Below are 144,179 nucleotides of genomic sequence, written 5' to 3' on the forward strand. Positions count from 1 at the left end.
AAAAAGATCCATAATGTTGGTTTTGTTTCAGACTTTTTTAAAAATTTCTATTAAAGTAAAGCCATGACATTAGAGATAAAAAGTTCAGTTCAAACACACAAGGACAGTGAGAGCAGAGGAAACAGTAGCTGCAGTGTCCCACACTCATGCACTAGTTAATTTACAATATCATTTTTTGGTGTATATTTTCCACATTGTTCTGCTTTATTAAAAATAAAGTAGGCCTTGTTGACAGTCCAGTTTGTTGATATATCACAACAAGTGCTTTTCGTCGTAGTGACACATCAAAACTGGACTTAAAAACCCTTTTTTAACAACCCTCTCAAAGATGGCCTGTACTCACGTGACTTGAAATGACCACAACATAGCCACAGTTTAGGTACAGTTTACAGTATGTATGTTCCCACTTTACCGATCCTTATATAAACGAATCCAGACCTCTGACACTGTGCAAGAAGGCTACTGTCTGTCTCCTCTAACAGTCTGTGATATATGGGGCACTGTAATGATGAGATGCCGTGTTCCAATTACATTGCACTCTCCTAAACTCTGATTACAGCAACAACAGGTGAAAGATGTTGTCCCATACAGTTTGATTCTGCAAAGTATTACTTAGACTTTACCGCCCCCCAGTGGTTAACACATTATTATTTTTTTGTTTGTTTTTTTTAAAAATCCTAGTATATTAGCTAGCCTTTTATTTTTCTATTTATCCAAAACTGGCATATTATTATTATTATTATTATTATTATTATTATTATTATTATTATTAACAGCCCTTCCTGTTAGGCGTGGTGAAGCACTGTACATTGACAGCAAAAAAATTGGGAAAACGTGAAAAAAATAGTTTGGTAAATATCCCAGATCTACAGTAAATGATATACTGTGCACACAACACACTGTACTATAAGTTTCCATTGACATACAAACAATTATCTTATTTGATCTTCGAAGAAGCACAATCATTGTTAGCTTTGTAAATTCCGTGCGTATTATTATTAGAATGGTTTCAATTTTGTATTTTTTTTTTGCCTTAGTGTGCTACACGGTACAAAGTAAAGGATCTATTTTTATTTGTACGAGGCACAGACCTCCGAGTTACAATAGGCCGTTATTATGAGCCATTCGTTATTATTAGTATGACCATCGCCACACAACAGTATGGAAAATTAGAATGTCTTGTTTCTCAAACTTCTTCCTAGTCTGTTAGGCAGCAAAGTGACCACAAGAGGGCGCTATTTTGTAAGAAAGACAAAGGTATATTTTTTTTTAATATAACACTGTCAAGGAACTACACAGAACAACGGTTGTAATGTTCCTTCTTACAACTAAAGTAGAGACAGAGGGTGAACTTCAGTTAAAAGGTAAAGCAAATTGATTCCTTAGTACCGGAAATATCGTAGATTATTTCTGTCAATTATCTGGGAATAATGCGCTTTACAAGAGAGCAAGCCGTGTTTTAAAATGTTCTATTTATTAGTTGTACATCTGCGGAGCCCCGAGTGTCAAGCTTGACAGTAGGTAAATGCTTGTTGATGCAATTCTAATGGAATATCTTAATGCTCTCATATTATGCAGGCTTGCAATGTTTTGCATGTAAGTGTGCTGTATATGCATGATTTGTTTTATTTGTATCAGTGTTTGGCATTGGGTGGTGTGTATGGATTAGTGTTACCAGATTTCCACACAGTATACAATATACAATCACAATATACTCTGCTGTTAACTTGAGCACACTGATACAGTTTTGTACTGTAAAAAGTGAATACAATATCAAAACCGGGGCGATTTAACTTTTTTTTTTTTTTTTTTTAAATGTGCCTTTTCCATTTACATTTTATTTGCGTGGAGGGGACTGGAACCAGTATATCTACTGTTTGCAAAGACTGCATGTGATTCCATCTGTTATTACTACGTTTGAATCCTAGTTCAGCTTTTTGAAGAAACATTCGGCTTGGAAAGGCGCCGCTTGTTTGTTCACCACACGTACCTCTCATTAGAGAAATTACCGAGGTATGCCACAAGATGGCAGTGATGAATACAAATTCAGAAAGAGATTCTTAAACCCAAAGTCAAATCTGTTTCTCATAATTCAAGGGCCAGATTTAAAAATGTTTTTAAAAGGTTGAAACAAACAACTTCAGAGTGTTTAAGAGACCTCTAGTTAAATCGTGATATTCAACCAAACGTTCAGATATTGTAAGACCCGAATATAGTACTCCAATACGCCAGAAATATGGAAATATTCGGTTAGTTTCTTCTGGAAAAACAATGGTGGTGTAACGTGATACCGGTAGCTTTCTCTATTACATGTGAATATACTTTATCTCTGAAGAAAATGAACCATGGCGCTCTGCTAGTATACTGTAACATACACAAACATGTTTCAATATTTAAACTGGGGAATTCAAAGTGCTGGAGGCTAGAAGCTATTCTCTCTGAAATATGCAACATGCTGTGTGTTTACCAGACTGAGGCAGATTGAGAAAAAAAACAAACAAAAAAGACCATTCTTTCTTGCATGAAGTGGGGGAAAGCATGTAAACATGCATTTTATGAAACTGACATTTACCAGATCCAGCAGGGAACCTACATGGGACACTTGGGGAGTGTTCTCTCTCTCTCTCTCTCTCTCTCTCTCTCTCTCTCTCTCTCTCTCTCTCTCTCTCTCTCACACACACACACAATTGGAAATGCTAGAGGTCTGATTGGAGAGTCCAAATGCAAAGGCTAAGACGCATACAATAATTTCAGTCATACAGTCAGGGGAGGGAGGGCAGATTTTAGGCAATATCGTCAGGGACTAGACGATCCCCACTGGCCAGGCGACCCACTGGCCAAATACCTGAAGGGCTTGCCTTTGTCCACCTAGTTCTGCTGTCAAGCTCCTGGGTATAACGAGGTTATTGGCTTGGTGGTGGGATCGGTGGATGACCACTGACCTTTTCCTGAGAAGTTGGTGGGGTTGCTGTGGCGATGTAAAAGACATTCTAAATTGGGCACAATGGTATTTATTGTTAATAATAATAATAATAATAATAATAATAATAATAATAATAATAATAATAATAATAATTTGTCCTGCTGCTTCTCACAAATTTCATACAGTTGGTTTTACAAGTATGGAAATAAGACTCCCATTGCATCGCAGTTTGAGCCACTCCTGGTTTCACTGTGAGTTTAAAGACACACCTGAGCTTGTTACCTATACTACATAGCTAATCAAGCTTGTAGTAAAACCTGGAATGGGTGTAACTGCTATGCAACAGGAGTCTTATTTCCATCCCTGTTTTATTTCTCATTGAAAATTCAACTGTGCTGTACCTTAAAATAGAGACTGCAGATTATATTAAGTACATTTCCAGAAACTACACAATGAGGAAACACAACATTTTGAGGGCGGTGTCACATTCATATGAATTAAAAACAGTTTTATTTACTCAGTGGTTTTAAAACACCCAGGATTGTTTTTGTCTTCAAAATGGCTCTGATATGGTTTTCAGACCTCGATGCATAGAAAGCTGTATAATTATTTAAATGTGACCTTTTCCTCCCTTGTTTTTCTTTCCCAATATAGCCTCGCTGATTGTTTGCCATGTGGCTGATTTAACTCACCGATCAACTGTTTCCTGGAGTGTTTGATAGAGGCTGAGTTCATTTTTCCTTTGAAACTGAGCAAGGACGTTCCAACGAGTTCAGTCGCTTACATGGTTCTGTGCAAAACAGGGGGAGTGTTGAGTGCCAGACAGAAAAGATGGCAAAACAAGGAGAGCTGGAAGACTGATGCTTTGCATTAACACCATTATCCTGTCTGAGGACTGCCTCAATCATTAAATCTTTTAATGAATCTATTAAATACATTCATGTTTGACAAAACTAATACTAATGCTTTGAAGCCCAGTGTGCTGTAATAGTTTAAGAGAGAGATGGGGGTGTAAATGAGAGAGTAAAACTGATTTTGATCTGAAATGTGTACAGTGCGTGCAGCTAGCTAGGCATTTCAAACAGACTTGAACTGTATGTACTAAGAACGGAAAGGGTCCTGGCTTGAACAATGGACTGCACGCTCACTGAAGTGGCAGACAAAGACCAGCCCCCATCCCCCTTCCTCTTCCTCCATAGCCCAGCGTGAGGCTAGCTTTGATCAGCAGTCCACTCCAGAGCTGTGTGCGTCAGCTCTGACGTCAATCCAGCCTGAGAGGGGCTACTGCAGTAGGTAGACAGGGCTATGGGTGGGCTGAGCAGTGACCTGAATGAACAAACAACTAGAAAATCAACATGGCCTGATAACAGGGTGCCCCCCCCCCCCCCCCCCCGTTATTTATTTTGTTTGTATAAAGATATTTATGCAGCCTCTTCGGACATGCAATGGATACCATACAAAAGGTCCTTTCCAAGTTCAGTTCTTGTTTAAAGGAACCCCTGTTCTACATAGGAGGAAGGGCATACCTACAAAAAGAATAGGGGCAGACCGAATGGTCTGAAAACAGAGCAGCTGTACACGGAACTGTAAGGATATCACAAAAAGGAAATTCACTGGAGCTTTGACATATCCAATATGAAGCTCTAGCTTTCCATCGGCCATTTCCCCAGATTCAGATCTCAGATTAAACCTGTTTTATATCAAGTTTGAATTTCAGAAAGTGCTGTGGTTTTCCTAGAGTTGCAGTAACAGCAACGGATGGCTTAGTGTGTCTCCTTAAAGTATCTGTGCAGAATAACAACAGTGCAGGCAGGGAGCTGAGAATGTGTGGAGCTCGTTATTAATGTGCAGAGTGACAGTGACTGAGGATCGAAAATGGAGTGTTTTAAAACTCATTATTATTTTGCAGAGTGACAGTGCTAGAAAGCTGAGAATGGAGTGTTTTATTTTATCATTATTAATGTGCAGGGTTGACTGTGCTGCAGATCTGAGAAATAGGGTGTTGTATTAATAGTGCTGTGTATTTCTTAAAACTGTATTTTATTGTTTTAGTGTTTTTTTTTTTCCCCATGAGAGGAACACATCTTGTTTTCCCTAGATCTGAATAAGTCCAGTTACTCATTCAGATCTCCATGGCGACGGCAGCTCCTGAGTCATCTGCAGTGCAGTGTGCCCATGGAGCCGCTAGCGGATCGTCTTTTAAGTCATGGTCAAGGTATTTGGTGAAATAAATCAAAAGGCTATCATGTCAGACACTGCTACACACATCTTCTAAGGATTTGAACTTGAGATACTCCCTGAACTGTTCAGGAATAAATCCAAGACATTTAACCCCTGGAAGCCTGGCACAAATCTGGTGAAAGTGAAATGGGTTTGGAGGTTTCACCAATATCACCGAATGCCAAAGCATATGAAAGTATACTATAGCGTTCGAGAAAGCATTGTCACATTTGGCAAGGTAAAGCATACAAAGAACGTAATTAACCACGATACGTGGATAGTAGAAGCATAGGAAGTACATGGCAAACAGCAAGATTCGTGTCCAAGTTTACCAGAACTTATAGTAAACAAATGCAATCCCTTTGTTGTTCAGCCAATACAAAACCTCCAGCTTTAATAAATCAACCACTTCATGTGGTCAAAAGGAAGTTATAACAACATGATTACATTAGGAGGCTTTTGCTGCACTTTACATACAAGTATTTTTTCTCAAAAACATTAAAGCTTGACAAAGGCCATTTTGCTTGATGCTGTCACTATGGTTACACAGTGGGCCTGTATGAGGGAAAGGCTTTGGCATCATCCCAGCCTGCCGTTCGGAGCTGAAGATCAGTCTTTCTCAGGAGTGCCATACCCCACGGTACCAGTCTCTCTCCCTCCTCTTTCTACTGTTCTCCCAGCTGCAGGGTGATTCCAGTATATCTTGTGGATTGGGAGGGCATGCCTGCTGGCAGATGGCAAACTGCTTGCTGGTAGGGTAATTCTACAGTGTGATACTGCTTATACTACTGCATCATGCATTTTATATATTTATATTAGAAGCCTATGTATTTTCAAGCTTGGGACATTTTTTGTTTTGTTCTTCCACATGTTAATTGACATGTCACTTGCAGAAACAGAAACAATACACCAAACACTTAACCCATTTACCGTTAGTGCATATGCAGACGCCCATGGAGCCACACACATGCAAACACGCCAATGCACATGCAAACAGAAACATATTGCACGACCTCGAAGCTCTGTTAGATTAGTTTTCCATTTTGTAATGCATTATTAAAAAGATGCCCCCCCCCCGAAAAAAGAAATCAATTATTGATGCTCAGGGACAGGGAGCATGATTTTAATAGGCAGATAGTGCTGTTTGGAGTGGAGAGGGGGAGTGGCGAGGGGGGAGGATTGAGGGAACAGAATGTGAGCTATAAATGGAAAGCATGCCTCTCTCTCTCTCTCTCTCTCCCTCTCTCTCTTCTCAGTGGCGATTTACTGGATGCGCTCAGAATGCATAACAGCCCTTGTAAAGGTAGTCCTTGTGAGTTCTTTTTAATTGAATGCTAACGGCGGAAAATCAGGGAGTTGGAACAATATTGTTTTGGCATCAGATAGAATACGGGTAAAATCTGTTTTGATGCTCTGTGTATAGAGAGTGTTATAGTACAAATACAAGGGGACATAACAAATCTGTTGACAATTTGCGATGCTGCTGGGGAAAAAAAACAACATTGCTTTTTCTTTAACCAGTGGTGTCAATATTATTCACAATAAGACCCGTTGCTTCTCAGTCTACAGCACTGCAGTATGTCCAGTAGACTTTATAGTTACCTTCTATTTACCATAGACGTCTACGGGATTAAAGACCCCACAAAGATGGCATTTCAATGTACAAAAGACCATTAGAATAACCTTATATTCGATCTTTACCAGATACTACCCCACTAGTATAGAAGGGCCACTCTAATCTGATTTTTGGTGCTGGTTTATTTATTTGATATCCTTGATAACAGACTAAATACTGTATATATGGCGGTGTCTCTTTAAATGGGTTTGGTCTGACTGTGTATGTGCGTAAGGAGGCGAGCTTCGTCTGATGATGAACATACAGTGAAATGGAATTAAGCTTCGTTTTGGGGCTTGCTTGCAGCTTTTCAGAAAAACAAAAAACGTACTTTAAAAAAATTATAAATACACACATATATATATATGTATATATATTTTTTTCTTTCCAAGACACTAGACTTGATCAGACATTCGTGTATCGGTTGCATTTATTTTTATTATTTATTTATTTATTTATTTTGCAAGAAATAACGGGGTGGGTTCTGCTTTTGTTTTAGTGATTTAGTTGCCTTCTGCAAGCTCCGTATGAAGTAAGGAAAAACAAACATAACAAACCCATCGATTGGCACAGCATGGCATAAAGGAATCAAAAACACGGTAAGAACACGGTCTTTGTTTTGCATGGGAGTGCTGCTATTTTTGGTTTGTGTTGGACGATGCATCAGGACTGTGGCCACTCCTTGGGGTACGGTATATTATTATCACAACGGGTACCAGTAATTGTCATCAAATCACTTGACACAGAAAATAATGACCGACGCAGATGAAAAGCATTTTATAGTAACGCACGCATGTATTTATTCTATGTGTTTAAAAGGGGTGTAGATAAATAACTAGGCTTATACCAAACGGAAAATATTTATATAAATATTCGATGGGTTTACTGTATCGGTTTACTGTATCAAGTGATGGTAATATTATTACATAGATACATACATCTCCCCAGTGTATATACATGACAATCTGAGACTACAGCCATTGGATACAGCGATCCAAACATTACGTGACCCGCTCAGTTGCAATGACGTAAGGCTTTCAACATTACCACTCCTTTATAGTAGAAAAAAATACACCTCTGTTCCATTTTTTTTTTTTTTTTTTTTTTTTGCTAACGTATCAACAACACCAATGTTGTAAGGTACTGCGTAGCTGTTTTTTAATACTGTATAGGGAATTAAATTACATGTTTAGCTTGAATGCACAGTCCAAATGCAATATGCATGGCATAATCAATAAAGGAGCCTATGCCCATGGCACACAACCCCCATTGATATTAGATGGAATGATGCATACAGTATGTTATTATTATCAATCATCAATCAGCTTTATTTTTGTGTAGCGCAAGTACTAAAGGTAATGGTAATAATAAGAACAACACCAATACATTAGTTTAAAAGTGTGTAAAATAAATAATAGTCAAATAATGCTAAAAAGTAAATGTGCCATATAGAGATGAGAGAATATAATTTTAGATACATGGATTCTCCAGACTATAATAATGTGTTTTAATCGAGATTTAAAAGCATCAACAGAGGGAGCATCACTTACATTGTAACAACACTTGTAAAAGTTTACACAGTGTTTCTGCAGTGTTACCATGCATTTCCCTGTTTATATAATGCATTTACTGTAGTTTGCTATAGTTTTCCATGTTTAGTAATATACCATACCTCACTGTTCTTTACAGTGTTTGTCTATGCTTTACCATGCTTTTATTAGGCTTTATTACACTTTGCTGTGCTTGTACTATGGGAAACATTTATAATGAAATCTTCCTTTCCTTTTGATTGGCTTGCTAATGCTTAGATAAATACAGTTTACTTGTGCCATGTGGTGAATATCATCAAAACTGCTATTTAAAATATCCATGTGTTTTGCTTGCTTTACTAAAAGAAAATATATATGCTGTTCAAAAACACTAGATTCTCATCATTGTCTGTTTGTCGAATATTAACCTGTGGATTCTGGGAAGACCACATTTAGAGTACCTCGTATTTACAGTGGTTGTGGGGTAGGGCTCGCACAAGTGCAGCACCACCAGGGAGGGCAGGTTGTGTGTAGTGTGTACCTGGATGGTATAAATAGACAGGGATTGATCCTTCTATTGGACAAACAGTATGCCAATAAATAATTATGGGGAGCCAAGTTGAGCCTACCTAACTAATTTCACTAAGCCAGATTCGAACACAGGCCTTCAGAGAAGATAGGCTTGGAATTAGTTTTGCCAGAGTCAGTTGTCTTATGCCGTGACGGGAAAACAGTTGACCTTAGCTCAAAAATGGACTTGCCCAGCCCTGACCTTAAGGATTTTTGCATTTGAGTGTGTTAGAGCATAACTGGTTGAGTGGAGAAACCATTCTTATCGGAGAGTGAGAGGGAGCTTTGTAATGAGGATGGAATTTATTACTCTCCAGAGCGCTGTATTTCCTTTGCTCGACAATCTCCTGAAACTCAACCAGGCACTCTGGCAATTATCCAGCTCTGCTTCAGGAATGCTAAACACAAACACTGGATAAGCTCACAAGGCAAAGCTACCCAATGCAACCAGGTTAATTGTGCTATTAAAATGAAATGGAGGCTCAACTAATAGAACAACTCAGTGGGTCTGAAGCAAGAGGATCAAACCCAAGCCATTTCTACCTTAGTTTAGGGCAAACTGGCAATCCTTTCATCAAAAATTTGAAAAAATGCTATTGGGATGCGTATTACCTGTACAGCAGCAGCAATGGCAGGACAGTGGATTGAAACAGTTGTTGCCCAGTGGTCATGATACGTTTGCATGGTGGTATAGATATGGTACAGTCCGTGGTACTACAGTGCATTACAATGCATTGCTTTACTATTGTAAGTCATTTATATGGAAATGTTACCACTTTGGTACCTTTCTACTAATAGTGAATACTATTGCAACTGGCCATCTGAGACCACCACCATATCATCAATGGCACTTGATTCGTCAAGAGGCAGATAACATTGAATAGTTAACAATGCTACTCTGGTTAACTGTCATTAACCAATGAAATAATAAGAGTCAGGAGCATTCAGTAGTGTAATGTCAAATACAAATAGCCCAGTTCAACAACGAGTAACATCTTCAAAGTCCCTTGCAAGCTGAAACTCATCTAAAATGACCTTCATTTTAATGATACCTATCACAAGAGTTTATAATGAGCTTGGCACACTTGATCTATTATTAAACATTCTCTTGAGATAAAGTATTAAGAATGTGCATATTTACCGTTGCATAATATGCTTCTATACAGTGCTTTTTCTAATTTACTGAAATAGCTTCCCCTTACCATATCACTTCAATCCCAAGGTGTGATTGTGATGTCCATGAGTTAATGTCTATTGGGAGATACTGTACTATGGCGGACAGAAATATGCAAGTGTCCAAACAGTGTGGAGCAAATTGTAGAAGAGCAGTACAAACAATCTCTCAATATTTGACTATAGGTGCCCTAGTCTGTACATTAGTAGTAATTACTACAGGTTCCATTTACAGTAATATAATATACAGTTGATCTTGATATGGATGTGATACAGCCATCTGAAAATCCTTTGTATCAGATAGTGTCTATCAGATAGCCATGGGCAGGATGCCTCCATTTGTCCACCCATTTATTATGTGGTCGTGACAGGGACAGTCTCTGTGTTTCCCACAGGCATCCACTCTGCCACTTCAGTGGTTCACAGGAGTGGATGGAGGTGCTGTGGAGCTGTTTCCTGCAAAGCCAGAGGTGTCAGTGCTCACCTAAGTGTGCCAAGTTCATTTCAAATTGGGAAACGCCAGTAAGCATTAGCACTTGAGTTGTTTCTGAATATCTCTCTTAGTTTCTTTGATTGTTTGAAAACTCCTCATGGAAAACCCATAAACGCAGTGCTGTGACATTTAAACATTACTGCATTGTGGAGCACAGCATTTGTTCATGGGCAAAGACTATCTCACTTACGCATAATACTGTGTAAATCGTATGCCAAAGTCAACACAATTGCTTCATGTTAAAACTTGGCTAACATTTGAACAGTGATCACCCTAACGGTCAGGCTGAGGGCCCATGCATTGTACTGCTTTGCTGTTTTAAACCTGTGGGAATGTTGGGAGTGCTGGGAACATGCATCTCATCTGTATCATTTAATGGCATCTGATGTCTTTAGCTCTCTTTACAGTGGGATGCATTATGAAAGCCATTGAGCAGATTTGCAGATTTGTGAAAATGAAGTGACCGTTGTGTTGTATAATTTTAATCTGTAGAAAACCTGGTTTCAGAAAGAGAGAGGGGGGACAGCGAGCCCCCAGGACACAGTGGTGATCAGTCTTGCTTTCCATAAGACCCGTGTATTGATTCAGAGAATAAAATTTTTGCCAATGGAGTTGCTGACCAGATTTCTTTTAATACAGTATGAGAATATTGTTCTTTTTGTCATTTTACAGTTCTTTGTGACATTTATTTATTCATCCATCGCTTTGTGCTCCAGACTGCGTTGCCAACTTGGAATCCTGCAGTCCAAATATTTTCATAATTTATTTTCTGCTGTGATCGTAATTTGTTATGCTTTATAACTAAATCATGCTGTTGGAAGAATCTGCTGTACAGTGTGGTCGGCCAGATGTACTGGAGTTCTGACTGAACACAAGACTTGGATGTGTGTGCGTGTGTGTATGTGCGTGTGTGTGTGTGTGCGTATGTGTGTGTGTGTGAAATTCTGCTTGGGTTTGCTGTTGAGATGTCTTGAATACAGTCTGGCTGCCTATCCGGATGGAGAGGAAATCCTGAACAGATGCAAAGTAAATATGCATGGAGGAGCTGGGCTTGTCGCACAGTCCCTTGGCTGCTGCTGGAGCATAGATTGTGGGATGCCAATGGCAGGGGTAAAGCACACTGACAAAATCCCATATGCAAATGATACTAAGCCCCTTTGCCTCAGAACTGCAGACACAGATAGACAAATACATGCTGTATCAATATTTTCAAACCAGTGGCTTCATACTCACCTTATTGCTATATTTTCCTCAAAGGAAAACAATGAATTGATTCACAAATGTCTGTCAGAACAAAGCCCATAAACCGCTCCTAACAGCTCCCTGATATTTGTGTCCCTCAATTTTGCTTTGTGGTAATGTGTCATTAGTATATCCTAATGTTACTTGGGTTGGCCCCTCAAGGTATGATAATAAGGAAGGGGATTTGTTGCGGGCTTGCTTGTGATCTCTACTGTTGCCCGCTGGACACATATCCGAGAAGCAACCCCTGCTAAAAGCCCTGGAAACACTTAATTACTGCTTTATGCTACTCAATTGGCAGAGTGCCGTCAGGAAGATTCTGAAATGAGCTTCAGTGAAGAGAACTTGAACTGTCCTATCACAGATGAACATTGCACTGAAAGTCCAGTAATTTAGTCATTCCAAAAAAACAATTGCTGATTGCTCATGTACATTTTATGTTGTGTCCCTCTAGAAGGCGACATCCAGTTGCTAGGCACAGTATGGGCATGCATTGTGTTGCCGCACCAGGATTGTGTTTATGACTAGCACAGAAGAACCATAGTGTTTTCATCTTTTTACATGACCGTTTTCCTTCATTTTTAAATTTTTAATGCATTTGACTGATCAAAATGACATTATACAAAAGACAAAATTTACATCCGTTTTCACAACTTTGTTTTTTCTAATGCAGTGCAGGGTCTCCCAATTCAAATGCAATTTCAGATGGCTGTACAAAGCTAATACTTTTATGTGATTGGTAGCTGTTATTCATGATGAGCTTTTCTAAGCAGGCATTGTTAAAGAGATTGCTCCCTTTCTTTAGTCCTCAGTATGATCCATTCTAGTGTGTCTTTATAGGGCTTCAACTATCTCCATCTGCAGGACTAGTGTCCCTCTTGCTGGTTGACCGCACCAGTTTGTTGACTTTTCTTGTGCTTTGTTTGCCATGCTGGACCATAACATTTTCTTCCTGCATGCATGTTATTGATTAACACATGTTGTTGATTATTTCCACTTGACTGGTCCTTCTACTAATACTAGCAATTTCCCATCATCTGCAAGGACCGCCCTCTCTTCCACATGTGGATTTCTGAGTCTCCTATTGATCGTGTTATTTCTGACAATTGTCTATGATTCAATTCTTCTTTGGAAGAATATCCTTGTGATTACTCTACTTTAATAACAGTTAAACCATCTTCTCAAAGGTAGAAGCAGTTCAGTGCTTGTAGACTAAACATGCAGAGGTCCTTTTGAAGTAGGTTGTTCATTACACAATAACTTATTAGCATATTGACATAACAAAATGTGCTGGGTTAAGCAGTACCAAATGGGATGCTCGCCATTAAATAATTTGAGTAGTCCTCTCAAGTGCTGTCCGTGGTACTGAAACTACTTTGATTAACTTGGATTCAGCCAGCTTGTTACTACAAGGTGTGCAATAGTATTGCATTTATTGCCCTCCCCCACTCCAAGTAAGTAAGGTTAACAGTTTTATTTTCCTTCTGCAAGTTGCACTTACATAGTTAACTTTCTTACTTGCATGCTGATTGAAATGATCCCATTCGATCACGTAGAAGTGATCAGCTCCATATGGAAACACATCAAAAGTATGTGCTGATCCAGCATGCCTCCTTCCCATTGGCTGATTATGTAACAAGCACTTTATACCAGCTGCTCTCCATGGTATGGAAGCATGCTTTCCATTGTACTATTACACACCCAACAGATAACAACAAATCGTGCCTGGCTAATTCCAAATTAGGAATTTCCAAGGCAAAACATAACAGTGGATTAGCAAGATTAACAGAGGAGAAGAGGAAACTTGACATGATCTGAGGGCACACTGTGGCTGCTTTATGTTGGTCTCTGAGAAGGCAGATGTGTGGTAGTTGCATGGTTATATTTTGGGGTTTTTGGTAAACCTTTATACTATATTTAAAAACAGAACCGCACTCTCCAACAAAACCCAAGTGTTGAATTAATTCTTTAACTTCCACTGAGTGCAGATGCATATAAAAATGGCACCATTTTATTTTTAAACCACCTTGCGGTTGTGTAAAAATAGAAACACCTGGCATCTGTAGCACACACTTTTGTGTAATGGGCTGCCAATCATACTTGCATTCTACCTCCTTGATAGTCAGTTTCAGACGTGGTGGCCAACTTTGCAGTCTTGCCCTCTCAAATCAGTGCTTTCTTGGCTGCACCTTGTTGATAATGTCATGGCAGGTCATCTGTAAATTATTTTAGAGAGCACATCCTGTAATAACACAACCTGTTTGTGTGCATTTTGAAAAAAAGCTACTGTGTGTTCATCTGTCATTGTAGGATGTCCTAAAAGTAATCAGCTCATTGAAACAGTGACTGACTGAATTACTAATCATGCTGTCCAATCAACAAAAGGCAACCTTCAATTCAAAACTCTTACTCCTGCTTTTAAAATGGGATGACATCTACTGTCTGTGAAAAAAAATATGTCACCATGTTTAAATTTGGTAGACTACAAAGCATTATCTCCCCTGTGCTGTTTTACCTATCTTACTTTAAATGTATGAAGTGTAATAAATTCAGATCTGTACTATATAATGTGAACTTCAGATCTCCAATACATCACTGCATTGGCCTGACCTACCCCCTCACAGATGCCTTTGTCTAGCTCTAGCCTCTCAGGTACAGCCTCTTTGAATCCCCATGTAGAAGATTACATTGAATGCTTAACACTGGCTCCTTTGTCATTGGTTATTTATTGACTATCACCCACCAGAGTTTGGGCCCTGATGCTTGCGTCCTGCTCCCTGCCCTGTCATTGCCTATTACCTGGGGAATTGATTAGTGCTGTTTCACTGCTGCATGGTGCTCAAGAAACAAACAAACCACTCTCTGCAAATGTTTAATTTTAAGCTATGAATGTGACATTTTTCAGCAACAATGAAAAAAAGCAAAAATATTCTACCTGCATCCTCGCTTTTTTTTTTTTTTTTTGGTAAAGCAACAAAGTTATTTTAAAAACCATCTAGAACACTGCTATATATTACCAGCAAAACAAACAGATCTTGGGCCATCAGTAGATGGGCTGGCTCTTGTTCTTTATAAAGATAAGTGAATACTGTAGATTTATAGCAGAACAGCCCCTGAGCTTGGGTGAAAGCACCTTAACCCAGACTTATCATAACAAAAAAAATAATAATAATGCAGTATTGCAAAACATCATAAACACTTAACCAGGACCATTACTTGTGGAGTGATAGGCCTACATGCTGTATATTGTATTGTGCCCTGTGTAGTGTGATATGCATTGTATTGTGATTTTAGTCTTGCACTTCTATAGTCTACATTCAAACCTGAAAATGAACCATGCTGCAAATTAATCAGTTCCCTCTGCCTCCTCCTCTAGGAACAGAGAAGTGGTATGTTGGGGGCGGTTGTCACCTGGCAAAGTGATTAGCGTGCTGGGCTGCTGTGATTCTTTCTGCAAGTGCAGTGGTCAGAGTGCTGGGTTGAAATGTTCTTTAGAGGCAAGTGTGTTATTGTAGTGAGTTTTTACAAATGTTACCATTATAAAAGCTGAATGTAATGCACTGCTTGTTTACTAGTTATTTTGATTGAACTTGACATATGATGTGCTTTCTGACTTTTTTTTTTGTATCCTGGGATGTGGCTATAGATTGATGTATAACACTGAATCAATAAGGCTATTTATTCTAAAACATTTGCCCACTTGCTTGGAGATGGCAACAGCTCTTCTATCTTTTTTTTATTGTTAAAAACTGCACGGGACATTGACCTTTTAAACAGTAGCACTTTTTAAACATAAGCAAAATCATTTGCAACCCAGGCAGATTGACATCCCTGTAAGACATTAGACATTTAGACATTAGAAGAGTTGACCAGACTACCAGTGGTTTATGAAACAGTGAGGAGAGGTTTTTTTTTTTTTTAACATGTCACCAGTAACCTTTTACAGTTAATGTCTGAAATGGCTGTAATTATTCAATTAAAGATTGTTTTAGTGAAACAATGAATGGTGTGTTAATAATACTACTGATAAAAAGAAACAGCTGACAGTTGACTGTCTTTGTTTCACATGTATCCTAAAATTCAGCAATTGACCCAATGTAACCTCCTTCCAGGTCCTAATCATTACAATTATTTAATGGCCTCTATAAAACCTGGAGGACCTCTGTGGTACTACGGATCCAAGTCTATTTCCCTTATGGTTCCAGGTATTTTTATAACTCCATCACAATGCATTCTGGTACCTGCAGTCCTGTTAACCAAAGCATTTGGATGTGAGTTAACAAACCCAGGGGGTCATATGGTCACCTGGCATGAAATGATTGTTTCCAATTATAATGTTACAGTGCGCAATATTGACTTTTAACATCCCGCATTTGTCACTGCAAAAATTAACCCTTGATCATATTGCTTCTGTTCTTGTTGAGGCTCTATTATTATTGAGGGAGTGCTCAGATTTGTGATGGACATCTACACCTGGTCAGTGTTTCTTAAAAAATGCTGGGACGGAACTTGGATGTAGTAAGAAGGAAATGCACGTTAACACTAAAAAGAGATCAATATGTGGTAATGTCAAAACTATGCCCTTTTCTCTGGGTCAGACATTGCTGGGGGTAATTGTATTCTCTGGGTTTTGTCAATGTTGCAAAACCAACAAACACCTTGAATTGGCTTTCTGCTTTCACAGAATACACTTCCTGCAGTTTCTTTCAAAACTGATCTTGAATTGGAAGAAAAGCAATACTATGTAACGCCTACTAAGCCACCTGTTTGTTTACAGTGCACTGTAAAGTTATCCATGGTGTGCTGTAGTGGTTGCCTCTCCGGAGAGTTGATTTAGTTAAATAAAAGAGAGCAAGGTCTCCAACTGACGTCTGCACTTGTGTCTAAGATACGGTCCGCATGCCTACCTGACTTGAAGTCTTAACGCTGCAGTCTAGCTTAAAGTTGCAGCTTGAGCCAAACTATCAGACCCAATACTGACCTCTATCATACGTTCTGTATGTTCACCATTGGCTCATAATCTGTGTATAAAAAGCAATTAAAAAACACTAGACATATGTTGACATAGAAGTTGTATTGTGGTTCTTTAATGGTGAGTATATGTGATTTATAGTGATGCCAATGCTGTGCATGCATACTCCCTCTATCTTATTTACCTTTTAACAAAATAGTCCGTCATGAGCATTGTATCTTATTGCACCTCATGCATCAGGACTATCCCGCGTTTTGTGACTGTATATTTGCGTACAGCACTGAGTGTTATTGCGAAACACAGCAGCCCTGTGTGGCATCATGCTTTCCATCACAAAGAAGTTTTTAAAATTATTTTTAAAGAATGTGATTCATCACCACCAATGCAGTAATAAGGTTGTGATTCCATGTGAAAGGTAGACCTTATGTCTATTTGCTGCATTCGTCTCTTATTGTTGCTAACCACTCGGATATTAGGCAGTTGGAGAAGCAGAGTCAATGAACAGCATTGTTAATTGACTCTGTTGGTGGACTTTTTGCTGGATTTCATTTTCTTAGATGTTGACTTTTTATGTAAAAAAGATTTCCTTGAGCCAATATAACAAGCTTTTGAACCAATCTTGTAAATTCACTAACAAGCATACGAACAGTATGTCTTCAACATGTACGTGTTTTGTTTGTAGGTAATATAATATAATTCAAAGTGTAGGGTTATTTTTATAGGCTCCTTAACATTTTGTTGGCTTTAATTCAAAAGTCTACTGTGTTGTTGTTGTATTATGGTAAAGCGTGGGAAAAGCATGTCAGTCTTACAAATTACAGTGACAAACCTGTGAAAGGCAAAAGTGAACTATCTATTAGTTTGGAAACCCTTTCACAAAGCTTTGAATGAGGCAATTGCGTGGACATCACCTACTCCATTTCGATGTAAATGTATGTTGAATGCTGTGTAAGTGGTTGTAATTTAAGGAATGATGTTGTTCCAGTTTGAAAAGCTTGATAAATATACTGTATCTCCTCATGTAGCAGTTTATCATGGTACATTTACAGTTCACTCTGCATTTGCCTTGTGTACTGTGATGTGACTGTGCTTTACCATACGTCGTTTGTGCCTTTATGCTGTATGCCTTACTGCACCTTGTTATGCTTTTTGCATACCAGATAGTAAACCTACAAATATATAGTTCTGCATGAAAGGTATGTGAAAATAACTTCATTCTGTCACAATTTAATTATCATTTTTCAAATTATTTTTTATTTGAATTTTATGGAGTGTGAGAAACATGCTCTGTCAATCAGATACAGGTACTTAATGTTTGATATGAATCGTTCTGTGGTATTATTTTGGGGGCAGATGAAGCTGGTGTCTGTATCAGTTTGTATCTACTGTTTACTGAATTGTGGTGCTGTCAAAAAAGAATACTGCCGCTTTAAGAGTGGGCTGCTCGGCGTTTGTCTGTTTCAGTTGAGAAGTCCGATTCCGTTTCATGTCTCATTTGGTCTCCTGGAGACTTTAATGGCAGGTACCAGTGATTACCACTGGAATTGTGTTTTGGTCGATTTAGCTGTCAATTTTTTTCCCCCCATCAAATTATTTTTATTTATTTATTGTCATGCTTGATTCCAGTTTCTCCTTCCTGAACCTTATATGGTGAATAACATTCCCGGTGCGGTTTCCGATGGATGCTAATAACATGGCGATTTCGAATCGATCTAAAGGCAGAAGATAAAAGAACATCACACATACTCGTAACGTGAACAAGCAGGCTATTGCAAGGTAAGTGTACAATATAATGAATTATTAAATGCTGTTCTGTTTTGCTGTGGAAGCTCAGCCATTCATTACGCTCACTAGATACACAGGCATTGCATGAAAATGCCAGTGAATCAGATATCTATTCTTGCTATGCTAGAGCCATACTAATACGACTATTAATAATATTAATAATTGTAATAATAATAGTAGTAAATCGCATAGTAATACCGTGTTATTTTGTGAACACATAGCAGCGAACTCTTAAAATAGATTTTAAAAAAATTCAGTTTAGCTATTAATTTGCTTTTTTTTTTTTAAATTGGAATATAAAGGTTAATACTTTTCATGAAAAGAAAAAATCTTGGCTCTTATCCAAGTAGGAAAAAAAATCTCAGTGTTATATTATTTTGGGGAAATGACACATGCAAGATGTCTATCATGCAACAGTAATTTATAGCTATTTTATTCTGAACAGGAAGATAGATCCACTATACAGACAATGTTAGGTCGGGAAGGGATCGTCAACAAATTTCTTTCAGTAAAACCGCTGTACATAATTTGTATAACAATCATGTTCTCCCGTCCCGATCAGCTACTATAGATGTTAAGTGGACGTATTGTTTCTTTTTTTTAACAAATATTGTTTGACTATTGTTTCTTGTTAGAAGTGTCTTAATAAATACACACGGTCCCTAAAGTGGGTTGAACTTCAACTACTGTTATTGCGGACAAATCTCTCGCATCCCTAGCAAGATCGCAAAAAAAAAAAAAAAAGAAAAAAAAAGACAAGCAGATGTGACATTTTAACATAATGCAACTGTACAGGTATCCTGCCTGACATTTCACCAATAAATTGAATGTGAAGTACAGTGCCATATAAAAATATGTGTAGTATCTTAGAAAATCTATTTGATTGCATTTCAGAGGTACATGTGTTTGGAATGGATTTTACTGTTGGAACACATTTGTTGGCACTGCTATGTATGAAACATGGCGAGGTATATCTGGAGTATACATATTTTAAACATACTGTATCTGTGATTTTATATATATATATATATATATATATATATATATATGTGTGTGTGGGTGTGTGTGTGTGTGTGTGTGTGTGTGTGTGTGAGCCTTTCTTGGGTTTATTAGCCGGTAAGAGAAGATGCCCAAACTTCCCATTGAAGACATTACACAAGTTATACACAGTGATACCGGAGAACTTTGACTTCTTGAGACACCGTTGGAACAAAAGAGAACATCTGTTCCAATAGACGCCATGCCTGCGAGCGATCTTACCCTGCCTGTTAGATACCTCAGTTGCCCTTTTGATCACGGTGGCTACAATTTCATTATCAGGCCTCTCATTCTGTATGGGTTCCCGCATTGATTTGTAATATAACGTCCTTCCCTGTTGGTGACAATTGTTCACATATTATAAAGGGCTGGGATGTTACAGTCTGGCGTTCAGTTTAGTGCTCATGATCAGCAGACCACTGGGTAATAGAAAAACAGAGTGGTTGAAAAAAAACAAACATTTGTAATGTGTGTCATTGTTTGATATTTGGAGGGGGTGGAGGGTCAGTTAGATGCTGTGAACAATTCACTGTTCAAAGGTTAGAAAAATGCAATCAGTTAGCTTGAAAGACGAGAGTACTACATTGTTGGATGTTTCTATGTCACTTTTTTGCGAAACCGTTTCTAAATGTTGGACATGATAAATGGTATTTGTCTTCTGAATGCCACTAGTGTACCCAAATGATGCTCCCTTGTGCAACAATGCAGCTGGTTTTCTCTTTCCATAACAGCTATTCATTTTAATCAGAGGCACCTGTGTTGTGAAAATTGACTAAAACGTTTTGGTGTGATTTATGATGCGTCACTAAAGATTTAAAAAGGATTATTATGAAAAATAACAATACGGGTAGTGTAGTACTTTTTATTTACTTATTTATTTTTACATGCAGTGTTCCAGTTGAAAGATCAGTTTGTCCTTTTAATATTAAACTTGGAATTCTTTTTTGGAAAATAACATACTGGTTGTCATAATCCAGATTGGGTACACACAGGTTTAAGTAACCTTTCTCCTCTTTCCATTAGTAAATGTTGAAGATGACCACTCCCAACAACCTCAAGTCACCCTGTGTGCCGAGGAACGGCTTGGTCAAGCTTCCGGCCCAGCCCAACTGTCTTGGCTCAGCCAGCATCACCAAAGGGACCCCAGCGGCCAAAAACCGCCTGTGCCAGTCCTCCTCCGTGCCCACCATCCTGCCTCCTGCCAGCCTGCCATGCCACATGGAGCCCCTGCCCGCCACTGCATCCCTCCTGGCAGGCGACCCAGATGATGTCTCCCCCACTTCAGACCAGCCCCCTTGCAGGAAGCTTTCCAAGCCCTCCCTGGAGCGACAGCTGGTGCTGGACGAGAAGGTTCTCAACCGGCTGCTCTGGTACTTCGCCACGGTGGAGAAGTGCATCCTGGCCCAGGTGTGTAAGACCTGGAGGAAGGTTCTCTACCAGCCCAAGTTCTGGGAAGGGGTGACGCCCATCCTGCATGCCAAGGAGCTCTACAGCCTCCTGCCCGGCGGAGAGAAGCAGTTTGTCAGCCTGCAAGCCTTCGCCCTGCGCGGGTTCCACTCCTTCTGCCTGGTGGGGGTCTCTGACTTAGACATTTGTGAGTTCATTGACAACTACCCCCTCTCCAAGAAGGGAGTCAGGTCCGTCAGTCTGAAACGGTCAACCATCACAGATGCCGGCTTAGAGGTATGATTTTGTTTGTTTGTTTGTTTGTTTATTTATTTATTAAAGTAAAAAAACTAAAGGCTTTCCATAGCAAACCTATGCAAGCCTAGAGATGCCAAAATACCTGTCTGATGCAGTCACACACTGATACACGGTACCATGACAAAAGGGTATTGGCTCATGGCATGTGATAAAAGCCTTACCTCTGTGACATCATTCTACTGTATTCCTGTTGTAGTGCACTGCTTTGCCATTTGTGATGATTTGGCAATGGCAGAAACACATGAATACGGGCAGCCTTATCACATATACAAACCGGTAAATATCTACACTGAATTCTGGCTTGGGCCTATAGTTCTAGGGATTGCATAGCTGTTTCACCCATTCCAGGTTTTACTATGAGCTTGATTAGCACCAGTGTATAGGTAGCAAGCTCAGGTGTGTCTTAAACTCATAGTAAATACAGGAATGGATCAAACTGCTATGCAGTTGGAGTCTTATTTCCTTCACTGGGTTCTGTGCTGGCTCAATGGAGCTGTTTTCTGGCCGAGCGGTGATAGCAGATGTGATCTCAGAGGGCACTGGACCAGTTCCAGTTTAGTTGCAGAGAGCCTGGTATTAAAACCAGGTTTGGGAGCAGCTGTGAACAGCAATTTATACTGCGTTTGTACCACAAGCAAGGACCAGAGCCTCAAGTTGACATCCTGATCCTTTGGTGTCTTACAGGCTTTTGTTACATATTTATACCTGCCACCTTTGAGAAGATTTTATTAAATGCTTTTTAGGAATCCATTTTGTGTGCTGCAGTATCACAGACACATGAACCAATTGAACACCTGTGTATTTTTTTAAATTTTTGTACTAAAATATGATTCTTTGACATCATGTACTGCAGCCTTTTACAGTCTAGCCTCCTCTAAACAGAAGCTCCTGACAGGCTGCCTTTTGTTCCAGTCTGTTTAAATTCCACTAGGCAGATTTGGATGCAGGTCCGTCATGCATCGTGAACCATGCTTGACACTTTGTCAGTCTAGAAGCTAAACACTTGTATTATTTCGTGACTGTAGTAGCAGATGATAGGTTGTTCCAGCTTAGAAACATAAAGTTAAAATGTAAACTCTCTACTATGGTTATATGTAAAAGCAAAGTTAGCAAAAGCTTTACACTATAACTAAGCCAAGTTTGAACTTATCCATGCTGTAGCTGGCGCAACCAAACCCAGATCCAAAGGACTACTCCTTTACCTGTAAAATGAAAGATACTTGGCTTCCTACCACTAACCCTCTGTATGATGCAGTTGGAAACTGTTTTCTTTCATAGCCTTGTTCAGTTGAAAAAGGCTGAATGAAGGATGGGAATGTCCTGTAAGAAATTCCTCCCTGTGTCCAAGGCAAAAGTAGATGAGAGTCTGCGAATATGCAATCTATGGATCACAGACCAGGCTTTTTAAAAACTTCCCTCACTCGTATTTCTTTGCCTTGCTAAGGGAGTGGTCAGTGGTGTGTTAAACCCAGGTGCTGCTCATGAATCCTGCTAACAAACAGTGAATGATAAAGCAGTCATGGACAGTGTGTTGGCTTTTGATGCAGGCTTGTACTGTCACCAGCACAACAGCTGGAATTAAGACAGCCGAGTTAAGACAATTTCACAATGCTGAACTACCTCTTAGCCCTAGCAGTGGCATGTTATACAGAAACATGCTTCACAGAAGCAATGTGTCTCTTGTTTCTTTTTTTTCTTTTGTTCTTTGAACAGAGGTACACTTAGCCTTGTGGAGGACCCAGGTGGTGTCACTGTTGTGTTTCACATGCTCTTTGTTCTGTTCGGTTATGCCCACCCGCCCCCATATTGGGTTACACAGTATTGGATTCCTGTAGTTTCTTTGCCAAGGGAGTTCCTTCTTGATGACAGATCTACAGACCAGTTTCTGTGCGTTCCTTTAACTGCGGTTGTTTTTTTTTTATATAACTAGACCTTGTGGGAATTAATCCTTTCCGATAGACCAGAACAACAATATCTCAATAATTGTGTACAGTGCCTTTTACAGGATTTCAATTAGGTGGGGTCAGGGGAAAAAAAAAAAAAAAACTCATCTAGCAATGGTACACTTAATGAATCTTACCAGCTATAATTAAGTTCTCAACACTTTACATATTAAATGGCTTGTATATTGAATAGACTTGGTTTAAAACAAAATTATTTCCTTTTTAATGCAGGGAAATCTGATCTCACTCTTGTGGCTGTATAAAAGCCTTTGTGAAATATCAAAGCACTGCTGTCTGCTTGGTCAAGCCTAAGGCTGCGACGAGGCTGTCTTTTATTTATTTATTTATTTATTTATTTATTTATTTTTACCATCGATGCCCTTAAAAAGATGTCACCAAAACTAACAGAAGTAATACATTTAGAGCTACTGATAATATACTGAATAGGTACTAAATTATAGATAACTATTACTTTATATCAATTAGACAGTAGCATAACTTCTCTAAAAAAAATATGTTGCCTTATTTTCGTCTTGATTTGGTGCCAAGTGGTGATAAAAGCACAAAAACAATCCATTGAATGATCAAACAAGTAAATCCAAGTATCGAATGGTTCGTCTTCGACAACAACAACATAACTTATTTACAAAAAACAGTCCTGCATTTTCAGTGTCCATTTCATGTATCTTGTTTTTGTTGAGAAACAGGATAGCATCCATATTCTTTGCTTTTAAAGAGGAACGCAGCTTGTTTACAATCAGCCTCTCATTGGAGATTAACACTGCTGGGATGCTTAAGATGCCTCTGGCCAAGCGGGCTACTTTTGGAAAGATTTTTGTCGCTGATCCACCATAAGTTTATGTATTGTGATATGAAATTAACTTAATGTTTTTTTGAAATATATGTACATTCGCATAGTCAAAACTCAAGCAGGCGGAAGGAACTATTTTCAAAAGTACCACAATAAAAAGCAATGCACCTGCTTGACCTTCGACAGTGATCAAACAATGCGATGAATCAATGCATCACCCCAGCCTTAGTTAAGCTTGGCGTTGTTGGTTTTGAGGGACAGATTGGCTGCCCTTGGACTGTGGTGCCTCTTCAAGTGCCATTCTAAATCACAATTCCAGAGCATGCTCCCATGCGAAATGGGCTAGGTTTAAGTTTGTTTTTTTACTCAAATGAAAATAAAATGTTACTGTTACAAAACAAAGGAGCTTTATAAGCCTTGAAATTTAACATTCTTGAAAAAACACAGGATGTTAAAAATATACCAAGAACTGTACACCGAGAATTGTAATGGTTGCTATCGCTGTAGGCAAGTTTTCTAATTATGATTTTCAAAATCCATTTGCAGTTTTGTAGAAAATGTCAGTGTTTTTGAGGTTAATTAAATGTTCACATTGTTTTTGTTTGGTAATATAAATGTTTGATGTTTTAAGTTTAGTGCTCGGGGAGGATGGGTTTGATGAATCTGGTTAAGTACAGATGCTTTACTAGTTTCCCAAGAACCAATGAACACAATCCTGAACTGAACAATTATCCTTGCTTTTAGCTTGGAGCCTTGCCTTACAACTGATACACAACCACTGAAGACAGTAGCCACTGTCAAATATTTAGTATTGTGGTGTATTAACTAAATAGAAATGCTCTGTAATGAATATTTAAGACAAATAAACTTAGCAGTCGTGCAGCTCTTCTATTCCCTCCCTTGCATTTATATAAGTAACAAAAAAAAAAAAAAAATTGCTGTCTTGGCCATCTTTGTTACTGGCATCCAGCCAAGTACAGGATCAATTCTGAAACTCTGCTCTGCATGAGAGAATTTCGGAGGGGCTTGTGGCCAGACTGTCTGGTGAACGCCGTGGTGTCTCCTAAACACTGCTTGCTGTCTAAGGTCGTCTGGTTAGATCTCCCCAACGTTGGATTTAATTCGCTAACTCATTTGCCTGTTGAGTTTGGTATGATTGTGTGGATGCATTACATTTGTAAAAGTGTTCATGTTGTTTTCTTCATTTCTGGGTGATGTTTAGAGAGCAGGCACCTGTATTGGGGAGTTCCAATATCATCAAGGGCATGCACACCTTTCATGATTTAATTTGGCATGGGAATAATGAAAATGTATTTTCACAGAAAAACCCTGCCTCTATAAGACAATGCATGGTAATAGACATACAAAATGTAGAGAGTATTTGGTCCAGTAATAGACCCATGATTTACTAATTGCCCACTGATTAATACCACACAACTGTTTTTCAATATGTACAATAGCCTTCAAAAGTTCATTCACACTGGTTTTGTTGCTGTGAAGGAATTTACAGAATGCCTTAAAAGCTCTTGGTTCTCTCCTCTTTCCCATTTCCCTGCTCCCGTCCCTCAGGTGATGCTGGAGCAGATGCAGGGCCTGGTGCACCTGGAGCTGTCTGGCTGCAATGACTTCACAGAGGCGGGGCTGTGGTCCAGCCTGAACGCGCGGCTCACCTCCCTGAGCGTTAGCGATTGCATCAATGTGGCGGATGATGCCATCGCTGCCATCTCCCAGCTCCTGCCCAACCTGTCCGAGCTGAGCCTGCAGGCCTACCACGTGACTGACACAGCCATGGCCTACTTCACTGCCAAGCAGGGCTACACCACCCACACGCTGCGCCTGCACTCCTGTTGGGAGATCACCAACCACGGCGTGGTCAACATGGTGCACAGCCTGCCCAACCTCACCGCCCTCAGCCTGTCAGGCTGCTCCAAGATCACCGATGACGGCGTGGAGCTGGTGGCGGAGAACCTTCGCAAGCTGCGCAGCCTAGACCTGTCCTGGTGCCCCCGCGTCACAGACATGGCGCTGGAGTACATCGCCTGTGACCTACACAAGCTTGAGGAGCTCATACTGGACAGGTAGGGATGTTTGCCCATCGGTTAATACATGGCAGCTCTCTTAGGACAGCTATCCTCCAAGAGCCATACTGAAAAACCAGGTAGTTTTTATAAAGCCATACAAAAAAAATATATATACTTTACTAAAAAACTGACTAAATAGTAGCATCTACCCTAAGAAACCACTTCAGTCAATGTCAATATGCTGCATTTTCACTGTACAGTAGTCTCTGCGTATAGGAACACCTCCTAAGCAAACACTTCGGCTTAGGGAACAACGTTGTGGTGAAACGGAATTTCCCCATTGTAAATGCTCCGCCTAAAGGAACAGGAACTTTGCTAAAAAGAACACCTTTCTGGCACAGGTAGCGATTCATTGTCATGAGTAATACATACATTTGTAATTATTGATTCATATTGTGATTGGCCTTGGCATATTGTTTCAAGTGGTCAACTCTGTCTAAGAGAACACTTCGGCTAAAAGATCTCTTTGCTTTCTTACTGAGGGGTGTTCTCTTCACCAGAGACTACTGTACTTGCTTTTTTTTTTTTTTTACCAAAGAAAGAGCCATGTTGTGGAACACAGTGAGTCTGTTAAATGCCTTCACCTGCAGTCCTATGCTGTGCCCTTGCCCTCACCTCTGCTCTTGCCCGCCCCAGGTGTGTTCGGATCACAGATACAGGTCTCGGGTACCTCTCCACCATGTCATCCCTCCGCAGCCTCTACCTGAGGTGGTGCTGCCAGGTATGTCAATATGCCTTTTCAGGAGACTTCACGCAGACAGGTTTAGTATGAGTTACTTTTTGGAAATCATCTCCCTTGAAGATATTATGGTGTGCCTTTGCATATCACCCACGTGGGGGACAATTATTGCGTAACAGGGAAAAGCAAAATCTGAATTTCATATGCTTCGAAGGAACAAAATAAACTTGAATTTAATCACATTGGGGTAAAACTGGTTCATGTGTCAACAGTTTGCTTGGTAGAAACGATTGAATAAATGATTGAATGATTGAATAAAAATGGATAACACATGTTTTATTTTAAAGGTACAAGATTTCGGGTTACAACACCTCTTTGGGATGAGAAGTTTACGCCTCCTGTCTTTAGCAGGTACAGATTGTGCCTTTTTATTTATTTATTTATTTATAAAAGTATTCTGTCCAGTTCAAGGCCTGAAGATCAACAGCAACCTCAGTTCCTGTTGTCAACCACTTTGAACAAGTACTTGCAGCAATAGGATGTCATGATAGCATTTTCAGTCTTCTAATGCACAAACATTTTAAAGGGGATTTTCCTAAGGTAATTGTTTGCTGTTAAATTCACGTTTTTTTTTTTTTTCTTCTTAGGCTGTCCATTGCTGACCACTACCGGGCTGTCAGGTCTCATTCAGCTTCAGGACTTGGAAGAACTGGAACTGACCAACTGCCCAGGGGCCACTCCTGAGCTCTTCAAGTACTATTCGCAGCACCTGCCCCGGTGCATGGTCATCGAGTAGTGAGAGGATGCGGGCGATTGGCCAGAGCACCAAACCTTCTCCTCCAATCAAAACTGAGAGCTGACCAACTTATTTCATGCAGAACTTGGGAGAAAAACAAAAACGAGAAAGCAAGCAAGAACGAACGAAAGAGAAGGAACGGCTTGATGAAAGAGAAAAATAAATATTAAAACAAACAACAACAAATTCCACAAACTTAAAAAATGTTGCTTTGGTGTGACATCATTCAGTGTTTTTACAAAGGGGTGCTTGTACAGGTTCATCCGATCATCTTGTGTCTTTGTACTAGGCATCCAAACGGGAACTGGTGAATTGGAAGAGAGCGAGAGAGAGGGAAAGAGACGTGACTAGGCTTCTTTCAGAGTGTGCACGGCACTAAGCGTTGGCGTCTGGCTATCTTTGGTCTGTTCAGATCTTGAAGCCGGTTTCTCCATGTCTGTCTTTTAAAGAAAGAAAACAAAACAAAACAAAAAAAACAATGTACATTTTATGTCCGAACTGCACGCTTACCCACTTGTTGTCATGCTTTCTTATTGTTTTTTTTTTTTTTTTAATGATTTTTAACTAAGGAAATTTAAATTTGTGGCAAGCAGTCAAGAGTTTCCAACTTCTCCTGCTAAGGCAGAAATGACACCCTGTGTGATGTCAAATACATCCCCATTAGTAACATGCGAGTTCTCATACCTTATGTATTTTATTATCAGGAATGGCTCTGGTGTTGGGTTGGGGCATCTGAGGACTCAAAGGGTAGTAGATGGGTTCAAAGGGACAATATGCCCAGCTTGGCCTTTCTTTCAATTTATTTGTTATGAATTGAATTGTGTGAGGTTAAATGATTTTTGGGATACAAATTCCTAGCTTGAAGGAGATGGGGCTTTGCACCAAACCCCACCTGGTCTCTTCCGATTTGTAGCAAAGCAAATTGATTTGATGGTTTTGAGATGAGTGTTTCTGGCAAAAGCTGGCCACCGTTACCTCACACGCCATTAAGAGAGCATTTGCATTGGTTGTTAATAATGTTTTAGATCCCATTCAGATCCATAAACACCAGGTACACAAGCACCAGCTAGCTGCTGAGATCTACAGTAATAGCCATCTCTGTCAATGCTGCTTGGTAACCTAGTAACAGTCATCGCTTAGAAACCGCAATGCATTTGAGATCACAGAGTTCTAAAAATAATATTTTAGGATGTTGTGATTGTTGGCACGCATCTATTGTATGAAGTTTGTCATCAGGTGGCGCGAATGCACTCCTTTAAGCTTACCTTCACACACAGCCAGTTTAGATTGCTGTCTGTACTTATAAAAGTACAGCACATGCTATTACAGATTGCTTGAAATACAGTAATACTGTAATTTAAACATTTTAACGGAAATTCAAATTTATTGAAACAATTGCAAGAAATGCATATTTGGTAAGAATGTGTATAAAATCAACAGCAGAAGAAATGGCATTACTACCACACTGTAAATTAAGTGTCTTCTTCCCTCTTGGCCAATCAATGGCAGTACTGTGATGTTTGTTTTATAAATCTGTATTTCTTCTCTTATGTCTTTGTTTAATCCTGAATTGGAAGTCAGTGTTATGAGGGGCATTTGGTAAAGAAGTGTAGAGTTGCAGTGCCCTCTTGCTTCACTTTATCATTGAGGGTTGCAGACATATGATTTTTAATGTTGGCAGAGACACAATTTTGGTTTTCCTTCTTCCTCCACATCGGCCCCTACACTAACTCCATGCTGGGGCAGTGGTTGAGTTCCTAATTGTCCTTGAAAGTCCACACCCAGCCTTGTTTATCTTCCGAGATCTGAGCATGGCAGTAGGACTATAGGCGGGCGACTACACTACAAGAGCAATTTTTGTCATTAACTATGTGAATAAAGGAAAGAAGTGCTCACCTGTGGCCACAACAGTTAGTGACTGGGGGAGCCTGCGGTTGCTGTTGAGAAGTGTAGGAATATTGGGGGGGGGGGGGGGGGGGGTGGTGGTGGTGGTTTAACAGTGATCTTGTTTGCAGAGGAATAGAGAAATACAATAGGTTTTGGAGGGTTTATTTTAACACAGCTTAAAACAGCGTCATGATTCAGTGTGTAAACCTGCAACTGTTTCAGTTTTGTTTTTATTGTATTTACAACAATGTTGATTAGGGGTCGTTCAATTAATAACCCCTGGGAGATTAAACAGAGGGGTTAATTTAGATAAAACAGACCTTCTGCTATACAGTGAGAAGTGACGCCTGGATTGTATCTTACAGGGCCTTCCTCGCTGCATTTTTAAACAGCACTGTATCATCTAAGAACTCAGCAATGCATAACTAGGTAATTGGTGTATATAACACAAACTTCAGGTGGCTTTCAAAAAATATATTTTATTTGACTTTGGAAGGGATTTTAAATTACCTTATGTTTTCTAGACCAGATACTTTGGACCAGCGTTGTTAAATCCATGAAACAGCCTTACAGTAGTGCTGTTCAGAACTATTGAGTATCTTACAGAGAACAGCTGAACAAAAACATTAAATCCATCCACCTAACATCCCAAAGCCTACAGTGTAGTGAGTATTAAAAGGCCAGCCACAGTTATTTTTTTTTTACTGAGCTAATGTTACTGCAGCCTTTAAAAAGGTAGGAGCTGGGTTCAAATGGCCATAGCAAATAACTTGCATGCTTCAACTGTTCATTTCAGCACACAACATGCTTGGCTTCCAGAAAGCAGTGATATAGTTGTATGTAACTTTATGCCTGAGGTAAAACCTGTCTTGTTTGGCTCCTGCCCATAATGACTTTATATATAAACTAGCTGTTCTGTAATGGGCAGAGCAAATACGCAAAAGTTTAGCACCAAGCCATTGCCATTGTAGCCCCACTACCTTGCCATTCTTAACCATGATAAAAGGGAATACTGAAAGTAATTTATTTGTATGTTTATTTATGTGTCTTGTATATATTCATTTATTTATGTATTTATTTGTTGATTGATTTATTGATGACCATGTATAAACTAGGTCAATAATAATAATAATAATAATAATAATAATAATAATAATAATAATAATAATAATAATAATACAGCCCAGCTTTCACACTGTGACTTTTCCATTGGATAGTGACACTATCAACTACAAAGGGCTTGCTGAAGCACATAGCCAGTACTAGGCCATGTTTAAAACCTTCTGTGGAACTACATAACAGGTGATTCTCTAGGGAACCACTGTTATTAATACAGTGATGTCCCCCCGTCCCCGTCCCCCCGTCCCCCATGCAATGAGTTACTATTTATGGAAATCTGGACACAAACAATGGTACCAAATGAAAGCTGTTCAGCTTCAAATTAAAGTGAACTTTCTTAATAGATGAATTACATAGTCTGTTTACAGTTTTCTGTAATTTGGCCTTTTGTGCACTATTCATTTTCAGGAAGCTTAGATGACAGTCCAGTTTTGTTGCTTACGTTTTTGAAATATAGTTGTAGCTGTAGGAAATTAACCCTTCCCTACAGTCAAGCTGGTGGTTCTAATTCCCAGGTGCTTGGAATCCTGGAAGAGCCATGTAATCCTTATTGGAGACGTTCCAAAGGCTGGTTGCCCAAAAGTTCTAGATGAAGTACCACAGGCCTCTGCGATATTGAGTTCTTCTGACACAAGTGATTACTCTCCAATGAATTTTATAAACCAAGAATCAGAAGAACATGTAAAGGTTGGGATATACACTTTTCAGTTTTTCAGAGGCTACAGGTTAAGCGTTTTGATCGCTACAGTAGCAAATGGTACCATTTGACTGAATTCCTCCTTACTGTCATACTCCTGTGGTATGGAGTTTTACTTTTACAAAAACGAAAATAATGTAACTATGTACTGTAGTCTTAATTCTATGAAGATTTATATGATCGCAAATACAGGGACTTAAGTTACTATGAGCATGCTACTGTAGTGTTCTAAATAAAATGCCCTATTACTATCCAACATGAGAAGAGACAGTGGGAAAGTGGGAGAATCTATTTGAAATTTTTGTTCTTTTCATCAGGAGGGCACTTTATACATATGGCCACTCATCAACCATTGCAGCCCTAAACATTAATAGGAATCACGAAGCAGTTACTCTTCTGCACTCTGCCTGTGTTACATAGAAGCATTTGTTACTTTTCTTTTCAGGAGTGTTTTTTTTAATAAAAATGGTTTTGCTGTGGTTGATCAAGTGAAAAAAACACTTGTATAACTTTTTTTTTTGTTAATATTTATTACAGAAAGATAAAGTATATAAATATATCTATATAAAAATTGTAAAAATAATAATGGTATTAATAGGGGCATGCGTACTGGTTAAGAGTAATCCCTGTTGTGGAGTTCCTGCGTAGTTTATGGTTTCTGCCAATTTAAAACAAATTGATTGATTGTAATGAAAAGCACCTTTTACTAGCAGCTAATGCAAAAATGATTTCCTGCATGAAGAAAGCCATAACCCACTTGAATCTGTTCTGCACTTTGTGGGTATGGAATATATTTGGCATATACACTCAGAACCATATATTGGTTTGTTAGAGTATAGTGTATTAAATGGGTGTGTGGTTTGCATTGGAAAACAGCATCCTAGTGTATAAAAGTGCACCGCTTTTCTGAATCGTGAGATAATTATGTTTTTATCAGGTGTGGGGTAACCTGCAAAAGATGGCAGCATCTCTTACCCAAAAATATAATGTACTAGGAGTACTGCTGCCACTAACCCAATGATAGTTTTAATTTGACCCCACTATCCTTGTGGCAACTTTAAAAAAAGTACCAAATAACAAAACAAAACGATTGATATTGATAAAACTTAAAGTTTTTAAAGACAGTCCTAGTGTATGTTTTCAGATAAATCAGAACATTGTAATACCCAGCTATATTAGCAACCTGTATCCTCGTCATTAGGTGCCACCTATACTGCTGCTAGTTGTAATACAGCAGAGGAACAGCTGTAGTAACATAGAAATACTGTTAGTACCTTTTGGTAAGGGAGATAAATGCACAAACCATCACATTATCATTGCATCCCTTAAAACTTGTCAAAGTATTGTGTGTGTGTTTTTATAACGTATTTGCCTAAAGTTGGATGAAAAAGTAACGTAACTAAGTTAATACTACCACTTATTAGCAATCTGCTTGCAAATACTACAATAAAAAGGTTAGATGGCTGAAATCTTTAGACGTTTTTGCTTAGTAACCTTGTGGCTCCTGGTTCACCGGGCAGTTTTATTAACTCCTTCAGCAATGCATTCTGGTACTTGTAGTCCTGCATCTCAGTGAACTTTGGGACACATGGTCAAGGGGACCCTGTTTCTTGCAATGATGTTAAATAGTCACATTTTTAAAAATTTAATTGGAGAATTCAAGTAATAACTGCTACCCAAGCGCTAACGCTGTGGGTTCACAGTGAGTGAGACGCATGACAAAGAAACAGTGGGTAAGAAAGGCTGATGAAACCACATCAGTGTATCATGATTTGTTAATGTCTGTTGTAACCATGCCCAAAATAAGGTAGATGTAATGTGCTATTCAAACTTCTTTACTGGGGAAATGTTTTATGTTACACACTAGCATATGTTTCTGGTTTTGGAAGAGAGCTGTATCTGGTACGAATGCCTCTATAAACAACATTGCTTTTTTATGTAGCTTAGGAACAAAGGTATGTCTTGAAACCTCATGCTGATGCTATTATTATTATTATTATTATTATTATTATTATTATTATTTTATTTAGATGGGACAAAAGTCATGAGTTTTGATTTCCTTGTTTTAATTTCTCCTGTAAATAATGATGTTGTGATGTTTCTTTAATCTTATTTTTATTTTATTTGATCTCCTGGCTGCAGTGCCTTGTCAAACAAGCGTTGTCATTTCGAAATGGTTTTGGTTGCAGTCTGCACCATTTTAGTAAAAGTTGTACAAAAAAAAAGAAGCAATGGTCGTGTTTCTTTACCTTCTCTGTGTTCCCCTGTTCTTTCTTGTTTAATCATTTTAGTATTTTTAATTCAAAAGACAGAAAGCTGCTGCATTGAAGGCATGGCTATTTTTTGGAGAGGATTCAAATGATAAACATAAAAAACTACTAAGAAAAAAGTTAGGAAGGAACAGATAAAATGACAGCTCTGGATAGTATGAGTTTTATACTGTTAAAATAGTTGTGTTCTTCCCATGAACACAATAATATTTGCCAACAATGATTCCTCAGTGTGGTGGAAGTCACATAATCACATGATTCATTGGAGCCCTAGTTATTGGAAGGACTGCCTTCCAATTCGTGTTTCCCCAATGGGTTATGCAAATGAGAGGTAATAAAATTATGAAGCCTGGGTAATTACCCCTTGATGTGGTACTAAATGGGATCAAACCAGAGACCACCCAGACCAGACCCCTCTTCCAATAAGGCAGACCACATGTTACCCCATGGCACTTTTCATCCATTATAACTTGGACTCATAGACACAGTGCCTCCTTTACAAGTGTTCCAGATAGCGTCCACTATGTATCAAGGAAGGACCCTTTATACCAGCACCTCAGGGGTAATGCGCTGTAAGGCAGTCAGGGCAGGCTTCTGGTTTGTTCAAGGGATCATTTGGAACAGGGACAAGTCTCCAAGCTCTTAATAAACCCTTAGCCTAGTATTGCAGTTAATAATTACTTGTACTTACAGCACCACTCAACTGTCTGATGACAGAATGAGGGAAAATATAGACTTTCCCAGCATCATGAAGAGACAATTACTGTAAAGTGTCTGAGTTGACTTGTTCTGAATGGCAAGGCAAGTCTGCCAACAGTCACTGTCACACTTCACTTTCACTGTGAAGGAGTGTTCCTAGGGTTATACAACCATAACCGCAGCTTTCTCTGTTACGCAGCTTTTGGTTTACGCTTTATACCGAACCATTCATAAATAACAAAGAACTGGAGATTCTGAGCTATGGGTTCACAATAAAACTAAATGGTTATACATAGAACTGTTGAGGTTCCACAGTTCTGTTATTCATATTTGCTGCATCTGTTTAACCACAATCAGATGGTCCACAATTTATATCAAACACTTTTAAATCGACAGGCTAACAGGAGCCTGCAAGAAGTATTTATTTTTCTGGGTTTATACATCAGGATTACTGCCTCAGATTGTTGCTGGTTGGCCATTATATAGAATAGCCCTTTGATCCATCACTTTGACACTGTTCCTGTGATACATCTATCCTCTATGCACTCATAGATACTGAAGCACCTACCAATGGATCAACTTCCGTCAGCCCCTATGAAAGACTAACAGATCTGATGTCTTACCCATCCCAAGATGCAATGTTGATTGGCTTCATATGCCTAGAGTTAACAGCAGTGACTCCAGCCTGGTTTCAAAGTAATGCCAGCATGATATGTCTGAACAGACCATCATAACACTTATATATATCTTATAGAAAACAATAGGACAAAAATAATACAGCTCATAGAAATGTTTAATGTTTAAGGATATGAGGCTAAAGGTCATGTTAAGAACAAGAGTTGCAAAGCAAATCCTTTTCAAGGTATTTGTTCAATTCTGTGAGAATATGGCTCAGTGGGTTCCTCTCAGTTGCAAAGCGTGCAGGTTCTCCATATAAAACTTTTTTTTTTTTTTATAAAACAAAATAGCAGAAACAAAAATGTTTTGCTATTTGTATCAGCTGGCATTTCGTTACCAAGAACGGACTGGAAATTAGAACAAGCATTGCAAATATTTTAAAAAGCAGGTCATAATGGCCAAGGTCATAGCTGGGTTCGAATCCTTAGTGGAAACACGCTCTTGGCTGTGTTGAATAACATGAAGATGCATCTGGCTGCTCTAGAAGCTTGTTCTAACAGATGGTCCAGGAAAAAGGAGACCAGGGTTTGATCCTCAATTACTACTATTGCCAACCACTTCTGCAAAACCAGATAAGTATTGTTTTAAGGTTTTTTCTTACCCACTAAAATTTTAAAAAAGTATAAAACATTATTGGATGGTTTTTACAACTCGATCTCTATTAAAAGTGCAACAGAGTATTGGGTTTTCATGAATCAAACAAAGCAAATTGTTTTATCTCTTATTTTTTGTTAACATTTGTTGTGGTTTGGGAGTTTTGAGGCGTGTTTATTATTATGTGTTAATTTATTTTGTAAATGAAACACAGTATATGCATTGCAGCTTCTATATTTATACTTAAACATACAGATGCAAAATGATTAACTTTTACAAGATATGGCACAATAACTGCAGAACACATCTCCTTTCACATCTTGTGAAACAATCAGTTTCATTTTGAAATTTATGTAACGTGTGAACCACGTGATTCCTTTAGCCATTGCAGATAGCAAAATGATAACTGGGGCTTCGGTTGAGTTTTTAGTTAAAATACATTTAAAAAAAAAAATGTAGGCCTTAAGTTGTTTTTAGCTGTGTTTTAATTCATTACGTTGGCATTTACTTTGCAAACCACTGAAGTTCCAGACTTGCTAATTGGCCGTATGGAGCTTGAACGTGAAGACACCATAATTGTTGCACAGCTGGTTTTGTATGTCTACCCAATCTAGCACACTTGAAAGGCAAACAGTCAATCTCACAGCGCACGGCAAATTCTTAACGAAGCAACAGTTCACATATCTAGATGTGCCAGGCGTCCTTTCTCTCTGTCTTAAAGAACAGCATAACAAAGGTAAGCAAACAAAACATAGTTATTTAGTAGTATTAAAATAAAATAGGCCTACGAGGAAGTAAAAAACAAATGCTATTCAGCAAGACCCACAGGGTGCATCCTAACTAATAACACGATGTTTCTAATTAACATTTGGTCCGACCGTTCAATTCAGAGAAGCTTGGATGGAAGCGTCTGTAACAAGCTGCTTTCGGGGCATTGATACGCGTATTGTGTACTTGAATCTGAAACGTGAAATCGCGTAGCCGACCAGCATAACACCGTGTCCTTCCCCGGGTAGAACATGCCAGTGTGAAATGTTAGTTACACACATAATCTGACCTCAAACTGAATACCTGCCAAAAATGTACCCCTCAAAAAAAGCTTATATTTTGATTGATTGGTCCAAAACAAAACCCCTATTCAACAGCAACTGAAATGACTAAAACACGTTTATGTTGAGAACGAATCTTTAACACGGAAGATTATATATTTATTGCAAGTTGTTAATTAATTACACAATTAAAATAGTGTAATCTCTCTCCTTCTCTGGGGTTTCAAATCCTGTATAAAAAACATCACTAATGTCCATTTGTTTTTAACTTTATTTATTGTTATTATTATTATTATTTATTATTATTATTATTATTATTATTATTATTAGTTAGTGTTGTTTTGGCAATTGTTTGATTTAACAGCACTACAGTGCCATCTGGTGGCCAAAGCTAGCTATTGTTACAATGAATCTTTCAAACATGGTTTTATGGAATGCTGCATTTGGTGCATCTTGCTTCCTTGTGGACATTAAAAGTATATATATATATTTTAAATTGGATTCACGAGTTGCTTTAGGGGGGTGGATGGGAGACCGTGGATGGGGTATTCTTGGTTTTTGATGTGTAACAAATTAATTTATGTACTGTTAATAATAATTTACCCTGTTATTGTTGTAATTAGTTTTAATATTCAAATTTCTAAAAAGAGGCAATCTGAGTTTTACAAAGGACTGTTTCCCAAATTACGTATATCCTATGTCACATATAATATGCTTCAAATATTTCAAAGCTTACTGTTTTTTTTTTTTTTTGCTTCAGTTATTAGTTGTCCAGTCTTGTAAATCAACCCTATTTTTCAGATCAGATGTATTATACACATTGATCAATTGAGATTTTTCTTTTTTTCTTTAGCAAAGATCCTTCTCTTACAGTCTCGGTTGAACAAAGAACAAATCACACAGTCATTTGACTTTTAACTTTTAATACAATCCATAAACATTTACATTAAAACTTTGCAGCCCATTTCATTACAGAGCAGCAGAACAAGAGGCTGGGATATTAATGAGTATAACAGTGACAGTAAAACTGGCAACCCCCCTAGCCTTATTAACCAAAAGCACCATGAACTTAGTGACTGATTTGAAAATAATTTCTTTACTTATCTTAGGTGTGCTTTATTATTCTCTCCTGTTAATCCACGATTTCTCAGTTTGATTTTAATAATTTTGACACAAGATGATGTAAGAAAATAAAAATATTTCACTTTGTGGAAGCTTCAACAACTGCATATTGCTGCTGAAATGTTACATACCAGTACTAGTAACTATAGATTCTTCAGCACAGTTGGGAGTTTACTAAAAATTTTAAGAAGTTTGGTTTATTCAAATGTCTGAAAGATGGTTCCCATTTGTATCCATGAAAAGTACCTGGAATAATTTTAGTTTTTTTTTTTTTTTTTCTTTAATAGCTTTTCAATAGTTTTAGTAACATTTACACCAGTATTACTGTTTGGTATTGCAGCACAAATGGGGTTTCTATATGTAACTGGGACGTGATAGTCCTGGTGGTAGAGTGGACTTTGAAAGAGCGCCAGTATATTGCTCCAGTATATTGCTCAGAAAATCTGCTGCATTCTCATAGTGCTAGCGGTTGGATCCCTGAATACGGAGACTATTGAAGGCATCTTTCACAAGAAAAGGAAGGCTGACATTTCCAGAACAAGGTTGCATTATAATTACTGTGGTGGTTTGAACCACTCCAGCTTTTAGTTTTGGCAGTAGCTCAAGAAAGCTTAGGCATGGCTTGGGTCTTTGCAAAACCTGAAATGGTTCAAACACAATGCAATGAGATTTTAAATTTTTTTTATGCTGCATTAGCTGCACTAGATTTAATATCAGGGTCTGTGCTAGAACTGTTGCAGTTTACTGTACTACTTTAATTATTAAGTACTGGCTTTAAAACACTGGAACTTTACCAGTATTACACTCAAGCTTACTTGTATGTGTGGAGCAAGCACTGTTCAGGTAACCGAGGCAACCTGCTTTTTAAAAAGGCAACTGGTGGGTTGCATAGCTGTGCAGAGAACAAGCAGTTGAGCTAAGAGTATATACAGAGTATGATGTGTTTAATCACAAATAAACTGTCATATTAAACAAAAAACAAACGAAAAACCACTGTTACTACAGTACAAAACATTCAGAATCATTAAAAAATTAATATGCACAAGAGTTGGGAGATTAAAACTGCAGGCTCCACTTTAATCTCCAGTGCAAGTCTGTTAACGAAATGCAACGTAACTGCACTGGAGATTAAAGTGGAGTCCTGTTCCCGGTTAAAGGGATTCATTGATTCCAGAAGAGAAAACAAACACTTTGTAAAGGGGGGTCAGGCAGAAGTTTTTGACCCATTTAACAGCATTTACAAAGGCAGTACACTTGCCATGCAATACTGTCAGTGGCATTGGAATAAACTGGTCTCCTGCAGAAAAGTTTCGGTTACAGTGAGTGCCACTAGATGGCACTGCTGTTTAGGAGCTGTCCATTATAAAGTTAGTGAATCTCTTTTGAGCCCCCTTCTCCAAGTCCAACTAGAACTTGAATATTTTAATGTCATTACTGCCAAACAAACATGATCTATAAGGAGAATCATGATAGATGATTTTGTAAGCAGGGCTTGTTAAGTCAGTAATTTGCCTTTTTTTTTTTTTTTTTTTTTTTTTTTTTTTTTTTTTTAATGTTCTAGCAATTGGAGAATTTAGCATTTGGCTTTATGGCCAACAGGCTTCTTTTGACAATTGTAACATGAAATCGGGATGCTGTTTGGCAATACTAACACCTTTCAAAAATCTTAATGAGGCAAAAAAACGATAAAAGTAAGGGCAAAAATTCAAAGCGTCTAAGGTGGGCTACGAACACACTTGATCAATGCATGTTTCTCTTTCATTCTCAAAGTCCTTGCCGAGCACTGTTAGCTGTGCCTGTGGCTTCATTAGGGGGTTCTATGCCCAAGTCTGCCTTCAAGCACTTTCAAATGGTTACACAAGGTCCCCACTGAAGATTCGATTGACTGACTAGGAGATTGGCATTTACAAAGTACAGATGGGCTTAAGGCAGCTCAAAGCTCTAACAGGGGGGATGTTTGTATTTGCCCCTATTTTTTATTTTTATTTCGCCATGTACAGCTGTCAAATGACCCAACATCAACCAGGTCCGCTTTCTGTGGTCAAGGCCCACCCCAGAGTATCCATGGCAACGTGCCACTTCATCACCCCAAACCGAAAAAAAAAAACAACAAAAAAACTGCTTGTCCAATACCGTACCATTTCTTGGTAACACTATGTTCTCTTTTTTTTTATTGTGGTACACTGCAGGAGGAGGGGATAAAGAAATGGGGGGGCAGGCCAGCCAAAACCATTATCTGATGACTTTGTTTTGGTTTCCCTCCCTCCTTTTAAAGGTTGCTCTCCGACTCCTTTCTCACCACCGTGCCATTCACTGAAGCCAGAGGCAATGTTGAAAGTCCAAGGCCGTTCAAGTTGCTTTCGTTTAACCTCTGAACCCGGTAGGTCTCATAATGGATGTTGTGTGTGACATCTTTCAAATCCTGCAGGTGTGACCTGGGGTGAAGAGAAATGGATTATCCAAAGAGTTTCCCACCCATTGCAGTGTGTCAGCCCTGGGTACATGGTTTAGGGTGATCTCGTTGCTAGAGTCTCATATAACTCAGAGATGTGGAAGATTGTTATTAATACCTAGCAAAGAAATGGATGTGCAGCTTTTGACATTTAAGGCAGCAGGTGAGGTCAGAACATCAATACCCTATGTTGGGATTCAGAAAAACTCACCCTTCAATATAATATAGTCTTCTTTTGACTAGGACATAATTACAGCCCCTTGCTTTCTGTCTTAGACAGCCACTATGCTTGTTACCCCTTTGTAAAAGACATTTACACTTGACTATACAATAAGACAACAGCTTTGGTGAGATCTCTTTATCAGTGTCTTGTTATTTTAATAAAGGTTTAACTGACTGTTTTGAATGTTGAATTCACATTTATTATTAAATTGTTCTCTGTAGTAGACCTTCAGTCCCACAGGAGAGTATTTTGTAACATTCTGTAACCTGTTTATTGTGTAACATTTCCCTATAGCACCACCTAGTGGCCACTGTTTATCCTACATACACCTAGTTTTATACATTAAAAAGATTGCTTTTCCTTTTCCAATCCAAGGATACCCTTGCCTTACTCAGGTGTGTAATTCACAGTAGAAGCTCAAGCTGCTGTGCAATGCTTATTTCCATTCTTCAAGTAAGATTGATTTAAATAAATTAATAAGTTCCTTACCTGATGAGCAGATCTCTCAGGTTGGCAAACTCGCAGTGTGCAACATTTTCAACTGCAAAAGAAGCATAATGTTGAGACAATGAATTACTATACTGAACAATGGCAAGAACTAATAACCATGTATTATTGTACCGCAAATCGTTCACAGAGAGCTTCTTTATTAATCACTTTTGACAGCGTGTACACTCAGCTGGCGTCTTTTAAACTTTATCCACGAAGGATAAAAGCAAAACCCAGTCTGTTGGCAGGACATTTTTTCTACAAGCCCACATCAAGTGCTGGGAATGGACTTTCTGTTATGGGTAATATAACATTTTCAGAACATTCATTTCTGGCTTTTGAATTCCCCAGACCCTTGGTTGACATTGCCAGCCCTGTTTGATGTTTGTTTACAGCACTTAATGTGCAGACTGACGATATAATGCAAAACTTGTCATGCCAATTTACTTTTCTTGAAAACCCCAATCTTCAATGGAAACAGATCTTGGGTTTTTAAGATTTTTTTAATGACTATACAAAACCATTAGCTGGCAATATTTCACAATACTGTTCAAGACTACTGTATACCAAATTACTACAGTGAGTTTCAGATACTGCATTCTTGACCAGCTCACCAATCTAACACTTTCAATTTAAAAACAATCTGGAGACCGTTTTTGTTTGTTTTTTAGGACCAGTGCTGCATTAAGTAGCTACCGTGGACCCTTTTAAAAGTGTTTGAGAGACTTACTGGTAGAGTATAAAAAGCCACTACGTTTTGCTTACTTTCCCCAGAGAAGAGTAATCTGTACTGTAGCCGAGTGCTGTATCAGTAAGGCCGAGTATCTGTGGGTTGCAGCAGCTTAGTGTTTAGGGTGCTGGGCTGCAGTGTAAGGTTGAGAGATCGGGCAGTAGACCTGATGGTAAGTTATGGGTGAGTAGCTTTCTAGTTCAAGTGATGGACTCCAATACTGTGAAGTTTTTGAAGTAGCTCAGTGGTTGGCAGTGGCAGTAGTGTGCCTTTTAGAATGTGGAGTCACTAGAGACTGGATTCTGAATGTATCCTTAGGCTTCTACACATGGGCTTAGTTGTTAGAAGTTTGTCACCTTTATGGTCACTTCTTCATCCCCTGATCAGTCTAATTTTGCCACCCTTCAGGACTGTGTCAACCCAACAGAATTTCCTAAGGATCAGATCCATAACCCTGAAGACTGCAAGCAAACCAGCACATCTTAGAATTAGTACACTTGCCACACTAACTATAGTTTGCTCTTCATACTAATTCTGTGTGAAAGCTTGCCTGTTCTCCTCCTGATCCTGCTGTTTGGTACACCAAAGTGGGACCTGTTGGCACACAGTGGTCCAGCATCCTTTCTTTAACAGGCTCTTCTGTAGTGTTTCATGTGCAACTCAAACTACTACAGAAATAACTCCTTGTTCTAAAAGCATGTCTTTTGCCCAGATTTAAAATGAATGCTACTTTTGCAGTGCACGCCACAGCGCAAGACTCCAGATGGTAACTTCGAGCATCAGTAAATCGGCAGTATTTTGTATCAGTTTCACATTAAAACTTTGCACAGACACATTTTGCATTTGGAGTTGGCAATTCAATACAGTATAAAGACTGTGTTAAGTAATTTCACATATTAATGGAAATGTAACAGTGATAGTGGCGATTTGATATGTGTATGTGCATAGAAAAATGGTTGTATTACTCTATCACTGTGCAGCCTAGCCTGAATCTGGATCCAGCTGGAAGAGCAGGAGATGAACTCGCTCTGCTAACATCACAAGGGGACAGGCTTTGGGTTTAATCCTTCATCTGCTTTGGATCTCCGCTGCTAGACGCCCCCGAACAACTGGGTCCCATTAACCTGCAGAGCTGTGGTGTTTATATCCGCTGCGCAACACTAAAGGGACGGCAGCGCCAGGGATCCTCAAACTCCTGCCTTAAAAGAGCTGATTGACTGTGGTTGGTTTGGATTTAACCATACGAGCGACCCCGAACCATTCATCAACAACTTGTTTCTCATCACCTTTTGGAAAGAACACCGTACAGAGATTTACTGGTGCACTGGGCTATGTCCACACGTCGACAGGGGAAAAGAAAAAGCCTAATGCAAGATGGAACAAATAAAAGCCCTCTACTGTACAGTGAAACACCACTGAGCCCTTTATGTAGCAGCTGCTGAAGTGTGACAAACTAACCAGCAACTTGTGTGTGTGCGCATCCACGATTTAATATGGCTAATTCCAAATCCATTTTACAGAGACACTCTCACTCTGAGACACTGCATTGTATTGATTACGCCTTTTGGTTCGCTTTCCAACTTGGGTGCAAGCTTAAATTCCTCCTCTATCTGTCTCTTGTTTTGCGTGCTCTGTGTGGTTGCACGTGATCCAGTAACAATGTTGAGTCCTGAATCCCCCTCTCTCTGCCGTAGGTGGCTACACACTGAACTACATTTGTCCCTTGCCAAAATAAACACAACCATGCATTTCTTGATATGTGAAGGGATCATCAGCAAGTGCTGAGTTTTAGAGTGGACAACCCAGGGACCGTGGTTAAAGTGCATCCCCTTTCATTGAACACACACAGAAGTATACTTGGCAGTGAAGAGTGATGTAGTGGAATCAGGAGATCCTATGTCAGGTTTGGTAAAGCTGCAGGCTGGAGTTTGAGACTAGTTCTTTAACTCTTACCTTCAATGACTCCCCAGTTGGTTTTTCTGCCTAGGACATTTTTTCCATTCACTTGGTGCTCTTTGTCTGTGCCCACCACTGCAAAGGGGATCTTTTCCTGGGGAGGAGAACCAGGATGCCTTTATTACCATAGCCTTCCATTCACAAATTCATTATTTCTATTCTGTTTTTCATAATCAAGTTTTTTGACTTGGAGATTAAGTGGCTATTGCTGTTTTATGATTTTTGGCGACTTATCTGTTGCTAATCTCACGTTTTATGCTTTTGAATACACAATGGAATCTCTTTCATCCATAACTATTAAACACTTAATAACCCTAAATTTAGAAATACAAAAAAATAATATTGATAAATAAACGTGAACCCAAACTCGTTTTCAATATTAAAGACATTGAAAAACAAACACTCGTCACAGAATTTATTTGGTTTCTGCTAGTTTTTCTTTATCTAATCTTTGCGATGGTGTCCAACAGACCAAACCTCTTCACACGCATTTTGACGAACTGTATTGTAAATGCTTACCCGGATTTTGTCGTTTAATATTCTGTCTTCTGCATCCTCATCGTACTCCTTCTGTGGGTATACTTTAATTCCATTGGTCCACAGGTCCTGTCGAATCTGCGAGGGGAGGGAAAGGGAAGTCATTTAGTTCACGAGGAAAGAAAGCCAAAGTCTTAAGCCCCGATTACCAATTTCCACTTTCTTCACCATCCACACGTGTGTGTATAAATAAACTTTTTGTATGTGTGAGTGATTTGTTTGGAATTCGTGCTGTTGCTGTTGCAGCAGTTTTAATGAGTAGAACACGTTCAGCGGGGGTGGGAGGGCGGGGTAGTCTTTTTTTTTTTTTTTTTAAACGAAAAAAACATCTGTTTTGGCTAGCTTAATCACTACTTTCCATAGAAATAGGAAAAGGATGTACACATGGTGTGTTAAGGTCTATCCAGGACCAACATTTCTTTTCTAGCCTGCTTGTGTGTTTGTTTTTGTTGGTGTAATTCGTGTTTTTCTTCTGATGGTGGGGGGTGGGGGGGTGGGGGCACATAAAAGCTTTCTTGTAAATGTGCCAACACATAGGGGAGGCCAACAAAACAGCAGTGTAGCAAAATTGGATCCCACTTAAGGAAGGACATGTAGGGTTGTGTGTTTTACTTCTGAGCCCAGCTGAGTAACTCGCAAAGGAGCCAGAAATTGTAAATTATAATTAGCCGGTCATGATAATCACTTCTTGTGAGAGTTTAGGGGGTGTTTTGACTGGTAACTCAAGGAGGGTCACATGGACTCCTTTCACAAAAACATATCCCCTTGATGTTCATTTTCTAGGTTATTTAACATGTGGAATTTGGAAATTGTGGTGGCTGGAAAGCAGCTTTAATGGGAAGGATTATTCCTGTGAGGAAGAGGTCACAGTGGGGTCTTTCCCAAGGCACGGAGAAGCAGGAATAGGTCAGCTTGACCACCCCCTCCCCCACCCCCCTTAGGGCTCATCTGTGTGTCCATCACATCTCCCCCCTGACTACCTGAAGAGAGAAATACAAGGTGACTGAAGGCATCTCAATAGAGATCAAAAGGCCAATCGAGTTAATACCTAGGCGACTCTGGTCCTGGACGGCCATTGTAGTGCAAGTTTTTAATGGGTATAATTTAATGATTAGGTACTTGAGGTGGTGGTCTGAGGTTTAATTGGTTCAATTTAATAATTAAGCACACAGGTTGGAACAAAAACCTGGACTAGCAGGGCCAAGGCTGCCTTGTCCTAATTGGTATTTGAAGACCTCTAGGCACTGTTGCTCTAATAAAATGCTGTGTGTGCAGATCCTTGTCTGTGTTGCAGATCTTTGTCTGTGTTGCATACCCGCTCTTTGAACCGCTGTCTCTCATCCAGGGTGAGGGTGTCCGATTTGGCGATCACTGGGACGACGCTCACTACTTTGCCCAATCGCTTCATAAACTCCAGGTCCAGGGGGCGTAAACTAGTGCAGAAAAACGTTTGTTAATCGCTGTACAACAAGAAGCAGCAACAAGCAAGCAAAGATGTAATTAAAGGGTATGGTCTTTTACCCTTTGGGAGTGACTTTTGTAGTGTATTTGTGTGCAGGATTATATAATTTATAGGAATATATGAAGATGCATATAATGTATAATCCACCATTCTAGTGTCACTCGTTCTACAAAACCTATATAAGTAGTTGTTGTATTTTCCATACAAGTAGTTAACTCATTCTTAATATTTCTATATTTATTTCTATGCCTGCTGCCTGCCCTATAGTCCTGTCCACCATTCTTGACGCCCGCCTCCATCTCAGAACCATTTATTGATTTGAAATATTACAGCTCAGGTCAGAGGAGCTGGAGGCCTGAGTAAGTGTACTAAATCTCACAAGCCGAGTTTAAAAACAAGTTGCTTCTGTTTTTGTCTAGTGGCTGGAATCCATAACTGCTAAAAACATTGTGCAGTTTTACCATTTGCAACTCACAAAAGCTGCTACAGCACTCTTACAGTCCAGTTATCTAACCAATATTTGTGGTTTTGCTGGGGCTCGATATATTTTTACAGGTACTTGATTCCCAATACTTGTTGGAGGATACTGTATTTAACTGTGTTCCAGTAATTTGTGGGGGTAATACAGGAATTTGATTAGCCTTATTGTGGGTATCTTATTGCTCAATTACTTAAGTTTAAAAATAATAATAATAATGACTACCTTCACTTATCTTTAAATCTCCCTGATCTCCTTGTCAGTGACATGGGTGCCTTTTATTAATGTTTGTTTCACAGAAGGTCTTTGACCTTAAAATTTGAAGGATAAATCCAGCTTTAAGCAGTTTCCCTTCAGTGAATCCTGAAGGCAAGTGTGCAGAGAGGGAGCACAGGATCAGAGGGCCCAGGGACTGCACAAGGCTTGTGACGTGATCCGATCCTATCCAGGGTGGGGTGGGGGGGGCTGGGACACACTCCCACTGTAGGTTTCCCAGACTTTGCATACCCTACATAAATTCACCATGGAAACTATCAAAAACAATGGCCTCACTCACACATGAAATTTTAGACTAAAAAACTCAATTTGAGCTACAGATTCAAAAGTGAATGTCTTCATAAATCTCTAATTTTATCTAGATCCCTCTGCTCAGGAATCGTTTCTTAGACTCAGAACTTGTTTAGTCTTTCTGTGTGATTTATATCAAGGCTTAAAGTTCAAATGCTGCTTTGAAACATCAGACACACAGAGTACGTGTGTATTCAACCAGTGAAAGCTCTTCAAAAATTCCAGAATCTCATACAAGAGATTCAACCAGGAATGGATCATTACTTGTCTTGAAAAGACATGTTTTTTGCTTTATCTAGTGTTGAGACTGCTTGACCTCCTCTATGGTACTGACAATGGGAAGGGTCTTACTTTATTTCTGACTGACAGTCTAAAATGTACCCCTGACTGTCGAGTTGAGAAGTTAATTTGACTTCCCACCCCAACGTCATCCAGTAATTTGAATAGGTTTAGAAAAGGTTTCACATATTGATAAGCTTCACAGTCTTTTCCTTGAGTCTTTGTGAGGGACACTTGTTTGTGTAGTCTTGATACATGAGAGAAGTGAGAAGGTCAACATTGCACTCTGGCTCAATTTTGTATTGTGTACTCTAATTGCATTGACTGCAGGTGTCTAATAGACTGAGTAACTGTCTGAAAAGAGTGCTCCCTTCAGGGCATGGTTGACGCTCATGTGTCATACCACTCTGCAGTGCCCTATGCTAATCAAATAAAACAAAATATGCAAACACTTTTTACTACAGCCTGGGCTGACTACAGTATATCAGGCTTCTGTATGTAATTGTTTTGATTGCATGCTGTTTTACTGTGACAAACCTGTTGACGTTTGCAACATTAGAAACTTTTTTTTTTTAAAGTGTTTAATACCTACCAATGGCCAGTGGGGGGTACAAAGTAGACGCAGCAGTGGACTCTGGTGTCTGGGATTTTGCGTTTCCTGTTAATGTTGATTTCCTCCTTCAGATATTTCTCGTACTGCTCGTTGATGTATTTCATAATTGGCTCCCAGCTGCAATTCAAAAGAAAAGGTCTCTCTCTCTCTCTCCCTCTCCTTAGGAACTGACAGATTTGATTATGCTGCCAGCCAGTTCTTGCATGACCAAGCTATGCAGTTTACTGTACATTTCGATCCAAACAACTGCCATACTACCACTTGATTACCCAAAAGCCAATAAGTTCAAAGCACACAATAAGGGTCTAGAACGTTGCATGCAAGTCTGAGCGACTTGTACCCAAAGTGCAGCAGGAGAATCATTGTGAGTCTGGGACTTGACCATGCCTGCTGACTTTTATTTTTTTTTCATACAGCAAGTGATTTAACAGCATAATGTTTGTGTCTCTGTTCTTGTACAGCACAGCAAGTTCAGGGTGTAGCATTTTCCTTTTGAGAGTTTAACTGTCCATCTCGACTTACGTAAAATCTAACAGTTGCCACTTCATGAAACCCCTTTTTAGGTCTTCTCCTTTTGAGCTTGCATGGTGTGAGGTTTTAACCAGCAGCAATGCAGTTACCAAGGTTAAAAGCCTTACCAGTTCAGATTGTTTATCTGGTCTCCGAACCCTGGCGTGTCGATCACGGTCAGCTTCATTTTGACTCCTTTCTCTTCAATAACTGAAATGCAAAGCACACCTGTCATATTACACTTAGAACAGACAACGTATGTACCGGTCCAAGTCCACTGTGGTACTGTTTGTAATGTAAGAACTTGTTTTGGGTCAGTTCAAAGTATATCTATGAGGGTCATAAAGCTGAATCTACCCTTGAGCTGTTAAAAAGGCCACTAGAGGGCAGCCATGTTAAGCAAGCTACCTTTAGCCATTTGGCTATTTCTCTATTTTGATGTTCAAGCATTTTATCTGGGGACGGTGGACATAACTCGACTGAGTGTTGACAGCCTTCTAAACACAATATTAAGTAACTTCATACACTGCCCTTCAATTGTACTTTTCTACTCGCATGGTGCTCGGAAGGTTAAGGCTCTTCTCTCCTAGGCTGAAAGAGGAAGCCTCACACTTGATTCATGCTTAGTTACTTCCATATTTGGTAGCCATGTATTTGACTATAACACATTTCTTTCCGGTTGTACATTTCATTTTTTACTTTATTTTTTAAACCGTACTTTAGATGGGCTTTCAACTTTATTCTGCCAACCGTTACACTGTGCAGGTGTTGAAAAAGTACAATTCAAGACGATTCAGGCACTCTGCTTTGTTGTTTTCCAGGGCTCAAGCTTGTTAAAGGTTCTTGTACTTGTTAAAGGTTCTTGTGCTTCACTCGCAGCAGATCAGACAGGCTGTACAAAAGCAGGGGGCGGGGGTAAAGACCAATAGATTCCATGCTTGGAACGCTGACTGTTCTGTGAGTGGTTACAGATCCTGAGAGAGCCAGCTTGGAATGACAAACCATTTCCATTGAAACACATTCCATGGAAAGCTGCACTGCCCCACAATATGTTGATTACTTGTCTTCCATTATTTACCACTCTAGTGTCTGCACTGGAAACAAGACTTGACCTAGTGTTTACATTTACCCAGAACCTGCACTAAACCAATTCAATATGTAATTCTTCCCTGCATATTGTGTTGTATTCACATTCAAAATTAATCTCTCCTTGCTCCTATAGAATTATTTTCCATCTCCAATGGAAACGCAACAACAAATCTCTGCCCTGCCACTAGCGGACTCTTTTTTTTCAGTGTAACGTTTTTACTGTGGTACATAAATCCTGTCTCAAAAACTGACATGGTGTATCTCCCCAGATAGGGATTCTTAATACCAGGCAGACTTCTGCCCCCTAGTTATTTATGGTACACCACATTGCAGGCTTTAGAAATAGGAAGGTTGAGAGTTATGGACACACACTAGCAGGAAGGCCAAATGTGCTTCAAAATAAACCTCTAAACTGTTAGACTCGTGCCCTGTGCCGAACATACATGAGATCTCGGTATGGAGTATTTTATATTGAACAAGCTTGCTGATTCTGCATATATGTTATGCATATATACAAACTATATTCTTTTGGCGATGACTTGAAGCCATATAACCAGGTCCCTTAAATCCCATAATGCATGTACTGTAGACTACAAAAGGGTTAATGTAGCTTACCCCTGTGCGATCAAGAACCAAAAAGGTCAGAAACTGTGAAAGCAGATGTGTGCCTGGTTATGTTTAATCCTTGTGGCTGACAAACACGGACACAAAGGGGAGGAGGGGGAGGGGGGATTGTACAACAGAAGATTAGGACAGCAAAGCAATACTGCTTTAAAGTGCTTCATTTAGTGACCTTGAAAAATAACTGCATTACTTTTTACAGTTTAATTGTCAATTTTTTGGCACCAGAATCATAATAGCTGGTAGGCAATGCTTTCACTTTAAACTATAAAAACATTTTGGATTTGGCTAACCATGGTCCCCTTTACTTATAAACTACAGACCACACACCGTGACTGTTACAGGTAATGTACCCATATTTAAAAGGCAGAGATGTTGGTTTTTGAACTACAGATTTCCACCTGCAGGATACTTTCTACACTCTGCAGTAAGTAATACACATCAATGTGGTATAACACTTCTTCTTTTTTTAAATAATAGTTAAAAAATAAACAACCTTACAGCAATCTGTAGACAACAAAGACAAGCAGTGCTGCTTCTTTTTGCAAGGCCAGTTTTATTTAGCCTAGGGAAATGCTAGAATTTACAGTAACGCACATTGATACCTTTGGGTATCTCCTGACATAAATCCATAGCAAACAAAATAGGCACCCCTCTGTTATAACCCTAATTTGACTTTCAGATTGTCATAGTGGCTTATAAAACATTCTGATGGGGCTCCTGATTGATTTGAGCGCCGCCCGGGGTGGGGAGGGCTTAGGTAAGCCAGGGTATCTTTGGATCACCATGCAACAGTGACCCCTGTAGACTGGCCAGGCGCCTGCGTGCCTGCCTGTAAGCGACCCAGAGCTGCGTAGCCCTCCGACGATGTAGCTCTGAGGTGGCTGAATGGCGGGCCTGCAGAGTGAAAAGAAGCGGACAGCTAAGGACACACGTTTTGGAGGACGTGTGTTTTCGTCTTCGTCTCTCCCGAGTCAGTGCAGAGTTTGCAGCGGTGAGCCAGGATTAAAATTGGGCATTTGAAAATGGGGTAAAAAACTATTGTCGATTCCAAATTAAAAAAACAAAAAAAAAACCATAAAAACGCTGAAAAAGGTGTAGTGCATACAACTAAAAGTTCACAACCAATTTTGAATATGACAATACAGAGGACGGTTCAATAGCCTGGGATCCAAGTTTTAATCCTGAACTCAAGTCATTCTGCTGGTTGACTAAAGTGGTTTGTACAGCATGCCTTTTAAACTGAGGAAACACAAACTGCAGTGTCTCAAAGCTATGGGCAGATACAGAGAGCTACTGAATTTGAGCTAGGCCTCTCTACCTGATTCTAAATATATGTTTGCTACTGTAGAAACATGAAAAAATACATGTCTGGGCCTGTGGCATTTGAAAAAGAACTTGCTGAGTGAATTACGCACTGTTTACTCTGTTTACTGTTAAAAATGGGGTGAGATACTTGATTGGTACTTCTCTAAGCTGTCAAATGTGGGCTGCTGTCAAGTTTCAACAACTCTGGGTAGATTTCCATAAAAAAACTGAACGATAATGCTCTTAGCTGACAGAACCCCCTGTGAGTTCCTTTGCTGACCCTCTTAAGGAAACAAGCTTTGCCAGTTAATTTCTAAAATAGCGCCTAGTTAAAGCCTGTTGTGTTTTGTGACATTCCCCTCTAATTGTCCGTAGCGGCGCCTTTTTAAAATCGCAGTAAGAGGTCAGCCCCCTCTTATCTGCACGCAGTTCATGTTGCACCCCTGCTCGCTGACGTACAGTAGCTGACTGTGAGGCTTCCCTCCTGGGGAACATGGTCACCCAGCCCTTTCACTGCACCAGCATGTTTACATGACAGTCAATCCAGATGACTGCAGGCTACAACCTCTGCCTGTCTGTGTACCTACAACCCCATTTAAAGTAATACAGTAGAGTGCATACTTGGGAGAGATTCAGCTATTTTGCCCCTGAGGGAATGTCTAATCAGATAAATGCTGAAAGGTGTCTTGGAACCTGCAAATCACACAGATGTATATATTTAAATTACTATTAGTGCCTGTGTGTAAAAGCCTTGCAACTAATTATCTTACAGTTTTGATTTTTTTTTTAAATTATTTTTTTAAACAGCACGTGCAATTCCCCCCGTCTATGCATTACCTCAGAGTCGAGGCCCTGTGTTGTTTCTTATTGGGTCTTATCCAGTTAGGACCACTGCCAACAGCATTGATAAGATAATCTTCTTGATTATTTTGCCCTTTGGCAGTCAGCTACACGATAAGCCACATCTGGACAATCTATCAAAATGCACGCTCCCCACGGGGGGGTGGGGGGGGTTGTGCTGGAGTACATCTATCTTCACAGCCATTGTGTTTTTTCATGCTGGAACACAATATGATGATAGCTGTGATTTTGTGTCCAAGAGGACCAGGTATTGGAGTGCCATTTGTTTTAAGTCTGAAGGTTTAATGTTTTTTTTTTTAAACTTTTTTTTTCCTGTTGTGGATATCCTTTTATAGTTGAGACAAAACTGCTTGTCTGTGCCTACTCCCCAACACAATGTATATTGTACATGTTAAACATCCCTTATTCAACAAAATAACAAGATCTATTCTATATACTAACTAGCAATTCGCTGATGTATACTGTCTAGTTGACAAAACTAGAGAAAGTTAGTGTTACAGAACGCCCTGCAGTGTTTACATTAAACACTTTACTTTCCATTTGCTTTTTTTGTTTTAATGTACTTATGTCATACATTATCAACTTCTACTTCAGAACTTTTGCCAGTAGAAAGAGAATTTCTCTTCTAAACAGCGCTGTGTCTAGTTCGTGCTCCCTCTGTCAACAATGTTGGTACTCTGACTGAAGTGAGTGGTGTATTGTGGGAACAGAAAAGCAGCACTGTTGCAGTAAGGAGCTGTTGCTAGCAGTATGACTGACCTGCTCTTTCCTGCAACCAAATTACTTTGTTAGTTTTAAGTTATACAGTAATTGCTTTTATTCCTCACAGAATTGGTATTTTAACCAAATTGTCACTGTTACTGGTCACTGAACCTACAGATTTAACCTGAGGGCAGGGCACCCACCTTTGTGTTCTTAAAGGTTGTGACTCAAAACTGAAACGGAAATGGAAACGTTATGGAATCTTAGAGTACCTGTGTGAAGACAGTAGGGGTGATGGAGCGAACCTTCGAAACTAGCTTTTAAATCTACATCTTAAATAAGACTGCTCAGAAACCACTAGCAGATCAATAGATAAGATGCCAGATGTTTATGAAACAGCTGAAGTACTGTTGGAATTCAAATTTTCTTGTGTTTCGTATGATTCAGCATAGCGGTTCCAATGATGGGAGTACTGTGTGTCTAAGCATGCTGAAGACTCACCGTGACTGATGGACTGTAGGTTCACTGTCTTGGAGATGCCTTCCTCAACTGAGGGATTGCAGGATTTCCGGCTCACTTTGGATTTGAAAAGAGTGTTAACCAGGGTCGATTTGCCCAGTCCACTCTGACCTACAAGAAGAACAAATAAATAAATCATGGGTTGAGACCAATGCTAAAGTAAATGACCTCCCATTGATTCACTGAAGCATTTCCATGTGTTCCTACATTGTTTGCTGGGTTTGCCTGAACATTTTTGTAGACTTTCATTTTATGCATAACTCTTTGATCCTCTTCTCTAGTCCCTACACTGCCAGGTAATGATCCTCTTATACCCATCCTGGGTTCTCACAGGATCCCAATCTGTCCCATCTCTGGAAGGCAGACTCGGTGGCTAACTTTTAATACCATGGTTAACTTTTCCATCTGGTCTTTCAGAATTTTTGATGTTGTGTGTTTCTGGGATGTGCTGTATGAAGGATAGTTTCATAGACTGTATTATTGGAAGGTAGAATGACTCATTTCTGCATTTGGGATTGACGCAAAAGGGAAACCTGTTATGATTAAAGACCAGGAACAGAAACGGAGACATGGAAGTGCGAGTACAGATTGGCTATTAAGCCGAGACACATACATCTCCAATGCCACCGCAGGTAGGTTGACCCTAGGGCCTCTCTTCTATAGCCTCCTGTGTGTGGAGAACCCTTTACAACCACTGTCCATAGTATTGTATGTTTTACAAAACCTGGAAGGCAGAGCTGCCTGCAGGCTTTGTGATATCAGTATATTTGCTATGGGTAGACAACCAGCATAACATGAGAAATATATCGCTAGGTTCTGCAAAATTTCTGTGACTTACAGTACACAGACAAGTGAAATCAAAGTGGTGTGTGTGTGTGTGTTTTTTTTAAAATTTAAATGGGTTCTCTGGCTATCGGATAATGGAGACAAGCCAGGATGATGAACATTGCGTTACAAGGTGCTGCCTTGGTTAGTGAATCACGCACACATTGGAATTGCATATTTCACTTTCTTTTTTTTTTATTACATCCTAGTAAAGTATGCTGCACTTCAGTGAGACCTTAATCAAGATAGCTACACATAATCAAGATATTTAAGCAACACAATTGGAAAAGCCAAATCTGCCCTGACTGTTACAAGTCAACCCAATATCCCAGGCCCTCCTCCCTGCCAGCCCCAGGGCACCATAACTTACATCAATAATTCAGTACTCATAAATAACAGGGCTGTCAGAAATGCGTCAAAGATTTGTTAAAATGTTATGACCGAATCCTCATCCATCTCCCAACACCAATGATGGATTTATTTTAAAAAGCAGAGCGTAAGAATTTAACTTTTGCAAGCTGTTCCTATAAATCTGCCTTCCTTAATTCAAACAAGCTGAAGTGAACTAAATTCCAATTTGGCGATTGCCCTTCGGGTACAGCCACATGAAAAAGAATTACAGGATGTATAAATATATCAAAGTTGTATCTCTGAAATATATCTATATATCTTTTTTTTTTTTTATATATATATATATATATATATATATATATATATATATATATATATTATTTATTATATATATATATATATACTAGACTACTTTTCAGATCCATCCCTTTTTAAAGTGTTTTTAGTGCAAACTGATTGTATCCATACTAGTAATGTGAGTGATGGTCATTGCGTAGCATGTTGTGTGAGCTGCAATGTCATACCCAGGGATGTCACTTCTGTGGTGTCATACCTTATTCACCCTTTTGTCTTCTTGGAATAGATGAAGTGGCGCATGTTTGCTTCCGTTTCACCCTGCAGTTAGTCTCTGCGTCTAAACTTGCCAGTTGAATACAACCTGTGTGTGTACAGTATGTTTTGAAATGTATTCCTAGTTAGGGTGATTACACAGATTGCATGGAAAAGTATTCAAGTTCTACTAGTATTTCAAGTAAGCCTTCAGTATTGTTGCATGTCCTGGTCTCACAGTGTACATGCTTTGAGCAAAAAAACAATATTGTAACATCCTTTTTTTTGTTTTTTTTGAGCCCCACTATGTGCCGATGGGGGTTAGCTAATATTAATATAAAGTTAGTTTAATACACACAATTGGTGAACCTATATCTGTGCAAAAAAAGTACTTAACAATGAACATTTTCAAAAATGAAAAGTAGGGAAAAAAAGTCTCAACTATTATCAAATCAGACTTTTACCATGTTACTGTTTTACAATGATCTGCAATTTCAAGATTTTTTGTAGGGTGTGTGTTTATTTATTTATTTTTTTTACACTCCAATTTTCTCCCCAATTTGGAATGCCCAATTTGTATCCTGATTCACCGCTGCAACCACCTGGCGACTCAGGAAACTGAGGTTGGAACACACGTCCTCTGAAACGTGCTCCTGCATTTTTTGCACTGTGGCTCCACAGCAAGGCCTGATTTATGGTGATGGAGGACAAAACGGATCTGATCTGCAGAACTGCAGGCGCCCTATTGGCCACAGATGTCGCTGGTGTGTGGTGAACTGTGGATTCCCCCCTGCCGACCTAAGCCCTCCCTACCTGGGTGGCGCTTGGCTGATTGTGCGCGCCCCCTAGGAACCCTAGGATTCGAACCTGCGATCTCCAAGCGAGAGGGTGTGCCCTGCACTCCGCCTTTATTGCATGTGCCACTCGGGAGCCCCATTTGTAGGTTTTAAAAAATTGACACAACTGTCAACTAAATAAAAAAAAAAAATAATCCCACAAATAAACACTTCTTCTCATTCATCATCGTGAGTTTTAGCATTTTATCAATCGTATACAAAAATTAACCATGATTTTCAAAGGAAATATGCATCCCAACCATTCAACCATTCCCGCAGGTACTCATATAAGCTGCAGGGGTTTGCCGATCTCAACCATGCAAATATGGACTTCCCCAATGTATTCCATGTTTAACATGTAGCTAAACCACACGAAAGGCAACATCAAAGCTTGTAATTGTGAACATCTGTTTCACAGTTCTTGTGGATGATGTGAAATGCAGACAGTTTAGCAATGGAAATTTAATATAAGGCTAAGTACAGCAAGTTGCTTGCATGAAGATGGTTGTATTTTTTAAATTTTATTTTATATACCGTGGTGCAAAGTAGGGTCTATATGTCAAAGAATAATCTCGAGTTATCAAAAGGTTAATCAAAACATGGGAGGGTTGTTGTAGCAGTTTCAAAAGTTCCTAAAGGAAAAGGATTTGAAAAAAAAAAAATCAAAAATCAAAACAATCACACACTCTCACAGGCTTTCCTCCACGTTATATTGTCTTGGCAGGCGACACACAGAGGAAGGGTTGCTCATGTCTAATATCATCGGATAGCGGAAGAACCGCTTCACTATTACTTCACATTATTATCTTATAAGGATTTTGGAACCCTGAAGGCTCTACATTCTGACAAACAGCAGCAGGAGTGGCCTGCCAGCTACACTGTTCAACACTGTACCACCTGCACACACACAGTGCAACTGCTGAAGCAGGACAGCCACAGCATGATGGAGAGAGCTACAGTGCACTCCCTCTTCCTGTTAGCACTCCCAGTCCCTTCAATTGAAATCACTCTTGAGCCCAGTGCAGCAACTTTTTCTAGCTCTTGTTTCCTGTTGCCAACACTGAACTCAGTCTAGCATGGGATAACTTGGGTACAGTACAGTAGGCACAGTTAAATAACATTCAAGTTGTTGGTTTTTTTTTTTTTTTTTTTTTTTGCTAGTTATATATATTTTATAAGTGTTTTGACTAATTTTAATCTATTAAGTTTACCCCATTTCACACTGGATTGCTTAATCCAAATGTAAAAACTTATTACTTATCTGGGTATATATTAAGAAAGCTCTGTGACTAAAAAAGAAAAATCATATTTTTTTGCTTGTATATCTTTTGGATTCAGTGCAATCGCTGTGAACACAGCCACACAACTGTTAAAGTAATGGGACAGGGAAGCTCAGAGAACTCCAGTGTTTGTTTTTTTTTTTTAGCTGAAACTTGGTTTTGACTCTGCAAGCTAGATTATCTCAAATCCCATATGTATGGATGTCCAGTTCTCTTCATAAACTAGAATATGTGATGAATTCTAGTTCATGCACATTACCAGAAAAAGGCTTAGAACATCACACCTGAATTTGGCAAGGGGTAAACAGTTGTTGGGTGCCTCAGCAGATATTACCGCAACGTATTGTAGTGATACACCTGGTGATAAATGATATGCCCAATGGGTGTTCTCACTGTAATTTGAAATAATGTGAGTGGGTTTTGTGGACTGCTATAGTTGCATACTGGAAGTTGCATACAGCTCCTGAATTCAAGTCCTTTTTGCATATTATTATTGAACTATCCTCTGATCAATTTTGTGGAAAGAGGTGTTCCTCAATAAATCCATGTTACATTTTTTTTGTATTCTTCATCGGTAGAACATCACCTTGGAATACAGAACTGTTGCCTCATATAACAAACTACTAGGTGTTTTTAAAACACACATCACATCCCTGCCCAGAGTTCTGTTGCACTTCCATAGTGGGGCTTTATTGCCGTGTGTCGAGTTGCAATTTTCATGGTCTCTCCAGAATCCTACACCACACGAGTACCACACCATGCTAATGTAATTTGTCTAAACAAGGCTGTCAGGATTTGCAAGTTAACAGCATTATTAATCCTATGCAACCGGCAGGAACTCTGTTTTAGGCTGATAAGCAGATCAGGGATATTATTTATTGTAAATGCTACCAGAGAAACAAGTGTAGGTTTTTATATACATATAATTTATTTATAATTTTTTTTTTTGACCACCCCTTTACAGAAACCTGTACAGGCTTATTCCTTGGAGCTGCTTGCTGTCTCAATAGAATTCTCTGAAATTCCTGATAACCTCTGACCCCAGGTCAGGGAGCTACTGACATGATGGACCACAGGCCTTGCCTCCAGAACCGGGCCTTCTGACCTCCTAACAGGTCAGCTATATCAGGGAAGGCTACATCTCTAATGATGCAAATGCTACAAATGTCAAGAATTAACCCTTTGCTACCCAGTATCCAATATATTTGACATTGAGAAATTAGGTATTAAATAGGTATGGGAACATGTAAAGGGTTAAACTTGGGAGCAACAAATATTTAATCAAAACTAACTATGTCTTGGAAACTAGATCATCTAAAATGTGTACAGTATCTGCTTTTATAAGAATGCGACTAGTGGAAGGTTTAAACCACAAGACTATTGCCATAATTCACACCACAAGGTGCGGTATGTTGGGCTCAAAGAGTTGGTCCACATTCTGACAACTGTTTGGCTGCTACTGTTATTGTGGTGGCAATGGGACAGTGACGCACCGTTTTAAAGGCAGTTTTGCTCAGTACGACTTCTAGGAGTTTGTCAGCTCCAACAAAGACCAGACCATCTCTGTAGACATTGAACCTGTTAGCTCAGTAACTAAAAGCATGCATTTACAAAGCTCCCTTTGATTCGATACCAAATGTGCTGACCTACTAGAGGTCCCAATAAAATGGCACATACCCAGAATGCACATAAATAACGGAATTAGGAAAGACCAGCCAGCAATTTACTAGAACAACTTGCCTTTCAAACCCTCACAAAGAGGGGGAACAATGTGCTGTGGAGTCCAATTGAAGGTCTCGACTAGCAGAGCAATTATTTACGTGCTGCAAGTTGTGCACGATATTGGCATGCTGCAAGTTTTTAACTAATTAAATGCAACTGCAAGTGTATTGCAGTGGTTTTCTACAGCTATATTCAGGACTGCAATACTTGTTCAATGCTTTGTAGGGGCACAGAAAATGAATTTTCCTTTAGAATTTTTTTTTTTTTGTGTGGTGTAAATAAGCTTTGCAGTGCATCCAATAATAGCGTTTTTGGATGAAGGCTAATGGGGAAATGATACAGCAGTTTTAATATAGCCATCCTGATGAATTTTATTCAAGAACAAACAGGGGCAAACAATAAAAATAAAAGGAAACTTCTTAGCTTAAAAGCACATTTTAAAATAATTATGTTAGGCGTCTTCAAACATTTTAGTTATAAGTGCCTTTTCTAGAATGCTTTGGGGAATATGACATCAGAGGGATGTCAGAGGCAAACTTCCACACTCAAACTGAGCTTGGGGCAAAAGACATGATATTTCCAATTTTATCAAAGTCAGATAACCTGTGAAGGTCAGGATGGATCACAATAATAATGTTATGGAGTACTCAAAAGAATATAAGCACATATGTATTTGTAGCATGTTGATGTACTGATCTGTAACAGGAAGGATATGGATTTTAGCATATAATCTAGTTTCTGGTTAAAGTTTAAAAAATATAGCCTTAGTTTATCTGATATTTGTTTATTCACATATGTATTTCTTTATCTTAACCAATTTAACAGGGAATAATATATGTGCAAAAGACAAAGGTAACCTAAAGTAATCCTTTCTCCTTCTGTAGAAATAAGTTCATTTCTTCAGAATGCAGGACTCTCATACAGTTCAGCCGCTTCCCTGCAAAGCACTTTATTATCAACATGTGAAAATGCCTGCATGTGCCATGTTCTGTTTTACAGGAAGTTATAAAAACAACAGTGGCCTTTTGCATGAGGTGGGTTTTGTTTTGCCTTTTTTGTTTTTTATAAATGGCAGTTTGTATTTTCTGCTGACTAATAGAAATGTGAGAAGTGAACCCTAAGTGTACTCCATATTGGCTGTCGTCTTGTACTCTAGTGCTGTACATAAAAACAAGCGTTTTTAATTTTGACATCTGCAACAAGCAATTTAAAACTCTAGCATTGTTCTTTTTGTTTTTCCATAGCTTAAGCGGCACGGAAATAATATATGGATGGTGTTTCTACAGAATCCATAACCTTTTTAGTAATGCATTGCCTTGTTCTATATGTTTGTGGTCGGTACTTGGATAGAAACATTGTCATTTGTCTGGATTAAACTACTGTACACAGGTCCAGGCTAGCACTATTTTAGTCATCACAAAGAATTGCTCACACTTGGCATTTGCAATAGTGTGGTTGTTCACATAGGATCCATCTAATCCCTTGTACTGGAAACGCAGAGCACAAATGCATTGCACGTTGATGCAGAAAACACACAGCTAAGACTAATTTTAACCACCTTACACCCGCACCCGAAATGTGTTCAATAACATTTTGCATAGGTCGAAATACTTATGAAAACTATTATTAGAATAACCACAGTAGGGCCTTCCATTTGATCTCTGTCAAAGAGAGTGAATAGAACAGCTGTTGAAGTAGGGATAAATCTGGCTGTATTTTTAACCCTGTGGTTTCCAGATAGCAGATTCATAGATATTTTGTATTTATTTATTTATTTTATTTTATTTTTATGAGAAACAAGTGGCTGGGTTTGAGTAAGGTATAAGGATCCAAGGTTGTGTAAAATATGACATACAGAGTTAAGCTCATAAATTGGCTAATATCATTCTGGGAATTAAATTAAAAGTTGTTTGAACTGCTAGTAATGATGTAATGACAGTTTTTTGGAAGTGTTATTGGTGGGTGGCTAGTGGGGCACACTTTCCCATTTTGGAAAGAAATCCACAGTTGAACATTAACAAAAGCTGACCTAACAACTTTCCTAGTCCAGTGTTTTACTATTCAAGTTTCCTCAAGCTTGAGGGGGTCTGTTGTCTTGGACAGGGGGTGAGCCAATTTGCCTTTTTCATGAAAACCCATGGTTAAATAGGCATGACTGAAAATTCATAGCCAGTAGCCCCCCTCCCATTTAATAAACACCACACTGAGAGCAGATGGTGGATTGTGAGAACACAATAGAAGAGTGATTTGAGCGAGGGGATTGGTTGGTTTAGTGGGGGTGGGGCTCAGAGAGGCAGATGTCCTGAAGCTTTTCCTCCTTGTGCAATTAAAGTGATTTTGTCACCTCAGCTCAGACAGTCATAACAACCTAGAGTCAAACAAGCTTCCCCAGCAACAAGCTGGAACCCACAACCAACTGACCAAGCCACTGCCCACTTCCAGGCTAAGCCCCAGACTGGGAAAGTCTCACGTTAAGGTAGATTAGGTTGCTAAAATATAGTTTATTTTCCAGCAGGTTGCACTGATTACAGTACAAAATCAATATCTTTCTACACCCCTGTCCCAGAGCTGCAACAGCCAAGCTGTCCCAATCCACCACCTGCTTGACAGCAGTTCATTCTGTAACTACTGAAAAAAACAAAACCATTTGCTTTGTAACTAATGCGATGCTTGAACTTCATCCTGTTCTGCACTCTGGTCCAGCATTACCAGTCGACTTGCTACAGATCTTTTGTCCATTTGTTAGCGTGTCATATTCTGTATTGCAGCCTAATGCTTCTTAGCCGCTACAGAGAACCTTGCTGCATTTTGCAACGGCAGGCCAACACGAACCAATCATCTACTGCTGTTGTTGGCATGAGGATGTAGTGAAGTTACTCTTTTCCTGATGCCCGTTATACTTCACTGGGTTTTTTGAGGGAGTTGCTTGATTGCACAAGCATGCTAAAATGATTTATATTTAGAGATATTTATAGGGGGTGGGGTGGAATTTTGGACCCTAGTCAAAACCCCTGACATTTTGCAATAAAATGTGTAGGATGTATAGCAGGGTCACTTAACTGTAGTTTCAAACGAGCAGCTCTGTAATACACAGTATAGCTATAACATTGTATTGAATAAAGCAATAGGCTTTTCTTATTGTGGCTTTGTGCTGAGAATATTACCTATTTTAAAGAGGAACAAAAAACTTTTTTTTTTTTTGCTACTTGCCTACAACCATGATGTTGAATTCGAACCCGGTCTTCACAGCCTTGCGTCTCATCTGGTCCAGCACAGACTCTATACCCACATAGCCGAAGAGGTCCTGGCCTGTCACAGTCGCCTCAGTCTTGGGCTCGGGGTCAGGATCTGGTTTTGATTGAGGCTCTGCCATGGACTTTTCCGCTAGAGAAAGAAGAAAAGAGAGAAGAGGGCCAGTCAGGCAGGGTAGCTGGGTCAGGACTTTTTTGATTTGCTGTTAAATGTTTTCCCTTCTATTAAGTGGATACTGCTACACTGGGTGACTGAAGTCTTTTGACCGTCCATAACAACAAATCGTCAATAATAAATACTGCGGTAAAACTATAACATTCAATAGACAAACATTTCAGCTAATGTTATCATGTGTGTCATAAGTGTTTTCTTAGTAACTTTAAATAACTCGGAAGTAGTTTGCTTAATGTTCTATGAGCTAACTGCAGAATCGCCACAAAACAACAATGGTATACAATCCCCTTGGGTTATTGTTGACACATAATGACAAACTTAATACTGTTTGACATTTATCACGTTGTTACGTATTCCTAGACTGTGTTTTTATTTAATTGTATTTTCTTCCTTAAGAACAAAAAAAAAAAAACTGTTGCATAATAAATGAATCATCTAGCCTTTCCCCTGCAGAATAGCTGACTAACAGAACTTCCACTATTCATATAAGTGCTCGCCTCTGCTTTGTTTTTTCATACAGAAATTTCTGAAACAATAATTGGTTGTTGCTTGTCATGATACTCACTCAATAGGGAGCAATGTTGGAGCAAACAAAGGATGGAATGCTGTGACGATCCCAAGTTTCAGGAGCAGTGAGAAGTGCTTTTGCATGCATAGGTTTTTGGGTACTGTACCCACAAGGGCAGGACAAGAAATTAAGAATGCTTGCTAGAAAACTGACTGCAATATAGGGCCATCGGAGGGGTCACAGTTTTAACATTACAAGCATGGTTTTTAAAATGGAAGGAAGCGTGACCATTCCTTCATCGATTACCACATCCTTCTGGGATAAAGTTTGTTAATTTGGTGTGTGTTGATGTGTTTGCAGAGTCAGAGGGTATTACCAGGTTAACATTCAGCTCAGCCTTCTATATGTGGAATGCAGTTCTGCATCAGGGACTGCTTTAGAAATAAGAGGATTGACTAGACTTGACAGTCCCTGTAAGCCAGTGAGTGACTCCATCACTGTATCTGAATAACCAACTAACAGGACCGTAATTTTATTACACTGACCCACAATAACCCCAATAATGTAAATAATGTATATACACTACAGTAAAGTTTAAAGACTTTATACACAAACATCTTTCACGAAATGCTTGTAAAGGCCAATATCGGAAAAAACAATGTGTACAATAAATAGCATTTAATGCAATAATTCCAGTGTTGGTATCTAATCTTCTCGTATCAGTAGGGTTTAGTTAAATATACAATCTAACTTATCTACTGTTTTAGTGTAAACGCATGCAATTCATTGAGGAATTCCCATCATCACCTCCAACCAACCCAATTGTCTTGTTTGACCTGAACAAAGCAATAATTTTATAGAAATGTGAGCAATTAGATCCCTTAAAATCAGGGGAAGGTAACCTTAGCTTTTCCAATCCATTCCACTGCAGAACTGTTCCAACCAGACCCTTAATTATTTAATTGACCCTGGTTGGAACAAAGTCCTGCAGTAGGATGGATTGGAAGAGCCAAGGTTACCTACCCCTGATCTAAATGGATAAGTTTGCCATACTTTAGTGTTTCCAAAGATTAACAAAAACACTGTTTACAATGTAATCCACCCCAGGAGGTTCTGTTAAGGCTCCATTTAAATGCATTTTAGGGTGCAGCACCTAGAAACCTATAGTTGTATGATTTCCAAACATCCATTTACGTGAACAAAAGGACTGTGGAATAATATATATATTTTTTTATTTATTTATTTTTTAAATGAGGTCATTCTTTTTAAAATTAAGTCGTAAAATTAAGGAGATGCAATAGGCAGGGATCCTGTAGAATGAACTTGTCTCAAGCTTGGCTTAATCTAATGCAGATGAGGAGGCAAGCTTCCAACCCCACCCCCCACCCCCCACACACACACTGGTCAGCAGCTGTCCGTCCCTTGCTCCCTGACCTAATGGAAGTAATGTCAAGTAGCGCCTTCCTTTCCTGGAAGCTACTGACACTTTTCCCTGAAGGAGAACCCATAAAGAGCCACACCACCCATAGGAACCCAAACCTTGTATCACACAGAAACAAGGTTGGAAACATATGGAAGGAGTAATTGAGCCTAATATTATGAAAACTGGTTCAAAAGATAACTATGGATATATTTGCTGGAGAAAAGTGGTGGTTAGAAGGATGTGGAGAAAAGAAAAACAAGGTGGTATAGATGATACCAAATTAAATGACCTACTGAGCCAGGTTCCATCTTGGAAATCCTGGGATACTGAATAGGTAGACATCAGATCTGAGATCTGAGAAGTGTTCCTCTGTCTGACAGTCCTCTAACCTCAGATGACGCTTAACCGTGACTAGCTACCAGGAGGTGTCTTGACACCAGCTTCAAAGCTTCATGAGGGCTTGGGTTCAGTGGCCCATACAAAAATATTGTCTTGTATATGTATGTGCCAATAGTTTAAATATGGTGAAAGTATACATTCAGCTAGTATTTACTATATGAGGACAAAACAACATGTGTTTTGAGGGGGTGAAAGCGAAGTCTAGCTGCTGCTGCACTGTGCTGATGATCAATGCAGGTCATTCCCCATGCGCTGTGAATATAATTTAATCAATGAGATGTATCAACTTGCCATAACACAAGCATGACATTTGCAAGGGTGAAAGAGGCACAGCTCAATCACATTGGCTTAATGGGTTCCTGTCCCCTTGCCAGTAGCATTGAGTGGTGACAGAGAGAATAGGGTAACCAGGGCGAAAGGAGGCCATGCGGCCAGCAGGACAGTGAGGCAAAGTCTTTCAAAACTCTTCCTCTCTGACCTGTTCAACCAACAAACCATTTCTTCCTGTGAAAATACAGAACTTTAATTCACTTTAATGCAACAACTGTAGCAGAAGTGCAACAAGAACAGTAAAAATGTACATGCCAATTGTATCACGGTAACACTGTGCTACGCATTCATTCTAAAAATATGGTACTGTCAACAATGGTAAGTAAAGAACTTAAATTGTAAAACCCTCTCTGTCAATCCAAATTTCAAGCCTTTGGCTGGTAAAAATGCTGAAGGTTGGCTATTTTTCAGCAATGAGGTAAATGGAATGTTGTGGTATATAATTTTTTTTTTTAAAAGTGAAAATTGAAGTGCTTTCTGCTGTTTGATGTGTTTTAGTAGGTTAGAAAAGCCACACATGAGTTAAGTGCGATAGGATGGAGTTGCCAGAGTTTTTAGGTTTTAATGGTAATAAATCGTGACTGCCACAGATTTGACAATTGACATTTTAAATACAACCACTCTTTAATTGAAGGTCTTTGTTAGACAGCACTGTATTTTGACTGTTCAGAAGTAGACATGTATTTTGCAATAGGCTTTCTGTACTGCTGTACAAAATACTACTGTAAAGGTCATAACTACTATTATTTACATTGTAGTTTTACTTAATTAGGAATATGACTGCAAAAAGTAAGTGTCAAAACTAAAAACTCAGATAAACAAGTTTACATAAACATTTCTCAAAAGAAACAGAAGCATGTGTGTTCTTTTTTGTTGTGTTTACGAGTTACCAGACAAAGCAAAAAAAACTTACCTATTTCATTGTCTACTACTACTAACTGTTACAAAATAGTGTTGCGATTCACAAAAATAACTGCAGTCCTTTTTTTCTCTGAGATTAAAAGCTTGCCTTTATCTCTCCTACAAGATGGCTAGTTTTTTTCTCTTTTTGGCCTTTTCTGTAAACTGGCCCTAGTAGAACACCTGAGCTGGGGTGGACAGCAGGGGAGGGGAGGGGTATAGAAAGACTCAAAGAAGAGAGTCTTTCTATACAGTATAAGGGTGTACAGTATGATACAAATTGTGGCTTGGGTTGCTCAAACCTACTTAGGGGAATCAAATTGACAACAATACAGTTACTAATGTAAAACTTAAAAATAAATGTCCATTCTAAAGCAAGGAGAGATGCAACCCTAATTGCAGAATTGTGGAATAGGCTCCGGAAGGCAGACCACCAAAAAAAAAGGAAGAGGAAGGCTAAGGAAGAGAAGGAAAATGAATTAACCGATTTCCAGAGCAGCAGCACAGCATCCTTGATTTTACTCTACAGATGCAAAATCTGCTTTAGCTCAGGGGTGCACATCCTGTTGACGATAGCAGTTAACATAAAAAAGGACTTTATGCAATATCTCAAACTGTTAGGTAGTCACTGGAACCTAAAATTCTAAATTTATTTCATAATCTACCATTTCCTTTTCTACTTTACCACAGTACCTTCATCATACTTATTCGAGTACAGTAGTATTATGCTATTACTTGAGTATTATTAGGAGTTTGTTTGTTTGTTTTGATGGGCTAAATGACGAGACAGGCCGCTTAACCCCGGTAGGGCACAGTTTGAGAGTACGCAAGGCCGCCTTGAATTGATGCTACTATTAGATTGAACCTTCAAACAACATTGCCCAAATAGAAGCAGGCCCCGAGCTGCTTCTATTCCAGATAGCATAGTGGACAGAATTTGCTTTTCTATTTCCACCAAAAATTAGGAAATGGCTGAAATACAAATCCGAGCACTGTGGGTTTAACTAGAGGCCGAGACCACAGCTCCAATAACCCCCAAAGAAACAATTTAAAACACAATTTTGTATAGTAATCAAAAAGAAGTTTGTTTTTCAATGTGTGTTGTAATTTTAGTGTCCATTGCCATGTTTGCCAGTTAGTCATTCTGGCAAAGATGGCTGGAAATAATGAGATGTTTGAAAACAAAAGTATGAAGCAAAATAAACAGTGGAGCGTTTTGCACATATAGAGGTCCAGGTTTATCAAGGCCCGTACTGTAGTCTCATTTTGGGGGAAGAGACTCAGCTGTGGAGCCTTTAATAAAATATGGCTGACTGAAAACTTTCTCCACAATCATTTAATCCAATTTGTCACAGACATGGCTTCACTCTCGCATGCATGTACATGCGCGCGCACACACACACACACACACAATATTACCTTTACATATGAGCTGAACAACCCCAGCTGCTTCATTACACGAACAAGGCAAGCACTGTTTTAACTAACTTTGACCAACACTTCCCTAGCCATTTACCCAGCTTCCAGTGACAGTGTCAGAAGACCTGACCTGACCATCAACCACAATGAAATAAGTGGTACGGGAGTATCTGTAGCTGGTGTGTGCGTTTAAAATAGCAACTCTGGTTCAACAGATTTTTTTAGTCGTTGCGGTCACAGAAATGCCAGCTTTAATGTGGCCCACATTGCAGCACACAACTACTTTTCTTTACTTCCTTTGTCTTCTTATTTTTTTCATATAATTATGGCGCAGGTCATATGTGGGGGAGGGGTTATTGGATGGGTTGAATCAGCACGGAGGAAAATAGCCTACATTTTAAAACAAACAAAATCATAATGTAGCAACCTAAAAATATCAGGTGGCCAATACAGCTGTTTTGTTTATTGCCATTTATTTGTTTTTAAAGTCCAATAACTATCACAGGTGCATGTTACATGTTAACAGTACTATATATATATATATATATATATATATATATATATATATATATATATATATATATATATATATATATATATATATAATATAATAACTAAAAAATTAGGTCTTGTGGTGGTGTCTATTTCTCTATTAACAGCAACTGTGCAAGTATTAGTTACAGTAAAAATATGCTTTCTGCTTGTATTTCTTACAGTATGGGGTATCAATCTGGATATAAAAGCATTCTGGTATTGCCATTTTGAATTTGAATATCTAAGTCTCGCAAGGACTGTGTATTTTTATCTCAACTTAAATGTTATTTGTAATTGACTACATATGTATGCTTGAGTAAAGTACAGGGCAATCATACTGCGTTATTATTGCTTGGCTCTTGTCATCTATGGCAAAAACATTAAACACCTGCAAACTGGATTTTCAAAACCTGAAAAGAAATGTTCCCAAAGTCCAGTGTTCTTGCTGCTCTGATGTCCATTCAATACATAAGTTACAAAATACATTACCATGTACCTCCTTCACAGCTATGCAATCCGTCTCTACAAAAAGAACAAACTAAAACCAGCTGCATCCAAAATCGCCTTTCTACTTTACCCTATTGTTAAATACACACACACACACACAGAGAAACCTTTTCCACAAAACAGACCATAAACCACAGCCTACCTTCTCTCATTCACAAACGGTCCACCCTCTCGTCAAATCCAGAGGTTATCCAATGTGTGTTTTTTTTTTTTTTTTTTTTTTTGTGTGTTATCTACCAGAACGGAGGTTAATGCTGCTGCTGTTTTTTTTTTTTTTAAATGTTGCTGTTCCCTAATTTATTTGTTATCCTTCTCAGTTTGGAGGAACAGCTTACTAGCTGATGGATTCTGTTCAGTGTCTGAGCTTGCTCTCTCTTCCTCCCTCTCCCCCGTCTGTTTGTGTGTGTGTGTGTGTGTGTGTGTGTGTGTGTGCGAGCGAGTGAGTGTAATGGCACAAGCTGCACAAGTCATTCACATGCAGATTGGCAAGCCGCTTCCACTAAGCTACAGGAATTCTCTCTCTCTCTCTCTCTCTCTCTCTCTCTCTCTCTCTCTCTCTCTCTCTCTCTCTCTCTCTCTCTCTCTCTCTCTCTCTCTCTCATGAGCTGAATTGCAGTCAGGTCTCCATCAAGGATTGTCCCAGCTGACAACATACACTAATTCATTAACTTGCTTAAGTAAGGATGTGGTTGTTGTATAAATAATTAATACAGGCCCTTAGATTTCAGTGTATTTCCAGGACTGCATGGGAGGCACAATGATATGTCCTAACACCTCCCATATACTTCGTGAACCTGGTTCAGATCAGGAGATGGGAAGACTAGTGCCATATTTGCATATGTTGCATTGCTTTTGCTTTTACACCTCAAACCTGTCTGAGTTCAGTGTTCATTGTGAAGTGGAGAAAGAAGCATGAATTTCCTGCAGAGTTATAGAATGAGCTAAAGAACGGCATAGGTTTTATTAAATAGTATTTATTTATTTTGTGGGATCCATTTTAAACTGGTAAGACAAACGCAAAAGCTTCTCCTTATAAAGTTTCAATTTTAACATGCCAGATGTGAGAGAGGCAGTTTACCTGCTCGAGCATGTGGAAAGGCGGCTTTGGTAGGTAGAGTTCTGATGGTCTTTTTGTGGCATGGACCACCGGTCACTGCAACACTGTTTAATCAAAGTGATCAAGGACACTCCCTTCACATACAAGCACAGAGACACTGTTAATGCCTTAACAAGTCTTTCTTTTGATATAGGTATTGCAAAACCACCACTCCCTTAACAGACTTCAACTTGAATAAAGAAAGCAAGAGATTTACCTTAAGCCTGCTTGTGAAGGAGCAAAAGACGTTGCAGTTGTGTGTTTGTGCCTGTGTGCAGATCTTAAACCGGGCTCAGGATGTAGCTATAGTTTTCACTTACACCCCAGAGGTGTGGCTTGTAGCAACCACAGAGATTACTTTGAGAATAATGCACTTCCTGCTCTGTAGAGTTTGCACTCCCTGCTCATACATCAACCTCTTGTCAAATAAAAAGGCTCTTCTCAAGGGCCCCTTTGTCAGTACAGCCCCAGCACTGAATATCCCACAATATTGGAGGGGTGGTATGTAGACTGACAAGTTTGTCTTTTATGTGTACAGATTAACTAATTGTTGAATGTGTTTACTGTGGTCCCTGTAGTTTTAGATTCAGATGTGCATTACCTACATTACCTAAAAACTACAAGAACGACTATTCTAAAAACAGCACAGTGATTCTGCCGCCATTTGTCACAAGTTTAATTGAGCCTGCCATATATGTCTTTCGTCCTATTCCTAGAACCTGGATCCCCAAGCTGAAGCATCAGAGTTCCCAAAGATTTCTGCATTCCCATCCCACATGGTCCCTTCCCAGAGGTGGAAAATGGATTCTACACATTCATGTTCCAATACAACAGCATCTGAAGTATGGTACCTAAAAATCTTTACAAAAAATATTTGATATATATATATATTTTTTTTTTCCTTACCCAGTGATCTTCAGTGGTCATAGAGGGAGATTACAATTAATTTGTGAGCAATATGAGACAATAGCAACAGCAAAGGGTAGCTACAGAGACAGGCACTGGAAAGAATAAGACCACAGTACTTCACATACCAATGGCATGAGTCAGTTGAACACTTTATTGCAGTGCCACATCAGTACTAGCTTACTATTGTATCAGAGCCACAATAGTTCTGAACAGGGAGCAGTCCCATTGTATTTTTTTCATTTGAGTAGGTAAAATTATAAGCAACTGGTAAACATTACTGTCCTGCTAATAACTTCTTTTGATTTTGTATTTTTGTTGGAGATATTTATTGAATGAGTTACCGTTGCTTACTATAGGAATAACATGAATTATATGCAATTATAAATAAAATAGAGGGAACAGGTTAACTCAGAGAAGTGCGTTTTATTAAGAGCAAAAGCATTTTGGACTGAGTGCAGTTGTGTATAAAGTTCACTTTCCAATTGGGAAAATGGGAGAAAGCCCTCTGGACAATGCTGAACCCGTCAGAGGTTAGAGGTCATCTGTGTGACGTCAGGAGGAGGACGGAAAGCAGTATAAGGAAAAACATCAACAGAGACACTAGTCCTGGGTTTATTTCTTTTAAACAGTGGGTGCTAGCTAATTAATGAATGTATTGCATGTTTGCACAGTGTTCGTCTCTTTGTTGAGAACTTATCTGTGCTCTAGAGAACCCTGGTTGTAGAGATGGTTCTCGACTGTAGATAATGATAGTCGGACCATATTTAAAACACAATGACATGACTTGAAATAGCTGGTCCACCATTACTCCACAACAGGGCTGCTGAGTACCTTAAGTGCCAGTCATTCACAATTCCAGTGTATGATGGTATATGTTATGAAAGATGGCTATAGACTGAGCCACTGCACCGAACTTGCTGGAAGTTTTATCTACTTTTGACTGTCTGCCACATCTATATCCCAGTCACCATGTTCTCTGTCCCATATCTCTCTTTCAGACAGTAATTGGGTTCACTGTGTTTCTACCCTGGGGCACGCAAACACCCTAACACTACTGCTGAATCACATAAATAAATAAGAATCTTCCTCCAGAATCTTTGCTTCCTTCACTGGCCTCCAACCCAGCCCAAATCTTTTTGAAAGTCCAAGGTAAGAACCAATAAGTGGAGGGAGTTAGCAGATAAGCAGAGCTGACAGGACTAACAGACAGATGCTTGAAAGAGAGCTGTCTAGGAATTCTTGTCCCTATCCGAGGTGTTTGCACAGAGCTTCAAACTTCCAGTTCTCCCACGGCTTGATGCAAACACACAAGGGCCCCCTCTTCCTTGCACACTTGGCATTCAGACTCCTTTCAATTATTTACTGTACTGTCCACCCGGGACGGCTGCAGAACAAATTCTTGTAGCCGTTGTACAAAATAATAGTTTCACTGGATCACTGATAATTGAAAACAAATGTAAATTGTTTTTGTGCGATGGGTTACAAGCCATCTTGTGTGATCATTCCCAGGTATATTTGTATAACATTTCTCAAATTGCAGAATGCAGTTGTGAAATACGTAAAACGTTCATGCTCTGTTGCAGAACCTAGTTAGCCATCCAAAGAAGCAATGATCAGTAGCGACGAGGAAAGCACAAGCAGAAACGCTTAACATTATTATTCCAACAATCAACAAACAATTCCAATTATTCAATCAAGTGCTACATTTTATACAGAAATTATAAAACAAGTGAGTGTTCTATCTGCATTGAGTTCCTTGAAATTATTTGTAAATGTCAAACACCAATTCGGTTCCCATTCAAATACCACTGTGAAGAGTTGTGCAAAGACAAATGTGCAGAGAACTTGAGGAAACTAATCTACCAGCCAGAGAGAGGCAGGTACCAACCAACCAGAAAGTGATAGAGGTAACAACCAACCAATCAGAGAAGCAGGCATCGACCAACCAGAAAGAGGTAGAGGTAATCCAACTGACCAATCAGAGAGGCAGGCACCAACCAATCTGAAAAAGGCAGGTATGAACCAACTAACCAGATAGGCAGAGGGAGAGGCAGGTACCAGCCAACGAGAAAGATGTCAAAGTGGGAACCAACCTATAAGAGAGAGGCAGGCACAGACCCTCTACCCAATTAGAGAGAGTCAGGCACCAATCAGAAAGTGGTAGCAGTAACAACCAATCGGAGTAAGGCAGGCACTGACCAACTTACTAACCAATTAGAAAGCGGTTGGCACGAACGAACCAACCAATTAGAGAGGCAGAGGCAAGTACCAACCAACAAATTGGAGAAGCAGGCACTGACCAAACAATGAAAGATAGCCACGCATGCCAATCACCAAATCATTATCTCTCTGCTTGGTACCTGCTTCTGCCTCTATCTGGCTGATTTGTTAGTTAGAACCTGCCTCTGCCCATCTCTAATTGGTTGGTAGTACCTTTCTCATTGGTTAATGCCTAGCTGCTATCTTTTTCTGGTTGGTCGGTGCTAGCCTAACACACTCCAGAGTTTCAAAAACATTTCTGTTTTGTCTGTCCTAATAGCTATTTTTACTTCTTGTTTATGCATCTACAAGATTACAACCCACAGTTTATTATTATTACTAAATACAACACTCTAAATGTTTCATGTTAGAGAAATCAATGGGCCAACATGCCTGTGGGCATCTCCAAACACCCAGGTTCTGCCTATTGTTGGAATGATGTAATCTGCCTTTGTGATTTCTTATTTGGAATCTAACTACAATTTGAACTACTTTGGTTTTATGGCAAGTTGGTTTGTAATTCTATCTTGTAATAATAAAAGTATGTTAAGCTGACTGCACTGCATGTGTGCAGCATTGTATTTTCCAAGATTTCTGTATCTCAGCAGCTGAACAAAAGTGTGGTTTTAAATTTTACAACTAACTGTTGCCAAAAAAAAAAAAAAAAGATTCCTATCTCAAGGGCTTTTTACACACAATTACATCTTAACAGTTTTATTAGCTAATCGCTACAATGTCAACAGTTAATTAATATGGAGTATTATTTCACTTTTAATTGAAACCAGTACAGTTGCAACAAAAGTAGTGATTGGGTTACTCACAGGGTTACCTTGGAAACCATGGGTTTAAAAGCAGGAAGTATCAGGTTTTCTAAGGGTTAAGAATCATATATAGTGTGGTCTGGGAAGAGGGCTTGAAGATTCTCCCTCTCAGAGGGCACTAACACTTAATGGTGGCGTTTAAAAGGGTCAACTCTACCATGGGAGCTTAAAAAGTAATCACAAAGAACTTAGAAATGTGTGAAGAGCAAACCATGGGCCTTAGTGAGACTGAACTCTGTTTCTTGGTTTCTGCTTACATTGCCTCCAAGTAAATCTATGTGCCTCTGCTTAGACCAATGGGGAAACAGAGAGGGTGGGGGGTAGAAATCAGAGACTTCCAAACAGGAACATCTGTTACCAGTTACGTAATAGGCCAATATGCTTTAGAAACAAAAGAGTGAACCTTTCTCTGACTAGGTCACCATTACAGTACTTGCATTTATAGCACGTAGTTTAATAAAACCCCCTAGGCTTAATCCAAACCAGACACGTGTGTTCCAAGGTAAATCCTTTCAATAGAGTATGGAAAGAGCAGGAATAGGGTTCAACCAACCCAATGATGTCACTGCAGTGATACCCAGTAACATAAGACATGCCATTAAATGACTGACATTTTACTTTAAATAATAAATCCCCTTTCAGCAGCTGCAGCTAAGTTCAAAACAGTCCTAAAAAGGTTAACTACGCCATGTAAAACATCCATCTTGCTGTGACTGAATAAGCTGACCCTACAGCATGCTGCATACGGATTGAAGAGATATCCTGTCACACGTAAAAGCCAGCGTGCTTTCCACAATTCATTTTGTTTGAAGCTCAGTCATAGCATTCATCTCCTTTTTGCAAGTATAGAATGTAAGTGTGGGGATAGATGAAGCAAGACCCACTCGGGCATTTAAAATGACTTTCATCCACCTTGGGATGATAGGGAGATTAACGTAGGGTTTGGCAAAGCTTTTCATGCTGTTCCTATCTTTTTAAACAAACAATATAATGTTATAAATGTTTTAAGAAATAAACACCCCAATTGATCCTATAAATTTACAGCAACATTGCAAGCTTGCAGCGCACATACTTGTTCTTGTATGGATGTTTGCTTTGATTAAAGCTTGCGACTCTTGTAACATGCAGACGGCTCAGATTGTGTTTAATTTTGTATAGGCACAATTGCATATCAGAGTATCCCAAAAGCACAGCAAAAAGTCTACCTACTGGCTATTCACAGATGAGCATAATTATTTGTGAGCCCACATTGGTGTGATTTTGAATTTAATTGAATGCTTGATTGCAAGACAAGGTACAAACTGATAAAGGACCTGTTCAGAACCTCAGCTGTAGAGCCAGTGTACAATACAGCTTAATGCCCAGGCTGTAGCAAACCATTCACTGAAATCCTTATTAGTTCACTGAATTAGTTCTGAATGCAGATAGCTTATCCGCTGACTGCTCTTTTGATCTTTTTTTTTTCTTTTTAACCATTATTAACAGTTGAACTTTTTTAAATTATGTAACAACCCTTTGCCCTCATAGAAGCTGCTCATGTCTCCCACTTCTTGACTGCCCACAGCATGAGAAGCTGTGGTAATTACAAACAGCAATTCCACCAGGATAGTACAGGGCCAAATTGGGTTATTTGCAATATGCTACATTAGTCACACACCTTGACATTTGTAATAGAATGAATAAGATGCTAAACAAAGTGTAGCATGAGACTAATCAGGACCTTTTCATGTGACACCAAAATCCCTTTTAACCAACTTTGCAGTTTAGTCCACAGTTCAATACTTTAATAAGAATAATGCTGTATTTGGTACATTGAACAGCATTAGTTGAAATTTACTGAAACTAATAACAAAACACAGAACAGATGGTACTTCATTATTAAAGCCAAACCAGAACACTGAATTCTATTCCAAAGCATAGACAAAAATGGTAAAAAAGCACTGTAAAGCCTGATTTAAGTGAACTCAAATCGATGAAGTAGACACCTTGTTACTTTTCACGCAAATAAAAAAAAACAAGCTTTTATTAATAATTCTCCCTTTTTAATGGGCGGTTTTAGATTCCATATGAAAACACTGTGCAAAAAAAAAAAACCCTTGGTCAGCATTTTCCAGAGCACACAAAACCGTTTGCGACACACAAGAACTCACCAGATATTCCGACTGCTACAGGAATAAGATTAACTGCTGGTTTTTAATTTATCCTTAATTTGTTGTGTCAGTGATCGCAAAAAGAAAGAAGAACGTCTGCTTTTGCCAAAAACTAAAAAAAAAAAAAAAAAAAATTGTGTGTGTCGCCACCCCCCCCCCCAGGTTTTGCAATAAAAAAAATTAAAAGAGAAAGCTGCAGCAGGAAATGCTAAGCAGTGTGATGCTGTTTGTCCAGGGAGGAAGCTGGAGGCAGTATGCAGGTCACTTTAACAATACAGATTAACCCTGAGCTCATTCACAAAGTCAGCCTTCTCTCTTAACCCTCTGCTTTCTTAAAGACTTCTGCTGCAAAAGAAGCTAACTCTCGCAAATAACACTGTACAGCTGTGTTCTGTGCTATGTTTTAAAATATAGAAATCCCAGGCTCATCTTAGACTTCAAGCGCAGTTTGTAACAATGAAATACATCAATAAATAAGCGAAAACACTGTATTACTAGGTCTATAGTGACAAGCATACCTAACAACTCCACATTCTATTTAAGCAATGCTGGCCCATATATACACATGCATATACCACCAACATTGACAGTTTGTACCGTACATTGCAATTTCCCATTTTCTAACATTGGCCTATGCCATTCATTCCCTTTGCTATTTTTTTCTTAACAATCAGCTTTGTTTAAACCACAATTTACTGTACCAAATATTATCTATCCCAGCCAGTGAAAGCCAATATATTTCTTTGGCTGGAAAATTCTTTAAACTTCCTGCATTTTGCTGAAAAGGAAATCCTTTTTTTCTTTTTATCATTCCTCAGTAACCTTCAACAAAAACCAAACCGCAGTGTATGAACTGGTGTGGACAGCTTGGTTTGCCTTGTGGACATTACTGTACCCAAGACACTCTTGAGGAGAACAAGGGTTTCTCTGTGTGTTATGTCTCACTCTTACAAAAACAATAGGTTATATACAAAATAAGCTTTCTGTTATTTTGATCCCTCTACCAGTGTAATGATAGGCATCTATCTACCAGATGGTAAAATGGAATTCAATAATTCATTTTTACGACAAACTACAGTACAAGCAGTGTTTTTATTACTATTGTCATCTCTATCAGCTAATTTTATATTTATGGCAAAACAAGACATTCCCTCCCTCTCATCTGGACATAACCTGTTTTGCTTTAAGGCCAGTGTTGTCCACACACAAACAAAATCTTCTTCAAACTCCAAAATGTGTACACAACACTGAAATTCAACCCAACATCCACTTTGTAATTGAGGCCACAAAGATGACTAAATTACTGGTAAACTGAAACCGCTAAACGTGAAAATTGGCACAACTGTTTTAAACAAACTGATCGCCCATCCGCAGCTCGTAAAATGGGAAGTGGGACAGTGTAATTGCACGCTGGTGATCATTGTAGTATAATGACTGTGTAGTGGGGTGTTTTTTCATATGAAGTCATTTATACAGTATCTCATGGGGACACACTGATTCCCTATCCTCCCCCAGGAGGAAATAATTAAAACCGCCACTGATGAGAAACTGAAGACCTCCTGCTAGAGGGGTGGCTCTCTGAACAGTTCCCACCGAAACAAAATCTCCCCCAGTCGCCATCGCCACTTCCCAGAGACTCCTGCAGATAGCTGATCTGCTACAATATCATCCATCTGACTAAACAACTGTTACAAACTCAAAATGTTATTACATTTTTTTAAACCTCCCTAAACACTGTTCAGCTGGCCTCAGGTATGTTTTTAATATTTATTTTCATGATGTACTTTAGAAAGCCACAGCTGCCTGGAAGGGCTGATTTTGAGAAAGCCAATACCATCAAAAGGATTTTCAGTGATTGCCAATATCTAAACGTTTCCAGCCTGGGTAAACCAAATTATAATCATTTGGTATTTTATTCAATAACTTTTTGTTTTGGTTTTATTGCCCCTTTTGTCCCATTTAGTTAACAAGCAGCACTTTCTGTCTTCTGTAATGTGGTTATACAGTAGAGCACAGATTGTCATTGAAGTTTGCATGCTATTGAAGAGTTCCATTATGTGTTTATGAAAGAGATGTGATTCTTTCCCATTGCATGCCCATGGAAAAAGATCAAAGCTCTCTCTCTCTCTCTTTCTCTCTTTTTTTAATAGATAAGGGCACTGGTGCTTATGAGCCATAAAATCTTCAAACAAATGTCATAACTCGCTAATCTTGCTATTTTGTTTTTTTTTCTTTATCACCAAACTCCCTCAGCCTCCCTGGGACAATTGCCCAAGACATGCTTAAGCCTTAAATCAGTTCTTCTCAACTTTCGAAGTGTCCCATGGTGTGGAGTTCAGCTAGCCTGTGCAGTTCGAATCAGATTAGGTTTTAGTCTAGAATGACCCCCTACATATGAGAAATGCATTACTCCCTCTGAAGGAAAAAACAAAAACGGTAGACACTTATCAAGCAATCTGTCTCCTTGTCCTACAGAGCTGAGACTAAATATGACAACTGACCTGTAAGTTACAGTAAAGGAGTGACTAAATGATTAATCACCGCTTTAACAGGAAAACTACACAGAGTTCCTGAAATGAACAGCAAATAAATCTGCATAAAAATTAAATGTGGTAAATCACCAATGTTTTAGTTTTTCTTGTATACATATTTCCAACAAATTGCAAGTGGCAGAAATTACCAAGAAGACAGGACTAAGAATAAATACTGTACATGGTTTTCTGCAAGCTATATTCTTTGACCCACAAGAGGGCAGGCTGCTGTTTTTCTCTCCAAGGTACTGCAAACATCAGACAATAGATACTAAATGATGGGCTATTGCACTGCAAGAGAACCTAACTTTTGCTTATGGAATGCGGTATTCAAGCCAAAAATCTTGGAAACCTAAAACACAAGAAAGCAAGTGTCTGTTCAAAACCACAAAGAGAGGAATGTATTCGGTCCCACAAGGGGGCGATTATAATGTCACACAGTGTGACTGGCTGTCAGCTGGGTGATCAGGCCTTCTCAGAAAGATTGTGGGATCCTCAAACAAAAACACTGTTTGCATCATATTGGGTAGTTGAATTTCAGGAGAAGGGGTGGATATTGGGGGATAGGAGGCAATCTGAGCAGAGCAAATGTCTGGAAAGCACTATACCCTGGACTAGTATTTAAAAGCTCTGGGCTATGAATGTACTATTACAAATTGGTTTGAAAAAAGAAAACTGCACAAAGGCACAAAGCCAGGAGTGTTCTGTGGAAGTGCTGTGGGGCTGGAAGGCAGTGTGCTTAGCAATTACACAAAGGGACCGGGACAGAGTGTGCCCTAGTGGCTAGAGCTGTGGGACTGGGAGGCAGTGTCTTGGTGGCTAGAACGGACTGACTGGGAAGCAGTCTGGCCTAGTGGTTTGAGCCAAGGGACTGGGAGGCAGTGTCTTAGTGGCTAGAGCTGACTGACTGGGAGGCAGTGTGCTCTAGTGGTTTTACAATTAACAGGAATGGTCATTTCAATACCAGTATACAACTCCAAATTGTCAGTGGCACAAAGCTTCAGCCTTGGTTGAAATGTGCTCTGCAATAGGGATATCCCCAACGACTGAACACTGTCAGCCAGACAAGCACTTTCAGTCAAAAGATTAAAAGTATTGGATTTTATTGTCAGCCTTTTAAATATACAACTTCTGGCTTTGGCTTATGAAATGCAATCTCCATTTTATCAACTAAACAATAATAATAATAATAATAATAAACAACTAAATACTTAATCTGCAGAAATTTTATCGCCAAGTTATTTGTTGGCAATAGAGCTTCAAGTGCAGATGTGAACAGCCAACTGCTGTGTGCTTCCACACAGATTGATTTCAGTATAGCATTCAATTGTAATGTTCCAGCAAATATAACAGCAGTTGCTTAATGTTTATTCCCCTTTTTGGCAGTTACATTATCTGTCGTTTATGATTTCACAATGCTTCACCTGAACTCTACAAAACACAATGGCTGAAATCAGACTTCCTTCAAGAGGTTATTGATTATGTAGGTATTTTTACCTGACACTTGGCGCCACCTGGCTGCCACAGATTTTATTTTTATTTATTTATTTATTAATTAAACAAAGCTGAACAGACTGCTGGCTGGTGTAATTTATTTTAAAATAAGCAGCCCCTTTTAATGGGTCCTTTTTGCCCCCTATGTTTTACTGTGTGATAGATTTATATTTCTTCTTAAGAATGGAAAAAAAACACATACTGTTTTTTATTTTTGTTTGTTTTTCTTCTTACCTTGCCCCACTTTCTCAGCAAAGTCTTCTAAAAAAGCTACGAAAGAGCTGGTACTGGTCTTTTTTTCCATGTCTGTGAAGATGTGTGTTCAAAAGATGACTTTCTGTCAAATGCTGGTCCCTGTTATCTGGCCCAGAATAAATACTGTTGCTGGGTGATGTCTGAAATGGCACATGATAAACACAGCTGCTTATAAATGCATTGCCATGGAAATTCAACTTCTGTCTGTGATGTCACTGTGCTGTCAAGTGATGATAGATGTTACTGATGCTCCTACTGAAGAGGTGATCTGTCCATGTGTTTCAAGCTTCAACAAAATATAAAACTGGGGCAAACCAACTTGAAGAACTTGTTTATACATTTCGTAAGTTGCAAACAACCAATAGGTTATTACAATAAGTACTTATATTTAATGAGAGCTGGAAGTAGTTAATTTCCAGTTTTGGTGAGCGAACAGTTATTTCCTTTTTCATAAAATGTATCACAAACCTGGTTTTGTAACATTTACCCTTTCACAAAACATGAACACAAAGCTTTGGTAAACGGTATTTGGTAATACTGTATGAAAGCAATAGGTGTGAATTAGGTACTGTAAAAGCTATGATGAAATCATCACTTGGGTTTGAAGGATCGAACTGTACATTGGGTTAGCCAGCTGCTTCTACTGCAGCCTAGTAAAACACAGCCATTTTCAACTTCATTCAACTGATTGAAATTGACCTAAATACCACTATGATGTAATGTATTTATTTTTACAGACATAACAGAAATGATTTATACTGTTATAGATTGTATTTACTATTATTACATTTTTTAATTAAATACACACGCACACACACACATTGTTCCCAATAAAAGGCTGTTCTATCAGAATTGGTTTAGCTGGATATTTTATTTGGCTATAAACACAGGCTGCTTCATACAGAGATGAAGATAGATGGATAGATACTAACGTTCTATTTATCTGTTGCATTTAAATATTTAAATCCTACTGGAATGTTTACACTGAATATTGCAGTTTGTAATTGTTTTCTTATACTGTGGTTTCAATGCATTTGTACAACTGTAGAACGTGTACTTGAGTTACATAACTTGCCTAGTTGCACACAGAAGTTTGTATACCTGAATAAAAAAAAGCCCAACAGTTTGGCCTCTTCCCTCATCTGCGTTTTGACTTTTGGCTGTCAAGACTTGCCCTCATTTACACCAGCCCCTGATGTATTTCCCTACAGGACTCACTGGTATGCACTCAGTGATTTATATGAAACAACAAAAGAAGAAAAAAAAGGTACACATCTGTCTGTAACTCTGTTTTGAAATCTGCATGTCCCAAGGCTGTTAGTGCCCCAGGATAGGCAGTGATGCAATTCACTCAACTCAAAAACCCAAATTGACCCCAAGCACTGGAGGGTTAGGGATAGGATCCCTTCTGTTCTCAGTTTAACTGAACCAACTCTGCAGCAGATTTTTTTTTTTTTTTTATGGTGGCAAAAGAACCAATGCCCTTGTATTCATGCTCCTGTCCGAACTTCAATTTCCAATGCATGCACTACTCGATCCCAAATGTCTTCAGAATATTAATCAAGTGCTTTTTTCTGTTTATAACACCCTGATATGTTTTTATGGACATCCCTTCTCTACTACCCTGCCAAGTTTATAACATTGTGGTTTGTTTGTTTAGAAGAGTGCACATCTGCTATCTGACCTATATAATCTTGAGTGTATGCCAAGGATTGCGAGGGCCCCCAACAGCTATATCTTGTTTTCAGTGTGTGTGGCGTGGGGTGGGACTGGAGCTCGATGAGGTGCAGTGGTTTACTCAACAGGTCAACCAACAAGAGAGTGGCCAAGAAGACATCCAAAACCCTGAATTCCAATCCAGGGAGGTCTGCTGCATTTTTTTAGGTCTCGGTTTTATGGGCTTCTTTTAAGGAGGTATTTCGTACAGTATTTACAGTACGGCCCAACTGACATGCTTGTGGGTTCCTACTAGCATGCCAGTCTTATTTATTTTTTTTCGGAGGGGGGTTAGATGCTCAAATAATTGCAATTGCTGCAACGTCAAAACCAGTACTGGCTCGATGATTCATGGACTGACGGGAGAATGTGTGCTGTGTGGCCACACAGAGCGAGTATGATGTCCTTCCTCATTGTACCACAGAAAACAACACCTACTTGGTGTGCCTTTACTGTAGGTTATCCTTGTAGACCAAAAGAGAAGTACCCCTTTGTCGATGTGCTAGCAGGTTGCGAAACATCTATAATGTACATAGCACTGGAAAACCACAAATCGCCATGGAACAATGAAACCTGGAAGATCGGTACACCCGAAGACAGGCAATACCATTTTATACCATCCCACGGATGAAACCTTCACTCTCAAGATGAATGAAAACCAAATTGTGAATGATGCTGGTGTTCCTAGAATCTTGCTGCTGCTGCACAGCATACCCCTTAGTTAATGTAGTTTGTCAATGTTTTCACATACAGATTAATAAATAGATGGAGTATTCCAAAGTTATCACTACAAGACACTAAACATACATGCTGAGGTATGTGAAAATGGGATTATGTCTACACTTACAATGTAGCACCACACCCCCCCACATCACTGTGAGGTGTTAGTAGATGGTAGCTGGTTCAGCTTCTCACATAACATCTTTGGAACTGTACTCCCACACAGCAAGCTGCCATGATGGGTAAATGGCGTACGTCCAACTCTGTTCCCTAACTTTAAGCACTCGATCACAGTTACTTTCCGTATTACTGAAGAATTTAAGCTTACATTTAGCACTGCGTTACTGAAGGTCAAGGTTATCCCTGAACTTATTACAGTGACACAGAATGATAATGACCTGTGGTGCTTCTGTAAAATATTTAGTTCTAAATCTGCAAAATCCTGTTCTGGAAATCATTGTTATTAAGCACACTGTTTGATTGACTGGTCTCCCCTCCCTCAGCAAAAAACATATGCAATGGTTGGATTCTTAAGATTTTTAAGCTGTACTTTTTGTTTGTTTGTTTGTTTGTATTGCACTTGGTTTGCTGTTTTGATATATATGAATCTAAAGTGAAATGTAATGCATTGTATTGTGAGTTCAAGTAGACTGATCCTCAACAAAATAGCATGCAGTCAGGCACAGCAGCACTGGACACTGGAGGTGGAAACCCATGAAACCATGATAATGAATTTTTGGATAGAGTGGGTACAGTTAATCTCATTGTACCCTTATGAACCTTTACTGTAGCATACCATTACAAAGTAAGGTAAACTGCCAGCATAGTAAACTCATGCAAGCATGTTATATCACATCTAAAAGTACAGTAAATGATTACGTAAAAAGAAAAAGCAGACACAAAACTTGTATTTCTTTTTTGAAAAAGCTGCATGCCTAAAGGACTATGCTGTAGAGTAACAATCATTTCTACAACTCTGCTCAGGGACTGTGCCTCCTCTTACAAGCATGTTCACAGAGGTACAATTATCTCAATACAAAGTAAGACAATAATCTGCATTTGTTTCCATGAAGAAAAAGGGAAAATAAACCAGCCGATGATCAATATCCTATAAGAACTCCCCATTGCAGTTCTTATCAGGGAACTCTCCATTACAGTTCTTATCAGGGAACTCCCCACTACACAAGGGCTAGCCTTGTTTCATCTTGCTAGAGTTGTTTTGCTTTGTTTTTTTAGCTTATCTGCTACCAAATAAAACTCCAGGAAAACTTCACAGGCTATAGTCCTGTTTCCCATGAGAAAGTCTCTTGAATTTCATCAGTAGATAGAACAGGTCAGGGTCTCATAAATTCCCTGTTCTTCTAAATGGAATCCATTTCAGCACACTGTTCTTATTTTTCAGCATTAACATAACAGACATAGAATATCCTGAACTGTATAGGACAGAGTTCAAGTTTTCTGTAAAGGAATTGTATGGATCCCAAATAGATCAGTTTGAAATGGTTATGAACCATGAGGTAATAGTAGCCCAATAGGTAGAGCAGTTACATTATATTAGTTAAAGGTATCTTAAGAATGAACCTGCTGGTGCCAAGCAGGCTATCGCAAAAATAGTATTGGCATGTTCAAAGTTTTTAGTCCGTGGGTTTAACTAGTGCTAGGCCAAATATCCGAAGGAACGTTTTTTTTCTTTCTTTTTTTTACATAAATTCGGATACAAAAATCAGACGTTCTTATTTGCTAGAAATGACAAAAATACCTTATTCACCAGAAGTTGCACAACAGTTTCAAAAATGGCAAATGAAAAAGAGCATGTGATGAGATTAAAATATTTAAAAAAAAACACAGGATCAATAAAGCAGCTCTTCACCCTCTAGTTAAAAGTTTTAGACAGCAAAACGTAAACAAAATTAATTAGTCAGTGTCTATGGTCACTGTTTACAACCATTTTCAGTCCACAATAACTGCCATACATTTATAAAATACTACCTACTCCATTGTATATTATATTCAATTTGATCTTCTGCCCAGAGTACAAAACATTCTTTATGAGGTTGATTTCAAATAAAAGGCAACTCTTATTTTTTTCGTTTCTTTATTTATTTATTCTAATTGAAGGTCAACTTCATTACCAGATGCTATACATTCATCCAATGTCTATAAACACACATGTGCTGCATTAGTGGAGTGCTGTACATTACAGAATGCCAGATTCGTGCTATTAGTGGCCAATTAGCTTTGCTGCTATAGTTAGTCTTTTTTTCCCCAAACAGTTTTCCTGGGGAAAGAAAAAAAGCACATTAACAGAGAATGTAATCTTGGCTTCATACCAGAAGGTGGGGCATAGAGAAACCAGCCTGAACAGTGTGCTCAGATCATACTCTGAAGGTAAAGACCCAATGTGCTTTTACAGGCGTCCACACAAGGTAGTGCTTTGATCACAAATGCTTGTTTTTTCAAAGGGGGCCCCCCCCATTTCCAGGGTGGGGAGGGTAAGTGCAGATATTTATCCAAGATAAACGTTTGATCTCAATACGTTTTCCTGACCTGCTGCTCCCTCTGTTTATTTCAAGTAGCAGTGTTTGATTAAACTGTGTGCCTGTATCCTCCCTGGCAGGACACCTTGCAAAAGGGGACTTCACACTGTACGGTATTTCTGTGCCAAATGTGATGTGTAGATGCAGGAGGATGTCACACATGTTGTTAATGGAAATGTACTGTGTTTAGATTTGTATATAGTCAAGACCTACCTGATCTCCAATGCAGTAGCAGAAGTTATGTAATCGTAATCGAATGTCCGGATGGATGAAAACATTGTAGCGTTACAATAGCTCTTCTGTAAATGTGAATGCCAATCTAATGAATTTAGCCATTCATTACAAAATACTACAATGGCAATGCTGCACAGCTGAAGCAACGGCGGTACAGTTGTAGTTTTCTAAGGTTAAATGAATGTGCTGCATAGCCAGTGAGGTGCTCACACAAAGGCAGGGAGTAACTAGACATTAACTGGGCATAGTGACTCATAAGTTACAAGGCATTTCTCATCAGTGTGTCTGAAAAACAAATAAACTATAGGTCATTTTAAAAGGTGACTCCTGTCTTATTTAAACAAACGTCCCTTTAATTAACATGACTGCAATGACGCATATAAGGTTTGGGCATCAAATACTGTAATGCCCCACTTTTTAGGATGATATATGTTTTACTGTGTTCCATTTAAATAGTTTACGCCTGATTCATAAAGGGGACATATGCATTTAATGGCAACTTAGGGACAGTAAAAGGTATGTTTTTTGTTTTCTTTTTACAGTTCTGGTTTATATAGACCTGGTATTTGGTGGTTTGTGGATAATTTTTGATACAAGAAGCAGCAACTTCAAGCATATGCCTCACCTGTGAAATGAGATGAGAGGACATCAGGACACACACTTATAAAAAACGGCTTAAATCACATTTTGGGACAGTGCTATCAGCATATCAACGCATTAGCCTAAATTAGACTGTGATGCTGTCGATGAAAGAATGGCCAGAGACTCTACACATCTTCTCTTTACGGTGTGCATACGGGGGGGGGGTGTTAACGATGAATACTCCCTCTGACCATAACAAACAGAGATTAGTGGCGAAAGAAAGGAATGACTCACGGCTCTGGAATGAAGGTCTAAGAAGTTTAAACTAAAAAGTCTTGACTTAGGTGGTGCCTATCCAGTAAAAAAAAAAATTTGCGGTCAGTAAAAACAAAAAAAACAAACAAACAACACAGCTTGATTATCAATAAATAAATAAATAAATAATACATGTGTTTTCCTGCCTAACCAAATGCATTAATTCCTCAACACACACACACACACACACACTTACATGAGATGCTAGCTTTTTATAGTTAAAGTAATTTCTTACCATTATAATTAAGAAATAGTTCATGGTATTAATCATAAGTGGAACTGTATGAACTGCAGCTAAATGTACACATACAAAAAAGACACATTCTCAATTCCCATCACGCATTTAAAAGTACTTTATTGGTACCATGGGCACATTCTAATAAGTAGACATTTCCTTGCTGTAGAAAACATTGCTACAGTCAGACAGCGCTCTTTAAAGCAGACACTGGGTTTCCTTTTAGCACTATTTTGTCTTCCTATTGTCTTTTGCTGTTTCAGTTCCACTAGAAAAATATTTCAGATTTCCCAGTGCACAGTATGAAGTCTTGTTCCAAAACAACCCCCCCCCCCCCCCAATCCCAATGTATATCTGACAAGGCTCAACGTATTACACAAATAGTGCACATCTATGCTATTGTATTTAATATGCATGGTTTCTGATTTTAGGTTTTATCCCCTGTATGATCTTTACATTTAAACGCTGGAATAAACAAGAGAGACAGAGAGATGCAGATCATTAGTAGCACTAATGGGCCTCCTTGGTTCTCAGTCATCCTGAAAAATTCCCTTGAGATGCTATTGCAAAATGTACAACTTTCCCCAATACAAAGTTCATTTGGACTATAGGGCTTTGCAATGTCGTTTGTGCTTATCTCCAAAAATGCGTAATTGAGCTCCGGTCGTTAGCGGCAATAGTCTTTCTGTCAATTTTTTAACAGGATTGGAGTTTTTAACAGGATAAGGAGTTCATTAAATAAACTTGAGTTTTTATTTCACCGATTCTAAAAACTACAAGTGATTTAATGATGACTGATGAATTATTTTGTGTAAAGATTTGTATTCCCTAATCCAGAATACACAGGCATCTTTAAATCCCTGGATCTCTGAGGCATAAAAAAAAAAAAACAAGAAACATTAATTTGTTCCATTAAATCAGAATCTCTCTCCTATTTTTTCACATTGCATGGCTTCATGTGTGGTTTGCCTGGCTCAGGGCAGCTGTTTTTTGTTAAGATATTGTCAATATATAGCCTAAACATTTAACATAGTTTATTCTGTTAGCTAGGCACTCCACACTCATTAGACAGCCACCACACTTGAAAGCAAAACAGTCCAGAGTCCTGAAACAGAACAAGCTTCTCAAACCCGCAGCCCCTTCTGATGTGTAGTCTTTGTTCAGCCACCATATTGGCCCACACTGAAAAGAGTCACTTTGTGCCATTTCTTACTAATAGGATTGAAAAACCAAACATAGCAAGAACTTCACAAGGAGTGTAGAATGAGATTCTAAAACAAAAAAGAGACTCCTTTAGAATGAGATGTTTTATACCCCGATGCAAGATTGTTTGGACCCGGATTATGTCAGAGACTTTAGGAGGAGCAAGGAACATCTGACCCAGTTTAACTCAGTGCGGTCATGCAAAGCACAGGGAAGTGGATAAACAGAACAGGAAGCTAACACAAATCCACCGCGATCAACTAGGAATGAAAACTAAAAATGTGGACTATCACAGGTGTAAAGGAGACTGTATTTCAGTTTGTGAATTTAATTCTGGTAGCCCTCTCCTGGCCCATTGCAAGTGTTCTGACCACCTTTTAGCCCTTTCTGGCTGAATCTGGTCTGTGAATTATTAGTCTTCAGTATATCTGCTCTTGTACAGTCCAAGTATCTCCCCCTTTGTCTTCCACTTTGACATTCCCTGATGAGTGTAAATCATAAAAAGAGAGGTACTTAAAGGAGCCCTGAAGGTCTAACTCTTAGCATGACTTTCCAAACAGACCATAAGTGTACTGTGTGCATGACTTGGAAAATCTGGCTCAACAATTTGGCAACATATGTGGTGAACCATAGTATGGTGTGCTATACTATGCTAAATCAACCAGTGTCGACTGGAGGTCAAAAAAAAAATGTGGAGGCAGAAAAAAGGCAAAAGGGCTTGGGGTCCCCTTAAGCCCCCAGCAAGCAGTAGAATATTGTAATTATAGTTATAATTATAATTTATTTATTTGGCAGATGCCTTTATCCAAGGTGACTTACAGGCGTTACAGGGCAGTACTGCACAGGGTTACAATGCAAGAATAATATTTAAATGCAGTATAGTTTGCAGGAAGTGCAAATAATACTACTAAAATACAATATGAACAGGATACAAGAAGTTATAGCTACAATGACACATTAGTCATGCAATAGTGCATCAGCAGAGGATCCAGCAACATGGTGCGTAGCTCAGGTAAGTCCAGTGCAAAGTAGGAGGGGCAGATCAAGAGATCTACAAGTGCAGTCTAAACAGGTTTTACCACAATTTGGCTGTTAAACTCATTTTCTTCACTAGCCAACAGAGAAAAGAAAAGAGTAGCCCATCATAGTCTACTATAATATACTTAACCGTTACACACAGCATATGTTTAAAAATGCTCTGTACACAGCGTTAATATAACATTTAGATTTCAACATACAATATTTTCTAAAGAGAATTATTAAGGAAGGTGAAAGGCACACAAAAAATCAAGCACCTGCTATTGACTTAATTTGTTAAACTTAAATAAATGATCAACAAAATAATTATATACTGTACAGATGAAAAGCGAGTGAACGAGTTTTGCATGTGTTGTGTTTTACCAGTGCTCTTACCTATCTGGACGCATACAGTCTGTTTTTTTTTATGCTGGACGCAGTGGTGTTGCAAACCCAGTCACTTGTGGTGTCCCCCAAGGATCTGTTCCTGGGCCCCTTCTCTTCAATATCTACATGCTTCCCTTGGGCCACCTCATCAGCCAACACAGCCTCATGTTTCACTCCTATGCTGACGACACCCAGCTCTACTTAAAACTCGACCCTGGTAGCCCCTCTGACATGGCCCGGCTCTCTGCCTGCATTCAAGACATCGAGGCCTCATCATGGATGTCTGCCAATTTTCTTCAACTGAACACTAACAAATCTGAACTCCTTCTAGTAGGATGTAAAACTCAGCTTAAGAATCTCAATGTAGCTGAACTGAACCACGGAAACTGTCTGCTGCTTCCTTCTCGATTTGAAGTATTATGGATTTTCTTGTATTTATTGCATCTTGTAAAGCGCTTTGTGTTGGTGTTCCACTACGAAAGGCGCTATATAAAATAAAGACTGATTGATTGATTGATTGACTGTGCTGGGGAAAATAACAAATACTGCTGGGGAAGGGCTAAAATAATATAAATACAGATGCTACCGGTGTCCCAATGCAAGTGTCTTTTGGGAATAGAAGCTTATCTTGTAGACACTGAAAGGGGTTTCCAAATCAGCAGAAATGCAGAGGAAAACTACAACTCCTGTAATCCACACTTCAACAATGCTGGCTTCGATTAACTTTGGTTTAATGGGACTAAACAGTCAAGGGATTTTACACGCTATCGAGCAGTGATGCGGTTTATTTTCTATCTACCATCCCAGATGTTTTTTAAAATGTTCCTACCGATATGATGGATTTCGTATTTCTTCTGGTCAAAATCTAAAAGCATATCGGCAAACCAACGCTTCAGCAGGAGACAGGAGGGGATGAGTTGGTCCTCCAATTAAAACCACGGGCCAGACTACATCTGCCCTTGCTAGTACTGTACTGTGCGTGGCTATAGCAGATAGGAGTTTGTAATGGAGGCTTGTCTCTGGTTAAGGACAAGATATGCAAAACCACATAGTTTTTATTAAGATTCCCTTTATAAATTACAGCTAACACAAAGCCATGTCAAAAAGATATGTTTTGATTTGGAACACATTGTGAAACTCATAGTCTTCCCGTGAATGCCATCCCTTGCCCTCTGATCAATCGCTAAGATTGTACAGCACCTTAGTTAAACAACACAGAAGTTTCCAACTTCAGTCAAATGAAGCCATCAGTGCCAGAAATTGGTAAGACACTTTTTTGTTGGAAGTTTGACGTGCTAAGACAGGTTCCTGTTCTGACTAGGAACTCTCAATGCTGCTTTGAGGGGTCCCTTCCTTGCAAAGACTTAATGACATGTTCCTGCACCAACAGCTTAATTTCTGTAAGAGTCGTCATTGTAATGGCAACAGACTTGCAGCAATATAGAAATAGCTGAATAATAGTACTGCCCCTCGAGACGGTACAGTGTTAGAGGTGTTTTTTGTTTTGTTTGTTTTTTTTGTCTTACATCCTCCACACACATGATTCACAAGGAGGTTTAAATGCTCAAGCGTCCGCTCGTCTAGCGGTCAAAACAAACATGTTACTGGTGCTCCTCCACCTTAAATAACCACTCCACATCCCCTATACCACTTCTACTGGTGTCTGAACCTCTTTTGTACCAGACCCATTTACAGATGGAGCCTACGCCATCAACAATCATCTGGTAATCTAGATCGCTAGGCCACAGCAGTATGCTTCCTTATACCGGCAGGCCAATAAAAGCAGAAGAGCAAAGACAAGTTAGAGCTGTATCTGGGTCCAGCACATTAGTAGGATTGTTCTATTCAACTGAATCTTTTTTTGTTGTAAATCCATAAGCAATAGCTCATCTTTCAGTTGACATAAAATCCTAATACCTTGCATGTGTTTATACTGGAGCCAGTGTGTTTATACTGGAGCCAGTACTATAAAGAGGAGCTTCTCTCCATGTCAATAAACAAGGAAAGTGACAACAGGAAATGAACCCGACTTCTTTATTCCATCTGGGGCTTACTCCGAGATACCATGCAACTTTAGACTCTGTGGACAGAGAGGATTAATATGTCTTGGCCAAAATATATTTTAAAAGTTCTTACCTCCAGTCCCCAAATCAGGTAAGGATTCCAACTGTCTTGTCTCTTGTCTGGTGTGTCACCACATTAAGCAAGAGCACAGTATTTTCCCAGCTCATTCTTCTAAACAGCAAACCACTTGTGGAGACAGACGAAACCAGCAAGTTATACCTGTTTCGGGTAATGGGGCAAGATTTGGGTGCAACAGGAAAAACCTAGCCTTCCGGAACTATAAGATAATTTTTTTTCATTCGCAGAAAATATGTTACTGAGGGGGAGAAAAAAAACATATTTAAAACAGGAGATTCAAAAAAGGAAGTTTCTCACAGGTTCTTTTGGGAAATTGATGATTGTTGAAGTACCACTTCAAAGCTACTAAATTCCAGATTCGGCATAACCCTGTAAATCCAAACCACCTGCCCTTGTCACATCGGTGAGAGTGAGAGTCAGAGCCTCAGTGGGATTAAATTACTTTTCTCTCTGTCTCTCATTCCATATCTTTGCTCTCTCATCTACTTCTCTTTGCAATTTTGTTATGCTCTATATCCTTGTCTAAGATCTAAGTTAGTGAAGTTGGTCTTTTAAACATAGGTTTTAAGCCTTAATTATTATACTATGTGTACAAATGCATCTTCCTAAACACACCTGCAATAAAAGGACAACTACCTGAATGATGAAACATGTTTAAAAACACCAAGCCCTCCATCTGACCATCGCTTCCACGCTGTATGCAAACATGTGCTGCACATACTGTAAGAAAAACACACATGTACAGTCTGTAATACATGCAAACATTTATTTATTTATTTTTACAAAGGACTATTCATTTTGCTACACGGATATCGAATACAACAGCCTTTCTAACACGAGAATGCATTATTGCATTTGCTGGCTTTTAGTTCTGTGCTCTAAGTACCAGACAGGACAGTCTAGTTTAATGTCTTGGTGTAAAAATCCACCAGAGGCTTAATTGCTGTGAGCCATTTGGTGCGATATTCAGAGTCATTCACACAAAAGTGCGATGTGACACCCTCTAGTGAATATCATCCCGGCAACTGTTTACGACTGCAGACTTCAATTAGCAGCCCAGATCTCACAATTAACAAACTACTCTGCAACACTGTAAGACAACTGAAGAACAACTCAGCAATGCTTCAATCTTAGAGCAGAGCCTTTGGGTAGACACCTAAAACTAAGGGAACACAAAGCCACTTTGTGACTTGGAACTTGGTTTCAGGAAACTGGGTTTCACGCCAATGCATGGCACATCAGGGGAGACTTGGGGTTTGATACAACAAAGTTTGGTCAGACTAGGTCTCCCGGTCTCCTGGAATCAGGCTTAAAGTCACTGTTCCTGAAAAAAATTGCCATCATGTTCCCTAAGCTTCGTCTAAGGGAAAATTTGTTTCTTAAAATTAAGTTATTTTTTTCCATGTGGATGCTTCTGGTGATGCTTCACAGATTTACAGGAGAGTTCATATGGGTTTGAGGCCATTAACTCAGAGTGTTGCCAAATTAAGATGGGGGGGGGGCAGGATATCTCTGAAACATTTAAAAGTCTACTGCATTACACAAAAATGGAGCCAAACTCATGTACATATAACCACATTCTGTACGGAGTATCTACAGGCCTGTCACAAATACTACTAAATCTTTAATTTACAAGATGATAAACCATGACTCATGACTACACAGTGATACTGACTGGCTTTGTGGGGAAAGTAATGCAATGATATACAATCCACCATAACATTGTTAAGGAGCCAAATAAGAGGAGTGGATACAGTAATCTCTTCTGTATATCTGTAGTCTGAAAGACCTTCAGGAGATATCTGCTGACAAATTAACCACTGCTTTGTGTTTGAATGCACCGACTTAGGCCGAGTTACTGGAATTCCACGAATGTGGCCCAAGCCCATAAAGAAGCAATGACACAGTGGTACTTCCATCACAGTGACACTGTTACAGTGACTGAAAACAGCAGTAATGTTTTTATTGACACAGGCAAGGGTGCTCAAATTCCACAGCTAATCTGCCATTGGGAAGACAAGTTAACCACAACACAATTGAAGTGCAGCTCCCCTGCGAGGGCGAGTGGTGTTTCTACTAGGGATCCATACTTCTGATAGGGTGACTCTAGTGTAAAGGTACTCACAAATGTTTGTGGGTGGGGCATTGTTGTGCTAGTGAGCTGAACAGACACTTTCTGTTGAGTCTGTATGCGAGGCTGACAGCCGCTGTAGAAAAGTCATACAAATGCATTTGTCCAAATCACAGCATTGAAACCAGGCACTCAAAATGACTGCTTTATTTATTAAAGAAATAGAAAAATTCTGCTATTGCTGCCACTTTGTCAGTGCTAAGAAACAATACATATTAAAAAGAAATACATATATAGACAAGTATTTCAAATGGAAGCATTACAAGAATTCAGCTCAAGAAAGTTTTCCCTAAAAGAATCTGCCTGGTCTGTAAGAGTTAAAGGTGGGTGGCTGTAAACATCTGCTGGTGAAGAATTTATTCCCTAAAATCACTGTAATTAAATGTAGAATAAATTGTGTTCTATCCTCCTGTCAGTTCTCTACAAGAGTCAACATGAATTCAGGGGAGAAAAAGAGGCTTGAGTCACAAAAATGAACCAAATGACAAAAAAAAGCAAAACACAACTATTCATCCCACCCATATACCAAAAAGAATAATTACATTTGAAGCATAACTGTTTCTGCACACCGACTTAGGTGTCTGGATATTGATTCCATACAAAATATTTACACAGGACTCAGACATTTAAAAACACAACAGTCTCAGTTACAGGCCACGCTGCCCACATTAGCAACTGTAAAACCTACTACGCTTCATTGGCATTGGTTACAAGAGAAACTATATAATCCACACCCTCCCAATAGGCTATTCTTAATAGTTTAATATTCTACTGCAGTTTTTTTTGCGTGTTATTTTTAATTGTTATTTCTGCTTATAATATTTATTTAAATCGAAACATGCTTACTAATTATTTACGCAAAAATAGCTTTTTAAAAGATTCCTTAGGGGAAGTGAGGAAAGGAAAAATATTACACATGACAGACCCTCTTCACTTCAGTTTTCTCTGCCAAACTGCCATGCTATTTAGTCCTCAGTTGATTTTGTGTGCTTGTGACCAGTTTGAGTTAAAGTGCTCTGTTTTTGCTGCTGCACTGTGGATTCGACGGAACCAGGGACCAAATTAAACGACTAGCTGGTTTAATAACGTAAATCAGCAGAGGGGTTTAAATCTTGACAGATATTGTTCCCATTTATGGTGGGAAACATGGATTTGGATTGAAATAAAATAAATAAAAAGGGGGCTTCTTTCCAAATTACAATTAGCTGCAAATTACAAACACAGAACAGAGACGTGCATTGCTGTTTAGGCAACTTTAACCACTGTGGTTGTAAAGCCTCCTATGAACACAAGCTCTAACTGATAACAACTTAGCAGTCAGCTTCAGCTAAAACGCTTTAGCCTTGTTTGGCAAGTGCAAACAGTGTGCATTATTTTTACTGCTCTTAATATGCAGCAGATACACAATTCGGAACATACTTTGACTGTCTGAAATGCTCCCTTAAAATCTAAACCCTGGCAGATGCACAGAAATCTTTAATAGCATAACAAACATTTGAATCCCATTTAAATAAGCTTAAAGCCATTTCTCTGGGACAGGTTTATGTACGATATACAGAAGAGCATGACTGCCCTACTGTTTTATGAGGACTGCACAGAAACACTTGAGAATATGACTGCAGATTTAAACATACAGTAATTTAAAACTTTCTGGCATGGGCTGAAATTTAACCATAAAACCAGCCTCACCTTTATCAAAACATCAGTATGGCAGAACCCCACCCCACACCACTTCCACCCCCTCATCCAAAACATATAGTAGTGGTCTACATTCTCAAACCTCCACTCCAAATTATAATTTACACCATTTTTTTTTTTCAGAAAGGAAAAATGCACCCAATAAAAAGATATCCAACCCAAACATTTAATTTAGGGGCTTTTATGTAGTATTGTAATTGGTGGTTGTGTTGTTTTTCCTTAAATTGCACTAATGGTAATTTGGAGTTAAGTAGTACCTTCCAACATCCATCTATTACTGTTTGTTTTCTTAGAAAATAGATGGTCTGGAAGAGAGTATGGCCCTCTTGGATGTTTAGAGATATAATGGAGCTTTTTTTTTTAATCCAGCACACTTTGTATTGTGCCAAGTATCACTTCAGCACAACTGCAGTTCTTGAAACTTAGCAAGAAAAATATAACTGAAAAAAACAATAAGGTGAAGGAATTTAAAACAGGAAGCGTTCATTTATCCTATAAAACCCAGAAGTGGATTCCAAGTTATTGCAACTCCTAAAAGTTGACAGGCTGCATGGCGTCTGATTGGACAGCAAAACCCATCCTTTAAATCAGTCATGATTAACAGGGCAAAGGGCAGGGTGCCAGGTGAGAGACAGCAGCTACAACTGTCATCACTCACTGTCACTAAACATTACCACATCCATGCATTGTTTACATTGATCAGAGTGTTTTTTTTTATTGTTGTTTCTTTTTGGTTTAACAATGTTCTCTTTAGGGTTAAAGCTTCACAGATTTAAAAAAAGGTGTACAATTTCCATCAGTATCCTGTTCAGTCCTCCCAAATGTATTGTGTGAACTAAACCCAATTTTCAACCTTGTCTGTGCTGCTATGCTAATAACTTCAACAGCCAAGAGTTCAATCCTGTTCTCATCAAAAACTAGTTTAATATCACAATTAAATAACATAGGTACAGCAATATGTGCATTTTAAATGTGGTCGTCTAATTTGACCAATATTTTTTTTTAAATGTATTTCATTATGGGGAAACCATTTAACACTACCATATTACCCTGAAGAAACCCTTGTGGCTACAGCAATAGCAGCACACCAGACTTGGCACGGTCACAGAAGCAGACTTGTCCCAATAAGGTTGGACCATGATCCTGCAATAGTATTGGTATCCTTTTAATACTATTGACATGTTATGTACCACTGTGGTATCATCTGTCTACCAATGATCATATGGTGCCACTGCTGTTGTCCTTATGTTACCAGTGCTCTCTTAGTCAAAAACGGTAGCAAGGCCTCTAAAGATCATTTCAGTAAAGAGTACAGATAAAATCAGGTCTGGGTTATATTTTGTAAATAAAAAAATACATGTCATTAGTTAAAGCACAGGTTGTTTTCTTCCTGCATGCAAACATCCTATCTGGATGAGGTGCAGTTTCTTGAAAAGGCAAGCAGTATGCATGTATTTATCCATGACCAATTAGGCAAACTGAAATGATATATTGCACTGTATGCGGTGAACCCTTTTAGGGCTGAATTCTACAGTAGGTGGTAGAAAGTAATTAAAAAACTAAAAGCTGTCTATGGATTATTGGGTTTGAAAAATACTGCTCTGTGTTGTTACTGGAAAAGCCACTGAGACGGGCAAGACTGGCATTTTTATTTATGCTGTAATAAAACTCAAATTTACAGTCCGTCTTACTCTTACTCATAGATCCCAATTGGTACAGATGGATCTCATGAAATGTTTTGGCGTGAAAAAGAAAAAAAAACAAAGTTTTGGCACAGGGAAGCGGCTTCAATTCCAGAAACTGGCACCCATCAACAGCTTTACATAGTCAAGGGGTTTAAGTCTTATTTTTATTATGCATGTACAAAACAATGACAGATTCCAAGTCTCCCTACAGGAAGTTTTTGTTACCTGATCTCCATTCCAGTTATTGCAATACAGAATAATGTGGTTGTGTAATTGTGTACAAGCTGAATCAGAAATACCTTCTCCAATGTAGTTTTATCTTGCATATTAAAAATAATAATAATAATAAAAAAAAAAAAAAAAAAACACTTGCACACCACAGAGTGACAGACATGATAGGAGAACCTAAACACATGCATGCTGTACTCGGGATTGTGCATGGCCTTGTTTCATGGCCTACAAAAGTCCCACAAGCCTAGACTGGACATTCAAAGTGCTCTCTTCCTAAACAAAACTTTGTGGAAAAATCTGCTGTGAAAATTTTTGACAAATTTAATGCAACCATTTATTCTTACCCACAAATTTTAAAAGATAAATAAATAAATAATAAAAACAAATTAATATTGACTCCACCTGTGATACAAGTAAACAACAATGCAAATGGACACATTCCATGACAGTCAGGTTTTTTGGGGAGTGGGGCGGATTAATTAGCATCAACATAAAAAAAACCCCTTTCCTTTTAAAGGAAAAACAACTCCACTAAGCACTATCCACTATCTCCCTTTACCTAGCAGCGGCAAAAAAAAAAAAAAAAACAGCCGGGTGGAACCGATAAGAAATACTTTGATGGAAAACTCAGGGAAAGGAATTTTAATTGAAACAATATAAACCTACTTAGTGCTGAGTGATTTACGCAAGAGGAGCACAATTAATAATACCTGAGGTCTTGGCTATTGCAAACCATAGTAAATGAGCAGGTACACACGACTCACAGTGTGCACCTGAAGCTGTCTGGGGCTGGTTACTTGGTGGAAGCATTGAAGATTGGAATCTGGGTTCTTGTTGTAGGGTAATATTTGGTAAAACAAACAAGTCTATCGATCTTAAAGCTGCATCTTATAGGAACAAGGATCTTTCCAGTTTACTCTTTATTATAATTTCCTTTCTCCACCTGGGGGCTTCTCTTCACTCAAGTACACAGGCCTTTATTATTGATTAAAACTCCAAGGGAATGTACACTTCCACACTCCCAAACTAACAGCTTGATCTCTTTCGACAATACCTCCATTAGGCACATACCTGCAATTACTGTCACCTAGCAACTGGTTAGAAATCTGAACAAGATTTAATTCAATCTTAAAAGCTGCTGGCACTGGTCTCCAATTACATTGCAAATTCACAATTAAATGTGCAATTTACAAAAAGTACCATTTGTAACTGGAGACACTTGAGGTAATGTGTAATGAAAAGGTTAATATAATATTGTACCATGCTTCCTGCAAAATGGCTTCAGCATGGGTCTGCATGAGGTACTTCAAATCTGGTGACCAGTTGTACCTTAGTTTGTCATGCCAAGAATTTCTGGAGCATTCCTGGCACAACAAACTAGGTATAACTAACTGGTCACCATGGAAACTGACAGCTGAAACAATGAGAGCAATCAAAGTCTCATCAAATAGCATCTTATATTGTACAATATTTTAAAAATAAATAACAAAACAGGGCACCCAGAATGATTCCATGTGTGACACAAATGCAGCTACAACCCAGTGATGGCATTAGAAGCTGTCCAGACTCCATGAAGCTGTGGCACCAAATTCATGTTTCTTGAATGCAGTTTGGTGTCTTTGCCAAACAAGGGACTTTCATAGAAACAGTACTGGTTCAATTAAGGGTCCGCTGATTTCACAACAGCCACAAGCAAAACACGGATTACTGAAATTAAATTACATAATACAAAAACAGGGAATTTGGCAGGTGAATAAATATGTATTTCTGAGGCCAGGTTCCAAACGCTATTACAGCCATAGAATCAGTGAAGTCAAGAGTTTTAAGGTTCGTGCCGAGTATACGTTTATGACTGGAAATGTTTTAGTGCAACATTTTCTGTAAAAACAATAGAAAAATAGATCCAGTAATGCATTGTAAATCTTGTTGTGAGACCCTAATCTAAATGTTAACAGCCATGTTGCCGTAATTGCTAAAGTGGGACACCAGATAAGGGAGATTCCTAGAAAATTATGTTTGGAAGTCTTCCTGTGGCGCCAAGCTAATAAAAGCAACCTAGGAGAACAATATAGCACTATCACACATTTAACCAAAATACGCTGCAGAAAACTATCCAGTGACTGTTTGAGCTCACTTTGTACAAGATACTAGCAAGAGGCGATTTTATCAGTTCCCCCACAATCAAGCAGCGATGTGTTTTTTCACTTGACAGCTGCAGATACAGACATTACAATGGTTAGGTTTCCATACCTGTGACTTAGTTTCAATTCCTATGACAGCCCCTGGACTACACAGTTGCTCTTGCCATAGGCATATGGAGTAGATGTCATGCAGAATTATAGACCTAAATTACTCTTCCAGTAAAATGGCTCATTACAGTAAATGCCTGCTGGTTTTCTATAAGTATTTATTGTACAGAAATGTTATTTTATAAAAAAAAAAAAAAGCATGCAATCTCAAGATTCCTGACAATGCCGTCTTGCATTTAGCAGGACCTCAGGATCCCCCATCCCAAGACACAAGTGTCAGGGATGAAATACTCTGTGAAAAGACGTGGACAGTCATCTCCACTCAAGCGTCTTAACATAAACTAGACATGAAGCGTTATGATTTTACACAAGAGAGTCCCTTCAGCTTCGCATATTTCAGATAACAGAGTTGCCAATATTTTTTTTTCTTCCTCTGGATATTATAAATTGCACTCCATATAAGCCGGTGGCTGTGGTCCAAAAATAACATTCCGCAGCTGAGGAGGGCTGTCATCCGGCCTGCTGCATGTGTGCTGCTTCACTCTTAACAAGGAGATGGCCATCGTGTCCAGGCTTGCAGGGGCTGTGAGGTATGACAGCCAGGGGGACTGAGAGATGCAGGCAGTACGCGCGCAAACCCACACACACACACACACACACTTCTGAGGCCCTGACATATGTTTGAGAAATTGCAATCAATATAGGCACAATTCATGTATTGTTTTTTTTTTTTTCAAAAAGAACCAGTGTAAAGGAGTTAGCATATTAAAAGATTTACTCTTCCACAGTTGTATAGTCATTAAGAAGCAAAGCGAGGTCCTGAAAGGGGTTCTTTGTCATTTCTGAATTCATTTTTGAGTCAAACGGATTATTTTGCAAGTAAGGGGACGTTTATTAATATGTATGTGTTATAAATGCATTCATTAAAGTATTAATTCAAGCCAATGTGCATAGCTTCCCAGATATTTACTGTACATTATGCCAAAAGCACACTTTAACTTTTTTTCCTACACGTTTTGCAACATAACCCTTTGAAATATATTGTGAAGAATGTGTACTGGCGTGTAAGAAAAAAGCTTTCTTGTTTGCAGTTTGTGTGGTCTGTATTAATAATGAATCACTGTATTACACAAGAGGGTATTTTAAATTCATTCATGGTTGTTTTCTCAACTAGAACCAGTGGTAGGGTGACCAGATTTTCAAAGCTCAAAAAAAGTACACATTGTTAAATAATTTATAAGACTAATTAAACCATTTAAAGATAGGCTATTTAATGGTTATTTAAAATATCCATCCTTTCACTTGATATTCAAGTTTTTCTTTTTTTAAGCAGCTATTTATTTAGTGTTTATTATTATTATTATTATTATTATTATTATTATTATTATTATTATTATTATTATTATCATCTCTGTAGAGCGTGGTTTAAAAAAACACATTTCCTTTCTGGCATTTTTCTTGGTCTAAATCCCACCAGAACTGAACAGCTACAAAATTATTGTATTACACATAATTGCATATTCATACTGAATATAAAGTACATGAAAATGCATGGTACACTGAGGAATAAGCATGCATGGTTGTGTTAATCGCTTTATAAAAATAATGTTCTTGATTACCCTAGTGGCTTTTTTTTTACTTTTATTTTGTTATCACTGCAGGTGCTATAAACTAAGTTATATAGGAAGCGGTTGTTTACATTATTTTCTCAAAAAGTATTTCGACTGTGTCACCCTACAGGACGTTGATGAAAACCGGGACTTTAAGATTTTTTGAAAAATGTCACGACACTGGAACCTTTGATGGATAACCAGGACCGTCCCGACTAAACCAGGATGTCTGGTCACCCTAACAAGTAAAGACTTCCTTGCACGAAGGGCTGAGCGAAAAAGAAATCTGACAATGTGTAAACTAAACCACTTTTCTTCCGAAACTTAACTTCAAATGACTGATTCAGGACAAGACAGGTTGTTAATAAGTAGCTATGAAGCAGGTTTAGAAAACAAAATCATTACAAGTTCATGGAGTTCAAACTGTCCCAGTTTCTCCCATTTCCTTCAAGCTCAATGCTTAGTACTGTGTCTTTACTTACAGTCCCCAAAACACTTAGTACCTCATCATCTGAATTTAAAAAATACAATTCCTACCTTCCAGCTTCTTCATTCTCTGGTCAGCCTCCCTCTGACCTGGTGGCTCCTCCCTTTCCTGCTTGTTTCCATGGTATTTGTTCTCCCTTGGCTTGGGTCCTCCTGTGCTGTCAGCTCGAGAAAACGAGGCAATTCTCTGAAGTATGGAGCCTACACTGTCCTTCTGCGGAGGGGGCCCCTGGGCAGGCTCCTCGCTGATCTGGGTTTTCTGGGTAACCTTGCCCTGAGCAGTTGAGGGCTGAGCTACTGGGGAGAGCTGCACAACTTGGGGCTGTGAGACGAGACGGAACTGGGGTGTCTGGGGCGGTGAAAGGGGGACAGGAGACTCACTGACACTGGGGACTGGGAAGCGCCCTGGAGGGGGCATGGAGCCGGCTTTGGCTGTTTTGCTGTGTATCCCTGCTGCTACAGTGTCCAAGCTGCTGGTGGAGACTGCAGGGCTGGCTGAGCTGGTGGGGCTGCTCAACTTGAGGTGGGATCTAGGGGCTGGCTTAGGGAAAGCCTCTTTTGGAGCTTCTTGAGGTTTGGCCACCAGGTTATCAAGATCCAGAGGAAATTTGTTCAATTTTGTGGGATCCTTTGGTTTGGGAGACTGGGTACCGGAAGTGAAAGAGGGCTCCCTTCGAAGAGGCCCGGAGTTCTGCCTGAGAGAGGCAGCATTCCAAGTGGGACCAGAGCTGCGGTACCCCAAGCTTGGTGATCTGGCATTTCCAGCCCCTCGACTTTCAGTGATGCGGAGATCCAGAGAAGGCATTGAACCGTGGTTCACCCTCATGGGCTCTGCGGGCAAGGCAAGAGGTGGCTCTACTTCAGAATGGAACATATTGCCATGGGAGGAGAACTTCTGCAGTGCTGGGCTGCAGATGCGCTGGGGTTTGAAGTCGCTCATCCCCATTGGGCTTTGGGGAGGGCTTGCGCAGGAGCTTTGGGGAGGGCTTGCGCAGGAGCTGAGTTTGGAGGATGCCTGGTATTCCAGGCTGGAGGTGGAGCTATGGAGGCTGTCATTGTCGCTTCCCGGCCCACAGGACGAGGAGAAGCCGTTGGGGTTAAACTTGGTCTGGAAGGAGGAGACCCGAGTGATGCTAGTGCCAGTGTTACCATTAGTTTTGGCTATGGCCATGGAACCTCGGTTGAAGGAAAGGCTGGATACCATTTTGTTCTTCATGACTGGGCTGGGGGCCAGGCTAGAGCTGATACTGATCCTTGACTGGTAAGTGGGCTGGACATGGGCGGTAGGTCCTCTGCCCTCATTGGTTTTGGACAGGATAAGGCTGCTGGCTGAGGGGCTGAAGGAAGAGTTGAGGGTAGAGGTGGAAGAAAATGTAGGGACATCGTCCACATTGTCAATGTCGAAGGATCTCTTCAATGCTGTGGCGAGAAATAAAAACATAAATATTCGTACTGCTCAGCAATGTGGCCAAGTTGATAAATCAAGACCAAAAAGTAGACAGTGTCCTGCCAATATTGATGGGCTGGAAGTCTGGGCCGATTAACACAAACCAACTCAAGTCTTATCAAGGCCAAGTTTTATTTGTAGACAATTTACTTAAGCTCTCAAATTATTTATATATTAGATTATAGAAATTCAATAAACAAACATTTTTCACACTGCCTACTTACATTTTGTAATTCAAAACACATCATGATATAAAACAGCCATTAGGCCATAAAAGCATGTCCATATGAAGTCTTGGATGCATTTATATTCCAGCTTATACCCCCATATTGATGCTGTTTTCAGCCAACACACAATTTATTTTTCGGTACTGATATGTTCCACGTGTTGGTTCCTAACTCCTGGAATTGTCAGACTTCCCATAATTTTATGTTAAGAAAATGGCTATATTACTGTATGGCATATTCTGGACAAACCACTTAGCTCCAAGTAAATACACTAGCACTTATTTAAATACTTTCCAGCCATGAAAATGTTTACTGTCCCAGTTCTGGGCTTCCAAAGCAAACAGAAGTCTATCAGGGTTCAAATTAGTGGCCCGCAGGTAAGTGGATTATTGGCAGAATAATGTCCATATCTATTAACACTGGTGTGAATGCATTCCTTGGAGAAAAAAAAAAAACACAACATGTAGGATGATTCTTGAGTTTTGTTAACATGCACAGGACAGGGACAATCTTTACACCACCCCTCCGAACTAAATCAGGATCAGACTTTATTTGCTCCACTTACGACTTTCGTCATAAGGGCACACAGTATGTGCAAAGCAATAAGCTTCAAGCTTTCTCATACAGCATTCTACAGATATCCTGAGAAACCATCACTCATAAACAGCTACCAAAGAGCCACACATGAACAGGCTTTGAACTGTACCGGATCAATGGCATTCAGCCTGGGAAGCAAAAACTGAATTTAAAACATGTTTATAGTGGCAGTAATCATTTTGGAAGTCTTTCAAAGTATTTTTTTAAATAAATTGCACAGTTTCAGAAGACTGTATTGCAAAGGTCCCTTCTATAACACTTGTTTAGCTTGAACGATAGCAAACTTATTGACGACTTTACAATGGAGCAGTAGAAAATAAAACCCATTCCTAATACATTGCATTCCCGAAGGATGCCAATCCAACAAGTGATTTTACATGTAACTTGTGAAGGTTTAGCATTTTTCCATTTTTAAAGTTCCTTTCTTGAGACAAACAGATGGAAAATGGATAGAAAAGCCAAGCTTCAGTGCAGTGTTCCTCAGAACAGTGTCCGAAGTTAAGCAGCAATTATACTTCTAACTTTTTGATCTTCCTTTGATGTTTGCATGACATCACTCACAAACACATGTGCTTTGTGTCTAGAAACAGGTTATAAAAGCTCAGAATAACAATACAAAATACATAAATCAGTAGCTTCCTTGAGGCATCTCTGCAACACCTGCGTTTGCTTGTTGTGTTTGAGCAAATGGTTTTCTGCTCTTGTAGAAACTCTGTACAACTGGCATGGGCAATGATTTCCACTTTGTAAGGGTACTGTATGTTTTCTATATTAAAAAAAAAAAAAAAAAAAAAACAAGCCTACATACTGATTTAAGGTATCAGTGGAATACCACCAAAGGGACTAACTAAAAGAGGGAGCTCTTCAGGTTGTCTCCAAATTGAAAGGGACCGATAGACGGTGATATTAATGACGACCTAATAAAAAACACCCAACGCTAAAGTCAAACACAACTTCTAAAACTACAAGCATGTGTGTGAGTGCACAAGTACTGCTGCCGCGTGTGTGTGTGTGCATGTGTATATGTTTCATAACATACGGCATAGATTTTCAGAGCCACAAGTTAAGTGCTTGCAGGGAAAGGATTTTTGGGGACAGTGCGGTAGACTTGAAAAAACTTGGAATGAGAGTGTGCCTAGGCCAAAGACCCATGGAATGCAAGTCATGACCACAAGCTGTGTGTTTAAAGCCAGAGGTGAACAAAACTAAAGGCAGGGTCCAGCTGTTTGCAAGGCTCAGCATGGTGATGGGGAGAAGCAGGAAAGGAGATGGTAATCCCAGCACTGCTGCTGCCCCAAGGCACTTGGAGAAGAAGGAGGCCTATTGTTCTCTGCCAGTTGACTTGAGAGAGGGGGGCGGTGAGTGGGAGTTGGGGCTGGCACTGGAAGAGAGGAATACAGTTCATTTATACTACAAAAAGTTTAACTATCAAAAACTTGTTAAAAGGTTTTTGTGAGATAATTTGGTGCGTAGCAAACCTTTCCTAAGCAACGGACTCCAAACAGAAGTCTAGTTTAATCTTACCTTTATCAACTAAGATCTTCTAGCAGGAAATAGAAAGATCCAAAAAACAATTCCATGTTCATGACCAAGTCAAGTATTTACTATCCTGCTCTTTCAAATTGGACCATGTTAGAACAACACGCACCCTATCATTTTAAAAAGCCATAGATTGCAGTATACTTCATCTGTAAAATGTATTTCACAGTGTTACTGCATTACCTGGTATTCCTGAATGCATTTTTTAAACGGTAGCAAGGAAAAGTCTTTGTCTGTTAAGTCAGCTAGATTGTTTCCAAATACTTTGTACAAAGTTTATTGACATTTCCTAGTTAGGATTAACTGCAGTTACATAACAAATTATGTCTCAGCCACCGTGCTTTGTGATCCTTTTCATGACTTCCTTCTGATCCCTACCAGCCAGAGGGTTTTAGAAAATAAACCCTTGTCTACATTATTTTTATAGATCCTACTGAACTGTCACAGTGAGGTTGTAATTGTTATTGGTCCACATCCTGTAATGTATAGGACTGTGTGCGGTAGTCTAGTCTTGTCATGTCACAGAAAGAAACTGTTGAAAGTACAATGATGGATCTCAAGATGTTTTCCATCAAACAACAGACAAATGTGCAGACAGAATCTAATTATTATTAAAAGGTATGATAACTACCTTATTCGCAAAACTTGAAAGCGAATAATGCAAGTTGCAGTATTTAAATACTGGTCGATATGGTGACAAAATGAAGCACATTCTAGTCCAAAAACACACACTCATGACTTACTGCGTGACAGAGAAATCAAAGGGAAAAGCTGACTAAAAACTCAATGTGAAGACATTAAAATCATTCAGCAAACCCCACACATCTGTAAATGTTTATTTTATGGTCTGGAATGTACTGTATGTCTTTGCTGAATCAATAACGACAGCCGTTTTTCCTATGCCTCGTCCATTCCTGAGAGCCACTCAGCTACACTGGAATGCTGGAAAAATAATCAATACAAACAAGAAAACCAAAGAAAAAGAGCATCCTGAAAATCCATGAGGCAGCTTATGAAATTATCTGCACATAACACACAACTTAACCCATTATATTCAAAACTGGGAAGCATTAATACACAATGTATCCTATTACTGTTCCAGTGAGTTTGCTGGTACACAAGATTCCCCATTACTGAATTTATTTGGTATACAGGATAACATTAACTGTATCCCAGGACTTGTCCCTGGAGTCCAGACAGCTTTAAAGCTGCAATAACAAGCTTCCCTCACAAGTTACACTGGCTGCAACATCAGTCACAGAAGACATCAGGTCTACAATAAATGACTGGAAGACTTGTATTTTTCAGTTGATAAAACCCCTCGACAAACAGTTCTTTAAAACACAATTATCTGAATCAAGTCTCTCAGCACAACCCCATCACTGTACTTCACACAGAGGTGTTTATTATTTCTTCTTCTTCTTCTTCTTCTTCTACTACAAGCCTCAATCAACATACACAGCACAATATTAGGACAGGAAAGGAAGAACACAGCTCAGGAGCTTCTCAAGGCCCTTGTTTGATTTATATTTCCACCCAATGGAGGAAAATCCACTGTAAACAATTTCCTTCATCTCTATCCCTGACCGTAAGTAGAGATTCTTCTTCCCCAAACAAAGAGCCAATTGACAGGGGGGGGGGGGGGTGGGTTGCAGTGGAGGGTCAAGTTACTCCAGCCTCCTTCTTGACCCAGAATTCCTGCTTGGAACAATTACGCCATCTCGGGAGGTTGGGAACGTGCAGACAGAGTGGGTCTTGCAAGAAGTGTTATGACATTCTATAAAAAAAAACATTCAGGAGAAAGGAAATGCATAGGAGTTCAGCACACTAGACAAACATCCAAGCACATACACACACACAGAGTCAAATGTATTTGATTTTGAGCTGTGCACACACTCAGCTGGCATATCCAAAGCAAATTCATGCATATTGATGTTTCGTGAGGAACAGTCTCAAAATGTACGATTCCATGTGCTACTCTGGAGAACAGACATTGCTGCAGATTTCCTCCACCAGTTTCCTTGAATGAAAGCATTAATTAGTGTGTAGAAATATCATCAAAAGCAATGGACTCCTGTCTGTTCAAGGTTGCTCTGCACGCAATTGAAAGTGTTCGCGAAAGTATTTTCCCCAGTTCACATCTATCAACAGAGCACAGGCCTGATAGCACATCTTAACAAATGGCCACCACTTCTTATAGAAAAACAGACAAGTTGCTCATGTGGGATATGCATCTTGGTGGGGGGTATCTGTTTTTGGTACTGGTCGGTCACAGCTACTGCCTTACAATCTTACACCATTAATGTAAATGCATACTCAGCCAAAAAGAGTTAACCGCTAAAAACAAGCCATCATCACCACTAGCTGCCATGGGTCTCATGTTTGGGGCCGCCTACGTATTTTAAAATGGACCTCGACTACAGTCTGATGACTCAACTATAAAAGTATAGCTATTCATATCGAATGTAGTAGCTCCATGGTATTTCTGTACCTGAAAAATGAAGAACGTTGGAGCATTAATTCTGCCCCCCCCCCCCCCCCCCCCCCCCCCCCCCCTTTTGTTACAAGAAAGCAGCAAGAGTTTAACAGCTAATAAAATCTAGGCACCACAACTTTTTCAAATTGCAGAAGTTTTGGTAAATTGGTTTAGGCCTACGATCAATACATAAAGGCTGATTTGCACATTGAAAACTCCCATAATGCCACCGTAAATTGTGTTTAGAAACCGTAAAGTCTGATTTTACCGGCCGCTAAAAATACGACGTATAAAAAATGGTGTTCACCTGGCGTTCTGCACCCACTATCAAATTAATCCATTCAAATTACATTTAAATGCATTCAAAATGAACAAAAAAGCTCATGGAATTGGGTTAGATTTGGACGCTAGATGGACGCAAAATTTCTAATGTGATGTAAGGATTTTGCCTTGCACTTGGGCAATTGCTGACCCTCCAAAGACTTTACACCTCCTCCTACAAAGGTGCAAACCATTGTAGGAGTGAGTAACTAAGAGCTGTATAAAAGCACACACCTGCAGAGACCTGTCATTGGCTTCAGGATGGCTGCTGTGGTACACTTCCTGAAGAGGCGACACTTGGCTCTTCAGAGACTGGAACACGTTCGGAGGAGAAGGGCAAGACGAAGAAGACCCTGCATATTCAATACCAGGGTCACTTTGTTTGGGATGCTGGAGGATGTGGTGCTAAAGCGTTATCGTCTCACTCCACAGGTCATCCTAGACATAATAGCTGAATTGAGGGATAAGCTAAACCCCAGCGTCAATCTAAGGACCACTATCCTTGCTCATGTGAAAGTGCTGTGTTCTCTGCACTACTTAGCCTCTGGTTCCTTTCAGATCACAGTTGGAGATCACCACAGCCCAATCCACCTTTTCCAGAGTGCTAGGCAAATTTCTGGATGTCATGCTAAAAAAGGGAGGCCAATACATATAATTTAAGGATACTGCAAAACTGAAGTTGGCTGAGGCTTTTCCAAACAACTCTGTTTCATGCTGAGTGACCTCAGCCATAAGGACTCTCAGCTTCTTCTCAGAAAACATTTTCTCTTTTCAGTGCACCAAGAGGTTTTTGCTGCCCTTCCTTTGACATTTTCTTTTGCTTTGTATTTTTCATGCTCCACAAATGTAACACAGCTCTGTACCCCTAACTCTGGAAGGGCGGCCACTAAATAGACCGCTGAGCTCATTGAGACCCTCATTATCATAATAGCGGATCATTATTTGTGCGTGTGGAGTAATTTGCATTGCTCTTAAGCTTACATAGGGCGTACTGCAAAAAATTCAAATTGCATTGCAGCCAGGCAATTATTTTGCATTGTGCCTATGCTTACATCACCCCCAGAGTAAGGGTTGATCAAGAATCAGAATCAATAAAGGTTCAAACATTGACAGTTCTGACTTCCTCAGGTTAACATACTACTGTTCAACAAAATATACTTCAAGTAAATCCTGTCCAGTGCTATTTAAACATATGCCGCCTGATTTACTGGCTTCAATAGGCTCCAGCACAAAGTTAATTGAGATAAGTGAAAATGTTAAGATAAAACACAGCATAAAAGTTTGATGCCATGCGTATATATTGTGCAATGGTTCCCATACTAGTACATACTCACACCGCAGGAATGCAAATACAGTTTGATTCATTCCTAGTTTTACTGTGAGTTTAATAAAACACCTGACCTTGTTACCTATACATTGGGGCTAATCAAGCACATAAATAAAACCAGGAATGAATGAAACTGCTATATAATAGGTGTCTTATTTACATCCCTGAACTATATTTGCCTTATACTAATAGTATATAAAGATATGAAAATGATGCCACTGTGATACTGTTGTAGGTGCTCTTGTGCTAGAATTGCCCCTTGGTAAATGTATATTTTTGTAAGGGAAAGATCCTACGTACAACTAAGTTGTTTCTGTCTATTTTACTTATTGATTACTAACGTTGCCCATTTTCCACATAAATCTGCCCTTGATACCCATTACTTATAACAAAATAATTTATAACTTTAAAAAAAAAAAGTGCTGTATGCCTTGCTTGATTAAAAAAGAACTGCTTTTAACCCATTAAGTACAAAATACATTTATTTGAAAAATCAGAACACAACCTGTATTTATGTAATTTGATAAATTGTAAATCAGTATTTCTTCACAGAAAAAAAAAATATATATATATTTTTGGCTCCAAACTACGGAGATCATCTCTATGGGTAAGAAATTATAATTGCAGAAATAGCAGTTACATTTAGACTTAATGTGTGTGGTTAACAAAATTAGAGTAAGTTATCATAACAATATTGTTAAAGTGAAAATTTAAATGACAGGTAGATGCTTGTTAAAAATGCTCCAAAACATTACAAATAGCCTGTCCTTAAATAAGGACAATGGGATGTAATGGGTTAAGGAAAGAAGACAGCTGGGAAAGCGCTATACTCTTATGTACAGCTGGCCACTGGCAAGTAACACTCCTGCTGTAATGTATATATAGGATTATCTATGTAGATGGAAATGCACATAAGAATGCTTTGATTACTACAGCATCTTATAGATAACACAAGGTCAGCTAGTAACGAAGTATTGAAGTTGGAGCAAATTCCTAACAAAAGTCTTTTTTATGAAGAGCAACTAAAATTATTAAAATATTCACATGCCAACTAACCAAAAGTATGCTTATGGCTTAATTATAACAAGGACTACATTCGTTACTGGTCTAATTATATGAATATATGCCTCTCAGACCCTAATTCTAGAAGAAAATGGAATTTGATCTTTAATTTATGGAGGTTAAATTTGGGTGCAATACACAAAGACATATTGTGGTTTCTGTTGTCACAAATTTGTATGTTAAGGTGGTACTGATGAACAATGATTTAAATAACTCAAAACAACAACTTACAGAGCCACCTTAATATTTTCAGTGTCGATATCAGATATAGTGGTTTATTTAAAGGCCACGGTCACAAAGCAGCTGACCTGAAACTGGAACCCATACTTTCTGGCTACCAGTTCAAAGCACTGACCAAGAGGTCAGACAGGCTCCCTTCACCTATCGAAGCACAAAATCATAGATCAGGGACAGTGACACACTGTGAGGATGAAGTGTTCAGCAGCCATAGGCATTAAAGCTGATAAGTTAAGAATATGTAGCAGCAAGCTTCAAAAGACTTTTCAATAATTTCAGTACTAAAAAAACAAAAACAAAAAAAAAACACTTTTAAAATAATTTAACTAGTCATACCAACATAAAAGTGTTTTCTTTCTATGTTTGATTATTTTGATCCCCCATTGATCCCCCATTTCAGAAAAGTGATAAATAAATAAACTAAAATGTTCCATGCGCACAACCATAGGAATACGTTATGCCTGAAGGGATGTTGGATATTAAAATACATTTAGGAGAAATGCTGCAGTTTGTTAATCGGATCAAAACATTGAATAAATACAAATCAAACAAATCCGGATTAGGGTTAAAAAGGAACAGATCACAGGGTGCAGCAACAGTAAGGAATATGCTTGTGGTAATTCACAGCACAAATCAATTAATTCACAAATCCTTAAATTAAAAAGGAGCATGCATCTTAGTGAAGAGGCTGTGCTTGCATCTTAAAATAGGAACAGAATATCTAAAATGCTGCCTCAAATAAATCGAAAATCCTGTTAAAAGAGCTTCCGCATGTGACTACACAGTAAAATTCTATAATGCTGTACACGGTATGCTGTCTGAGCTCGTTACAGCAGGGAGACTTACAATTTAAAGCAAGAGGGATATAATACAGGAGGAGATGGAGGGTGGAGAGCTTGGAAGAGTCAGGCTCTTCAGTGCTCAGTTGCAATGTGCTTGTTGTCACATTTACTGTATATTGCACTTTCTGAGAGGGGGATAATATTGGAAAAAAAAAAACGACAAATAATCCTTTGCACTGCAATTTTGCGATTAAGAGAGGTTTTGAGCATTAATGAGCAGGTTTGGGAGGCAGAGCGACTGTTAGATTCACACTGAGTGATGCTCCAGTTTGTTCTCCCCTCCCTCTTCCTGGGCACACATTCTTCCAGACAGGCATAGACTTGTTCTGGCTGATCCAAAACCCACCAATCTGTACATTCTTCTTCAGTATTTACTGTGATCGCTTCACCACCAACATCAGGTGTGTGCTGTTTACCTATGGAAGCTGCCTACCTGTTCTCACATCTGGATACAGAATTCCTAGTTGCCATTTATGCAGGGTTGTAACTATAGAAACAGGTAAACCCAGGCCCTTGCCTGGAGCCCCCAAAAGACTTGACTCTTTTTTTAATGCCAGCTTTTTTTCATAAAATATTCGACAGCAGCTGGTATTTAACATCACTGCGGTTTTTATTGCTGTATCCCATTGTTCAAAGGAAACTTGCTGTTCAGTTTTCAATGCTTTTCAGTTTCTTAAAAAACACACAGCTACCCTAAAAAGTCCATAATTCATACAGCTCCTGCATTATTTCACTAAATCTGAAAGAAGAAAAGCAAAACTAAAATCACTCATATAAATGGTTGTATAGTGTTAAAAGCATTACTGGAAAGAATAACAATAATTAGCTCAACCCTTATAAGATCTGTATTTTTGCATGGCATTGTTGTAGTTTTATCATGTTTTATACTATGCATTTACCACAGTTTACCATTTTATATGCTATTCTTTACAATGCTTACCTATGCTTTATTAAACTTTGCTTTGCTTTTACGATGGCAAACTTTAATGAGAGGAACAGTGGTTTCTGTTCTTTAAGGTAACCAGCACCAGGCCATGACAATACTTGCTTACATCAATTTATTACGCATCATAAAAATGTGCTGTAAATCATTACTGAACTGCCTAATTCAAGTGCTTTAGGGGCGCTATAGGAGTATTTACACTGTTGATATACTGGGTATAGTAATGTCTGCAATCCAGACTTATATATATATAAGTACAACAGACTATAAAAACTGACTCCATTGGGAATCATTGTATACAGTAGCTGGAGCCAACATGCTGAACACAGATATGCAGTTTCTTCTCTCCTCTAGTGCATCAACTGTTCATAGAGAAGAAAAAAACCTGGGGGTACAATAAAGTTACATAAATCACCACTGTTACTCAATAAAATAACACAGTGGGTGGTTCAGATTTTACTGAATACTGGAAACAGACAAGGTCAATCATGAACAAATTATGTTTTGTGATATATCTGTTTGGAAGATATGCTTTGTTGCACATGCTTGACATAATAATTTAAACACCTCAGATAGCCGGTTGGTTGTTAAAAGTACAGTACTTTATGGAATAAAGACCCCATTGCAATAACCAGTTGCACTGCAATGAGCCTGAACAGCAACGCACCATCAGATTCTGATCAGAGTAAAGTAGAACAGCAGCTCTTACCATCCGCTCCAATGTTTTCACCTTGGCAGTGAAATCATTATGGTTACAATAAAATGAGTGCAAGCACATGGCCTACTGTTCAGAACCCTAAGGAATTCAGCTTACTGCACTACTATATAAGGTACAAGTTCTCTCCAATACTAGAATTATTATATGAAGCTTGTTTTATTTTAAATAAATAAAAACCCTAACAGTCAAAAAAGACTCCAGACTCCACCTAACCCATGGATACAGAGCTGCATTGAAAGCGTTAACTGCACAACATACACATGCCCTCACCATCTACCTCACCAACCCCCACCCCCTAAAGGATTAGCTGCCTCAGACCCGATGCTTCAAATCCTGCTGGGATGGCAGGAGCTCAGAGGAATGTGGAAAAGGGCCTGAAACCCAATACTTTATTTTGTGCTGTTTGTCAGCAGAGAGACCTCTCCATCCACAGCCACCAGCAGCTAGAGGGCTACACCAGTAACCAAGATCAAGGGGTTTGCCCTCCGACGGCCACTGTGGCCATAATTCATGGTAATTTTAAGCTACACAAGGCCAGGTGCCCCACCCATCTCAGTTACATTTAATAGGGCTACCGAGTGCTTAACCCTTTCCCAGTCAATTTACCTAAATCTGCCTCCAAGAACTAGGCTCTATCCACTTGGCCACACTTCCTCAGATTTAACCACTAGACCACACAGCTTTCCAGCACCTCTTCCTTCTGTACTTAAATTTGAAAGAAAGATGTTTTATGGAATCCTGAAATACTGCAGCCTTTGACCTATACCCCATTTGCAGTAATCAACCCACTAGAACATGCCTTAACTCTATGGTGCCAGTATACAGTTATACATAAAAGATTTACAGGTCCAAATTCTTGGAATATCATCAATAGTATGTCAATGTGCCCAACGCACAAGAAAAGAAAATACTTTCTGCCACCTGGATCGTATTGAAGCCGTTTTCCTACCTTTTATTGGCTATGGAAATGATTTTACTGGTTTCCAAGGCAACACATTTGTAAGGTCTAAAAGTCAAGGATTTTAGCCCACTCAAGCTAACAAATTAACAAAAATAGTTAACAAGAACACCTAAGGAAAAAAAAAAAAAAACAAGAAGTGAATGTGAGAAAGAAAAAAATCAACATTGCAAGTCTGCAGAGTTCATCAGTATATTTACATCAGGAGAGAGCTTCTGATGTTTTATTATTAAATCCAAGATGGCCATATTGAGCAGTTAATGTGTTTGTTTGTTCAATTTCCTTCAGCAGTGGCATAGGGTAGCTCAGTGTCTTCAGTGTAACAGCAAATAAGAAAGAAGAAAGGGTTGAGAGAGAGAGAGACAGAGGAGACCATTAGCTAAGCCACCAGAACTCTTAAACACTCACTTCTGCTGAACTTAGAGTACTAAAAGCAACTCAATCTGTAAATTCAGTGGCCAATGTCTTTTTCAGTGTCTTCACTTCTAGTGGGAATATTTGCCATTGAATTGATTTAGTTTCTTTTACCACTGGATCTGATCCCAAAGAAAAAGCTATTCTTTTGGGCTTGATTGTGTGTAAATTCAGGCCCAAATAAGGAACTTGGGCTTGTTTCATTGCAAGGCTCCTTCATTCCTCTGCTATACCTCATCTGGGATTCTCCAAGTCACTGTAACCAACATAAAATACTTTTTATTCACACTACTGTACTGTCATGACAGAAGCGTCACACAGGGAGATTCTCCAGAGGGGTCCCGCTCAACCTAATTGTTACCTTTACCTTTTGGCCAATAATGTGTTTATAAATTTCTTACATTATAAATACAGCACTAATTATAGTCACACATAAATACAAAAGCAAGGTGCTGTACACCTGAGCTTAACCAACATCATTTTTCAATTAATTACACATCTTTCCCTTTATACACCTGATACCTTGGCTTTGGCTCCACATCGAGTTTCTGCCTGTCACCAATGGGGATTACAGTATATGAGAAATTCTGAATACAGGGGAACTCATTGTTTGCTGCTGGGGGAAAAGGAGGGGGGGGGATCAAAAACACACTGTATAGTCTCAACATGCCAGAATCAAGTTACAAACCTTCACCTGAACCTAGGTATTGGTCCAAGTTTTTGTTTTTTTCTTTCTTGTATCCCAATTCAGTTCCACTGCCTCAGCCAACTCCCATTGCATAGGAGTGCGTTCAGACTTTAGTGCGAACTGATCTTAATTAGCATCATCCTAGAGGTCTGTTATCACTGTGTATTGTAGCCCACTACCCCTGCCATTTGCCATCTGCAGAGCACTGCAGAAAATGTATAACCTAATATACAATATATATACACATTCAAAACCAAAGAATAACTTACAGGATAATGAAAACATTTTTTTTATTGCACAAGTACTTTATAAGTTAAACACTGTTCCTCTAAATGTCTACAGTTTTACTGGTAAAGACAGCAAGTAAGTATTTACAGGATAATGGAAACTAACTTAGCTTTCCTATTATGTGGCTGCCAATTCTAATTATATATAAATATAATATTTCAGCACAAATTTACTTCTAGAAGAATTTACACTCAACCCACCCAACATGTTTTGTGGTCAGGAAGCTGAAAAGCAAAGTATGTCCTGCTGGCCATCAGTTTGACAGGTACAATTTACAGACTACAGTTACCAAAGTAAATTGAAGTGGGTTTACCCCATTCACAATGCAAGAAACAAAGCATGTTACAACAATCCAGACTCAAAAACACAAGAGGCTGTTTTTACTTTAAAGATCCTGCAAAGGACGTTACAAAAAACGTACTCCACTGTACACATTTCTCACACAAAGGAACCTGCCTGTTTCCAGCTCTGTATCAGTTAAAGTGAAATGACAGAAAAATCTGCAAGCGCTGTTTTATGAATATTACAAAAGACCACTTAACTTAAGGATGCTAAAGTTCTTGTTGGGAGCTTTGAGATCAATCAAAAAACAATGGACTCTTCAATTTCCTATGTGCCCTGGGAACCAATGAAAATAACTTCCTTGAAAACAAATAAGGGACACCCTCTTAGGATCCAAGGTCTGGATCAAATTGCAGAAATAAGAAGGGAACAACAAAAAATCCTAATCGTCTTTGTAGGGGTGGAAATAGGACTCCCACTGCATAGCAGTTCGATTAATTCCTGGCTTTACTAGGAATTGAATAAGACACTCTGTGGCCAATTAAGCGTGTATTAAAACCTGAAATGGGTAAAACTGCTTTGCAATAGGGGTCTGATTTCCATTCCTGTCTTTGTCATTGTGTTTCTTCATAATTCAGCAGCTGTACTCTCTGAGGGTGTTCAAATAGTCAGAACTATGGTGGGATTTAAACAAGTCCAGTTTTCACAGTCAAAATTGTGATCCATGAAATGCATTGTGTTATTACAATCTATTTTCCAATTTCTCCCGTATCTTTCCTTTGGTGTGGCTGTTTGCGGATATGTAAATCATGACACTAATAAATGAGTACAATATAATGATCCCTGCGAGTGGGAGCGTAAACGAAAGCAGCAGCATCTCCTTTCTTTAAACAGAGAGACTGCATGCACGATTCAGACTATTCACTCACATGTCATCAATCTAGTAAATGAAAGCAATCAACAACCAGATTTTAAATACAGATATCATAAACACAACAGTCAATCAATTGTGTAGTTTATTCTTAACTTCGTCAATAGAGCGAATTGATAGAAAGTCGCGTATTCTCTAGGAGTAAATGACTCCTCTTATTCCAGGACCTGCATCAGCCCTCCCATCATTTTCCACGTAAAACTAATTGCACAGTCAGTAGATTTTGACCAGTACTTGGCTTTGTGTTTGTAATTTCTAAGAAACTGTGGCAAGCCATTAATGGGTTAAATGCTTTCACGTGTTACACTGTTAACGATTTAGTTGATTTGCAACGATGGAGCAGTCGGTAAATTGCAATTTCGTGCCTTTTCAATGTGTCACTTTCAAAACGTTTTTTTACCCTCCGGCGGGTGACGAGAACTATGATTTTTAAATTAACTTAAAATTCATGTAGTGCTTTAAGAGTGAAAAAACACACGACTGTATGTCGACATACTGAAAATCAGCGGTTGTTTATATATTTGTGCTTTCTATATCTTAAAGAAATGCTTAAACATGGAGTTCCACTAAGTGCTTTACGCCGTTCCAATGCCGCTGTAAACCCATGACAATTCTAACAAATGCAAATAACAAAAGAAAAAAAAAAAAAAAAAAAAAAAAGATTAGGGACTCCTTTCCGTAGCCGTAAGGGATTATCCACTTGTCTATCGTCCCCAGGCTACAGGAAAGTTCAAGAAAAATGTTGCGTGCTGCGAACGGTAATATTAAACTAGCGGAATTCTTAATTCAATTACAGTGATCTCAACACTGCTTTAATCCGTGTGATTCTTTTTTTAATATCATGTTTTTGATGGCTAATATACTGGAAGTTCATCATACAGCACTAGATTTTAAATCCCTACATTGTAACGACCTCAGCAGGACACTTATACAGTATTACGGATAATGACAACGAAGCCACTTTTCAAACTATTAGTTAGTACAGTTGTATTTATTAAACTCGCCATTCGTGGGGTGCGCATTTGCATTTAAATAGCATGATTTACAATTTCAGACAGATGTGATGGCGGTGCTTTCTGGTTTTGAATACAGGACATGCAGGAAACAAAACAATACCAGGGTCTGCAGATAAAACAAATGGGAAATGCAAATAATAATTACAGTTGTTGCATACTGCGTAACTAACCGATCTACTTTTTACAAGGAGAGCTGTAACTCTGTGGAACTTTAATACAGCAGGGGCGGTATATTGGAGCAAAATGTGTTCAATTCTACAGCATTTTAAACCAAGATGCATTTATTTATCATTTAAACAGGAATTAAGACCTCAAAAGTAACTTAAAAAAAAAACAAAAAAAAACCAGCGCTTCAGTTATCTCAAAACAAAACACAGCGATTGTGGATTGCAAGTACATCAAATCAGACACTTTAAATTTGCCCATAGGCAATCTGTAATCTACTCGACCATGAAAAGGCTTGAAATTACACCACTGGCTAATAAATTGAAGCCCTTCTCGAAATTGGGTGATGACTTGAATCTAATGGTTTATCCTATATTTTGAAGGCACAGCTCGTCATTAAATCGGAGGCTACAAAAGTAAACATGTTATACACTCATTACATGTACTCACTATGGGATTAACAGTAACAAAACACCTTTAGACCCAGTTATACACATTCTAGGTTTATACAGAAGTTTTGACAAAATACATCTACGGTCCGGTAACCAATAAGTTATAAATTTGCATCAAAATGATTTTACTTCTGCATAATATGAAAAACTGAATAAAAAATAATAATAATAATAATAATAATAATAATAATAATAATAATAATAATAATAATAATAATAATAATAATGATTAACTTACCCTCAAAGTCTGACAGTATCCCCTCCAAATGATCATTCACAGACAGGTCCGACATCCTGACAGATTCGCAGGTCCCACTAAATTCCCCGAATTTGCACAATTTTTTTTTTTTTTTTTTCCCTTACGAAAGACGCAATGTCTATATTTTCCAAAGAAGTATTTTCACTTGGCTGAACTCTAATCCGAGTTGGATAATAAAATGTTAGACAATGACAACCTCTTTACACACAAGCGCTGTCCTGTGCTGGTGGAATTAACTGCACAGCTGGAGTATCTCTTTGGCTCTCTCCTACTCGCTGAGAACAAATGGCACTTAGCTAGCCTCCTCCCCTTCGGAAAGCGAAAAAAAAAAGCCCAACCCCAAACTCGTTTTGGCTGGATCACACTTCATGCTTCACCTACCCATCACCTAAGAAATCTGTTTTTCTCTTTCTTTTTCTTTCTCGCTATCCTTATTTATTTATTTTGTTTAATCCACCTCTCCCTCTCCAGATTTTTCAATGCTCATGACATTTTGGAGAGAAGCTAAAACAATATCCTGGCACCATTTCTCTTTTATGACTTTTCCGGTATCCTGGTAAAATGTAGTATGTTTGAACCCCTTTGCAGAAGACGTTTTTTTCATTTACATAAAGCAGAGGGACCTTCTCATTTGACAGCAGAGGAGAATTACAACAAAGCCTTTTAAATTAAATTCAGGGAATAACTATACACTGTATAAATGAGAAATAAATGCCTAATTTTTGCTGTGACATTTAATGGTTGTTGGCTTTTTAATAGATTAAACACCTAACCTTCATGACTGCTTTCACAGACCCCAATTAGCACTTAGACTACCCAATCTTACTTTAAGTGTTTAGTATCTATAGTCATATGTATACTTTACTTTTGTATTAATTTCAAATTTTGCAATTATTTTCACATATATTATTCAATTGAAATGGGTTACAATGTAGCCCGATACTAAAAATGAAGGAAGAAATGTAACATTTAGTACTTTCTCAACCTTATTTTGGGCGAAAGATGAGGGAGCTACTGTCATAGCTGAAGATTGATTATCAGCTTCCCCACTGACTGCCCTGGCATACATGTGGATTAGTGTGCAGGTAAGGGTTAAGGCATCCCCACAGAGCATCATAAAGGCACTGTCAATTGATTTTAGTGACAGAGACAACCTTGAGGGCTCTGGCCACCCGTCCCAATGGATCCCACACAGCACCAACCCAGACTGTGAAATTGCCCTTGCCGGACGTTACCTGGTGACGCTTTCACCTGTAAGGGGGTGTTTTAATATGAGAAAGAGTTCACTGGTATGCTGCAGTACTTCCAAAAAGGGTCCCTTCCTACTTGTGCAATGAGTTACAATGCTCCGTGTTATCCAAAACCATATCTTTCTAGCAGTATTGTAAACATGCAACAATAAATACATACGGTACAGTACATGCGTTTTTCAAATACTTTGAGACTGTTTTTTGGAGTGTGAAGTTGCAAGTTAAAACTAAAGACTATTCATGCATTCGAAAGGTCAGCCTAAGTCTAAAACAAACACTCCCATGCAGCCCTATCTTAAGGGTAAGCCAATGTTACTTGGCTTGTAATTGGACCAATGGGGTGCTTTACAATGCTTTAAACTGCTTTACGTTGTGCCAGGCAATGTTAAACTATCTAATGTTACCTAAAGCAAGGTAGTCCAAGATTGTTGCTAATCGGGCTCTGTGAAACTTTGTTTAAGTTGTCTTTTCTTGCACAGGGTAAGCACATTTGAAACAGACTGGAAATTATTTAATGAGAAGTTATTTACAGTGAGAAGAGAGGCAAGTAATTTACTGAAACAGCCTGAAAGATTACATATGAATGTACACTATATATAAAAAATAAAGAAAACAGCAGTATCAAGGAGTAGAAGTATGACAAACGTATAAACATGAAACTCCATTAATGTATACCCCATAATAAAAAGATCTCCAGCAAAGTCAGTAAACAACTAGCATTCAATGCATTGTTTTGCTTTTACAAACATTCTTTGTCTCAGTGGAGAATCAATTTATTTACAGGCACACAAGTGCAGGGTCATAGCAGGGGCTGATATTAAGAAACAGTCCAAAAACATCTTTATGAATCCAGTCAGGCTTAATAGCCATAGTTGTGGTTTGGAATGGGTGGTGGGTGGAATAGTTACTCAATCCTTGCTAAAATGGCCCCTGTGTGAATAATGAAGACAAAAAAGTAGCTTATCAAAGGGCCCTTGAGATTATCTTCTGGTGAACATGTTGAGTTAGACACTGGACTAGTTTCTTTCAAAAGCAGGGTTATCTGTGTAGTAGCACAGCTCCCTTTCATTGAGAACCATGGGGGCAAGGATTGAAATCTGCACTTATATGTTAGAATGGGGCTAGAAGTTGCCTGGGTGGGAGGGAGTGGGGTGAAGCTTGCAAACCCACCCACATCTGGAAGCCTGGATATGATTGCCTTGGTTGTGCTTCAGTAAGAAATCCAATTTTAATTTTTTCTTCACTGACCACCAGCTGAGCTTGCAGATGCCACTCAAATCCAACAGGAGCAATGGCTTTATTGTGCATAGAGTGGCACGAAGTTTGTGTCCACCTTTAGGGAATGCAGGCTGGGAGACTGGACAAGGTCTGATTTCAAAGGAGGCAGAGTAAGGTTATGTAGTAAACAATCAACAGGGAATATTATATACAGTTATATTTCTGAAACAATTTCCTCCACACTGTTTTCGATCTAAAGCTACCTAAGTGAAAAGGTATAATGCTGCTTTTATAAAATACAATATCCCCCGCACCCAGCCCCTCCGTATTGAAAGTTTAATGGTTGCAAACTTATTGTTTACAAAGAGGAACACTTGAAATTGAACCAGCTTCTTTTGCTGGTGTTTATGTGAATTCCCCATATGTCTTACCCAAGCTAAAGATTTGAATTGGCAGGGATTACTTCATCTCCATTTCTTTTAGAGAGAGTAAGAATGCAGCTGATATAAACAAATCGTTTTCTTTGGAGGGGGCTGCACCAGCTAGCCAGCTGGAGGTCCATGTTTTCACTTGATATCGCCTTGTTGCAAATTCATATTTGACCCTAATCGCTCGTCAGAGTGCAAAAACACTACAAAATTAAAAAAATACGTAAGATTTGTTTGGTTATGTTTCGTGACTATTAAAACTTTTCATTTCTCAAAACAGATATTATTTTTACCCTGCTAATTTGAAACAAATACTAGGTTGCTATTGGATCCACTTATGATTTTGAACTGAATTCTTCATGTACGATGCTTTTGTGTGTTGAAACACTCTAGACCCCCTTGACTTAAACACTGCTTGCTAGTACAGCAAAGCAATTGTCTGAAGATCCATCACTGAAAGTTTAATATCAACTATGCGATTGTCTCCAGTGAAGTTTTTTATGGGTTAGTGTAACTAGGAGTTTATTTCAGAGAACAGTATTACCCCACACCTGGACTTGATAACCATCGCATAACCCAGTCTGGTGCGTGTGAAATTGATCGAGTCAGATGATGAGCAGTTTCAATGGACTGAACGTAGAAGACTGAAGATTTTCTCTAAGTAAACCTGAAGATATATTTGACTTTAAAGGCTTTGTTTAATAGAACAAGTGTTTTGAACGTAATACTCTATTCCGATGGGAGTTTATGTAATCTAACCCCCCAGGGCCCTCAATAGACTGCCATATGTGCCAGATTTTATGGAAGCCTTGCAGCGCTCCTAGATTGCAATCAGCACTTTCCTGTATTAACATTGCCACCCCTCCCGTTATTTTCCTGTTACTTTATCAACTTCCTGTTATTTCACCCCTAAATAGCTTTCTATAAGGGGGGGGTTGCTGTATTCAAAATACACAACACTTCCCCAAGGGAAGGCTATAGGACATGGATGAATTTGTATATCTGTTGCTGTCTACTAATTTCCATTCATTATTATTGTATTATCGCTGTTATTACATTAACTGATGACGAGTATCAGATGTCATGACTGGTGACAGTTCTCTGCCCAAATAGGACTGTTACTGTATATAGTTTTATAGAGTTATACAGAGTGTACAATGAACTTAATGAACTTTGCATGTAACAGTTTAAGCCTGTCGTACAAAAAAGATTCAAATGCTCTTCTGTAGAGCTATGCTGGCATTGAGTACTACAGCTTCCTCTAGTGGAAAGAGTTTGCTAAGGCATGTACATGTTTCTAGAGTTTATTACTGTTATTTTCACAATGAGTAAGAATCTAAACTTCTGAACACTACATTTAAAAAATATTCAGCAATGGATAAACAAATAATTATATATATATAATTGATATAGAAGTCTTGCAGGATATCACAAATATATGGCATTAAAAATAGTCACAAAAGCGTAGAATTCAAACAGGACACATAGGCCAGTGTTTTCTACTCGAGGCAGTTCAGCTGCATCACACAACCTCTCTCCCTCAAGCTTCTTTTGCTCTTTAAACACAAATTCATGTTCCCAGGGGCGAGAGACAGCGTTTTTATATTAAACAATTGCCAATTAAAGTTTCCAGCAGCCAGAATCATGTGACTGGTTTACAAGCTTACATAGACACCACATCATGCTGTGAAGTTACACAGAGTTCTCAAGTGGTCTTCATTAGCTATATAGATCTGGCACCAGGATTAATGTCGTTACTGCTTATATGTTTTGCTAATGCACGTGGAATTTTAAACAGTGCTGTTACTGTTAGACGAATAGGCTGTAAAGCCAACCCTGTTCTGCTTCACTGACTCCTGTATTGATGAAGCCTGACCTGACCCTATCTTTGATACAGTACTATATACAGAAAGAGCAGGGTACAGTGTTGGCACATGCTTGAACGTGATGTGGCTATAAAATACATTATCGGTATATGCTTTATTTTCAGTTTAGTTCTAGCCTAAAAATGGAAAACTGCTGGCTGTTTCAGAGCACAGTTAGGCCCCCAGTTGGCACATTTACTTCAATTAAACATATATATTGCACTTGTAAATTGCATTGGAAAAAAAAAAAGCATTTGCCTGTTTTTTTTTTTCTGACATTTATATCGGCACTATTGCAACTAGTTTCTGGGCTGTGCCTATTTGGAGTAATTTAGTGGCAGGCAGATTTGGAGGTAGACGGCACTGTGTGTCCATTCAAACCTAAAGGGGGTGGGGGTGGGGGGGGGTGAGTGGGGGGTTAGTATTCAGTTATGAGTGGTCATTCTGAAGAGTAATTAATTAACATGTATCAAACTGGTTTCAGGCTGCTGCAATCTACACAGCCAGGCCTCCCTGAATGTATTGAGTGTGTTTACATTGCTGTGGGCAAGAAACTGTTTACTAGAGCTATAATCCTACAAAGAGCTCTTTGAGACAGTAAATTAATCTGCTCTTTGTCACAGACTGTGTTCCTTTGTACTTAGTGAGGAAAGAGGTAAACTCTTCTTTCCCAGTCAGTTCAAATGGACATCATATGGAAATATTCCAGGAGCTTTCAGGAATCCAAGCTACATCCTGTAACTGTTGGGCTCCATTTGTGGTTCGCTGATTAAGGAGTACTAATGGTTCGCTTTCTATGGGATACTAATACTGTTTTCTTGTAGGGCTCAGTATGATACTAAAGTGTTACTGTATTTGAAGTCTGTAGAACAGCCCAAATGCTAGTTGTTGTGAATGAGGAATTATAGTTTTCAAATTCTATGATACAAAAATGTAAAATATATGCTTTTCTGTGATTAACTAGATGATAAACCTGGGAACCTTGGCCAGCACCAAGCAAATAGGCACAACTGTAAAAGTGGTGGGGGTCAAGGTTGCCCCATGGTTTCTTGAAACTTAGCTTGTGTTTTTGATATCTCCACTTTAAATGGCTAGGCATGTTTGATAACTTGGCATATTTTCACATTTCCAATGTGTTTTTGTTTCAGATTTCTCTTACTGTATGATATGTTGTGGCAGGTTGCCCTGCACAATGGGGAATTAGTGTTGGTATAATTTGTATGTGGAAATAGGTTTACTGAGTGTCTTTCTGGAGTTGATTTGTGTGATTAAATTATTGTTTACAGATGGGCGCTTGCTGCCTGGTAAGCTTGGTTGAGGGGAAGGGCAGCAAGTGATTAGCTATACTGGTCCTCAATCAGCAGGTGGGCAGGTCTTCTTGACCGAGTGTTTGTCAGTTTAAAAGCATCCGCTGGAGATGGCACTGGGTGACTGCAATACCATGCTACAGAGGAGAGTGTCTGCTCTGCAGGAACGACAGCTACGCAACCCTAAAACTGCGAGCGGTGCTTACTTTTGCTGTGCAAATACCAAGAAAACACGTCCACTATCCTTGCTGTATAATGAGTCTCTGGCAGTTCTTGCTGATAACTTGGTGCGAGGAACTACCATTCCTCTCAATCGACCCCATTACTATTGCAGTCTAATCCATGTTTGATTTTCAGATCGGACACAGTTGAGTGCTTTCTCTATTTCGCAGAATTTATCCTCTGGAAACTGTTTCCTAGCATCCCTGTTGATAACATATCTACACGTTAATAAACATTCCCCCATTCCAGTCTTGTGCCTATCTGTAATTGTACACTGCAATGCTGACAGGAAAACAAGAAGGAACACTCCTTTATTTGTGTATTCCATAAGTGCTGCATTGCATTTCTTTACATTCAATGGGCCTTTGTCCTTTATTTTTTGAGTTTTCTAGTAATGCTGCCACTTGCATTCTGAATAGAAGGTAAACATATTATTTACCCCAGTCCTGGCTCCTCTTTACTGGATATTAGTGCATTGTTATATTCGGTTCCTTTAAAGTCTGGTTTAAACAGTTTGGTTTCTTCTGTATGACTGCACTAAAGACAATGTAAGCCCCTGGCCTTCTTTTGGAGGGAACACAGAGGCACACTGTGCAGTCAAGGTGCCCCCAGGCTCTGGAATTTGAACCTCTCAAATTAAGACTATAATAAGGGCCCAGGTCAATGTTCTATTTAGCTTTGTTTTATGAAATTATAAATTCATGCAATAATTTATTTGAATTGTTTTGAACTATGTATGATGTCAAATAACAAGTCTAGTAGGCAAATTAACAAATTTATATGGATAAATCAATATAATGTACATATAATATTATTACAAGCGGTAGTGTTTTTTTTTTCTTTTCACAATATTCAATCTAGTAACAAACATTGCACTGTTTTTTATTTTAAACATCTGCAATACCTTTTAATTGACCTTATCTTCTCTGTCTTAGTTTTGTTTTGTCAGTTCTAAACCTGCACATGTGATCTTGCCAGCAGGGTGCTATGGGATTTAGCTGATCCTGGCTAAACTGTGTTACTTTTGACCCCTAATCCATCTATCAATGTCCACATTTGGGGACATGTGAAGAGTATGCCACAATCAACTGTGAAAGCTTTGCTTCATGCACACGCATTTCATTACTGTAAGGCTATGTTTTAGGCAAGGGGAAGTGAGTTCTGGTGGGTTTTGTCTCCTGTGGCAGGACATGACAATGACTCCATGCTTCATTTTCACAGGTGACAGAGAGGTCAGAAGTTTGACAGGCACAGTTCTTTAACATCATGTTGTACTGTTGACAGTTGTCATTCTGTCATAGGGTTGATGGGTATCTTGCCACAGCAGTGTATGTTTTGGAGAAGTTTCTAGTTTGGTAGTTTGAGCTGCTTGTGGAAAGACTCAGAAATCAAGGAACATTACCAGTTTTGCACTATTTTTTAATGCAGTGCGGGAAAATCTTGTCTGAGAAGGTACATTTGAACAGTGAACCACCTATGTGTAACATGGTGGAGGAGGCTGGATTCAAACCGACAACTCGACACACAGCAAGAGAGCAGCTTAAACACAATGCAAAAGAGCCAGGCTCATCTGCATTCGTGGTTTTAGAGCTTTTACCCTCATCTCTTCTCATCTCGCAGACAGATATCCATAAAGGCAGTGTATCACATAACATATGGCTGCGTGACTTGGTCAGGTTGAATTGTATTGGGTAGCCACAGTGGTGATATCACCACAGTAATCTTGCTACTGCGCGCCTATTGCAGAAATATTGAGCCTTGGTTCTATCTTATCAGGCAACAAAATCTGTGCCCTACATCCTGGCATGATTTTGCTGTTGTAGTTATGAAGGTGCAGCTGCTGATTCTTGCGTAGTATATAAGATTTAAAGCCTGAAAGGCATACAGAAACCTTCCTCAAAACTGTCAAGCGAAACAGGACAGGTGGTAACCTTGGCTAGAGGACTGGAGAGAGATCAGCACCATGATGCCTGGAGTCCAATCTTCAGTACTGTCAGTAAAATTCCTTTTCACAAAAGCTGTTGATGTCACAACAAGGTAAGTAAAGTCTGGGGTGCTTGACAACATGCAACCTTTGACACTTGCCTTCACCTGAAGAAAATATTTTAAATGTTTGCACTGTTAACAACAAGCTTACTAAATCTTAACAAATGTAATTGTCTTTGGTAATTATTAGTTAATATATATTTATTTATAATAAATTAAAAAGTAAACATTAGACCCTTATGGATTACAAAGTCAATTTTATCTTTGAGATGGGGTTAAAAGGCACTAATGTCAACAGTTAATACACTAAAAAAAATCCCCTTACTAAAAATAGTGACCCCAAAGGGTCAACGTAAACTAATAACAGAAGTTTTTAGTCAGAAGTTATCTTGCTGATCACGGCTCACCTTGGTTCGAACGGGACTGCAGAAAGAAGTGTCAGAGAGACGACTCCACCCAGCTCACTAGCTACAGATTCAGTTTCATTGCCTCTGTGTCACATAGCCTCAGACCAACATTCATGGTTTGCTAATGCCCAGTGCCCACCTACCTTCTGCACTGTGCTTGAGCACTCACCCAAAACAGTCACAGGTTTCGTGTACTGGATTATTCAAAACACCATACACCTCGCTAAACTTACTAAAAGGCTTACGGCACCTTCAGACTGGGAACTTGCATGTTCAAATAGACAAGGAGTGGTAACCATTCATTTAACAACCCATTGTTGTCTTATTAACATTAGTATTATTGCCCCTCCTTTTATTATGCTGAGAATGTTGGTCCTTACTGACTTATTAGAGTGAATTCGAACTACAGCCTATTTGAATAGGTACCATGAATCAACAGCAACTTTTTATCTAGCATTGTCTGCTTATTCAAAACTGAAGTATAAAATGCAAGCAAAGAACCAAAAGAAGAGAAAAAAGGGGAGTCAGAGATGACATTGCTAGTGCTACAACCTTAGTTAGCACTCTTTAATAAATTGCATTACATATTTATGTAGTTTGAGTAATCCTAGTGACCCTGTCAGGCCCTGAGTTATAACTTTACAGCTTCACAAGGCTACACTATGTCTTAAGTCCACTCCACTCTAAACTGTTTTTGAATGTACTGATTCAATGCTGAACTCCAATAGGGAGACTGCTAGATATGTCACAGTGCTGACTTGTGACCACAGTCAGTCCCTTTCAGAATGAGCAGACCCCAAGACAACAATATAACAGTAAGCACTTCTTCATCAAAGCATAGCAGTAAACGCCTGGGGTTGTGAGATGCCTGTTGTGTGCTCACTTGTCATCTAGAAGCTGCTGGCCTGTTATTAGAATACCAGCAATGGATAATTAGCAATTCCCAGTTGACAACTTTCCACTGCTCCATTGGGCCATTACTGTGGCAGTCATGAGTCCAGTACAAAGTATATATATTTTACTCATATAGGGGGCTGCTGTAAGGACAGACGCAGTGCAAACAACTGTGGCTGCAAAATCCAAATTGCCTAGGCAGGCAGGCACTTATTTTGCACTGTGGCGTGTGTAAGCTTAAGAAGAGTGCAACTTACTCAACACGCACAAATAATGAGCCATAATCATGATAATGAGGGTGCATCGGGCTATTTAGCGGCAGCACTTACAGTGCACAGGTGAGGTGAGTTAGGAGTACAGAGAGCAATAGGCTCGGTATGAGATTTGTGGAGCACAAAACAAACAAAAAAATATGTTAGAGGAAGGGCAGAAAAATCCTCTAGGTACATGGAAAAGAAAATACATTTTTTCTGAGGAGGAGTGGAGTGTCCTTATGGCTGAGATCACTCAGCATGAAACTTTTTTGGAAAGTTATTTGGAAAAGCATCAGCCAACATCAGTTATGCTACCAAAGAGGCCATTTGGTCCTCTATAGTGGAGAAAGTCAATGCTCTTGGTGTTGCCAGGAGGATGATGGAAAGGTAGCAGGACCTGTGGCAGTGAACAAGGAGGCACAGGCATGCAGCAGGAACAGGAGAAGGGCTGCCATCCACAGCTTGACACTGTTGGAGAGGTAAGCAGAGAAAACAATCCATCCCAGACAAAGTGACCCTGGGCTTGAATATTCAAGGTCTTCTCTGTCTTGCCCTTCTCCTCCAAAGATTTTCCTGCCTGTCCTCAACAAGAGCCAAGTGTCGTTGCATCAGAAAGTGTACCACAGCAGCCATCCTGAAGCCAGTGACAGGTCTCTGAAAGCGTGTGGTTTTATACAGCTCTTAATTACTCATGTACACCTTTTAAGAGGAGGTGCAAAGTTTTTGGAGGGTCAGCAATTGCCTAAGTGCAAGGCAAAATCCTTACATCTCATTAGAATTTTTGCGTGCCCTTAGTATTCCAGATTTCTGCCCAATTTCTTGATCTTTTATTCATTTGAATACATTTCAATATCTTTTAAATGGATTAATGATGGCAAAGTGCTAATTTGATAGCTGGTGCAGAACGGCGGGTGAAAACCATTCTTTACATACATTGCATTTTAAGTGGCCGCTAAAGTCTCACTTCATGTCTGGTAAACATTGATTTACCCAACAAGTCTGCATGGTTTTCTTTCTGGCAGGGGAACAGAAATTTACAGTAATTACTGCCACTAATTCACTCAGGAAAAGCGAATTTCTGGAACAGTTTATGTGAATCCAACATGGAACAATAGATACATCATATCAGATTTCTAAAGATTGATGCTGCCCTGAAGGGCTGAAGTAGTTTTTTTTATTTGCTAAGGGGAACCTTTTCTACGGCCCCTCGATATATATCCCAGGCTTCCTCAGAGACCCGTTGCCAGGCTTGTCTTTCTAAACACAGAAACAAAACAGGGATTGTATAGCGAGGGCCACTGGAGCTACCTCAATAAAGGGCTCTCTGGGTAGAAGAGTGTAAAGAAATGTCCCAAAAATACTGGCACTTCAACACATCTTTCGAGTTCGGACCCTGTTTCTTTCTCAGCACCTCAATAAGAACCTTGATTTATTGGTCAAGCCCAATGCCTCATTTTGTTATTGGATGTCCTGTTCTTAACATTATTTGTGTCTGTGTTCAGAGGTAGCAGGCACCTCAAAACATAAAATGCATCAGCTTAAACTTTATTTAGAAAAATGATACTTATGTCTTATTTCTATACATTCTATCTGAAGAAAGGGCTGATACTTTATAATTAGTTGAATTAAAACGTGAGTCATCAAACGTCATATACATTATAGAGGTGTGTTGTCCAGCATCATACACCACAGCTCTCTCTGTCTCCATACTGGCTAGCTTTCTGCTGGAGAATAAACAACAGAAAGACGTAAACACAGATAACCAATGGACAGATTACAAAACTAGTAGCCAACAACATTGCTTAGTAAAACTTTAAAGATGTAAGGACTGGTTATAAAGATATAATACATTCCAAATTGAATCCTGAAGAAGCCTTGTCCCATACAGTTTCAAGATGCGTATTACCACCAGAGGGCACACAAACACCTTTAGAAAACCAACTGCACTGCAAATGATGATAGTTAATTATTTTGGTTTTTAAATCCTTGTCTGTTCTTCTATATTAATACATTGTAACTTGCCTTAGTACCCACTATAATCTCAACAGTACAACAGCCATGTATCAGTTTCGTCATAGACAATGTCATAATAACATTGCACTTACTTGAAATGAACTTATAATGTTACATATTTTTTACTGTGTCTTAAACTAGAAGTCTCTCAACCCATTCATTTTAATGAAACAGCACATGTGCCCCTGTATGCAGTTTATTTTTTTACATTTAAAGACACACATAGCTGTCTATTATTGTTAACTGGTTTTCAAACATTAAAGATGTGTTATTAAAATGTGTAAAATATATATATATACATACACACACACACACATACACGTGTATATATATATATATCATGGTACTATACACCTTTTTATGAGTCAGGCAAGAGTAGGGACATGTTTATAAAAAGGTACATATTTATATTTTAAAGCAAGTCATTTAAAAGAAGTTTAATTTGAAGTGTATCTGAATGTTCCATAGGGATTAAACCCTGTGATTTTGAGCACTCTCTTAACTGCAAAGTTAAACTGATGGCAAGTCTCTATGAATACCTAAAAAGAGCCATATGCAGCAAATGGGCCAAATCAAACAGTAAAGGACAGACTGAAAAACGTTATTGGTAATAGCGGTTGAGAGAAGGTGATGATAGGTACGTTCCAGTTGCCAGGGTTACATGCAGTGAAGTCCTTCTGTGTGCCATCTGTTAAAGACCTCTGTACATGTTTAGGTACAGTAAGGTTGAAAGTTCTGGAACTGCAGGCAGCTTTGTTATGATAAGTTGAATAGGCTTACAAGGACGACACTGGCAGAAGCCAAAGGGCCATAAGGTTCAATGAGCTTGGCTAAAACAATGGTAGCTGCTTGGTTTCTTTTCTTTGTGTGTTTTATATCAAGTGAAGTGAATTAGTGGAGGTTTGTTTATACACTAAACTCAGTACAGTACAATCAACTGTAAATACAGCATAGCCCAACAGTAATTTAACATAATTTGTGATATAACAAAGAATCACTGTGTAAATAAAAGCTTCTTCAGAACAGCTCAATATAAAGAACTCCTCTGTTCTCTCAGTCCATCTCAATTCGAAGGCAACGTGAACATGTTCCTCTATTAGGGCAAGTTCTCAATTCAGAATCATTTACACAATGCCTTTGTTGGTCAGCATAGAGAGATAATATAATAATATATAATGAATAATAATGAATAATAATATGGTAAAACATTTTTAATGTATTATCTGACATTTTGTTTTGTTTCACCAACGGTTAAAGGTATATTTTTATTTTTAGCTGGTAACAGTTATTAAAAAAAAAAACAACAACAAAAGTACCCAGTGTAACCAAGGTGATACCGGCCAGGGCAGCCAAAACATAAAGGGTCACTGACCAATCCCCTACTGAATGCAGCTGTTTTGAGACCTTTAACCCAGGGACGTTTGAAGCTAACTTTAGAATAATTTCAGGAAGCTGTTTTGTGAATGTTGTTGCCTTAATTGCAATCAGAGACAGGTAATGGAATTATTTAAAACAAAAACAAAGACAAAAAAAACCCCAAAAAACGTTAGGCTTTTGACTAATCGCTTAATGCCGAAAATGACTGAGTTATCCTTATGTCCATGACTACATCAGAGTAGCTCCCCCATTAAAATCTACTTCTGTCTCGTTTTTTTAAATTTATTTAATTATGAATTAGCGTATGTGTTCTGTGACTCTCTTTAAATGTATCTGGGTTAGAAGACATGCTTACCCTATTGATGAATAACTTACGCTGTCCATCCATTAAAACATCTCAATGCCAAAAACTTTCGTTGCAGTTTTCAAATCAGAAATTGTCTTTGCATTAGATTTGTTCTCAAGACAAAAGTCACATGGATTCAGATCAGGTCACAGTAGTGGCTATTAACAGATGGGGACTGAAAATCTGATGGGTTTACAGTTAATACTATTCTCATTAGATCACTAAAATGGAACATTCTGGGCAACACAATTGTATAAAACCCTGAAGAAAAGATTTCTGGCAATGGCAACACAACAATTTTGTCACACACACCAGGATTTCAGAAAATAATAATAATAAAAAAAAAATTGTTTCACTGTTATTAACGTAACACAGGATCACAACATAACATTCATACTTCACACTGCTTGAGTGTCAGCGGTATCGGAGCTATGCTGGAGTGAAGAATGTCCCGGGTTCGCGCCCACCCTCCGCCTGTGTGTGGATTGCCTCGTCCTGTGTGATACACCTGCCTGTGTTAACTGAGAACGCTACATTGGTGTTATAAGTGGACGCAGGTACCCCGGCATGCACTCGCTGGACTGTAGCCTGGTGAGCATGTCCGGGGCGAGCTAGAGGCTGGCAGGGGAGAGTGTAGCGTGCACGGGGGAAGGCAGCAGCAGGGCTGGTAGATGACTTATTACATATGAGATATACTTCCAAAGGAGACGGCTCTTTTGTACAGCGGTATCGGCGCTATGCTTGGTGCGAGAGGTCCTGGGTTCTTGCCCGCCCTCCGCCTGTGTGTGGATTGCCTCGCTCTGTGTGAGGAACCTGCCTGGTTTGAAATATTCATCACCCCATTTATCGGTAATGACACGTCTAGTTTGGCTTTGATTTGTCTGTGTTTGTCATTGGGAGCGGTTCCTGGTTCTGTGCGGGGGGCGGGATGCTGTTTCCTCCGCTGGTTGGTGTCTTCTCTACACTCTGATGTTGTCTCGGAGCATGGGCTGGGCTCCACATCCCAGTTCCCTGCAAGACTCAAAGATCTCCAAAAAGGTGGCCTTTCTTCCTTGAACTATTCATGCCATTCTTTCATGATTGGAGCTGCAACCACAGCTGCTCAGCGAAACTTTCCTGCACATGTCATCAAAGAATGTGGTCGGTGGTCTTCAGATGCTTATGAAATTTACATAAGGAGCAATATTAAAGACATTCTCATTGCCCAACACCACCTGGAATCTATATCCTAACAAAGGACTTTATTCCAGGATCCAACCCTACCATAACCTTTGTAACACTGTATTTTGCTATATTATGTCACCTATTATGTATAATTATACTATATTGTTTGTTTTTTTCTTTTTTAGGGTTTTTTTTTTTTCTCCTTCCATTACCTTCGGTCACAAAAATGAGATTTCACATATGATATTATTATTTTGGGGAGTTCACCGTTTTCTATTTGAGATTTTTTTGCGTATTCAACAAAATGTGTGAAGTGGTGTAGGTTGTCATAATTATATATGTATTTAGATATTTTATTTATTTAGTTTTTTGGCTTGTTCACTGGAATGAACATGGTGCACCTATTTTTAGCAAATAGGGATTCTCCGCAAATCTCTCAGCCTCTCTCTCCTTCGATGGGGAGTTTACGATGGTCCTCTGCTTAATATTTTTTGTTCACCAGGTTGAACACATTGCAAAGATTTATTATTTTTTATTTCCGAAGGATGAGGCTGTGCTCCAACAATTTTTTTTTATTCAACTTTTTATTTTTTCTTCATTGTTTGTGTTCAGTGTTTTTGGAAATCCTGTAAGATTTTTGTATCATAATAAAAGTGATTATTTAAGGCAAGATTGTCCTGACTGAAATAACCAACTGGGGAAATGTTTTTTGTTTAAAAACTACATTGTGTAGGGTGAAAGTACAGTGCATTGACAGCATTGTTGTATTTGCCAATTTGTAGTTTCCTCTTTGTTGTTGATGGTAACCGAACTGTATCATCTACATACTCAGGAAGCAAAATAAAAACGATGTGTTTTTCTCAACTTTTTTTACATGGAATACTGGTCCAGGTTTTCATCCTTCACTCTTTAAGTTGTACTAAAAACAGCCCATCATTTAAATCCAATATCCCAGTATAGCCACATGCGTCACTAAAAATGTAAATTAGGTTTAAAATTTGAAACAGGTCTAATAATAGAATGTGTAATTTTAACCTAAGTCATGCCATCATTACAACACAGTGGAACATTTTTTTACAATTACTTTTCCAATACCAATGAAGGAAGTCTGCTTGCCCAATGCTTTCAAGTAAAAGTGTCACTTTGAAGGGAGGGTGCCCTTGGGCTGCAGATGGTGCATGCCAAGGACTTCCCCCTGCCATATTGCGAAAGGTCAGCGAGAGACAGGGCTACATGATTAATCTATTGATCCCGAGCTCCCTTTCATAGGACATTCCACTCTAAGATGGGACACGAACGTTTTTAGCAGAAAGCATTGATGGATGGCTGACTGGAGTGGCTCGGTAAACCTGTCTGGAGAAATTGATAACAGAGGGCTGTGCAATGTAGGTGCTGAGGAGCCTGGGAGTCTATTTGGAAGTACTGGTGATAGAAGTAGATGAGGAGCAAGGGGTTCCATGGGACTCAATAGAGAGTAATAAAAACTAGAGAAAGGAAAACATCGTACACCTACATCTTGAAGGTCTTTACAAGAAGCATACACCTGTATTGTACAATAAATGGCCATGCATTGATTCAAATTCACACAAACATTCCTGAGATATAGGGTCTTATTTTAAAGGATGTACCAAGGGAAATGAGAGGAATAATTTCTTTGTTAATTACTGAACTTGCCATGTTTTAAAAATAACCCCCTGTGTTGCAGCTTATGTGCATGTTGATTTTCTTCAAATGTATTTGGGGGATCAGAACACAAGTTCACACGGGTGTTGAATTTACATTGCTGTATGCTAACATCTCCACCCATTAAAACAGTTCAATGACAAATATGCATCTTTGAAATCAGAAATCACCTTGGACCTTGATAGAAAAAAAGATAAACTGATACACTACAAAACCACAAAAAGATTACAAACATACTCAAATACTTTTGTTTTCTTTTTTAATAGAAGAAACACTGGAAGAGAGGCTAGATGAACATGCCGACAGGTTCAAGCTTGGTCCTCTGACATGGCTGTCTTTGAACACAGAATCCGTAATATTGCCTACGGTTAGTAATGCACAGAGAGCAGTGAAACTTATCTGTCTGTTGCCAATAAATCACTCAACAATAGTTTAAAAAGTGCTGATTTCTGCTGTTACACTTTCATCACAAATGAACACTTCCTGTATTCACTGCGGCTACACCCCTGGTGTCTTATGTCAGCAGTCATGTTTTCACGTCTGCTAACACATTTATTAATTAGTGCTACTGTCAAGCTATTTGACTATGTGTGCTATTTATAGGAATATATACCAAAAGAAGAAGAAAAAAAGACAATTTAGCAGTGTCTAACTGTTTTCAAATTTTACACCAAAATTGTTCCCTTGGTGACTTTACATTTTTCAAGAGATTAGCCTTCACTGTTCTTAAGAACTTGACATAGAAATAAAGATTGACATAATGTGCACAGAATAATGAAAAATAGTGCACAAATATTGAACTGGTAACATTCAAGCACCCATACACCAGCCAGTGCCTCACAACTTCATTTAATCTACCGCTATCTGCACCGACATTCTCTTGTATTATATTTATATACAGCCATGAGGAGAGCCTGCATTGCATTCAATATATTGCTCACTGCTACTGTTTCTGCCACAGCATGCAACGTTTGGAGTGATGTATGAGGTCCATAAAAAAAAAAAAAAAAAAAGCAGTATAACCCTGCACAGATTCAGAGGAGGAACCCATACATGCCATGTGCCCACACTGTAAATATATGTGTAATTATGTCACACAGAATTGCTTACTCAGTTTTAATTGAACTTAGATAGATCCTGACTTCCAGACTGGTATCAAAAAACAAGGAGGGGTCTCATTCCAGAAATTCTGGCCCAAGAATCTAAAACTCAAAAAGATGCCAGTACTACAAAGATTAGAACCTCATCACCATCCCCCATCACTATCCCCCCCACCCCCCATCAGCGTCTGTGACATGTTCTACGTCAATGTATTGATGTCAGTGTAAGATGTTAAGTGTTCCAAGTCTGCTTAGAAAATGTCTGGGTTTCATTAATATTCCACTCTCCTTAGTACCCAGTGCTTTTTTTTTTTTTTTAAACAACTGATGGTAAAAAAAGAAATAAATAAAAAACATCTCACTCCTTTTGTAAATTATTTTGCAATTATTCTATTGTGATTGAGATGTACATGGTTAAGGCTCAAAGAGCCTTTTTTTTTTTTTTTTTTTTTTTTTGGATTGCTAATGGTAAAAGATGATCAACCTAATTTAAATACACTATTACTCTTCAAAAAAAGTTTGAACCTACTTGTCAATGCATGTTCCCGAAAAAAAAGGAAAATATATCAGAATAAATTGTATATCAATATATTAAATATGCTGTATTTAAATATTGATACATATTTTAGAAATGTGTCACTATAAAATAATAATTTTGCATCACTTGTTGAAATATATACTTTTTATATTTGTCTTCAGTGTTGATGGCCGTGGCACTGAGGCTAGTATTTGTGGACAGAAACGCAAAAACAATCATGCTGCCTATACTAGTATGGATAACTTTGCATTGTGGTGTTCAGAATATTGTAGCAGAGAAACTCTACTGTTGAACGCCTGATCAGTGTGGGAACAGAGTGTAAAGAAGTGCCTGATCCCTCTACAGGAACGCAAGCTCCAGTCCTGGAATACCAGGGAGAGCTCAGATTCCAGTTCATCTTTATAACCCGTTGGGTAGGTCGCTCATACTGGTATATAAGCATCTTGAGCCCCTTCCAGAAGCCACTTGAGTGTTTTTTGTATTATTATTGTTATTTTTCTTTTCCTGCAATGGTATTGATTGGTGACCAAATGTTTTCTTTGAGGAGACTGCAAGTGTCACTTTATTGATTTTCTTGCTGAATTAATTTAAAGTGATTCAGTAACATTGATTCTTAATAAAAATAAATAAATAAATAAATAAACAATCCTTGGCAGCCATTTATAAAATACAGCGTTACATAATAGCTTAAATGTGCATGTTTTTCTATTTGAAAGCTTGCCCTTTGCATTCATCATAGCATTCAATGATTTATTTATTTGTTTTAAAATGCTTTAATATTCTGTGCCATATTTTTACTGTTTAACATGTCAAAACCAGTGTCCTCGAACATCCTCTAACTTACATTTCAGTATGGAAAGCTGGTAATTGCAGTATATGAGAGGATAGAATCACTTTTTCAAATGTATCGGATACAGTACAAAGATAGTGCAGTTCTATCTACAAGCATCGAAATAGAGCTGTAACCAGCTGTTGAGGTCATCTCAAGGTCAGTTATAAGCTAACAAGTAATATTGCACTACAGATTGCACTATAGTGAACTGCAGTGAGAGAAACAGGCTTCTGCCCATATTGGGTAGCTTCAGTTCAAAGATGCATAGAATGATTTTCTCCTGGTCTACAAGATAATAATAAATAATCTTTATTTTTGTATAGCTCCTTTCATAGAGGATCGCCATCACAAAGTGCTTTACAAGATACAAGACTAGGGTGCGTGAACTATGCATCAGCTGCAGAGTCACTTACAACGTCTCACCCGAAAAAAGGAGCACAAGGTGGTTAAGTGACTTGCTCAGGGTCTCAAAGTGAGTGAGTGGCTGAGCTGGGATTTGACCTCCTGGTTACAAGGTTGTTTCTTTAACCACTGGACCACACTCCCTCTAAAGATAGAGGTTTAAGGATTACAAATAGGGTTATACATTCATTAAATAAATCAAGCACTACTACTGAGCTGCTATTTTTGAAATTGTAGGAATTGATGCAGATCTTTTTCCTATACTTGGTTTGTGTTTGTACCACAGTGACACCTATTGACTGATTTTTATTACTGATTTTGCCATTATAGGACTCACTGAAGTAAGAGCTGAGCCTACAGTGCTTATCTCTACCAGGTAATGTAGATTTCCTAGTGGCCTGGTATTGATGGCTAAAGTGTAATGATGGCTCCTGGGATCAGCCAACTTGCGGCATCAAAAAGTAGGATTATATATAAAAAATGAATACATCAAGAAATAACATTAGATGGAGAAAGCCATTCTTCTGGAGTATGTGGTACTTCAATAATATGATCCCTGAGTAGAAAGGCTTTTTACAGCATCTCTGTACTTGATAATAATAGTATAAATCGATATTCTATTTTCACCATCAATTACAGACTGGTTTCTTAGTGGATATTAAGATGGCTATGTGCATAAAACTACAGCAACATAGAGTAGTGTAGACAACAATGTTTTTTTTTTTTTTTTTTTTTTAAATCAATATACTGTAATCAGCTCCTCTTCAACCAGTATGACCAGCTGAAAACTAGCCCAGCATAAACCATCGTCAGTCATTGCTGGAATTTCCAAAATGGAATTATCCTAAAGTGTCAGCAAATAGTGATGAAAAGGAAATACACATAGCATGGTCTAGGCCACTGATTGTATGTTTCGAGTTAAAGAGCTCCAGGTCTGTCTACTAGATGTTGATTTGCATTTTTTTTTAATAAACTCCCAGACTGGATGACAGTTACTTTGAAAAAAGTTAAAGTTTTAAAATTGGCATTTTGCCTCTTTCAGCAAATATTTGGAAAGCATTAAAAAAATGGAGAATGGTGCAAACCAACGTGGAGGAGAGGGATTGTATAACATTAAGGATTACATATTTAAGATTTAATTTGCATATGAGTAGTCTTTATTTTATAATAATATGCATTAAAAATACTAGAAGGTTGGTTTCCTAGTCAAGGTAAGCACCTTGTTGTATCTGGTTACAGTTTATCAGCAGAACTTCACAGAATTTCTAGGAATAGCAATTGAGTAATTATCATGTAAGCCCTGTTTGGATATATAGAGTAACGTGGTATTGCTTAACTCCACTGCAGGTGGTGTATGCAGGCTGATGTGACCTTTTTAAAGCAACCTTCACTTCAGCACCCCAGAGACAGAGATCAAGGATGGACGCATGGGAGAATGGGATTTTCCACCATCCCACTTGCCTTTAAGGAGTCTGTATAGGTCACAGGGTATAAAGCATTCATTGTGTCTGGTCCGTGTCTTGGAATACATTCAAATATTCTAGCTATGCAGTAGTAACCAGATAATTGCATTTTGTCTAATTTACTATGTCACCAAAACTTGACTTCATTTCTCTCTCTCTCTCTCTCTCTCTCTCTCTCTCTCTCTCTCTCTCTCTCAGAGAATTTAAAGAGAGTACAAAGATTTCAAAAACAGCAAACAGCCCTTTATCCACGGAGAATCAGGATCCTCATCAATCACTAGAAATACTTAATAAAGAAGACATGTAATTGTAATTGGGACCAAGTTTGAGAAGCCCTGCGTCTCGTCTAAATGAACAGGAAGTTATTTCGAGATATCTTAAAGTGATTTAGAGATGTCTCTAAATGAACAGGAAATTATTTCAAGTTATTTCTAAATGACAGTTTGACGTACCATGCTAGCAAAACATTATTTAAAGATATCTGTAAATGCATTCATTTGAGATATTTTCAAAAGGATTATTTACAGATTTATCATATTCATTTAAAGATATCTGCAAATGATTTACAGATATGTCTAAATATTTCAAGATATCTTAAAATGCAATTTGAGATATTGCTAAATGACCATTTGGCTTGCTATAAACAATTGTGCCAACACACAAACCAGAGGCACAATTCATCAGGTTCCTCATATTTGGTTGCTCTGACAGGAAGGGTAGCAACAAAGACTAGTAACATGAACAGTATGGTACTGCGTTGCCATTGCAGATATTGCCATAGCCAATGATTTTGCTGGGGTTTCTTATGGGTAATACATTGGAATCCCTACAGATCTTCACTGTATCCGTTCCACTACCAGGTTTACTGTTCTTTCTTTTGGGACATTGGTATACAGAACAACTGATCAATGAAAGCTCAAGTGAGTAAAAGATGCTGGATGAACGATTATGCACTGAGCTAGGAGGAAGGTCACTAAAGTTCATTTCTTTTTGCCTCGCGAATGTTTGCTCACCTCCGCAGGGGGTTTGATGAATCTTTTTCTCTGGAAAGCGTGCAGCCAATGACCTTTCTTTTATTTTTAACTTTGCAGCCCTCTTTTTATAGATCCTGGTGCTCATCAATGTCGTGTTTCACTGCTGGTTCTAAATGAAACAGGCTAAAATTATCCTTGCTATAAATTATACAAGGCCCTGATGCTTACAAAAAAAGGCAAATGATAAGCAATACACTTACTGGGGTGACTTTGTTTAAGACGCTGTACTATAAGCAAGTTTCAGTATTACATTTTTGTAGATCACAATACTTGTAGCTGCTATCAGGAGTTAGGGGCACGATGTATCACTGAATGTAAATATGCCGGGGGGTGGGGTCCACGCTTTGATTTACAGTGTATATCACACTTGCAATTTTAGCTATGTTAGCATTACCGATCATCCAGATTAAACAGTGTAACTTCCATGAAAGGTGGTGAAGCCTGTGTGTCTGTTATTAATTTCAATCAACACAGATTTATAACTGTACACATTTCACAGAGTGCACTGATAACAGCCAACACCTGCTAGGTTTTATGGTTATCCATTACATTTTTTGTTGGCCTTGTGGCGCCTAACAGGCAAACTTACAGAAAAACATTTTATAACGTGTTTCTTTCAAAACTGCCTATGGCCTACATATGCAGGTGTGTGGTAATTAAGATGTATGGGATTATTTCATGAGTTATAAAACATTTAATGTCTTTAATGATTCAAATATAATCCTGAGATCAGACCTAAGATAGGAAAATAAGTCAAGTCTCAATTAGGGTTAGGGTTAGATTTGGATAGCAATGTTACTGCCACATCTGGCAGTGTTTAGGTGCCATGCATACACGCAGAGCTGGCACATTTATTCAGTTTGTTGTAAACTGAGTTCAGATGTGTTTTTTTAAACTCATTTTAAAACAGTAGATACAAGAATTAGATACTACTGTAGCGCCAGTGGTTGAATCATATGACATATAACAGCTATCAGTGGAAAATACATTGGCACCAACCAATGCATTTTTAAATGCTGCCCTATAATTTGTTATTGTTTGACATTGATTGCGCCCATATTCTGTTGTTTATTTTGTGGAAAATATAAACACAGCATGCATTATTCAGTGGTGCTTTTTCAATATAGAAGTTAGCCACAATACGCTGTGTGAGAGAAACAATCACAATCCTCCTATAGCCAAACCCCAAACGAAATGCTCCGCGTAGCTGTGATGCACTACAGTTACATTGCACAATACTGCTCATTAAAAACCATATGATCTGATAAGTATATAAGAGGTAAGTTACCCAAGAAGACAATTTGTATTGCACATATTGAGTGCAGCTAAATATAGAATGTGTGTTACACAGACTGTTAAAAACAGCAATCTGTTGCCCTATCCAGATGCAAAATGAAATATGGTATTGCTAAATCCATTTTTTTTTAAATATATATTTTAACATTCGAATAAAGAGTATCATCTGAGGGTGAATGTGATACTGCACCCTCAATAAGCATCCATTTACCCTAAATGCAACACAATATTTCAATTAAAAAAATAAAAATAAAAAAAATAAATAATGAAAGCAAAAACAAAAAACAGACAAACAAACAATTCAACTAAAAAATATGGGTAGTGGGTGATTCCCCTGTGGATAAAAAAAGGCACATGAAAGAAAACCCCAAAAGAAACCAGTAGACAACGAATATGCAGAATTAGACTTGCTATGAAATCACGAACCTCTAGATAAAGGCATTACATCAGCTCATTCACTAGGTAAATAAATAAATAAATAAGGAAAAAGCATGTGGCAGGCGTGTTCCTGCACAGAACAATGGCGATAGTTTGAACGTCGTTTTGAACGTCGCCCTATTGTCCAGGACTAAGGGGGTTAGTCATCATCACGGAAACGTTTTCCTTTCCTTACATTACACCCAATTTACTTTCCATTGAAAAACAATCCTGTGTGATTTAATTTCCCTCTAGAGGTCAGTGTGGTGAATTAAAAACTGAAGGGCTGTGAGTAGGACTGCGAACATCAAAACGCTGAAACCTACAGGCGGGGAGCTTACAAACTACTCGCTTTACAGGAACTGCTCTGGTTGTGCAGCGGGTTTCATCAGAGCATTTCATTCTGAAAGAAGCACAATCAGACTAAACGACGCGAAACGCCACGGCTATAGTGAAAAGCTTCACTTCTGAGGAGTGTATGTCTCAAACGTTAAGTTTTTAGAATACGTATCAGAAGTAGCTTAGACAAATATATACATATATTTTTTTTTTAAGAAAATTGAGCGTGGAGTTTTCAGCTGCTGAGATATTAGCGCAGAACTAGGTAACACTGCGAGCATAGGTTTTTTTTTTTTTTTTTTTAACTGTAAAAGTACATTTCACCAGAGTAGTATTTTCCATTGAATATACGTTTTTTTTTAATGTAGCATTACGTATACTGTATATATAAACTTTTTAAATCGGGTGGATTGAAGACTACCATTGAGTCTGTGATGGAGCAGTGAAATGGAGGCGCTCGGAACATTTTGGTAAGTTCTAAAGAATAAGTGATGTCATACTGATTCAAAATGATGATATACCATGGGGGGGGGGGGAAATCCCAAAGATAGATTTTAAGTTTTCTTCATTGTTTTATTGAAGAAATCAAACGATGCTTCTAATTTATTTATTATTACTTTCCGCGATGCAACACTAAGGCCATGATTTAACTTTAAAAATAGCGTTTTTAATAACCGGTTTTGTAATCACATCAATGAAAATTAAAATCTATTATCTAGTTCCAGCCTACTGATGGGTGTGATTTTGCTAGTAATGTGCGAAGGTAAATCTACTAGTCAAGTTTGTGTTTCCGCTATAAAGAATTTCAATTGCAAACCTGCGTTTTATTTGACTAACGCCAGCCTCATACTAATGTGAAGTTAGATTATTTTGTTATGTGGATAGTATGTATGCGTCTCTGCCATGCAGTATGTTTTGTGTGATCAAGAAACTAATTCAAGTGACAGAACTTTTCATATGGAGAGATGAAAACCATAAATGTCCCAAGAAGGGGGGAAAAAAAAAGTCTGTGTATTGAGCTGGTAAAGTGAAGCATTAGGCTAAGTGCTATTCTCTGAACAGTGCAGTGAGAACAGTATTATAGGGTTTCATCATCCATAGCATAAGCACTGAATCATAAATTCGGAGGAAACAGGCCTGACACGTTTTTACACAATGTATTTCTCAGTCTCCATTGGTTTAAACAGTTAGTGAGATTTACATGTCGGTCGAATTGACTTTTTTTTTTTTTTTAAATAGCGTTTCGTTATCGAAGGGCTTAAACTGGTAGAATTTAATATACCCTGTTGCACAGCAGTTTGAGTCACTCCAGTTTTCAAGGTGAGCTTAATTAGACACTTTGTACAGGTAACTTGTAATTAAGGCTCACAGTAAAGATCTATTCAATTGGAGTACCAAACTAAGTCATAAAATAGACATTTTTGGGGTTCTGTTTCTTTCTCTTTATCATGTACAGTCCTATTTCGCCACAGCCTTTGCTATACCATTTAAATTCTGTTATTAGTGCATGGAATCAGACAGGACCTCAGTTTTAGCATCTTTTTCGTAAGACCCAATCAAGGGGCTCAGCTAGTTCATGACAGGATAGCCAGTCTACACATGGTCGAGTTCAATGGGCTGTCTGCCTGCTGGGTTTTTTTCTAATGCTGTTTTTTTTTTTTTTTTTTTTTCTGGTTTCAGACAACAGCAGGGTCCTCTGGCAGTTTGTGATTCTGGAAACTTGGCAGTGGCTCTTGAGTCTGCATCCTCAAGCAACACCAACCCACTCTCCCCTACCAAGTGTCTTTGGCCAGTCTGTTTACTGACTCTCAGTACCACAGCCATGCTACTGAAAGAATACCGGATCTGTATGCCTCTCACAGTGGAGGAGGTAAGGGATCTTATACATTTGATAGCTATGAGAATGTATTTGACTGTTTTACATTTCGCACAGTACTCATAAACCATGCATGGTTTGAGAACTGTGTAGAATGGACTTCATAAAAACCAGAACATCTCTGAACATGTTAATGGTATTTATTTGTTTGTTATACACATACTATACACATATTATAGTTCCTTTGACAGCTATGGACAGCATTTTTACACCACCTAGAATTTAAGGATTGAGGCTTGTGAACATAATGTAGAAACTACAAAATGATATCGCAGAAAGTTTACTGGAAGCCGTAATAGTAGTACAGTATTTCATGTTAAATTTCAAAATGTCACATTTTAAATTTTGCGTCAGTTTTTAGTTAAGTATGTGGAAAACTACAAAGCGGCATGTAATTCAATATGTTAACGTAACATTTTTGCAGCAGGTTTCATTCAATTTTATGAAGCTGCATTTGTTAATTTTAATAGGGTGATGCAAAATCTTTGGCCG

At 38.8% G+C, this 144,179-nt stretch overlaps 3 protein-coding genes across 12 annotated transcripts in view; 2 read left to right on the plus strand and 1 right to left on the minus strand.

The window, feature by feature from the left end:
- Positions 1-1,290: 1,290 nt before the first annotated feature.
- On the plus strand, positions 1,291-29,547 carry LOC121300812 (F-box/LRR-repeat protein 16-like). Of its 5 annotated transcripts, none has more exons than XM_041229693.1 (8): positions 6,388-6,455; positions 7,258-7,357; positions 18,364-18,513; positions 20,584-21,243; positions 25,588-26,096; positions 26,736-26,820; positions 27,126-27,189; positions 27,426-29,546. In XM_041229693.1, exons 4-8 carry the CDS (start codon positions 20,587-20,589, stop codon positions 27,572-27,574), a joined length of 1,464 nt encoding a protein of 487 aa, XP_041085627.1. In that variant the 5' UTR covers positions 6,388-6,455; positions 7,258-7,357; positions 18,364-18,513; positions 20,584-20,586; the 3' UTR covers positions 27,575-29,546. The 5 variants fall into 5 exon arrangements, with proteins under 5 accessions (XP_041085630.1, XP_041085627.1, XP_041085628.1 ...); XM_041229694.1 differs by having other exon boundaries at positions 6,388-6,446; XM_041229695.1 differs by lacking the exon at positions 6,388-6,455 and adding an exon at positions 6,520-6,536.
- A 7,926-nt stretch (positions 29,548-37,473) lies between these two features.
- Positions 37,474-118,231, minus strand: LOC121300639 (neuronal-specific septin-3-like). 5 transcript variants are annotated; one of them, XM_041229268.1, is made up of 11 exons: positions 117,956-118,231; positions 100,839-102,206; positions 61,859-62,032; positions 53,068-53,196; positions 48,114-48,195; positions 47,455-47,592; positions 45,392-45,509; positions 44,059-44,154; positions 43,537-43,633; positions 40,854-40,905; positions 37,474-40,124 (listed from the first exon to the last, which is right to left on the minus strand). In XM_041229268.1, the coding sequence occupies exons 1-11, from the start codon at positions 118,008-118,010 to the stop codon at positions 39,959-39,961; spliced, it is 2,475 nt and encodes an 824-aa protein (XP_041085202.1). In that variant the 5' UTR covers positions 118,011-118,231; the 3' UTR covers positions 37,474-39,958. The 5 variants fall into 5 exon arrangements, with proteins under 5 accessions (XP_041085202.1, XP_041085204.1, XP_041085205.1 ...); XM_041229270.1 differs by lacking the exons at positions 100,839-102,206; positions 117,956-118,231 and adding an exon at positions 75,330-75,461; XM_041229271.1 differs by lacking the exons at positions 100,839-102,206; positions 117,956-118,231 and adding an exon at positions 69,408-69,465.
- Positions 118,232-141,752: 23,521 nt separating this feature from the next.
- LOC121300947 (cytoplasmic phosphatidylinositol transfer protein 1-like) overlaps positions 141,753-144,179 on the plus strand; it is a 27,237-nt gene continuing 24,810 nt past the window's right edge. The window contains exons 1-2 of one of the 2 annotated variants that reach the window (XM_041229967.1): positions 141,753-142,281; positions 143,492-143,681. In XM_041229967.1, the coding sequence (XP_041085901.1) occupies positions 143,634-143,681 (48 nt within the window). In that variant the 5' untranslated portion in view covers positions 141,753-142,281; positions 143,492-143,633. The remainder of the gene's footprint in view (positions 142,282-143,491; positions 143,682-144,179) is intronic. The other variant, XM_041229965.1, reaches the window with a different exon arrangement.

Source organism: Polyodon spathula, chromosome 26, assembly GCF_017654505.1.
Source record: "Polyodon spathula isolate WHYD16114869_AA chromosome 26, ASM1765450v1, whole genome shotgun sequence".
Taxonomy (NCBI): Eukaryota; Metazoa; Chordata; class Actinopteri; order Acipenseriformes; family Polyodontidae; genus Polyodon; species Polyodon spathula.

Excerpts from the sequence above, each read along its gene's own strand:
- LOC121300812 (XM_041229696.1), top strand. The coding sequence starts at position 20,587 with ATGTTGAAGATGACCACTCCCAACAACCTCAAGTCACCCTGTGTGCCG. Across the intron at positions 21,244-25,587 it reads TCACAGATGCCGGCTTAGAG|GTGATGCTGGAGCAGATGCA; the intron begins GTATGATTTTGT and ends CCCGTCCCTCAG. Across the intron at positions 26,821-27,125 it reads ACCTGAGGTGGTGCTGCCAG|GTACAAGATTTCGGGTTACA; the intron begins GTATGTCAATAT and ends TTTATTTTAAAG.
- LOC121300639 (XM_041229268.1), bottom strand. The coding sequence starts at position 118,010 with ATGTCGGACCTGTCTGTGAATGATCATTTGGAGGGGATACTGTCAGAC. Across the intron at positions 102,207-117,955 it reads GATACTGTCAGACTTTGAGG|CATTGAAGAGATCCTTCGAC; the intron begins GTAAGTTAATCA and ends TTCTCGCCACAG. Across the intron at positions 53,197-61,858 it reads ATTCAACATCATGGTTGTAG|GTCAGAGTGGACTGGGCAAA; the intron begins GCAAGTAGCAAA and ends TTCTTCTTGTAG.